The 144,179-nt window shown below is 43.6% G+C and overlaps 2 protein-coding genes and 1 long non-coding RNA gene across 6 annotated transcripts; 1 reads left to right on the top strand and 2 right to left on the bottom strand.

The window, feature by feature from the left end:
• Positions 1-64,586: 64,586 nt before the first annotated feature.
• EFNB2 (ephrin B2) lies at positions 64,587-122,066 on the bottom strand. Of its 2 annotated transcripts, XM_083438052.1 has the most exons (5): positions 121,092-122,056; positions 92,659-92,942; positions 71,476-71,568; positions 70,591-70,704; positions 64,587-68,410 (listed from the first exon to the last, which is right to left on the bottom strand). In XM_083438052.1, exons 1-5 carry the CDS (start codon positions 121,217-121,219, stop codon positions 68,028-68,030), a joined length of 1,002 nt encoding a protein of 333 aa, XP_083294178.1. In that variant the 5' UTR covers positions 121,220-122,056; the 3' UTR covers positions 64,587-68,027. The 2 variants fall into 2 exon arrangements, with proteins under 2 accessions (XP_083294178.1, XP_083294179.1); XM_083438053.1 differs by lacking the exon at positions 70,591-70,704 and having other exon boundaries at positions 121,092-122,066.
• A 5,986-nt stretch (positions 122,067-128,052) lies between these two features.
• Positions 128,053-129,458, top strand: LOC310676431. Its single transcript, XR_014510567.1, has 2 exons — positions 128,053-128,491; positions 128,535-129,458. It is a non-coding gene; the product is annotated as an uncharacterized lncRNA (long non-coding RNA).
• A 195-nt stretch (positions 129,459-129,653) lies between these two features.
• ARGLU1 (arginine and glutamate rich 1) lies at positions 129,654-139,055 on the bottom strand. Of its 3 annotated transcripts, XM_083438098.1 has the most exons (4): positions 138,437-139,041; positions 133,812-134,037; positions 131,402-131,485; positions 129,654-130,456 (listed from the first exon to the last, which is right to left on the bottom strand). In XM_083438098.1, the coding sequence occupies exons 1-4, from the start codon at positions 138,793-138,795 to the stop codon at positions 130,292-130,294; spliced, it is 834 nt and encodes a 277-aa protein (XP_083294224.1). In that variant the 5' UTR covers positions 138,796-139,041; the 3' UTR covers positions 129,654-130,291. The 3 variants fall into 3 exon arrangements, 2 of the variants coding, with proteins under 2 accessions (XP_083294224.1, XP_083294225.1); XR_014510453.1 differs by lacking the exon at positions 129,654-130,456 and having other exon boundaries at positions 131,425-131,485; positions 131,919-134,037; positions 138,437-139,055; XM_083438099.1 differs by lacking the exon at positions 129,654-130,456 and having other exon boundaries at positions 131,425-131,976; positions 138,437-139,014.
• Between the last annotated feature and the right edge of the window lie 5,124 nt (positions 139,056-144,179).

Below are 144,179 nucleotides of genomic sequence, written 5' to 3'. Positions count from 1 at the left end.
AACCCATGGCAGAAAAACTCCAGTCACACAATCAACCACTAAAGGCAATTACACCGGAGAGCACAACACCCCCCCCCAAAAAATCCTGCCAAGGGCAGACAACAGAGAATGCAAACATCAAAGAGAGAAATACAACTGATGGAACTGCAAATTGTACTGGAGCAAGGGAGGAATTTGGGACAGAGACAAGGATACAGTGAAAGCACAAGAGACACAAAGGTAGCAATATCTTTGCTTACCCATGAAGAGGAATTGGTGGTTAAGCTACTCCAAGAATTGAAGCTCTGGGAGGAGAGTCGTGGTCTCCTAACAGTTCTCAGCACCCTTCACAAACTGCAGCTCCCAGGATTCACTGGGGAAGCTGTGCCTGGTTAAAATGGAATCATAGTGCTTTAAATGTTTGGTGTGGGTGTGGCCTTAGTTGCGTCTTCATACTTTGCAAAGCCAACAAGTACAGTGGTACCTCAGGTTACAGACACTTCAGGTTACAGCTGCTTCAGGTTACAGACTCCGCTAACCCAGAAATAGTACCTCGGGTTAAGAACTTTGCTTCAGGATGAGAACAGAAATGGTGCGGCGGCGCAGTGGCAGCGGGAGACCCCATTAGCTAAAGTGGTACTTCAGGTTAAGAATAGTTTCAGGTTAAGAATGGACCTCCGGAACGAATTAAGTTCTTAACCGGAGGTACCACTGTATGTGCTTTGGCTGTCACTCTTCCTTCTCCCCACCACACTGGTCTCCTTGTCTTTGTCAACAGATGTGGAGGAAGAAGAAGAGACACAGCTATCAGGCTCTCCTGCTTTCCATGCAGCTACATCATCCTCTCCTCCAGCGTTATTATATCACTCAGGCTTTCTTCAGGCAAGGTGGCAATGCACTGGAGGATTGGTGTGGGTGAAGGAACAGCAGAGAGAGAGAGAGAAGAGTGGGTTTCTTCAACTTCAAAAGATTGGTGTGGGTGCAGCTTGGGGGATACTGCAGAATCCGCAGAAGGAGGACATCAGTGGGATAAAACACCCCATAGCCGACATCACTAAATGCATCTGTAAGGAAGGGGGAGAGAAGGAAAATGCCATTACATTAAGAGATCCCCAGCTTGTGAACCATTGTGCAGATCTGTCATGGAATTATCCTTCTACATAGGAAAAAAAAAAGCCCTGAAGATTGCTCCTTAAAAAGTGGTTAATTAACACATATGCCACAAATGTCAGGATATCATAAATATTCTGAGTAGTGACGGATAGCAGGATAAACCCGGAGCACATGCCACAAGTTCTTTATCTCTGCAGCTATCTAGGGTTGGTGTATTTACAGAATATCGCAGCTGCACATGCTTTTGCTCCGTAGCCATATGTTTTACTATTTCCCCCAGATGTAAACCATAAAATGGCTTTATCTGTTTTGTGGTTTGGCATAAAGCTAATAAAATAAGCTACAAATACCTAACTTACAACTCTGCTTGGAATCTCTGTGGGCCGGTGATGGCAAAAGTGCTATTTACAAATGAAGACACAAGCACTCTGATCCAGGGGTGAAGAAGCTGTGGGCTTCCAGATGTTGCTGAACTCCATTCCTCCAATCATCCTTGACCATTGACCATGCTGACAGAGTCCAGCAACATCAGGGGGGGAGTACATGCTCCCAAATTCCTGCTGTAATGCAACAAGGTTGCTCTGCATGTGCAACTGATGTAAACATGCATTGTGGTGCACACCCAGGTCACACTGAACTTAATGGTTGTGTCTGAGGCAGATGGGAATACGCAGTTGCCTCTAGGGTTGATAGTCAAATCCAGTATAACAAGACCGAAGCTGAATTGGGCCCCTCATGTATCCTGCTTATTGTTTCTTCCACAGGAAGTCTTCAAGTCTGTGACCTCTTTAAAAAAAGAAAAAAGTCTTTCGATTGATTTTTGGGCCGTACTGCATTTCTGCTTCTTTTTTTAGATTTCCTCCACTCTGCAAAGGAAATGGCATTGTGTACTCTGTAAGTACTGCATTACTGATATTCTCTCATCATTGTAGAAGAGCATCGGGCTACTGTTCATTGTCTTTAGTAGGGTGTGTTTAACTTATATAAAAAGAGAGGGGATGTGCAGCGCTATGTTTTTCAGTTACGTTGAAGCCCTGAAAACGTCAAAGGATATTCATATTTTATTTTTTTACTCGTACAAATTTATATACTGCTTAAGCATACAGAAAATATCAAACTGTTAACAAAAAGAAATATAGATATGTAAAGAAAGCATCAGTGTAAAATTCACGGAGGTAAAAACCTAACAATTGGTTGGGTCAGATACTGGGGGAAGCCTGCTTGCCCAGGAATATAGGGCTTCATTAACCTGTGACCCCAAAATTCAGGATCCCCCCAAAAAACTGATGCCAAAGTTTTGTTCTAGTTCTGTGCATTAGTTTGGGGGGTGGGATGCAGATTTTCAGTGTCACAAGTCAATGAACCTGGAATGGAGCCAAATGGATATCTTGAGTGTGGGGAACTGTTAATAAAGATCTATAAATTGGAAAGGGCAAATATTTTCATGTGTCCTGTTGATGTGTTTTGATAAATATGCAAGGAGAAACCACTTCTTACCCCATGAATACCAATTAAAGAAATGCAGCTTTGCCATGAAATCCTATGCATAACTACTCAGAAGTAAGCTGCACTGAATTCAAAGAGACTGATTTCCAGGTACACAGCCTACATTAGCTGCCCTTGTTAAACTCAATGGGACTTTTCTAACTTGTCTCACCAATGGTTAGTGTTGTGTGTGTAGCGATGCATCATTTGAAAAAGCAGTTTAATTTATCATTCTTTTTTGTAAATTCTGGAGGCAAATCCCCACTTGGTAAAGCTGGAGTTTCCAAACTTTTATTTCAAACTTTCAATAAAAAAAGTACTCCCACAAATAAAAGAGGTATGCAAACATTTGATATTTCAGCAGCACAGGAAATTCATTAAGGTTGAAGTAGATCTGAATAGTTCTTTAATCCAAACTATTAAAGTCTTCATACTCCCTTTCTCCAAAAAGACTTCCAATTTAATTTGTGACTGGTGAGAAATAGCCGTGGATGCTACATGCAATTACAGCCCCCCCCAAAAAAAATTAAAATAAAACTTAACCTATAGATTTAATCAGAAATGATGACAGTAAAGGGCTGCCAGGATTGTCGCAGCGTAGACCCACACGTGTTTGCAAAAGTGTGAGTGCTGTTTAAATACTTGCTAGTTCATCATTTTTATGTCACTGCTGAAAAGATAAGTCCTGAAATTGTAAGTTCCTGCGATAAACATATTTCCCTTTTGCTTACGAGACACAAGCAAAGTTAATAGTGTGTGTGAATGTGTGTGTGTGTGTGTGTGTGTGTGTGTGTGTTTTTTTCTCCACACAACACCAATCCGGTCTTGCAAACATCTGGCTCATACCCTTGCTCAACAAGATTTGTTCCACTGCTCCATTTCATTGAAACATCTGTCATTTATATCAAGCAGTTGACAAATGCCCACATGATGAATTCCAAAAAAAAGCAACCTGCTAAGTCATTAAATGTCAATCCTATAACGTGAAAAACAGCACCCCTGTCTCATTGAAGATGGCAAGTCCCACATACCAAACCAGAACAGCAGAGGTGCTCTGTACCAAAGTCATTTAATTCAAACCAGCAGAGGTTCTTCATTTCCTCTCTCTCTCAATCCCCTATATTTAATGACTGTAAATCGTTCTCTACATAAAAGACAATCATGTGTTATTGAGAGTCATTACATGGCTATTGTTTAGCAAATGTGTTTATCTGCTTAAAACACCGAAAGTTTCCAGAAGCTTGAAATCCTCAGGGTTTTCCCAGCTAGGTTGGCTTTTTAATGTTTGTTGAAAAGCAGCTTTGTATTTGTATTCAGAAGCCAAGTCTCTGCTATCTTTTGCTTTAGTGCGATGCAATTCAAAGGAATAGAATGGCACAGAGAGAGAGGCCTGTAGATTAAAAAAACACACAAAAAACCCACACATTTAAAATGCCTTCATTAATGGCAGTATAATATTCCAAGAGCCCACTTTGTGGTGGAAGGGGCAGGGAAATGGACAACCAAGGACAGACAGGGTTTAGTGTGGTTAAACTGTCGCTAGTTGTAAAGCTAGATTAAGCATATATTTCAGTAAGGCTGCACCGTTTAAAATGTACTGTTGTGAAGTAATACACTTCTAAATAAGGCTCCCATAAGAGGCTCCCATGAAGTTCAAAATCTATTCTAATATGGTTCACCAGCCAGTTATTTGTTATCTAACCAACAGTGAGATTGTGAGTGTGTGTGTGTGTGTGTGTGTGTAGATTTTCAAGGATCAATTGCATGAATTTGAACAGCTGTGAACTGGACGTGAACCAGACTTGCTGAATTTGAAAAGGGGTGAACATGAACTGGGATTAGTTCCTTTTGGGAACCACCCACTAACAGTGTCTCGGTCTTATCTGGATTTGCTCTCATCCAGCCCTTTACCGGGGCAAGTCAATGGTCCAGCACGTCCACTGCTACACCTGCAGATGCATAGAAGTAGAGTTGCGTGTCAGCATATTGCTGACAATGTACTCCAAAACTCAGCAGTTTCATGCAGATGTTAAACAGCATGGGAATCACATAGAACTAAAAGAGAGAGGGGAATCAGGTTAAAATGCAAATTTTATACCTTGACAAGTTGCTTGTGTGCAATTTTATGTTCAGGTCATTTCATGCCCATGATGACAATGAACACATATTCCCCAAACACTGAAACAACTTCAAATCCATCATGTAGGGGCTTTTTTTTGTGTGTGTGTGGAGGTTTCCAGAAGGATGAAGAAGGCAAGAGACATTCCCATTCCTTTCTCTCTCTTAAAATCAAAGCACTAGGATTGGGCAAAAAGGTGCCCAGCCATCTCCTATGACCAGGACCAATCAATAATTTACAAGATGGCAAAATGAAGGATTTGTGAAAAAGTAATCAGGAAGCCTCATATTATAGAGGTTTCCATTCCTCCTGCTAATCAAGGGTTGATGTGAATTACCAAGGAAGACAGCACTCCTACTTGACACTCTTTCACCTGGCAACAAGGCTGATTAACATTTAAAGTGGGAATTCCAGAAAAGCAGGTTTTTTGGTTGCCAAGGTGACAGACAGAAAACAGAAACTGGCTCTTTGTGCATGGCATAGGATGACCAAGTGCCTTATTTTTCAGAGGATAGTCCTCTGTTTGAAAGGAACATGTCTCATACTGAGTTAGACTGCTGGTCCACCTAGACCAGATTTCAGAACAGGTTCTCTCCAAGCCCTTCCTGGAGATACAGTGGTACCTTGGGTTACATATGCTTCAGGTTACATACGCTTCAGGTTACAGACTCTGCTAACCCAGAAATAGTGCTTCAGGTTAAGAACTTTGCTTCAGGATGAGAACAGAAATCGTGCTCCGGCGGCGCGGCAGCAGCGGGAGGCCCCATTAGCTAAAGTGGTGCTTCAGGTTAAGAACAGTTTCAGGTTAAGAATGGATCTCCGGAACGAATTAAGTACTTAACCCGAGGTACCACTGTACTGGGGGTTGAATCTGGGACATTCTGCGTGCAAAGCAGATGCTCAACCACTCAGCTATTGCCCTTCCTCCAAACCAAATCTCATTGCTGAGTGGCAATCCTTTTTGGAAGCCATTTCTCCTACATTTTAGCAAGGAAGGGAGAGGGACACCATTTCCATTTCTACAGAAGGCACAGCAGATGGATGCTTGACCCACCAGCCAGGCTCAAAGCTGTGAATGCAGGCAGCCCCAGCTGATAGGACCAAGTGTTCTTTTTCCATGCCCCACTTGAAAAACACCGTTATCTGGATTTTCTGGTTGTTGTCCAAAGGAGAACCGTTTCAGGAAAGAGGGTCTATATATACACATACACACACATCTGTAAAAGATTTTGACACTCGGGCAGGAGACTAGTATCTTTAAAGAGGCTTAAATATTGCATTGTTATCAACTGCTCCAGTTGTTGATTTTTTAAAAACCTGGAACAAAATAAAGATCAATAAAAACTTTCCCCCCAAGGCAACTGCTCACAATCTATTTCACAGAAGAGTCTGTAAAAAGGAGGAATCCTTTATTAATATAAGGGCGAGGAGTCCTCTCTTTTTAAAAAATAAATGGGAATATGCAGGGCCCTTTGGGAGAGTCGAAGGGGAACACCAGCACAGCACAGCCTTTGTTAGCTGACACAGTTCACCTGCCACTCTTGGTTCCCACAGTGAATTTTTAATAGTAAGTTGCAGTTTTGACCTTTGCCTGCATCTTGCCAGTTCAAGGAGGGAGGGAGGAAGGGAGGGGTGGGTGGGTGGCATCCATGGGACAACATACCATAACACAGTGAAGGATTACAGGGCAGTGGGGAACAAGCAACACCATATGACGTCCTGCTGAGCATAAGGCAATCCAATTGCACCAAAGTCTACAGGACTCAATACCGTAATTAGTGTTGCAGATCTGGCACGCTACCATATGTAAACCATCAGAAAGGAATGCCACAAATTGTGTTTGAAAAACCTTTCCGGGAACCAGAAAGGAGGAGTCGTTTATGCTTAACAACCCATTTGCAAAACCAGACGTAAGCACCCTACTCGTAGAATTGTACAATCATAGAACCCATTTATAAAACTAGACTGCACAGGAGCCAACACATAGGGGCCGAGGGGACTTTGGTACCCCAATAAAATATTTGAGGGGCCCCCAAGTTGATTGGCATTGCCATTCAAATAGTGTGTGTGATTGATTATCTGGGGAGGCACTGACTTGCCCCCGCCAATAGAGTGGTACCTCAGGTTACATACGCTTCAGGTTACATACGCTTCAGGTTACAGACTCCGCTAACCCAGCAAAGTTAAGAACTTTGCTTCAGGATGAGAACAGGAATCATGTTCTGGTGGCGCGGCAGCAGCGGGAGACCCCATTAGCTAAAGTGGTGCTTCAGGTTAAGAACAGTTTCATTTTAAGTACGGACCTCCGGAATGAATTAAGTACTTAACCCGAGGTACCACTGTATTTTATTCAACTTCACACCCTTGCTAGACTTTACAACTCTGCTCAAAAAAGGTATGTGCTCCAGTGACACACCAGTGACAAATGGAATCATAGAGCCATTGCTGTTCATGTACATATGCTCATTTCTTATGTATCCCCATAGCCTCTGGTCAAAGAGGTTCTGCAGATTTTAGAAGAACAACAAAAACATACCTGTCAGGGGTTCAGGAGCAGAGTCACAGGAGAGGGAAGAAACGGAGAGCGAGGGGGAGGAGTCGGAAGGAAATGTCAGCGGCGACAGTAGTCCGAGGTCTCTGAGTCTCTCCAGTGACTCGGAGGATTCACAGAAAGGGGCCCCCATGGTCAGGGCAAGGGGGACACCTCGGGAAGAAGGGGCCAGAGGGGACTCAGAGAGTAACAGCTGAAAATCCGGACCAGCTTCCCCCCCAGAGTGCAGTAGGGGGGAGGAGTCCAAGGCATCGGGATCAGGGAGCGCGCAGGCAGAGGGAGAGCGTGAAGCAGGAGTGGCCACACCCTCGTCAGGGAGCGAGGAAACGGTCATCAGGAAAGTTAAACGCGCACGCGCGCCAAGTTCAAATGTACAGGAGGGCGGCAAGGTGGGCAGCCCGGGTAGGGAGCCAGGTCCTAAAGCACGCCGAAGAGAGGGGGAGGAGTCAGAGGGGTCCAGCTCTGCGTCAGAAGAGTCCAGGAGGGAAGAGACCCCGGGGGGTAGTAAGACCCAGAGGAAGAGAGAGAGAAGGAGGAGGTGGAGTAAGATTAGAGTTTTAAGCTGGTGCACAGGGGGCGGAGATCCAGATAGAGCTTCGCCGGTCTAAAGCTCAGACGTAGAGCTGGGACGCTGAGATTTGTAAATGGAGACTATTCTTCAATAAAGACTTTGATACTGTACTACCGGCTAGCGTTGGTCCTTGGTGAGCTGGGACCCGGAGCCAGCTCTGACAGTAAGCTCTATCTCAATTCTTAAAGTTTTGGCACCAAGAACCTCGCCACGTGAGTTGACGCAGCGAGGGCAGAGGAGGGGTGCTTCAAGAGCTCACAGAACTCAGGCAAGATGACGACGGAAGAGCAGATATCCGCCCTGCAAGAAGCTGTGACACGACTCAGCACGGAGGTAATTGCATCCAGAAAAAGAGAGGAGGAAATGAGTAGCGCCTACCGGGATCTCCAAGTAAGATTGGATGTGATTTCCAAACAGGGGCCACCTGGATCCAAAGCAGAGGGCATTGGATTGGGAAAGAGGGGAGGCAGCCTTGTATCCCATTTTGACGGGAGTTTACAGCAGTACCCCAACTTTAGAGCAGACCTGTTGTTTGCGCTGGATCTGCTTGACAAAGACTTTAGAGATGAAAGAGAGAAAGTGGGGTTTATCCTATCCCATTTGCATGGTGAAGCCAAAACGTGGCTGAGAAATTTATGGAGGGACAATGATCCGGCGCTCCAAGACGCGAAGGCTTTCATTAAAGCTATGGACTCGTGTTTTTTATCAAAGATAGACGTTGATATTGCCAGGAGAGACATACATGGACTTAAGCAAGGCAAAGCCAGCGTGCGTCAGTACCATACGCGTTTCTTCGCACTGGTTCATGCACTGGGATGGGACAAAGCTTCTGCGCCAGTGAGAGATCTCTTTTGGGAGGGCTTGAATACAGAAGTAAAAGTCGAGATTGGAAGGGGGGAGAGGCCAAGGAGCACCCAGGAAGTGGTCCAGAGGGCTCTGGAGATTGGGGTGCATCTGGAGGAACGTCCTTGCAACAGAGAAGAAGGACGTTGGGGAAGGGCACCAGCCAGAGCACCTCCCTTCTATCCCAAAGAAGCAGCGCGTGCGCAGTCCACGCCCTCGCAGGGAGGGGGAGAGGAACCGATGGAGCTCGGAGGTGCCAGGGCTCAGTCAGCTACCAGAGCCCTGACGCCGGGAGCAGTCAAGACGAAGCCTCCTAGAGGGAACAGGAAGTGCTACATCTGCGACAGTGCTCAACACATGGCGAAAGAGTGTCCCCAGAGGCTCCACAAGCACACTGCAGCATCAGCAACAGTGACAGAAGCAACGCAGCAGGGAAACGACAGAGTCTGGCTGGAGGAAGAGGTACTGGGGTCCAGCCAGACAAATCAATGAAACAATCCCCAGGGATTTTGCAGCCCACAGACCCCCTCCCACCCAAACCAGTGGTGCAGCTTACAGCGTCTCTCCAACTGCCCAACGGAAGCACTCTGGAAGTGCCGATCACCATTGACTCCGGCAGCAACGCCGACTTTATAGGACTGGATTTTATTCAGCAGCACAATATACCACTGCTGCCAGCCACACTGCCCCTGAAGGTTGTCACAGTGGATGGCAGGGACTTGCTAGGGGGGCAAGTGGTGCAACAAACGCAACCAATGGTGATGCGGATTGGAAATCACCAAGAGGTCATCAGCTTCAACGTCACCAAACTGTCAGGCACGCCGGTAGTCTTGGGCATGAGTTGGCTGCACAGGCACAGTCCAGCATTGGCGTGGTACCAACGCCAATTGACCTTCGGTTCCTCCTATTGCGCGGAACATTGCATTCTTCGTAGCCAAGAAGAAGGAGGGGAAGACACGCAGCTACAATTGAGCACGCTGCAAGCAGTGCCACGCAAGTACGCAGCGTTTTTGGAGGTTTTCTGCGAGAAGGAAGCAGACAAGCTGCCTCCCCACAGGCCCTATGACTGCCAGATTGACCTCCTGCCAGGGGCGACGCTGCCAGCCGGGAAACTGTATTCCATGTCTGAAGACGAGCTGCAGGAGCTCAAGGAGTTCATAGACCTCAACTTAAAGCGCGGTTTCATCCGGGAGTCGAAAGCAGCAGGGGGCAGTCCTGTATTCTTTGTGAAGAAAAAGGACACGCCCCAAAAAAGACTTGTAGTGGATTTCAGGCTCTTAAATTCAAAGACCAAGCCCACAGCCTTTCCAATGCCCAAAATAGATGACCTGCTTGCAACGGTGAGGAAAGGACGCGTTTTTACAAAGTTGGATCTGAGAGGGGCGTACAACCTGATCCGCATACGGGAGGGGGACGAGTGGAAGACTGCCATGTTCACGCCCCTGGGCACATATGAATATAGAGTTATGCCCTTCGGTTTACAAAATGGCGCCCACTGTTTTCAAGCGTTCATGCATCACGTCCTGGCGGGTCTTCTCTACAAGAAATGCGTCTGCTTCTTGGACGACATCCTGATATTCTCAGAATCTGAGGAGACCCACGAGGGGGACGTCAAGGAGGTTCTGCAGCGACTGCAGGAGCATCGGCTGTACGCAAAGCTGGAGAAGTGCCAGTTCGACAGGAAGGAGGTGGATTTCCTGGGCTACAAGCTGTCGGACAAGGGGCTCGCCATGGACAGCGCCAAGGTTCGCGCGGTGTTGGATTGGAAGAGCCCGCGCAATCGGAAGGAGGTCCAGCGGTTTGTGGGGTTCGCCAACTTTTACCGCAAATTCATCAAGGGGTTCGCGATGCAGACAGCGGCCATTACCGACACGCTCAGCTCCAAGAAGAAGAAGTTCATCTGGACGGAGCAAGCGGAGCAGTCCTTCCAGAACCTCAAGCGTCTCTTCTCGTCCGAAGGGCAGCTACTGCATGTGAATCCCAGCAAACCGCTGAGGGTTGAGACGGACGCCTCAGACAGAGCCGTGGGCGCCGTACTGTTGCAGGAGGACCCGCATGGGGACTGGAGACCGTGTGCCTTCTACTCTAGGAAGCTCAGCAAGTCAGAGCAGAACTACACCATCTGGGACAGGGAGTTGCTGGCCATTCATGCAGCATTCAAGGCGTGGCGGCACTTCCTCATCGGGGCCAAACACACTGTGCAGGTTCGCACGGATCATAAGAACTTGGAGTACTGGCGCACGGCAAGGTTCCTGAACCAGCGGCACATCAGATGGGCGGAGTTCTTTGCGGATTTCGACTTCAGGATAGAATACATCCCAGGCGACAACAACATCATGGCAGATGCACTGTCCAGAAAGCCGCAATACCTCGAAGAAGCGGCGCCAGCAGCGGCCAAGCACATTTTCGCCCAGAAAGCGTGGGCGTGCGCTTCCGCAACCGTGGACCTGGAAGCGGTCCGTCGAGCACTGCAGGAGGACTCCTTCGCTCTAGCCAAGATGGAGGAGGTGCGCAAGGGCACGGTGAAAAACGACGAGTTCCAAATAAGGGACGGATTGCTCATCCGCAGAGGAGCACTCTATGTACCGGGAGATGAGCTCCGCGCGAAAGTACTGCAGCAGTTGCACGACGCGCCAACCGCCGGGCACTTCGGCAAGGAGAAGACGGCGGAACTCGTTGCCAGAGATTTCTGGTGGCCCAAGATGAGGGGGGAAGTCGCGGAGTACGTCTCGAGGTGCGACACTTGCCAAAGGGCCAAGTCAGTGCACAAACCTCCGGCAGGACTGCTCGAACCGCTGCAGACCCCGAGCGAACCGTGGGAGAGGGTGGCACTGGACTTTGTCACGGATTTACCCAGCTCGAGGGGTAAAACGGCAGTGCTAGTGGTGGTGGACATGTTCACTAAAATGGCCCACTTCATTCCGTGCGCGAAGGTGGCCACGGCAGAACAGACCGCCAAACTGTTCATAGACCACGTCTTCAGGGTGCACGGACTGCCACGGTCTATCTTGTCCGACAGGGGGCGCCAGTTCATTTCGAGCTTCTGGCAGAAGCTGATGGGTTTCCTGAACGTCAAGATCAACCTAGCGTCGGCGAGACACCCGCAGACCAACGGACAAGCGGAGCGCGTCAACGCCATCATGCAGCAGTACCTGAGATGCTATGCAAATCAACAGCCGACGACATGGGTGGACTACCTGCCACTCGCTGAGTTCGCTTACAACAACACGAAGCACGTGTCCACAGGGGTGACGCCGTTCTTCGCCAACAACGGGAGGCATCCCAGAACCTTCCCGGGATTAGAGAAACTGGGGGAGGGGGAGCCACAGGCAGCGGAAGTCTTGGCGGCGGAATTGCAGGAAGTCCACGATCAGCTTAGGAGGCAATTAGAGCTTGCAAAGCACGCATACAAACTGCAGGCTGACAAGCACAGGAGGGTTGGTGAAGACATACAGGTGGGAGACTGGGTGTGGTTAGCGGCCCACGCAGTGCCGACCAGATCTTTAGCTAAGAAGAAACTCGGACATAAGCAGCTAGGACCTTACCTAGTTGAGGCACAGATCAATCCGGTGGCCTTCCGGTTGACACTTCCGGAGGGATCCAGAATGCACCCAGTGTTCCATAGGTCGGTGCTCACGCCCTACAAAGCACCTCACCGATTTCAGGCGCAGGGCACGGCACCAGACCCGTATAGGGAGGCCCCCCCAAGGAGGGAGTCGCCAAGAAGAGAACCCATCAACCAGGTCACAGAGATTTTGGACTCGAGATGGGGGGAGGAGGGAGTAGAATATTTTCTCGCAAGGGAAGGTACCCCGGCCAGCGCCAACAGTTGGGTGCCGGACTATGCCCTGGACGAGCCTCTCCTCAAAGAGGAGTTTCATGCCTTGTTCCCACACAGGCCCATGCCAGCCGAGTATTTCGACGACTGGCTTTTCACACCCACGCTTTCTACCAGCACGTTCCAGGGATTCACATCGGACGAAGAACCAGCATTAGAAACACGTTCACCGGAGGGCTCGCCCTCGGGGTTTGCCTCAGACCGCTCGTTTTGGTGGGACAATCGAGGAGAGGAGAGGTGGCTGAGGGGCCCTTGGCAGGGAACGGACCCAGAGGGGAACGAGGGTGAGAGGGACATGGACGTGATGGGGGAGGACGTTGGGTTCGAGCATGGCGGCACGGAGATGGAAGCAGAGGAGAACGAGGTCGGCGAAGACATGGAGGACGAGCCGGATTTCTCTAACTGGATGCACGCCACGGGGGACGAACTGTATCCACCATTCACCCCCACAACGACGGAGCACCCAGCACCCCCGCCGGAGGAAGGGGAGGGGGGAAGGGGGGGCTTCGAGGGGGGGATGGATGTCAGGGGTTCAGGAGCAGAGTCACAGGAGAGGGAAGAAACGGAGAGCGAGGGGGAGGAGTCGGAAGGAAATGTCAGCGGCGACAGTAGTCCGAGGTCTCTGAGTCTCTCCAGTGACTCGGAGGATTCACAGAAAGGGGCCCCCATGGTCAGGGCAAGGGGGACACCTCGGGAAGAAGGGGCCAGAGGGGACTCAGAGAGTAACAGCTGAAAATCCGGACCAGCTTCCCCCCCAGAGTGCAGTAGGGGGGAGGAGTCCAAGGCATCGGGATCAGGGAGCGCGCAGGCAGAGGGAGAGCGTGAAGCAGGAGTGGCCACACCCTCGTCAGGGAGCGAGGAAACGGTCATCAGGAAAGTTAAACGCGCACGCGCGCCAAGTTCAAATGTACAGGAGGGCGGCAAGGTGGGCAGCCCGGGTAGGGAGCCAGGTCCTAAAGCACGCCGAAGAGAGGGGGAGGAGTCAGAGGGGTCCAGCTCTGCGTCAGAAGAGTCCAGGAGGGAAGAGACCCCGGGGGGTAGTAAGACCCAGAGGAAGAGAGAGAGAAGGAGGAGGTGGAGTAAGATTAGAGTTTTAAGCTGGTGCACAGGGGGCGGAGATCCAGATAGAGCTTCGCCGGTCTAAAGCTCAGACGTAGAGCTGGGACGCTGAGATTTGTAAATGGAGACTATTCTTCAATAAAGACTTTGATACTGTACTACCGGCTAGCGTTGGTCCTTGGTGAGCTGGGACCCGGAGCCAGCTCTGACAATACCAAACCTGCTTGACCAGACTTATCAGTGGCAGAGGAAATGTATAAAATAAGGGTACACACCACCACGGGCAAGGCTGGCTGCATCCCTTTTTAATTCCAAATTACCAAATTAATTACTAAAAATAATATCACCCAAATACTGAAGCTGTTAGAGCTTTACAATTTTTACAAAAGGTATGAAATCTGATTCAAATCCCAATAGCAACGGAAATGGTACAAGTTGCCAGTGACACTACTGATAGCAAAGGCTTCCTCTGATGGATGAAGTCTTCTTCTGATGGGTGGACACCTGCTGCTGATGGAAGAACCTTTTTCATTGGAGGTCAGGCCTCCTGCCAGAGTAAGGGAGCCTTTGAATACAACCCTTTAGCTTTGCTACTAACATAGGAAGCTGCCTTATACAGCTTTAGTCCCTTGATCCATTGAGCTCAATATTTGTCCACACTGACCAGTATCGACTCTCCAGAATTTCAGATGTCAGGAACAGAACATGGAACAAAGCAGATGTTCTGCTGCTGAGCTGAGACCCTCTCCCCACATGAGATCCCATTATCTGGAAGGCACAATCTAACAGTTCTCCTATACACATCTCACTGAAATGTATGGGAACAGCATGAGAGTATAACCATGTTCCAGCTCCGGTCCCATTCCTTTTTTAATGGTGCTTGCAGAGGAAAACATTTCAGTTCACTGTAGCATTTCTTATCAGTTGCATGTTGAATGACTTAAAAAAAAAAGAAGTTCCATTACAATAACTCACTTCCTTTCATTTTCTGCAATATTGATGGTTAAAGAAGCTAAAGAAGCAACTATTGACGGGGATTAAAATGATTACAGTGGTACCTCGGGTTAAGTACTTAATTTGTTCCGGAGGTCCGTTCTTAACCTGAAACTGTTCTTAACCTGAAGCACCACTTTAGCTAATGGGGCCTCCTGCTGCCGCTGTGCCGCCGGCACACGATTTCTGCTCTCATCCTGAAGCAAAGTTCTTAACCCGAGGTACTATTTCTGGGTTAAAAGGTAAAGGTAAAGGGACCCCTGACCATTAGGTCCAGTCGTGGCCGACTCTGGGGTTGCGGCGCTCATCTCGCCTTATTGGCTGAGGGAGCCGGTGTACAGCTTCCGGGTCATGGGGCCAGCATGACTAAGCCGCTTCTGGCGAACCAGAGCAGCGCACGGAAATGCCGTTTACCTTTCTGCCAGTTAGCAGAGTCTGTAACCTGAAGCGTATGTGTCAGGGGTTCAGGAGCAGAGGCACAGGAAAGGGAGGAAATAGAGAGCGAGGGGGAGGAGTCCGAAGGAAATGTTAGCGATGAAAGCGGTCCGAGGTCTCTGAGTCTTTCCAGCGAATCGGAAGATTCACAGAAAGGGGCTCCCATGGTCAGGGCAAGGGGGATGCCTAGGGGGACACCCCAGGAAGAAGGGGCCAGAGGGGACTCAGAGAGCAGCAGTTGGAAATCAGGACCAGCGTCCACACCAGAGTGCAGTAGGGGGGAGGAGTCCCAGGCATCGGGATCAGGCGGCGCACTGCCAGCGGGAGGACATGAGTCAGGATTGGCCACGCCTCCATCGGGGAGCGAGGAAACGGTCGAGAGGAAGGTTGAAGGCTGGGCGCGCGCGCCAAGTTCAAATGTACAGGAGGGCGGCACAGTTGGCAGCCCGGATAGGGAGCCAGGTCCCAAAGCCCGCCGAAAAGAGCGGGAGGAGTCAGGGGGGTCAGCATCAGCGTCAGAGGAATCCAGGAAGGAAGGGACCCCGGGGGGTAGCAGGACCCAGAGGAGAAAGGAGAGACGGAAGAGGTGGAGTAAGGCTAGAATCTTAAACTGGTGTACAGGGGGCGGAGATTCAGATGGAGCTTCGCCGATCTAAACCCTAGACGTAGAGCTGGGGCGCTCCGGCTTGAAAATGGAAACTGTACTTCAATAAAGACTTTTGTACATTACTACCGGCTAGCGTTGGTCCTCTGTGAGCTGGGACCTGGAGCCAGCTCTGACAGTATGTAACCTGAAGCGTATGTAACCCGAGGTACCACTGTATATTAAGAGAGGTGCAATGTCCGCATGGGGAGTGATTTCTTTATTTTCCCATGGGAGTGAATGGCAGCCATTCAGTTACATAAGAAAAAAAATAAGTGATGCACCAGAGGATACTAAGACAAAGCACAATGTGTGCGGTTCTGCTCACTTTTCTTATCTCAAATAATGGAATGGGAAGCATCAGAAGCTGAACCAGCCCATGTTCACATTGTTCAGCCTTCAGACACTTCTTGGTAAATGCATTAATCTGACCCCCAGTCCATTTCACTACCTCAGGTGTGAGGAACATTTGGCCTTCCAGATGTTGCTAAACTACACCTGCCATCATTTCTGGCCATTGGCTTTCCTTGCTGGGACTGATGGGAGAGGAGGTTCAGCAACATCTGGACGGTCAAACGTTCCCTGCACTTGCTCTAACCATAACAATATAGCTGGGTTTGATAATAATAATAATAAAAGAGAAAGTCAGAGCTAGCAGAATAAACAGAGTACATGTTTTATCCTAAATATGTAACAGAGTAAATGTTTCGCCCTAAATATATAACCTGATTTCATTTTAATGAAACCTGTTCTGCTGAGTTAAGAAAATAAGGCACCAGTTACTTCATTTGCTTTTCGGCTATTTATCATTCTTTTGCAAACATATTTGTGGTGGCTGTCCTGTTCAGCAATACCTTACAAACAGATAAGCATTTGGAGTTTGGAAATCCAGCCTCTGGGATGGTGGAATAAAAAGGCTACAAAAGACTCAAAAGGAGCTGTAAATATAGAGACCAGAGGTGAGGATTCTAATGCATCAGCTGTGTAATTGCATTAATTCAATACAATGATTAAAGAGCTCTGAAGCAATACTACTGCCTCAGCCAGACAGGTTCTGATTAAACAACAGAGGTGTGAGAAAACTATTACGGATCAAAGATTGATAAGATACAAGGAGGGGAAGAAAATAGGTTGGACGGATTTAGAAAATGATATTAAGTGGCTCTGAAGGAAAGAAATATGTTTAAATATAAAATGCACAATGGAGTGTGTGATGCAGCATTATAAATATGCCATTAAACAAATGGCTTGAAGAAGAGGAAGAGCCAGACAGAGATGAAAATATTCCAGCCTGGATTGTACATTTGATCATCTGTCATTTGTTTGTTGGATCTCAGGCTTTGAAGACTGTGACAGGAAGGAAGGATTTTTCAAATGATAAATCTATATATATATTTTCTTCTTCCATCCTTGGGTCCATATATTGATATGCAACCATATATTTGGGGGGGAGGCAGGTAAGCCCCATCCCGCATAATCAATCACAAGAGGTGGTGCATGTACACCATTTGAATGGCAATGCCCATTAACTTGGGGGAGGCGGTTCAAATATTGTATGGGGGGGGCTGAAGGGACCTCTGCCCCTAGGAGTTGGCTTCTAAGTATGCAATTCTGTTTAGGTAGTTAAGGTATACTATTGAGATGTCCATAAATGGTTCAATTGTATATGGAAATGTAGTAATAAAGATAGGTGTAGCTGAGTCCCAGCTTTCTCACTTTCTTCATCCCTTCAGCGTGGTGTAGTGGTTAAGAGCAGTAGACTCGTAATCTGGTGAACCAGGTTTGCATCTCCGTTCCTCCACATGCAGCTGCTGGGTGACCTTGGGCTAGTCACACTTCTCTGAAGTCTCTCAGCCCCACTCACCTCACAGAGTGTTTGTTGTGGGGGAGGAAGGGAAAGGAGAATGTTAGCCGCTTTGAGACTCCCTCGGGTAGTAATAAAGCGGGATATCAAATCCAAACTACTACTCCTCCTCCTTCAAACCCTGAGAGAGAAAGGGAATTTATCTATCAGCTGTCATCTATCTATCTATCTATCTATCATCTATCTATCTATCTATCTATCCTATCATCTCCCTGAGAATCATGTGTCCCACACCTTGAGTTCCATGATGGAAGATGAAATCTTCCTGCACATTTAGCTCTAGATACCAGGAAGACTCTAGTTAAACAAGAAGCAGACTCAGGCTTAAAAAGCAAATTGATAAGCCATAACTGATACAAATGTTAAATGTTCTTAATGACTTCGTGTTGGGTTGATCCAGGATCTATAACTTCACAAGGTTTGGCAATCTTGTTGGGTTAGCAGTTATGAAAACAAGGGTAGCATTTACTGCAGGATATGACATCGATGCTCATCTTCTTGAGAAGTTTCTAGGAAATAGTGTAGTCAAGCCCTGCTTAGTTTCCATGCTGTCAGGGCTGGCTCCGGGTCCCAGCTCACCAAGGACCAACGCTAGCCGGTAGTAAATTATCAAAGTCTTTATTGAAGAATAGATTCCATTTCAAAGCCTCAGCGTCCCAGCCCTACATCTGGACTCTAGACCGGCGAAGCTCCGTCTGAGTCTCCGCCCCCTGCGCACCAGTTTAAGACTCTAATCTTACTCCACCTCTTCCTTCTCTCTCTCTTCCTCTGGGTCCTACTACCCCCCGGGGTCTCCTCCCTCCGGGACTCTTCTGAGGCAGACGTTGACCCCTCTGACTCCTCCCCCTCTCTTCGGCGGGCTTTAGGACCTGGCTCCCTACCCGGGCTGCCCACCTTGCCGCCCTCCTGTACATTTGAACTTGGCGCGCGCGCGCGTTTAACTTTCCTGATGACCGTTTCCTCGCTCCCTGACGAGGGTGTGGTCCCTCCTGCCTCACGTTCTCCCGCTGCCCGCGCGCCCCCTGATCCCGATGCCTGGGACTCCTCCCCCCTACTGCGCTCTGGGGGGGACGCTGGTCCGGATTTCCAGCTGCTACTCTCTGAGTCCCCTCTGGCCCCTTCTTCCCGAGGTGCCCCCCTGGGCACTCCCCTTGCTCTGACTATGGGGGCCCCTTTCTGTGAATCTTCCGAGTCACTGGAGAGACTCAGAGACCTCGGACTGCTGTCTTCGCTGACATTTCCTTCGGACTCCTCCCCCTCCTGTGACTCTGTTCCTGAACCCCTGACACATGCGCTATATAAAATGGTTGGGCTAAACATTGTTTTTATAGCATTACATATATTCTCCTGAAATTGCTTATATCTGGAGCTTTCTTGTGTTGTTTCCAATTAACCCCACCGCTTAAAGGCTGCGAAAATGAGGACACACTTTGCATATCAATACACGCCTCCACACTAAACTCACAGTTTGGAACTGCTTCATTCTGCAGTGTTGGCCTTCAGCTGGTGGGTCGTGGCCTGCAGCTCATTCATGTCCTGACTTAGGAAGAGCTTCAAGGAGAACTGCCACCAGCTTCTCTTTAAAGTTCATCCTTATTAAAGAACGTGGGAGATGAAGGGAGAAGAGACAAAACACAGCACAGAGAGAAAATGAGAAGGGAGATGGTACGTATATGTATATAGCAAAAAATAAATATAAACGGATATTTCAAAGAGAGTCCAAAGTTGTAGGTTGGATTAAAGCAGTGGTGGATGATGCCCATTAGGACTGGTGAGGCAGAAGAAGAAGAGGAGTTTGGATTTGATATCCCGCTTTATCACTAGCCTAAGGAGTCTCAAAGTGGCTAACAATCTCCTTTCCCTTCCTCCCCCACAACAAACACTCTGTGAGGTGAGTGGGGCTGAGAGACTTCACAGAAGTGTGACTAGCCCACGGTCACCCAGCAGCTGCATGTGGAGGAGCGGAGACACGAACCCGGTTCACCAGATTACGAATCTGCCGCTCTTAACCACTATACCACAGGCAAAGAGGCCGACAACATACTGCCCAACCATCCCAATTTGACCGGGACATCCTGGAATTATAGAAGCCATTCTGGCTTCTGATTGAATCCCAGAATGTTCTGTTTTTAGTCTAGCACTCTCTCGCAAGTCACACCTTCCTGTTTTCAAATCATAGAAATGGATCAGGAGCAATGGGTTGGAGTGCCTCTAAAGCTTCCATCACACCTTTTGCTCTTGACACGGCCACTGCCGTGCTCCTTCCCACTTGCAGGAGAGTCTGTGTCAGGTCCGATGCTGGGAATAGTGGTCCCCACATGGCTCTGGCCATTTCCTCTGCTGCTCCTGGTCGTACCCTTCACCACCTCTGAGCCGGAGACCAGCCAGGGCTGGGAGTTGCCACCACACCTCAGTGGAAGCAGCAGAAGCCACCGCCACCACTTGTGGTTCAGGAGCAGAGCTGGCCAAGGCCAAGGTGGGGACCAAGGTGAGGAGAGTCAAACTGTTATGTACTGATATGTGTCCCAATTTTCATCAGTGGAATGCTGGAGGTTTGCAACAGTAGGTGAAGCCAGACAGGTGGAGCCAACTAATTCCACTTTTGTTCTTCATCTCTTCTGTTTCTGAATTCTACAAGGGGCAATACAAAGACTAGAAAGGGTTAACCTGTGGGCTGGTGGTAAGTAAGAAGGCAGGTTGGCTGAGGTTGGTGGAGCAGTGTCTCACTGCCTACACTGGTGGGAAAGTAGAGGAATAAACCTCTCTTAGACACATTGCCTAAACTGAAGGAGAACAGCAGAACTGGGAGCCTTATAGCAGATACTGGCACAAGGTACCATGCAATTACTTAGGCCAGAAGGATGCTGAGCTGTTGTGCAACATACCCAACTAGATCTGTCTGCTCTTCTCTCTTCTAACCTAAAGCCCCAGCACAGGGAGTAAGAGACCTGTTTCTGATTCACAGGATTTCTAATTCCTGACCCACAGCATCTGACACTCCTTCACTGCTTTCCGTTTAAATCACCGGGGATGTTTGGTTTTTATGGATCGAGCCTGTAAAAACCGAATGTTCTCTTTTTGTCCTTTTTAAACATGGAGCAGAGGTATTGGTATTGAAAGCTCTGGCAGCATCTAATGAGGGTTGCAGTGTAGACAGGACAAAAGCTAGAATTATGCAGTTAGCTGTACTGGTCTGCAGGTTTCCGTTAAATGGATGTCTTTGCCTGGCTATCCTTCACGGTAATTGCCATGTCTGGGAAGCCGACTCTCCCTAGAGATTAATCTATTTTAAGTTTATTGGATCAGGGGATGCTACTGAAAGACATACTTAAAAAAAAAGAAAAGGCACACACACACACAAAACTCTCTACACTTGATTTCTTAAGGCCAAAGAAAAATAGCATTGTCTACATCTGTATTACTTTGAGGTGTTTTCTCGGCATTGCCCCAGGCAACTGTTTCCATCCTATGGCTCCATATATTTATTTATAAGCACTTGGTGAAATATGTAATTGTAAGATTAACAAAGAACTGAACGGTCCAAAATGTTTTGGAGGAGATTTAGAAACGGAAACCATAACTGAAGCTCACCTTTCACATGATATTTTCTACGGAATATCTGTATCTCTGGTGCTCTTGAAAATTTCCATGTGTTTGTGTGCTTGTGCTCCTTGTGGAGAGTATGCTGCATGTACAGCCTATGGTGTCAGCTGAGCTTTCTGCCCTACCTCCACCCACACCCAAGCCAGTCAGGAGAGAGTAGAAGACACCTGGGCAGACCTGGGAAGGAACCACATTCTTCTGGTCACCCCTCCCCAAGAGCAGCTGCTATTTTCTTCTTGGTTTGGCATACATTTTGTTTACTTCTGTTTACCAGAAATGGAAGTAATCCACTGCTCTGGACCTAGTATAAGTGGCCAATTGATGGAGCAAAGAAAGAATTTCCCCAGATTTTGCTAAATTGGTCTCAGGGTTTTTTGCTTTCCTCTTAGTAAATTGTATGTGGTGTGTGCTCTTGATACACCAGCAGGGGTGGTAGTGGGGTTTGTGTGACAACTTTGACATGTAAGGGTGTTGGGGATAGGCTTCCCACTCTCTCACACAGGAGAACCTACCTTGAGAGGCATTGAGGCATAGGCACATGATTTCTGGCAGGCTCCTCTGCTCTTATGGCAAGCCATTTGCCTCTGTAAAGTTGTACTAAATAAAAGTTGTGGCCATTATGCCTCCAATGTTGGTGCTCGGTGTAGATACAATTTTAACCAGCATCTTTTGTTTCAGACCAGAATGGAATTTGAATCTAGCATTTTCTCGATCAATATTTTATAAACTTTTATGTAGTAGTAGTAGTAGTAATAATAATAATAATAATAATAATAATAATAATAATAATATTTATACACCACCACTCTGGGCAGCTTCCAGCAAAACATTAAAAACCTCCCTTTTGTAACCAAACATTTTGACTGCCTGTGTACTTTTTCTGACTGCTGTGTGCAAAAGCACATGAACCTGACCTTTGAAGAGTTTTGCAAGTAAACCATTTTATGACTTACCAAAATGTAGTCTATCTCTATGCTACAGAAGTCAGGTAGCTTGGAAATAGCCTTTAAGGGGGGGCCTTGGGTGGACTTACTGGAATGGCACATTTTAAAGGTTTTACAGCCTGTTTTTCTACATGTTTTGTGATGTTAAATCTGTGCTGGGATTCTCTCATGAAAGAGTACATGCCCTAAACTTGAGTCTTGGCTTCTAGGATTCCAACACTCGGTGGATGTTTTCTTCCCCCCCCCCCCCCATTCCTGCTGTTTCCAGTCCATGAAAAGGCATAGTTGTAACCTAAACTTCACACTATGTAAACTTAAACTCTTGAGCTTGTCGCAAATGTAAGAGGTATCTTGGGAGTAGGAAGTGATCGTCAACAAACTTAGTTTAAATAAGATGTGCAGAAAACCATGGCAAATACATAAGCAGTCATACGGGACTACAATGCTTGAAACGTACCAGTTCAATGAATAAAAGCTGTGGCATAACTTCCATGAAATAAATATTAATTAGAATAAATATAGATCCACGGGGTGTAATCAAACTGGATGTATGCCAAACCACCCAGAGAATTAAATTTTGCTTGAGTCTTGTATGGAACTACAAGTGGTTCTATTGGGCTAGCAAGTGGTCCTGTTTGGACCACAATTTAATCTAACGACCCATGGTTGCTCTCTATCCACCCAGATTCATCTGTCTGAATGGTCCCTCTTAGAGTTATAGCACCTCATTTGAATATGCAGTCCCTACACCTGTTTTCATTCCCATCAATGGTCTGTTGTTACATTTCCCCCCCAAATATCTTCATAGAATTTCGCCCTCTGCCCTTCCATGACATTTTGGTGCTGTGAATAAAATGCGCAACAGGTTGTTCCATATCCTCTTCTGCATGAATGAAGGCTTGTGAGGACTTTTGCTGACTCAACGGGTTGGCGTGATTGACTGGAGCAGGAGTACAGTAGGAGGACAACTCGCCAGGGGTATTGCTGAAACAGACAGCTGTTAAATCCTTTTGGATAGACGGTGCTCCTTATAAATATTTACTGGGCTGCAAAACAGATAAGCTATTGTAGTAGCAAGTTAAAAGAATAATAAGGAACAAAATTACTGGGATACTTTTCTACCTCAGCCCGCGCTTGGGAGCTTCAGTCAGATTATCAACTGAGTACTTTTATAGTAGACTATCCGTGGGATATTTGTACTCAGGGCCCTATTGACCAAAGTTTTTCATCGGCATTTGATTGCCTTTTTGTGGATCAAAGAAGAAATTGGCAGTGGCTGACCCAAATGAAAGGCTACAAAATTCTCTGAATATTCATTCATGTATTCAGAAAATGTACATCTTAATCATATTGATCAAGAGATGGTGGAAGGTGCAAGAGTGTTTGTCATTATTGGTGAGATGATCTATATTGTCTCAAATATAACTATATTTGAGACAATATAGATCATCTCACCAATAACAGCTGCATTTCCTCTTAACTGAGGTTAAGTACTTCTGTGTCTGGAATCCTCAAACCAGGCAATCTGATATTAGTAAGAATGATAATAAAAATATTGTTTTTGGTAAGATTACTCGGGAATAATTAGATTAAGAATTTCAGAGAGTCTCCTAATTCCAAACATGTAAGTTTACGAGAACGTTAGTGTCAATGAACCTTATTTCCAAGTAAGTATAGTGGAAGTCTCAGCCTGAATTGTTGGTAGGCAAGGGCATTTACATACTCCTCTCCCGTATTTTGTATCCTATGAACATTTCAACAGAAAAAGACTGTTTAAAGGAGGCCACTTTAGGAATCCCAACATCTTTGTAACTTTGCTACTATGGATTAAAATGTAACTTGGTCTCAGGTTCTTTCTTAATAAAAAAAAGTTCCTCCTGTGCAAAGGAGAGGGATGGGGAGGATTTTCCCTGTAATTAAACTGGGCAATGAATAAACTGCTATCCCTGGTCTCGCAGTAGCTGCTTGCGAAACCATTTAGTAAAAGGGACCTGCTGAAATCCAAACGGAAAGTCCTTTCCCCCCCAAATCTAAGCAACAGGAAAGGTTCATTGCCTGTCAGTCACAGCTCCGGCAAGCTCTTCTTCTTTTAAAGCACTTCAATTTTTCAAGCTGTTGGAGGGATTGCCATAGATCCTGGGGGCATATGCCTGAAAGCAAGATCATAATTCAGCAGCAGGAGGTCTGCTTATCTCGCTCAGCAGCGAGCTGGCAGAGGACAAGAGCCCAGGCTTTGTTTATGAAAGCAATAAATAGCATGCCTGTTTTGTGGCCTAACTGGTTTTAAAGCCTATTGGTTGGGAGATGTTGGGGGGAAGTGTGTGTGTGTGTGTGTGAGAGAGAGAGAGAGAGAGAGAGAGAGAGAGAGAATGAGAATGCACAAGTAGGGAGCTTACCCCCCTCTTTTTAAAATAAATAAATAAATAAATCCCACCGCACAACCTTTTCTTGTAGTTACAGCCTCTTGATCTCTTTGTTAAGATGTGCTTTTTAGGGGCCTATTGTCATTCAGGAAATGCCATCCCATCAGCCTCTGAAAAAGAGGAGGGAGATGGCATTCGGGAACTTTGGTTTCAATTGAAAAAAGAGCACAGCTTGCTTGAAACACAGGCACGCATGAGGGTGCTTCAAAGCGCTGCTTTTTGACACTTGGTACACAAAGTCCTATAGTCCTATATTGGTTTTCCTGGTGCTTGTTCGTCTTAAAGAGCAGCTTCCGTCATGAGGATTCCTGCTGGTTTCAGGAGGTATATACGTATACAATGCAGGGCACTGCGCTGATAGCTCCCCTCAAGGACAGTGATTTTTTAAAAAATATAAAATAAAATAGCAGATTCAGGCACTTTTGTGAGAGGGCAACTCCTTGCTTGGTTGGCAAAATAATTCAATACAGCAGAGAGACTGCACTTCTGTTCACCTCACTTCATACACAAAAATCTGTGTGTGTGTGTGATGGTTTGTTTCCCCTGCTCAATTTTTGGCCTCCAAGTTATCATGAAAGTGGCACAATTGCAGACATTTAAAAGGGGACTGCTGTTGAGGGATACCCACCTCCAATCAATGTTCATTAGGAGGGAGACACAGCTGAATAAATTTGGAACGTGGCAAACGGCCTTAGCTTTCCTCTCAGATCATTGCTCCATCTAGCTCACTGCTGCCTGCATTGCAGACCCTCCAAGTGTCCCTATTTTCTAGAGATGTCCCCAATTTAGAGAAGCCATCCCAGTTTCTGGTTTGATCCCAGAATGTCCCACTTCTCATTAGGATGTCTGTATTTTCATGGGATACATTATGGTTATCTGACCCCCAAGCTGTCTGAAGGCAATCCTGTATAAAGATAAAGGGACCCCTGACCATTAGGTCCAGTCGTGACTGACTCTGGGGTTGTGGCGCTCATCTTGCTTTATTGGCTGAGGGAGCCGACGTACAGCTTCCGGGTCATGTGGCCAGCATGACTAAGCTGCTTCTGGCGAACCAGAGCAGCGCATGGAAATGCCATTTAACTTCCCGCCGGAGCGGTGCCTATTTATCTACTTGCACTTTGATGCGCTTTTGGACTGCTAGGTTGGCAGGCGCAGGGACCAAGCAACGGGCACTCACCCCGTCGTGGGGATTCGAACCGCCGACCTTCTGATCGGCAAGTCCTAGGCTCTGTGGTTTAACCCACAGCACCACCCGGGTCCCCCAAGCCTGTACAGGGAAGGGTTATTCAAATGTTTAATGTTTTCTTATGTTTTTATATATGTTGGAAGCTGCCCAGAGTGTCTGGGGCAACCCAGTAAGATGTGTGGGGTTATAAATAGTATCATTATGGAATTATCATTATGGCATGGGACATCCCTATTTTCATCGGAGAAATGTTGGAGGGTTTGGCATTGATGACCAATGACTTCCAAGGGTTTTCAGAGGGGAAATTTCCCCAACCCAATCTGGGGATGCCATTGGTTGGCCCAGAAGTCTAAATAGGTCACTTGCAAAGGGCTTTTGAACTTGGGCTGAGGACTGCTTAAATGTTAGGACTGAGGACCACAGAGTGCCTAACCTTAATATGAAGCAATAGGCTGCTTACTGCTGTTGAAGTAACATAGATTGCTGGTAATTCTCTGAGTTTAAACATTTTAATCATTTCTAAATTTTGGTGGATAAACACTAATATAAGAGGGAGAGGAAATTGCACAAAGCATTGCTTAAAAAACCATCTTCATATAAGTAAATGCTTCAATATAAATATGATTAAGTATATTTCATTATTGGAGACACCAATCTATTACGACTGTGTTTTTAAGAATCTTTCAGATTTTTATGAAGTAAATATTACCCCTCATTATTTTAGACCATCTGCAAAGCAAAATTATCCGAAGGCAGTCTCCACTGTTCCGAGATAGACTTCTTTATCCTTCTATGAAATAATGAAGAGGAACTCATCAGGAGATTAATTGAAAAGTAATGCTCCTTAATAGTTGCTCTGTTTCTCTGATATAATACTGCTGTTCAGTGGAAACCCCAAACTAGGCTGCTGGCAGCTGCTGAGCAGCCACAGAAGATTCCTGAAGCCTATGTGCTTGTCGTGTGGCAATATCCATGATAGGGTGTATTAACACATATGTCTACATTATGTCTCTAGTTGAAGCCAGCCACAATCTCCAGTTCTGTGTTTCTGTTTCACTGCTGACTGGACAGCCCTCTTCAGTCATTGTTTCTCTAGGAATGTGATGTGTTGAATAACACATGTGTACTAACTTCTGTGGTCCATGATGTCTGTTGGCCTTTCTGCTCTTCTCCCATCTACTCAGAAGAAGGAGGGAGGGAGGGAGGGAGGGAGGGAGGGAGGGAGGGAAACTCCATTATTCTGCTCACCCCTCCTCAAGGGTGTCCTCACCCTAAAGGACCCAGCTATTTTCTTCTTGGGCTGCCATCCCTATACCATATAACCTTTTGTTGTAACAAGTGAGAGTTTTCTTTTTCTGAAAAAGAAAGAGAAGTCAGTGTGGATTTTTCTACCTCCACATTATCATATTCAAGATCTTGTTATGAACACACAAAGCACTGGACAACTCAGGGTCAGGTTAATAATAATAATAATAATAATAATTAATAATAATAATAATATACCACCCTATACCCACAGGTTTCAGGGCAGTTCACAGAACAAAATCAAAATATAAAACCACAAAATGCATAATCAAAATAAAAACCGCAACAATCCAATTTTCCTCCCCCTCAAAAAACACAGCACATTTTAAAAGGGCAAAGGATTTCAAGCAAATCACCCAAAGGTCTGGTTGAAAAGGAACGTTTTTGCCTGGTGCCTAAAGGCGTATAATGAAGGTGACAGGCAAATTTCTCTAGGGGGAGCATTCCACAGACGGGGAGCCACTGCAGAGAAGGCCCTGTTCTTGTGTTGCCACCCTATAGATCTCTTGTGGAGGAGGCACACAAAGAAGGGCCTCAGAAGATGATCTCAGGGCCCAGGCAGGTTCATATGGAAAGAGGCTGTTCTTGAGATATTGCAGTCCTGAGCCATTTAAGATTTTATAGGTCAAAACCAGCACTTTGAATTGGTTTAGGAAACTAATTGGCAGCCAATGCAGTTGGACCAGGATCGGTGTAATATGTTCAAACTGTCTTGCTCTGGTGAGCAACTAGGCCGCTGAATTCTGCACTAGCTGAGGTTTCCGAACCGGGTTACCAGAAAGACCACCTGACCTGGCATAGACCTATAAGATCACTTAGTTCACCTGGGGAAATATTGTTCATGGCACCACACCCTGCAGAATAATATGGATAATATAAAAATTGGGTTTTTTCTGCCATTGCTTTGCACTTTGTAATGTCCATCCCTCTGTAACACGTGAAACGTAAGTAATTTCGTTGTCCCTCTGTCACACGTCCCTCTGTCACACGTGAAACGTAAGTAATTTCGTTGTCCCCGAAGGGGGCAATGACAATAAAGATATTATTATTATTATTATTATTATTATTATTATTATTATTATTACATCACCCAAACGTCTTAGAAAGACAGATCATTTTGCCCAGGCTTTCCCAGAATTACTGAATTTCTGTTTTTTTATCTGTTTTCATAAGACTGTTTTGCTAGTTCTTAGGTTGCAACTGTTTTTATTGCCTTGGTGTTGTGTTTTTTTATACTACTTGGAGCCTTTGTAAAATGTATAAATGCTTTTAAACTCGGCCCTCCAGATGTTTTGGGACTACAATTCCCATCATCCCTGACCACTGGTCCTGCTAGCTATGCATTATGGGAGTTGTAAGCGAAAAACACCTGGAGGGCCGAGTTTGCCTATGCCTGCTTTTAAATATACTATATAAATAAATTGAATAAATTGGTGAGGTGGAATGGCTTCATGGGGCCTTATCTTCTCATGAAGGTCATTCTAAACCATTAGGACTACTGAAAAAGATGTGGTACTCCTTTCCACTGGTAGAATCAGATGACAATACACCGTGCATTGCTCTATTGAAAGGTATTGACTTATGCAGATATTCACAGTGAAGGAGAGAGGTGGACTTCTAGATAATCCATATATTTTACTTGCTGGTCTCCTCAGAGATGCTCCACATTGCTTGGAAGCGATGAGTGCCAACTGGCTATGAAGCAAGAAGAATGCAGCAGCAGTGACAGTCAATTGAAGGTGAAGAAGAAGAATTGAAGGTGACGACTCTGAGATGTGAGACCCAAATGGCTCATTTGCCTGGCCTCAACATGTTTAATATGAAGGGCATGGGGCATACGAAAGGTATGGCCTTTCTCTTTAAAATGCTTGCAAGTTATACAGTCGTGCCTCGCAAGACGAAAAGAATCCGTTCCGTGAGTCTCTTCGTCTAGCGGTTTTTTCGTCTTGCGAAGCAAGCCCATTAGCGGATTAGCGCTATTAGCAGTTTAGCGGCTATTAGCGGCTATTAAAGGCTTAAGGGATTAGCGGATTAGCTGCTAAAAGGCTATTAGCAGCTTAGTGCCTTAGAAAAAGGGGGTGGGGAGCGGGAAAAAACCCCAGGAATCGCAATACATTTTCGTCTTGCGAAGCAAGCCCATAGCAAATTCGTCCTGCGAAGCACCTCCAAAACGGAAAACCCTTTCATCTAGCGGGTTTTCCGTCTTGTGAGGCATTCGTCTTGCGGGGCACCACTGTAGCTTTGCAGTCATTAACAGTCGTCAACAGGTTTACCTCACCTATCAGCCAATCGCCCATTCCCACCACCCTTCTGAGTAATACCCCTCCCCACCCTCTCACTATATATATAAGGGTTTGATGACTTCTGTTTCAGTGTATCTGAAGAAGTGTGCATGCACACGAAAGCTCATACCAATAATAAACTTAGTTCGTCTCTAAGGTGCTACAGGAAGGATTTTTTTTATTTTGTTCCTTTCCTAAGTTTATGGTAAGAGGCAAAGTTTATGCAAATGTATAGTAAAAAGCAGACTCTTTAAACAAAAAACAAAAAAACCCCAATCCCTTATTCCAGATGCTCAGATCTCCTTAAGATACAATGGACATTTCTTATTCCAGAGCACAGTTGTAGCTCCATTGAGCATAAAAGATTTACATTAGCACCACTTAACTTTGTGAATAGATGCTCATTCTTTATAGAGCTCTAAAAAGTATTTTTACTTTCCCAGATTTGGCAATCTTTCTGTCAGTTATTGTGTGCCGCTACGATTTAAGACAAAGATAGTGTATTGTTTTTTTAGGCTTCCTAGCAAAGAACAAAGATAAATGTTATTTCAGAGAAAAAGAATTGCGTTCAGCAGTTTTAGTTGACTTGATCTGAACCTTTCGGTAACATTTGGTTTAAAAATGAAATACTGTAGCAATAAAGACAAAGACTTGGTTTAGCTTAGCTAGATTAATTTTTACGGGCTATGTATGTAGTACAATGTAATTAAACTCAGGAAAGTTCTTTGTTATTTAATTTCCTTGTGTGCTAGAGCATTATGTACATTCACTCCGCATAGCCCAACACAAAGTGCAAAAACAGCACAGAAGAAGACTTGGATAAAAAACAACAACCAGTGAAACTTGTTTCTGCCTCCTTCTTGTGCCTCAAACTTACGATAAAAATTGTATAGCAAAGACCCTGGATATGATAGTGGAAAGCAACGTCCCATTTGCACATTGATATTTGCATTCTACAAACTACAGGTTTTTTTAAAATAAGGTTGTTTCACTTGTGGCTGAAATGAAACCAAGAGAGCATTAAACATCCTAGAACCCGTCATCTGTTGCAGCCCCTGTGAAAAAGTTGCCTCTTCAGCAGTTGGTGCTCAAGCAAAAACAAAAGTCTTGCGAAAATCCATCAGCACAGAGCACCATTGTGGGCTGCCGGGTCCTTTGAAAAGGCCCGGTGCACTGCATATTAACACCATTTCACACATTCCCAAGATGTATGCAATTACCTCAGGGAGAGGAGCTGGGAATGTGAGGTCTCAAGGGCTTAGATAATGACATAAAATAAATTGCAACGATTACCCATGTATTTTTCCAAGAGACATGTTATTTAAAGCCTATCTGGGGCTTCCAGAATGAAAGACAGAGGAATGTCCACTTTATGAAATTGCTATTAATGTGTGACCTAGAGTTGAAGACAAGGTTAATTATGGGTTTTTAACAGAAGTTTCATTTTGGCTTAATATCAGTGCCTGGCTCTTAAATATTGAAGTAAGTTACATTTTTCAGGGACAATTGCCTTTGAATGAAGAATGACAGGTCTCTGATCTTTGCTGACCCTTACAACTCCCACTGTGTAATCCATAGCAACTATGTTTCTAAGGCAACCAGAGAACACGTAGTAGAATAGGATAAAACCATGAAATCTGATGTCATACTTTCTTCAGGATACAAAATGGAAAGTAATCTTTTAAAGCAGAGTTATTAAATGTTTTTGACCTATTGTGTAAAAAAGACGAGATGATGCGTGTCTAATGGGACACTCACTCCATATGGCTTGAAAAATAATAATAATTCTGGCTGGCAATTAAAACCATAGTAAATAAATATTGGTATTGAAGTGACACGGGTGGTGCTGTGGGTAAAACCTCAGGGCCTAGGACTTGCCGATCGTCAGGTGGGCGATTCGAATCCCCGCGGGGGGGGGGTGCACTCCCGTTGCTCGGTCCCAGCGCCTGCCAACCTAGCAGTTCGAAAGCACCCTCGGATGCAAGTAGATAAATAGGGACCGCTTACTAGCAGGAAGGTAAACGGCGTTTCCGTGTGCTGCGCGTGGCTCGCCAGATGCAGCTTGTCATGCTGGCCATGTGACCCAGAAGTGTCTTCGGACAGCGCTGGCCCCCGGCCTCTTAAGCGAGATGGGCGCGCAACCCCAGAGTCGGACACGACTGGCCCGTACGGGCAGGGGTACCTTTACCTTTTTATTGAAGTGAATGAGGTTTAAGTCTACATTATAACTGCTTGTGAATTAAGCTGCCTGTGTAGCAGTGGGGTCAACAAAGATGTGTCGAATATACCTCTGGACCTTTATTTCTTGGGGAAATGGGGTTCTGAATATGAATAGTTCAATAAGGATCAATTTTCCTACATAATCAATTGTGAAACAGTAGGAAGGAAATCTGAACTCCACAAGTAGGATGTGTTTTCTGATTTACAAGTTTCCAACACCCCCTCCTCAAATGTATTCTACACTACCAACCTAAATATATGTACAGTGGTACCTCAGCTTACATACGCTTCAGGTTACACACTCCGCTAACCCAGAAATAGTAGCTCGGGCTAAGAACTTTGCTTCAGGATGAGAACAGAAATTGTGTTCTGGTGGTGCGGCGGCAGCAGGAGGCCCCTTTAGCTAAAGTGGTGCCTCAGGTTAAGAACAGTTTCAGGTTAAGAACGAACCTCTGGAACAAATTAAGTACTTAACCCGAGGTACCACTGTACCCTTATTTGTGTTTTTCTCCACCAAGCTCCATTGGACTTGATTATACTAAATCAATAGTTTGGCCTAAATGCAATTACAAATTAACAACACCAAACACACCATTTCTATAGAAATGTGGTATAGAAGTGAATTCCCCGTATGAACCGACCCAGACCCTGGGATCATCCTTTGAGGTGCTTCTTGGTGTGCCTCCTCCACGATAGGTCCAGACGGTGCCAACATGAGAAGGGGCCTATTCTGCAGTGACTCACCACTTCTGGAATGCTCTCTCCAGGGAGGCTGGTCTGCTGCCGTCATTAAACATCTTTAGGCAGCAGTCAAAAAAGTTCCTCTTCTCCCTGGCCTTTGGCTAATTGAACAATCTATGGCCTTTTAAACTGGCCGGGGGGGGCGTGTTATTGTTTTCGTTTGTTACTACGTTATATATTCGGGACGCGAGTGGTGCTGTGGGTTAAACCACAGAGCCTAGGACTTGCCGATCAGAAGGTCAGGTGTTTGAATCCCCACGACGGGGTGAGCTCCCGTTGCTCGGTCCCTGCTCCTGCCAACCTAGCATTTCAAAAGCACCTCAAAGTGCAAGTAGATAAATAGGTACTGCTCCGGCGGGAAAGGTTAACGGTGTTTCCATGCACTGCTCTAGTTCGCCAGAAGCGGCTTAGTTATGATGGCCACATGACCCGGAAGCTGTACGCCGGCTCCCTCAGCCACTAAACCAAGATGAGCACCGCAACCCCAGAGTCGGTCACGACTGGACCTAATGGTCAGGGGTCCCTTTACCTTTACCTTACATTATATATTTTTGTGTTTTTGTATTTTAAACCACCCTGTGATCCTCTGATGAAAGGCGGTATAGAAATTTAATAAATAAATAAATAGTTCTGTTTCCTCCCGACCCCCTACCCGCAACGCCAGCTTTGAAATCTTCATCAACTTCAGTGCCATCTTGGGTGTGTCACATGTTCCCCACTGTAGTTTAAAATTAAGGTAGGTTTTTAACAGGCATCAGCCAGATGGATGGGTTTTTCAGTTCTTTCCTTAGTTTAGCTGTGGATCTGAGTCTGCATTCTCTCCAGGCTTCAGCCATTTCTATTTTATTTTATTTTTGATCTGCGCTATTTGAAAGGGGATGAGGATGTATCCCTGCAATTATTTTCTCTCTCGTTTGCATCGGCGAATACATCCTCTCCTCTGGTAACACTTGGAAAGAGTTTAATTTTAGTCCTGTGTCTCCGCATGAGTTATTCTCTGAACTGTAAAGAATTAAATAGTTACCATAAATTCATTACACCAACTATGCCGCAAATTAGGTTATTCAAGTATGCAAAGGTACAGCCAAGAGGGCAGGGAATAGGTTGCTGCTGTGTAAATGCATGTCTCACACAACTTTTTTTATATAGACTAATAACTGCTAAATGATACAGCACAGGTCGCTCATAATTTTGCAGCCACCAGGCTAGGTAAGGATTGGGGAAATCCTGTTAACCAAAATGTGCCTGATTGGAAGACGCAGAAAATCACTGCACTGATTATCACCTGGACCTTTTCTCTACATCACCAAAGTCTCTTGGATGTGTTAACACTTCACATTATCTAGTAAAGGTAAAGGTAAAGGACCACTGGACAGTTAAGTGCAATCAAAGGCAACTATGGGGTTGCGGCGCTCATCTCGCTTTCAGCCCGAGGGAGCAGGCGTTTGTCCGCAGACAGCTTTCTGGGTCATGTGGCCAGCATGACCAAATCGCTTCTGGAACAACGGGACACTGTGATGGAAACCAGAGCACATGGAAACTCCATTTACCTTCCTACCACAGTGGTACCTATTTATCTACTTGCACTGGTGTGCTTTTGAACTGCTAGGTTGACAGGAGCTGGGACAGAGCAACTGGAGCTCACTCCATCACAGGGATTTGAACTAACAACCTTCTGATCGGCAAGCCCAAGAGGTTCAGTGGTTTAGACCACAGCGCCAGCCTAGTATTATCCAGTAAACCCTGCAATTCATTCACCAGACAGGAGAGGCTCCCATCTAATGCTAGGATTCCCCCTCTTGCATGGGCTATATAAGTACATAAGATGCACCTGCTGACTCATGCCAGTGGCCCATCTAGTCCAAAATCTTGTTCTCACAGTAGCTGAACTGATGCCTATGGGAAATCTGCAAATTTCTGCTCAAACTGTGGAGGCAGAGAAATCCATCATAGCTAGTAGCTACCAATAGCCCTCTCCTCCATGAATTTGCCTACTCTTTTAAAGCCGGCTAGGTTAGTGGCCATTCCTGCTTCCTGTGGCAGCAGGTTCCATAGTTTAACTATGCACAGTGTGAAGAAGGACTTTCATCTACATACTGTACACAGAAGTGTGGGATCATTCTGGGTCTATAACTGGAGTGTGGCTCCTGTGGACCTGCCCCATTATGGGACCTGTTGCTTCTCTAGTAACTTAATTTACAAATGTTTTTGAACAGAACTACAAAAAAAGGTGGAAATGGTTATTAAAATGCCCAATTAAAAGGACTGAGTGTTGACAAACTTGGGTCTCCAGCTGTTTTGGGACTACAATTCCCAGCATTCCCTGACCACTGGTCACGCTTGCTAGGGATGATGGGAGTACCTCGTTGAAATGTCAGGTAATTGACAGGTAGGTGACGCTACCCACATGTCCCCTTACTTGACCCCCAGGGCGGGGCATAAGATTCCAACCTCTTGGCAGGGAAGAGGATGAAATGGGTACTATCTTGAGCATCTAAAAACAAAATCGAACTTGATAAAGGCTTTAAAACACTTCCCATCCTTATTCAAAAGCAGAGGTGACCATGAGATGGATATTCTCTTATTATAACTGTGGAATGCATAAACCAGCTTTAGCGCTGATACAAGAACAAGTGTGGATTTTGAAGCACAGGTGTGTTGTAGTTGCATGTACTATGTGTGTGAATTAAAAGGCATTTCAGAGCATTAGCAAGTGGGTAAACAAACAAAAAAACAAACAAAAACCATACCTCAACATAGCTGTCAACCTTCCCTTTTTTTGAGGGAAATTCCCTTATTCCAGTTCCTTTTCCTACTGCTTCCTGCTGCTATCCCAGTTTGTTAGACATCCCGTAGACTGTCCCTGGGACAGGTGAGGCTTCTGATCCCTTATTTTGAGGCTGCTGATCCCTTATTTTCAAATCTGAAAGCTGACAGCTATGCACCTCAATATGGCCCTGGATGATACTCTCAGTGACAAATCTATGGATGAAGATGTATGTCATACCACAATGCTGAGGGTGAATCAGTAGGCAAGGACAAAGGCTGATTCAAAATAAAGCATAAGTCAAATTGCAAACAACTAAGCAGGCCAGAAGATTCTTCTGAACGGATGTATAACTATTACAGGTCATCCCCTCCCCTATATGTAAGCACCATGTGTCCTCTACCTGCCCAAGATGACACTATGGATTGCAATATGATTGAAGAGCTAAGTCTCCATCTGCCTGTGTTTGAGGCTTGAGAGGTGGGAACACCACTTCTGGTGTGGAATATAAGAAGAGCTTATTGGATCAAGGCAATGGCCCATCTAGTCCAGCATCCTGTTCTCACAGTAGCCCCTCAAACATGAGCACTCTCCCCTCCCCTGGTTTCCAGCAACTGGTATTTGGGAGTGTTACTGCCTTCAGCTGCGGAGGTAGAACATAGCCATCATGGTTAGTAGCCATTGATAGCCCTCCATGAATGCGTCAAATCTACTATTTTTGGTTCTGAGACAACTTCTGGTTCTGAGATCAATTGGATCTCCCTTGAGTAGACAGACCTGGCTGTAATGTTCTTGGATCCTGGCAAATGCACCAAGCATTAAAAAAAACAACCTAATGAAGATGCTTAGTTGTGTTTAGTAATAAAGATCAAGAGATGTCACAATTCCTCTGTAGGCAACACTTAGCAGTCAAAATGCTGTGATGGTGAATGCCCTTTTAAAAATAAATAAATAAAAATTAGACAAGTCCTGTTAAAGCTCCGGGTTTCCCTTCGAACTTGGGTGGAGGGGTTTTGTTTATGTTCTTAAACCCCTTTTCAATCTGCTTTCCAGGATTAATTATTTTATCAGCTGAAAAGCCGGAAAGTATCCTTATGTCTAAACGCTTTCATGTTTACATTTCAGTTTGTTTCTCTTGGCTGATCCCCACAGTACTCTTCTAATTCGATTGTGCTGCGAAAAACATTGATAGAGGGCGACAGGCAAAACTTCAAATTTCTAAGGCTGCTGTTCTATACTTGTTTAACTGGGAATAAATTCAGTTGAACTCAACTGGGTTTACATCTGAGGAAACATCTACAGGATTGCACTGTAAGTAACCTAGAAACCCTTTTCCATTGAACTTATGAAACACAAATAAGCCGTGTGCTCTTAATATAGAAGTAAGTGGTGTAACCATTATTACAGAAGTCTCCAACCTTTGGGATCCACGGGGACATGTGAAAACCAGAAAAACTGCAATGGATACCACACACACACAAACACACACACACACAAACACACAAATAACCTGCTACTGCCCAGAGAAACCAGGACAATCCTGTTTTTCCTCACGAGAAATGGCCGCCGTGCTCTCATGCAATTTTGGGACACAATTTTGCCCACCCCATGCCTTTTCGGGGCTGTGATTATGAGTGGCACCCCAAAATGTGCTGTGCCTGATCTTGGCCACTATCTTGCATGGGTCACGTGACTCACACAGAAGTGTGGCCCCAGAAAATGGCACCCCAGTTTTCCCCAGGCTCGTGTTGGAGGGTATGACACACTGCAGTGAAGCACACACTGCTAGCTATTCTGTCGGCTACAAGAGAGTCCTTCTTTCAAGCTTAATTTCAGCAGGGATCCTACAGACACTTGAGGAATCTCCTCTGAGCACATGGGCACCCACCAACACCCCCTGAATTATTAAAGCCAACCCTTTTGCCTCTCCAGTCTCAGATTATACTCAAGACCTACTAAACATAGGTTGAGAGAGCCTCGAAGCCTGACACTACACGTTGCAAAAGTCATGTAGCAGCTGATTTCTCCATCTGCTTTTCTCCACGCCTTTTAGTAATCTCGAAACAGGATGTGACACCACCATTCTCTGAGTTTCTTTGGCCCCTGGGGAAAACCTGGAGCATGGGTATAGTGTCACGGGTCTTGACTGACTAGACATTACCAGACAATGAGACATGGAGCTGTGGTTTTCAGCAGCAAGCTACTTTACTCTTGTAACATCTAGTTCCTGAATCCTTTGTTCTTTACTCAAGGCCGAGGTGGCCTCAGTGGCCCCGAGTGCCTTCCATCAGCTTTGGCTGGTGGCCCAGCTACACCCGATCTGTACCAGGAAAGCCTAACCACTGTTGTCTATGCTCTGGTAACCTCAAGGTTAGATTACTAACCTTGCAATGCATTATACGTAGGGCTACCTCTGAAGATGGTTCAGAAACTTCAGCTAGTGCAGAATTTAGCAGCCAAGTTGCTCACCAGAGCAAGACAGTTTGAGCATATTACACTGATCCTGGTCCGACTGCACTGGCTACCAATTAGTTTCCGTGCCCAATTCAAAATGCTGGTTTTGACCCTTAAATGGCTCAGGACCACGCAAGGACTGCCTCTTTCCATATGAACCTGCCTGGGCCCTGAGATCATCTTCTGAGGCCCTTCTTGGTGTGCGCCCTGGCAGCATGAGAATGGGCCTTTTCTGTAGTGGCTCCTCATCTGTGGAATGCTTTCCCCAGGGAAATTTGCCTGGTGTCTTCATTATACACCTTTAGGCGCCAAGCAAAAACCTTCCTTTTTTAGCAAGTCTTTGGTTGATTTGATTGACATCTTTAAAAAATTTTACAACCTTTAAAAATGTGGGGTGGTTTTTTGGGGGGGAGGGGAGTATTGGATTGTTGCTGTTTTTATTTTGATTATGCATTTTGTGGTTTTATAATTTGATTTTATTTGAGACCTGTGGGTATAGGGTGGTATATAAGTTCAATAAATCATCATCATCATAGTTCCAGCTTCATTGAGAAATGAACTCAATAACCTTCTGGGCAGTATAACCAGTCAGCTTCTGTGCCCTAAAGGTGCATTTTTCTATCATGGAATGATTCTCATGGCCATTCTACGGTGGACAGCAGCTGCTTGACCTGACCCTTGGCTATATCTTTGACCACAACTCAGTTTCAAGAGGTTTTTGGCTGTGACACCTCACTGCCAGGAACAGGCAGCTGTCTTTTCCTTCATAAAACTATATAGCACAGTATTATGATTGGCTGCCTTTGTCATAAACATATGGCCCAGGAGGAGGTAACAGGAGACAGAGCCTTCTCAGTGGTGGCACCTCATCTGTAGAATTCCCTCCCTGGGAAAACATGGCTAACTCTCACACTGTTAAGTTTTAGGTGACAATTATAGACATGCCTATCCAACAAGGCTTGGGGTAGACAATGGAAGACCAGGACCTTACTGTTGAGACTTCGTTATTATTTATATTCTGCTGTGTTGCTTTGAGTTTGGTTGTTATGATTTATAGCTTTCCATTATTATTGCTGCATTGCATTTTATTATGCTGTATGCTGCCCTGTGCTTTGTGAGAGGATGGTGGGAATATAAATACTGTAACAACAACAACAACTGACTTGTCATGGGCTGGAAGGAGTTAGATAGTCTGATTTAAAGTGTATTCCAATGCGCTGTGGAGTTCTGCAAATTGGATCTGAGTGCCCATGGAATACTTATGAGATACAAAATGGAAGCCCCTATTTCTGCTCATAGGATAATGATGGAATGCTATAATAAATCAGAGTATTAAGTGAGCGAGCCCTTTGTTCTGTTTAAAAGGATTGTTAGTAGCGATCATGAATATGCAGCCTAAAAACTCCAAGGTACGTATTCCAGCAGCGAAATCTGCAGAGTGGAGATTTGTTCATACATTTTAAATCCTGTCGCATACATTCATATTCTGCTTCGTGCTTATTTGTACTTTGCCCTCCAATTATATTTTATCATGTATTGTTCACAAATAGAGGGCCTGATGAGTAGCTCTAAGTTACATTTTTTTTATCAAAAGATTTGTGTAGCAATTACAATTTGATGGCCTGTCAGATGCACACAGTCAGTCACATAATTGGCTCTAATTATTTTATTTTATTTTTAAAAAAGAATTCTGCTGTACAAGTAGCCAAAGAAAACAAGAAATGGGGATGAGAGGTTAAAATCTTAGTCAACTGCTTTTCCTCAGGAAATCCTGCAGTTTCAACCAAAAAAAGCGAGAAAACATGTGAGGGAATCATTCGCCTCACATGAAGAGAAGCTTTCCTAGACAGGTAATTAACCACAAGGGTGTATTTTCACATGAGGTTCCTTCAGTACCTTAATTCTACCACAGCCCACTCCAATTCTACCTAATTTTGCCTGGAGGAAAGTGGAAGATGTTGCCTATGACAATTCATACAGAGCAACTTGAAAGAAACAAACCAATACAAAATTGCAAAAGCAACAATGGTGAAAACACCATTGACTTTTCAAAGGACCTGAATGTGAAGCAGCAGACAGTGTGGCTAAAAGTTAGCTAATAAAGATGAAAAATACAAATACAGTTGGGGGGGGTGGAGAAACAATCCAAAAATGACACTGTATTTTAAAAGTATGGGCAGATCAATGCCAAACTTTATTTACACTGGTTTGGGGGGTGGTTGTGCAGGAGAGAGATACTCCTGCTACACAGTGGTATTTTTCTAGAAAAAGAGGTGCCAGAACTCACCATGAACGCCTCCCTTGTTCTCTCATACAGTGGTACCTTGGTACTCAAACGATTTGGCTCCTGAACACAGCAAACCCAGAAGGAAGTGTTCCGGTTTGCGAACATTTTTCTGAAGCTCCTGCAGCCAATCGGAAGCCACGCCTTGGTTTTCAAAAGGTTTCGGGAGTCAAACAGACTGCCGGAATGGATTAAGTTTGAGAACCAAGGTACCACTGTAATGGCAATGACGCCCACCTGAGAGGGGCCAGAATTGAGTTCCGGTGAGTTCTGGCTGGAAAAAAGCCCTGGTGCTGCACCATGGAAAGGTTACCATATATTGCTCAGCCAACGAGGAGGGAAAGAAACTGTGCTGATAGAGACAACCAGAAAAACTAACAAACTGAAACTTTGTTGTTGTTTAGTCGTTTAGTCGTGTCCGACTCTTCGTGACCCAATGGACCAGAGCACGCCAGGCACTTCTGCCTTCCACTGCCTCCCGCAGCTTGATCCAACTCATGCTGGTAGCTTTGAGAACACTGTCCAACCATCTCGTCCTCTGTCGTCCCCTTCTCCTTGTGCCCTCCATCTTTCCCAACATCAGGATCTTTTCCAGGGAGTCTTCTCTTCTCATGAGGTGGCCAAAGTATTGGAGCCTCAGCTTCAGGATCTGTCCTTCCAATGAGCACTCAGTGCTGATTTCCTTCAGAATGGAGAGGTTTGATCTTCTTGCAGTCCATGGGACTCACAAGAGTCTCGTCCAGCACCATAATTCAAAAGCATCAATTCTTCGGCGATCAGCCTTCTTTATGGTCCAGCTCTCACTTCCATACAACTGAAACTAACTGAAACTAACACGGGGACAAATAAGAGGACACCTTCATCTCCAGTGTGGCTCCCCTTTATTGCACACACAGCCCCACAAGACAACAACAAGAACCCACCGACAGCACATGAATCGATATGGCTAACTTTTCCCAACAACCGCTGCAACTCACACAAGCAAACAAACTTCACTGCAGTCAACTCAAGGCAACCAACCATGCCTCAATGCCAATGGAAACTAATAAATGAATAAGAAGAGAACCTGCCCACATGATGCTGACACAAAAACCACACATACACTATGTAAAAGAATGAAAGTTTACTACCCTCCTTCTCTCCCCCCCAGCTCTTTTCCTCCCCAAACTTCATACAGTGCTACCTTGGTTTAAGAACAGCTTAGTTTATGAACAACTTGGAAACAGAACGCTGCAAACCTGGAAGGAGGTGTTTTGGTTTGTGAGTGCATTCCATTTGTAAATTGAGTCCCCCGCTGCTAATCAGGCTTCCTGTTGAGTGTGTTGACTGTTCAGTCCCAAGCACCCACACAACACAGAGGTGATATTTGGAGCATTTGTTTTTGCTATTATTTTGCATTTTTGTTTGTGTGGCTTTTTCATTTTTTTGACTGGTTACTTCATTTTTGTGACTTGTTTTTGTGACTGTGTGGAATAACAACAACAACAACAACAATAATAATAATAATAATTTATTTATACCCCACCCATCTGGCTGGGCTTCCCCAGCCACTCTGGGCGGCTTCCAACAAAATATTAAAATACTGTAATACATCAAACATTAAAAGCTTCCCTAAACAGGGCTGCCTTCAGATGTCTTCTAAAAGTCTGGTAGTTGTTGGTCTCTTTGACATATGGTGGGAACCCAGTTCAGCTACTGGTTGATTGTGTGACTGCAGAAATGGATAAAAGCCTCCCATCCAAACAATGACTATCATCAGTGCACATAAGAAAAAAATATTATTTTTATTTTTGTCATCTACAATACTGTCTTATTTATTTTATAGTACAGTACATTGATTATTGCCTTCATCTTATGAATCAATGGTCTTGTTACATAGTAACATTCATATTAAATTGCTGTTTTAGGGGTTGTTTTTCATCGTCTGGAACGGATTAATTCATTTTCCATTACTTTCTATAGGAAAGCACGCCTTGGTTTAAGAACGCTTTGGTTTAAGAATGGACTTCTGGAACGGATTAAGTTTGTAAAGCGAGGTACCACTGTACTGTATACAACATCAAAGTCTCACACTGAATATGACTGATCTGTAGAAGGGACTTTATGATCTGAAAAAAGAAACAATGTATGTACTTTTGCAACCCAACAAAATCTTAATAATTTAAAAAAAAAAAAAACCACAAAAAACAACCTCCAGAGAACAGCACCTGCAACTGCAAGGCATGGCTTTGGGTATGTGCACAGTTCCACATTATACATTAAACGTGAAAAATTTCAGGTTGGATTCCGTCACATTCTGGCAAATTCAGGTTGTGCAAAAGACAAAATCTTAATAATATTTTTTAAAAAACACACAAAAAAACCAACCTCCAGAGAACAGCACCTGCAGCTGCAAGGCATGGCTTTGGGTATGTGCACAGTTCCACATTATGCATTAAACGTGAAAAATTTCAGGTTGGATTCCATCACATTCTGGCAAATTCAGGTTGTGTGAAAGTTGATTGGGTGCTCTTGCTCAACAACCCCCCCACCCCCCCAATATTGGACTTTTTGCAAGAAAAGCACTGGGAAGTGTAGGATAATGCTTACTTGATGCATTGCTTGCTTGTATGAACACCCTACAAACTAATCAGAATAAATGCTCAGCAAATTGCCAACATAATCTAACCACCCCGCAATTTTTGTGCAAACAAATCAGGATGAATGCTCAATAAAACAAGTTGTTTGGAAGGAACCATCACCGTGTTTCTCAGCTAACAGCTACCATGCTCCTATATGCTTATGTGAATCTGCGCATGGTTATTTCCCCCATGACAATTAATCCATCTGCAACACTCCAAATAAATGCTAATGGAATAAAATGTAGGATATGAAAAGAAATGAATGAACCCCAATGGGAAACCACTTTAATTAATTAGAAGAAGCATCACAGAATGCATTCATTCTTCAAATGCCTCATGGAAAGAACTTTCCCTGGCTAATACAGACAAAGTGAAATTAATTACTCTTAGCAAAAATGTAAAGACAAATCCTGTCCGCAGCTGATCCCGAGTCCTGTTTCACAAAAATCCTATCACACTCAGCAGCATCTCATTGTTTAACATGAGTGGAACAGAGTTTAAAGAAATGTCTGCTTTTTTAAATACAATACAGGCTGTTACAATAACCCTTGCTTTCCTCTGGGTATCTGTTACTTTTCCACTCTGTATTTTAATAGGATTTTTATAGGTGCTGAACAGATAAATTTATAGCTCTGGGGTTACCCTGCTACCTCTTGGGCTTTGTACAAGGGAGAGAAGGAAAATAAAGTGCTTTCCCACTCTTAGTTAGAACTGACAGCAAGAAAGAAACGACCATACAGAAATTTGATTTTGCAGGCCCTGCTACCCGCGGGGCACTGCAGGAGAGCCAAACCAACTTTCCTATCTTCACAGAGAGAAAATTCATAAGTCTGATGCATGCAGTGCTGAGTTATGCAGCAGATAACCTTGGACAAGTCAGATTCCCAGCCTTAACTTTCCCCAGCGATGACCACACGTCATCACAATTTTGAGAGAGACTGTAAGTAATGCGGGCTGGGAAAACTACACCACAAAAGCTCCTGCAGCCAATCAGAAGCTGTGGAAGCTCCGTTGGACGTTCAGCTTCCAAAAATAGTTCACAAACCGGAACACTCACTTCCGGGTTAGAGGCGTTCGGGAGCCCAAACGTTCGAGAACTAAGCTGTTTGAAAACCAAGGTACGACTGTAGTTCCTGTGTTGCGTGTTCCCTACTTTGCTGCAATCAATTGACAGGGTTGCTCTGTCTATGTCTCAAGTTATTGGCATAAATTCTGATTTATATTTTTTTCAATATTTAGGGGGCAAGTAATGATGGCGTTATAAAAGTCACACATATTCCATGTGTCACCTCCATGAATCACTAGATTTGGAATATTTGAACCTCTAAAGGGTTGCATGTGTGATTTAATTGGCACCCATTAATGCAGATTGCTGTTTGACACAGAGCTGATTCTTTCTGCAAAAGTACTGAGGAATCAGCTCAATCTTACCACCACATATTAAAATACAGATAAATGACACACATGGCTGGTTGCTGTTCAGGGAGAAGGAGATGATAGAAGAGGCCTTCCATGAATACATGCCAAAAAAGGACCGCAGAGAAGATAAAGCTCAAGAGAAACAAGACAATTTGAGAGACAATCACCAGGTAATCGTGTGCATAGGGCTAGACAGGAAGGAAGTGTTACAAAAGAACAAATTATGTTTCAAAGTCAGCTATGTGCCAGATATTAAGCAGCACGTTTGGCAATTCCAAAAACGGGCCAATGGAATAAAGAAAATTGGACAAAAATGTCAAGACACACATGAAACAGGATATTTCTTGTCAAAGACTGAAAGAAAAAGGTAGAGTTGCCAAATATTAAATGTACTCTTTTGAGTAACTTATTAGCTGATATTTTTGGTCTTTTGCAAAGACAAAAAAAATTGCAAAGGGTAACAAACAAATGTTCTTTACAGCTTCTCATGCCATATTTGCTTTGCTCTCTCATATTAGTGACCTTTTTCCTCTCTGAAATTGCTTTTTCCATTCTGTCTGGGGTGGTTCCTGATATTTTCTTCTTTTCTTTTTATAGACTTTGATTTTCTGACAGATAGTTTTCAGATCATGCCCACCCCTCACTCTCCCCAAAATGCTGACTTTTAATCAGGTCTGTACAGTGGTACCTCGGATTAAGTACTTAATTTGTTCTGAAGGTCTGTTCTTAACCTGAAACTGTTCTTAACTCTTTAGCTAATGGGGCCTCCTGCTGCTGCTGCCGCGCTGCCGGAGCAGGATTTCTGTTCTCATCCTGAAGCAAAGTTCTTAACCTGAAGCACTATTTCTGGGTTAGTGGAGTCTGTAACCTGAAGCATATGTAACCTGAAGCGTATGTAACCTGAAGCGTATGTAACCCAAGGTACCACTGTACAGACAGGGAATGCAGTGGTGTAGCATGGGTTGTCAGCACCCGGGGCAGGGCAAGTAATTTGCGCCCCCTAACCCTTGGATTTGCGCCCCCTAACCCTAACCCCCAGATGTTGCGCCCAGTGCGGCCCGGCCCCCCCCTGCACCCCCCACGCTACGCCACTGAGGGAATGAGAGGATGAGATGGAGTGACTTCACCAATAGCTTTTCAGAAAGTTTGTGGATGAGCAAGGACAACAACATACTTAAAACAGTCTTATAGCACTTTAACCGTCAGTGCTTCCCCCAAAGCATCCTGGGATCTGTACTTTGTTAAGGGCGCTGAGAGTTGTTTGGGGAACCTCAACAAACTACACTTCCCAGGATTCTTTGCAGGAAGCCATGACTGCAAAAGTAGTATAAGAGTGATTTAAAAGCATGGGGTGCTTTTCAACTAAGTTTTACTCCCAGACTTTAGTAGACCTAACTTCATCATATATATTTTTTCCATTCCAGGGGTTCTACTCTAAGTAAAACATAGATGAATACCACCCATGATGTGAATGTGCGTTAAATTCTAGATCATTCTGTATTGCAAACCGGACAGTTTTAAATAAAGCTGTACAGGATTTGTGGTTTTGCTTTCGGCTGTTCTGTCAGTTTCACCACCCAAACTTGAAGTATCCATTTTGAAATAAATGGAAAACTTGTGAACACCGAAATGAATTAAGCCGATGCAAATGGATGGTTGCGGTTTTTATGGTTTGGGAGAGGTGGCAAAGGCAAACTTATTGCCAAGAAGACAGATATATCAGGCAAAAGGATTATCCATGGTGTGTAAACTTGCATAGCCATGTGGTGGGTGGAGGGGAGAGGGTCTTTGAGAAAAAGCATTCAATACCCGTACCTGGAAATCGAAAGAAATGCCACATTCTTCTATTCCTGTCAATCAAGTATTAGTCAGGCAGGATGTGGAGGTGAAGATATGATTGTTCCTTTTGTGACACTCTAACGGATTTGAATTTTCCGACAACTGGAACTAAGCTGAGAAGAAAACTGTGTTACTGAGGGAAATAATGTGCGCTTGTGATCAGGGAGGATACAATATCATAGAAAAGGGACTGTTGATTTGAGCTTTCCTTTAGTTTAAGAGTTTGCCTTTGGTCTGCAGAGAAGAAAAACACAATGAGTCTCCACCTAATGCTAAACTTTCACACGTCACAGAGAACTGCCATTTCCCACTTCACCATAGGCCAATGCCAGCAGAAGGAAAAGACATGTATCATAATGGTGCAAAGCTACAGGTTAAGATCAAGGAAATGTTAATATAGGGAAACTCGATGCACAATTTATGGTGGAAGACCTTTGTTCTTTTAACATATGGTGGTTCCTCCATACATTGTGCCAGCCTGGCACTATTATTGTGAACAATATTTTGCATACATTGCAAAATGTTGGTTGTCTTTACAAAGATCCTATAAGGTAAGCCAGTGGTCTCAAAATATAGGTGCTTATTACAAACATCGGACCTTAATATGGATCTGTAACATCCTAAATCTTCCAACATTTTGCTTCATTGAATGTCCACTACTGTAGTACCTCCGTTACGGGTAGGTAGCCGTGTTGGTCTGCCGTAGTCGAAACAAAATAAAAAAATTCCTTCCAGTAGCACCGTAGAGACCAACTAAGTTAGTTATTGGTATGAGCTTTTGTGTGCATGCACACTTCTTCAGATACATTTCTTCTCTGGTTATGTAACCCTCTGATTATGTAAACTTCAGGAAGTGAAAGTGGCTAACCTGAATGTATTTGACTGAGTTTTGTCACGCATGCATGCGCAGAAGCGGTCCTCAGGTCGCGGAAACCTCAGGATCTGACTGGACCTCCAGAACGGATCCTGTCCGCAACCGAAGGTACAACTGTAGTTCTGGTGTTATGAGAGAGGGAGGGGAAAAAAACTTTTCTTTATCCATTTTCTCTATGCCATGAATGATTTTATAGACTTCTATCATGTTGCCTCCCTGCTCATCTTTTCTCTAAACTAAAAAGTCCCTGTTGTACGTCCTGTTCAGACATTCATCTGAACACAAGTGGAGGAAGAATGGGAACACATTCAAATAAGTGTCCCTGTTTTCCACGGCCAGCAGATTTACAGAAGTCATCCTGGTTTCTGATTTGGATGATGGGAGATTGCTGTCTGCAGTGACCTCAAAACAAAGCATTACCAGCGACGCACATCCCCTGTGAGGCCTTTTGGTTGCAGGTATTCAAAACCACCCTGAAGAAACTTGAGTAGAGGATAATGCATCCAAGTCAACAAGATGGGCTCATGGGCTTAGCCGGGGGGGGCAGGGATAGGCAGCTGACCCCCCTAAATAAATAAAAATACATAGCTAACTGAGGTTCTCCCCCCCCCCCAAAAAAAACCCAAAAGGCCCACACACACCCAACATCCATTCTGGCTACGCTCATGGATGGGCTGCAAGATTTACTTCTGTCAAGCTCTTCATCAGTTATAATGCTCTGATTTATAGGTGCTTTCCAAGGACATTCAATAGCTCCAAGGGAACTTCAGGCCTCAGCAAGCCTGTCCTCAGAGTTAGGAGTCAGGCTGATGAACCAAGAGAACAATAATGTTCCGTCTAACCACAACAGAGCCCAGAACATGGTTGCCTGGGAAAGTCAGATAGGAAAGGAGGGATGTACCCAGAGTGATTCTAGGGGGACAGAAAGAGAGTGTTTCGGAGCTACATTCATATATATCGCATCAATAATTCACTTGTCACTTCAGCCCACTGGCAAGCCAAGTAACTTTCACAATGACAACTTTCAATATTCTGTGTATTTTGGTTGCGCAGGGCTCATCTCTTTGTTTCTGCTTTTTTTATTTTATTTATATGAATCATTGATCACCTGCTTAATATCTTTCCATATTATAAGAAAAGATCATCAATAAATTAGAGTCCCGTTCAGAAGGGAAGGAGGAAGGCACAATACTCCCCCCCCCCCTAAAATGAAAAAGAAAAAGATGGGGCTCTTTCCCTCTCCCTTTAGTGAGTCATGCAGCATCTATGTGGTGTTTCCCCCCTCCCTCTTTTGTGTGTGTGTTCGATTCCATTATCTCTTCTAACCTCTCTGCCCTGGCCTTCTGACTGTCTGACACCTCCACCACATGGGGTTGGGCTACCTTGGGGCTTCCCCTTTGAGCGCTCTTTTGTAAACGCTCCTTTTCAGAAGTCAAACAAGGCGTCCGCAATTATGAAGCAATCCAGAAACCTCTGTCCCCCTCCTCCTTTCTTCCTCCATTTTAACTTCTTGAGCAAGGTCTCGTGCATGCGCAGCTTTGCAGGAGATAAATTATAGGGGTTAAAGTGACCTGCGATTATCTGAATTGAATCTGACATGGATATACCGGAGTCTAAACATTGCATTGGCCCTTGGCAGGCTGTTAAGCCCCAGCAATTCAACCGGCTGATATTTCTTGCCCTTGCCCTCGATCGGATGAGCCGAAATGCTCATATTCTTATCCTCTGAGGAGATGGGAGCTTTAACTGATAATTTTGTCTGTTTAAAAAAAAAAAAAGGCCAGCCATTCTTTCAAATCAACTGATAACCTTAGGCAGCAATGACCTCACGCAATTAGTGCTTTACCTTGAACAACTGGCCTATGTATAAACTGGCATGAGCACTCTGGGTGTTAAGTCAGAGGCAGATGAACAGCCAAATATGTGTGGGGCGGCGGGGGGGGGGGGAGAGAGATTGCATTTATCCTAGGCATCTTGTTAAAACAAACAAGAACAGCAGACTTTCTTTTTTTTAAAAAAAGGAGAAAGAAACAGTTCAGTACAACAGACCATCTAATAATTTTGCCCCAAGGGACAAGGAGTGTTGAAAAGGAATGAACTGGATAGGGTTTGACTTAGTTTTTAACAATTAATGCCAAATTGTACAAGCTTATTCTTTTAAACGAAGGCATTCTGTATTTTGATTCAGTTCTGAGAGAGAGAGAGATTTGAAAGCTCATGGGAGATTGTGAGTACTGTTTAAAATAAAATAGATGTGTATCTATTTTGAATTAATCATGTGAATAAAAAAAAATAGCAGGAAAATGGGAAGAGGCAAGCTTAAGTGCTTCCTCCTTCCCCTGGTGTTTCCCCATTTTAAATGGCACTGCAACTCAGTAGTAGACATTAGCATAAAATGTGTAGTTAGATCCTGAGAATGACAAGACCACAATTAATATACAGTCGTACCTTGGATCCCAATCACCTTGCGACTTGAACATTTTGGTTCCCAAACATCGCAAACCCGTGAGTGTTCCAGTTTGCAAATGTTCTTTGGTACCTGAATGTCCGACGTGACTTTTGCAGCTTCCGATTGGCTTCCTGCAGCCAATCAGAAGCCGCGCCTTGGTTTCAGAACATTTTGGAAGTCGAATGGACTTCTGGAACAGATTCCGTTTGACTTCTGAGATTCCACTGTATTGTCGTCGTCTTCTGGGAGGGGAGAGGCACTAGTCATTTATTGCAAGTGGTGGCTCGAGGGCTGCATACAGCTAAGTGGAGTCTGGTCCACCAGAGTTGATGAGACACCCCACACAACCAAGCACACTGGGAAATGGGCCCTCAGCCAGCCCCCATCTGCCTGCCTTCTTTCTTACAACCAGTTGGGGGCGGGGGGCACTGCCTGTCAGCTTCCCCTTGCTTCAAGATCTTGGAATTTCCTAGCTACACCAGCATACCTCCCTGATCCCAGCTCAGCTGGGGAGAGACCAGCTCAGCTGGCAGTAGCCCCACTCCTGAACGGAGTTTGCAACAAGGATAAGCTTAGGTTAAGGTTGTATGTATGTATGTACGTGTTTGATTTCTATACCACCCTTCTTCATAAGATCTCAGGGTGGTTCACAAAATAAAATACAGGATAAAAAGAAGCAAAGAATTAAAAACAACAACACAGCAAAAGAATCACACACACGCCCCTCTTTCCACAGGCACATTTAAAAGGCTGCAGAATATTAATCATCCCAAGGCGTGGTTGAAGAGGAACATTTTTGTTTGGCGCCTAAAAATATATAATGAAGGCACCAGGCAAACCTCCCTGGGGAGAGCATTCCACAAACGAGGGCCACTGCAGGAAAGGCCCCGTTCTCGTGTTGCCACCCTCTGGACCTCTTGTGGAAGAGGCACAAAAAGAAGGGCCTCAGATGATGAACACAGAGTCCGGGTCGGTCTATAAGGGGAGAGGCAGGCCTTGAGGTATTGCGGTCCTGAGCCGTTGGCATAAATTTTGCTGATTTCCTTTACTTAGGATTGCTCTATAAATTTGCATCCAACCAACTCACTGTTTGTTGCTAAAAAAAATATTTATCTTCAGCCAACTTTTTCCTGGCATAGTGTCTGCATTAACAAGCTAAGTTCCCGCCCCCCCTACACACAATCATCTCATCTCAATGCCAGGAAATGCTTCTCTTGTCAAATGCTTGTTCTCCGAGAGCTGTTTAAGGCACTGCAGTCGTTCCAGAAAAACAAAAGGAAGCATCGGCAACCGTCCTTGAACCTTAGAGAGGCACAGTAGCTTTTGAGAGCCTGTTGTCTTGTTCATCCCCTGGTTTCTGCTTCTTAACTTCTCACAGTAGCAAAGTCACTCCACGGCTCTTGACAGATCAAATTCCTTTATCAGTTGATGAAACTGTCCCATGTTAAGGCCATCACAGAGGATAGCCCTATATCTCACGTCTCTGGGTTGTCAGGCCGAAGAATTTCTGCGCTGAAAGGTGCCACTGGGGGAGCCTGGAGAAATCAGACGTTATCTTCTCAGAGCTGGAAAGATGAAAGAAAGAAGCTGGCTGCTTCAGTTATGGAATGGGTGAACTGGATATCATCATTAGTGCTTCATCGTTCTAGTCCACTTTCCTTGCCCTAAGACAGAATAAACTGAAGCACCCTGTTAATAGCATCTGTACTCAGCGTTAAATTGATCTCATTATGCTATTGTACGGCGGGAAATATAATGCAAGCTAAATTAGTGCAACAGTTATCAGACTTATCTCTTGTTGGGAGGGTGGCTGCAGGCATCGTCCACCCTCCCCCTTCATTGCTTCTTTTTACCACATGTCATAGAATAGAATCACAGAATTGTGGCTCTGGAAGGGACCACGAGGGTCATCTAGTCCAACCCCCTGCAATGCAGAAATCTTTTGCCCAACATGGGACTCGAACCCATGAACTGGAGATTAAGAGTCTCATGCTCTACCGAATGAGCTATCTCCATTTTGTACCTGTATGTCAACAGAGTGGCCTTTGCCAACCTGGTGCCCTCCAGATTTTTTGGACTACAATCCCCATCAGATCCATCCAACACCATTGGGCTCGCTGGAAGTTGTGGTTCAATACACCTGGAGGGCACCATGTCGGCAAAAGAATATTCTTCCATTTATTATTTTTATTTATGATATTTATGTATCACTTTTATATTCCAAGGATCTCAAGGTGGTGAACATGGTTCTTCTCCTCCCCATTTCACGCTCACAACAACCTACCGGTGAAGGAGCTTAGGTTAAGAGATGGTGACTGGCCCAAGGTCACCAGTGAGCTTCGTTCCTGAGTGGAGATTCAAACCCAGGTCGTTGTCTCAGACCCTCCAAGTGTCCCTATTTTCCAGGGACATCCCTGATTGAGAGAAGCCATCCCAGATTCTGATTTGCTCCCAGAATGTCCCGCTTTTCCTTAGGATATCCCTATTTTCATAGAGGAAATGTTGGTGGGTATGGAGTTATCCAACCCCTGAGCCATCTGAAGGCAATCGTATACAGTGGTACCTCGGGTAACGGACACTTCAGGTTACAGGCGCTTCAGGTCACAGACTCCGCTAACCCAGAAACCTTGGGTTAAGAACTTTGCTTCAGGGTGAAAACAGAAATCGTACGGCGGCGGCGACACAGCAGCAGCGGGAAGCCCCATTAGCTAAAGTGGTACCTCAGGTTAAGAACAGTTTCAAGTTAAGAATGGACCTCCGGAACAAATTAAGTTCTTAACCAGAGGTACCACTGTATAGGGAAGGTGGTTTATTAAAAAATGTTCAATGTTTTACTATCTTTTTAAGATATGTTGAAAGCTGCCCTGAGTGCTGGGGCAGCCCAATAAGATGTGTGGGGTATAAATAATAAAACTGTCATAATGGAATGGGGTGTTCCCCACTTCTCCAGCAGACACTACAAGCTGCCCAAGGAAGGAAGCCAGCAGCAGCAGCATGGAGAGGCAACAGGGTGCTCCTCACAACCACCACTGCTGCCACCATCACTTAGAACAAGTGCCAGCACATCCTCCTCCCCAAACTCAGCGGTGGTGGCACCGGCAGAGGAAACAGGGACATTCCGAGATCGAATCAGAAGCTGGGATGGCTTTTGTAATTCCAAGACTGTCCCTGGAAAATAGGGACACTTGGAGGGGAAGTGTCTTGTGCTCGTGTCTGGCTTGCAGGCTTCCCATGGGCATCTGCTTGACCACTGTGAAGACAGGACGTTGGACGAGGTGGGCCATTGGCCTGATCCAGCACACATCTTATGTTCTTTGGTTTGCTCTATGGCGCTGTGAATGGGCCGAAGGCAGGTGACAGAGTTCAGCTTCTGGTTTCAAAACTATAGGCTCTGAGCTGCGCTTAGATGCGAGATCACCTAGAAGCCCATACATACATCAGCAGCTGGAAAAAGATTGATGTATAAATATCAATCAGTTAATTCATTCAGTCCCCCAACGATTGCATTTTTTTTATTAAAAAAAACCACACATACCCATGTATTGTCTTAGCATCTATATCACGCATACACACACACACCACATTTTTGCATTCAGGTTTGCTTGAAACCTAGAGAAGTCTATCATTTGTCAAGAATCTGTCATGTCCTCGTCTTTAATAAAATTGTTAACATTGATTTGAACAACCGAAAATTGTCACCTCGGTTAATGGAAGATAGGAGGGAAAGTCTCCAAGAATTCATTTGCTGGAGATTAAAATATGAAGGAAAAGAAAACCAAGGCAGCTTTTGATTTGTGCTATCCCCCCCCCCAGCCCACCCCCCACTCCTCTAAGTGCATGGAGGGGGACTGTTTAGAAGCATGAATGAATGCCTGTGGGGATAAGAGGGAAAAATACGCAGAAGATGGTATGCTTGACACTTTATGATTCTTCTAAGTGAAATACTGGAATGTGTTAGAAAATGTCAGCTTGAATTAGAATGCAAGCTGTGCACAGTTTGGGTGGGAAAAATAGGTGTCTAGGCCTGTCTAGGACAGCAAAATATATACCTACACAAGTATTGTGGCGCAGACAGGCTTGGAAGTGGACTTATGTACCTGATTACTTAATATGGATATTATTCAGAGGAGGAGAGAGAGTCCTCCCTCTCCACCCTGATTTTTCCCATCCCATAATATGTGTAGAGACTATGAGACACCCACATGCAGGGCATGGCTGTCAATATTTTTTAAACGTTGGCCTGACACTTTTAACAGTAGCCTGATGAAGCTCCTTGCATCACTTTATCTGCAAGCCAGGAAAAACTTCAGCCACCTTCGTTTGTGTGTGTGTGTGTTCAGGCTGCAGCTGGAGGCAGATTAGCAGGGCCAATAAACAACCAGGCACCCCTGAAAACAGGGTGTGGGAAATGCCTTGCCAGGAAAGCCCCAGCTGTATTACTGTGGGTCATTGCTTCACTCCTTTGCATAGGTGTCAGACAAGGCGAAAGGAAAACAACAGCCTTGAGACTGCAGAAGCGGTTTGTGCAAGACTGCTGCTATCATTTCTGGCATCTGAGGAGTATTCCTCAAAGTCCTCGCTCAGAACAATTCCTGTCCCCCTTGTGTGAGGGATGCAAGTGGGTAAGGCGATACTTTTTATTGTGCCACCCTCTGTCTCCCTGGTGGCAGAGCCATTAATCACGTGCCGCTTCCCTCCTTGCAGCCGGGTGGCCTTTATAAACCACAATTGTCCTTCTTGCAGGAAGCCTTAAATCATCTAAGTCGACTGACATCCAGGCAAAGCACCTCAGTGCTGGATACCTAACCCATGACCAAAGCCCCGCTTAGTCCTGCAATGCCTTTGTCCTGTTATAACTTATTAATTGGTTCCAGCCAGATCCTTCAGCTTTCTAATGGGCCATAGCTGCCATCTCTTGCCTTCAGAGAGCTCCAGAATAAATCCTTCCTTTTCCAAGTTCCTTTATGGTGTTCAGTTCACTTTGTGGGGGGGAAACACACACAGCAATATAAACACATCTCTGACACAACTGTGAGGAAAGGAGAGTCCTGCATTACAGTGGTACCTCAGGTTAAGTACTTAATTCGTTCCGGAGGTCCGTTCTTAACCTGAAACTGTTCTTAACCTGAAGCACCACTTTAGCTAATGAGGGCCTCCTGCTGCCGCTGCACCGCCAGAGCACAATTTCTGTTCTCATCCTGAAGCAAAGTTCTTAACATGAAGCACTATTTCTGGGTTAGCAGAGTCTGTAACCTGAAGCGTATGTAACCTGAAGCGTATGTAACCCGAGGTACCACTGTATAACGAGAGGTGTACAGTTTGATGGGTTCATTCAAACCAACAGCCTTCACCATTGCAGTTCTAGTCTCTGTTCATTCTGCCTGCCCAGAAGGTGCCTTTTCCCTCCTACTCTCCTTCCAAGGCAACCCCCTCAGCTTCCTTGGTAACCCCTCTCTTGGAGGCCTGTTTAAGCCTACCAGGCAAGCCATGCCCAGGTGTGGGACATGTTAAGGCATGACTGGGCCAAAAGGGGGATTGCAGACCCCCACCAGGCCTGATGCACAGAGCTTTGCAAGCTCTGGCAATCACTGTCAAGTTTGCAAGACCCCTTAAAATTGTCAGTCAAAAACTTCACTCTTGTGGTTTATCCCCACAACAGCTACTCACCGTGGGTTATAGTAAAGCAAACAGTCTAATTTGCCAACACCTAAATGATATCAAGCATCAGAGCAACATGGCCACAGTAAGGAAACTTTGCCCATTTTCCACCCTCCCACTTTAATTCTCTGGCACCCTATCTGTATAATCTAGCAATTCCAAAATATAGTGGTACCTCTAGTTACGAACTTAATTCATTCCGGAGGTCCATTCTTAACCTGAAACTGTTCTAACTAGAGGCGTGCTTTCGCTAATGGGGCCTCTTGCTGCCACTGCACCATCGGCACACGATTTCTGTTCTCATCCTGGGGCAAAGTTCTCAACTCAAGGTAACTCTTCCAGGTTAGCGGAGTTTGTAACCTGAAGCGTTTGTAACCTCAGGCATTTGTAACCCAAGGTACCACTGTATAGATGTGCCTTTACCCTCACAAGACTGAATGTACTACCCTCGGCTGTACTTGAGAGGCAATTTTATTGTCTATTCCGGGTAGCCCAACCACTGCCACAGTGTCTTTTTTCCTGGCAGATCAAGAGGAGCAGATGACTGCAAAGGTTGCAAGGTTTCTAGCTGGGGCAGTCAGAATAAGGTCCACTATTTGATTGCTGGTTCAGGACCCTAAGCTGTGTTTTATATAATCGACTTTTTATTTTCTTCTGTGTACATCACAATCTTCTTTTGTTGCTATGGCCGATGGCTGCCGCAAATAAAGTTTCATTCATTCATTCATTCATTCATTTGCAAGACTCCTTCCTTTGCCTGAGGAGATTGATTTCAAACCACGCAGCCAAAAGTGGGTGACCTGATTGGCAGCCCTGCCCACCTATCAATCTTGGCCCATGAAATAGGACAGATAAGGATCCAGGCAGTTGGAGGATGTTGTCGCCTACACAGTAACAAACAGCATCCTCAAGTTTCAGCCACTTGCAATTTACACTTTTCTTCCTGTAAACAAAAAACAAAAACAAGAAGCGCACAGGGCTTAAAACATTCAAAGGCATTTATTGATTTTTGCCATGAGGTTTTTCAAAGTTTCTGACAGTTTGCGTTAAGTTTTCTAATGCTTTAAGCACAGGGTGTTTTGTTTTGAATTGAAATAAAAGAAATGGCTTTTTAGAAGAACAGAAATGGTTATTCCAGAGGAGGAGAGTGCTTACCCACAAGCAAGAAGGTACAAACTACTGCTCCATTATTACTAGTAGGATTGAATGGAGGTGCAAGGCTAGCATGAAAAACTTTGTCCCCTGATCTTCTTAAGTCCACAGATGATAGGAGAACATTCCACCTCTGCCTCCTTATCTAGCTGACAATCATTAGAACTGAAGGGAAGTTTCTTTAAATCTGCTGAGACTTCAGCAGAATACATTTCATTTTCACAGAGCACAACCACTTCTCAGTTCCTACAGTACTAAGGTACTTTCCCCGCAAAACATGTTGAATTTCCTCAAAGCAAAACTACTTCTCATTTCTTATATTGCTAGGGTACTTTTCCCGCAGAATAATTTCCCAGAGCAAAACCACTTCTCAATTCCTACAGTACTAAGGTACTTTCCCCACAAAACACATTTGATTACCACAGAGCAAAACTGCTTCTCGATTCTTATAGTTGCTAGGGTATCTTTTCCAAAGAATGCTTTTCCCAGAGCAAAACCGCTTCTCAATTCCTACAGTACTATTTTCCCCTCCACTGAGTGCTGTATCACATGGAGGCTTTTCTGAAACTTGTGCTAATTGCTAGAGAGCTACCCTACTTGCTAATCTAGCCAAACTGGTTCTTTCCAGTAGAAAAATGCAAAAGCAAAACAGTAATTAAAAGTGTCCAGATAATGTCACATTAGTTTTGCTTTGAGCATTATACCTCTGTGGGGTTGTTTTTTTCCTTGTTGAAAACAAGGAGTCTCCATTTCCAACAACTTTGCTTATAGCATCTAACCTATCTGAAAATGATTCATTCTGAAACAGGGAAATGGCCCCATGTGCATATCTTTTGATGTTTAAAGTGTATTGTAAATTTGACAGCGTTGCACATATTTCTTTTTACCAACCAGTATTTACTGGCATTTGCCCTGATAGTTTTATTGACCTTATTGTAATTTGGTAGGCTGTTATTTCATCTTGCAGTGTCCTTTTGAAAGTGTGGCCTATGAATATTTCGGCAAATAGTAAAGTAAAACAGTAAAGGTAAAAGGACTCCTGACCATTAGGTCCAGTTGTGGCTGACTCTGGGGTTGCAGTGCTCATCTCGCTTTATTGGACGAGGGAGCCGGCGTACAGCTTCTGGGTCATGTGGCCAGCATGACTAAGCCGCTTCTGGCGAACCAGAGCAGTGCATGGAAACGCTGTTTACCTTCCCGCCAGAGCGGTACCTATTTATCTACTTGCACTTTGATGTGCTTTCAAACTGCTAGGTTGGCAGGAGCAGGGAGTGAGCAATGCGAGCTCACCCCGTCACAGGGATTCGAACTGCCGATTTTCCGATCGGCAAGTCCTAGGCTCTGTAGTTTAACCCACAGCGCCACCCACGTCCCATGCTTGCTCACAATCTCTCACTCTGAGAAAGGACCCCATACCGAGAGTGAGGAATGTAATGTCCATGCCGCTGCCACTTTGACAGCAGTATATGCCCAGGTGCCCCCTGACTATGATTTTTAAAAAAGATATAAGAAGAAAGATGGATGTTCCAATGTGAGCCCTGACATGTATGCCAATCCTGGTGCTCACACTGGGCCTGTTTGACTCTAAGACTCAGCTGTTTCCTACTCTCTGTGTGGTCATTTGAAAGACTGCTAGGTCCACAGTTCAGCACTAGCACTGTTTTCAGAGTGCTAGATAATTTTTTGCAGGAAAGTATAACAGCCACCTTGTCATGACAAGAATAAGGCAGAAAAAATAGAAACTCCTTTCGCAGGGGAAGAACACTTTTTAAGATACTGGAGGATGGAATTTAGCAAAACATTAAGAGGTACAAATATTCAAAACATGCCAGATTTCAAATTTTTGTCGCTGAAAGTTGCAAGCATATCGTGAGAACACCACAGGCATATAAGACCTTCCAAGGCTGCAAAGTGGAACGGCTGAATTTAAGCCACCTTTTAAATTTTATGTTTTGTCTCTGAGTTGAAGGAACATGGCATAAACATCATGTTTCTACCAGATGCAATGGAGAAATGGATAAAAATGCTTGTGTTAGTACATTTTTGGCATACAGGCCCCTTGCTGCTTTATCCTAAAAATATTTACACTAAGGGGGGATTGACTAAATAAAATAACCTACTGCTGTAAAGCAGGATGACAACATGGGGAGAAAGGGGAGAGGCATTTAAGTTGAAAGAACAGACAGTGCGTTGGTATAAATGTAGTCACGTAATAACACATACTGAACTGGCTGGTGTTCTGTAGAAGCACGCTTGGATTTTATTGTTAACGTGGCGCACTGTTACAAAAATAATCCCATAACTGGTGCCTACTTGACAAATGCCCAACACACTAAGAGCACCACAGGTTCTAGTCTCATCTGTGCTCACTTTTTGATTTCTACCAAAGTTGCCGTGCAGATCCACACCAATCGTTTAAAGCACATGACTTCCCCCAAAGAATCCTGGGATCTCATAGAGCAACCATTCCCGGCATCTTCAACAAACCCCAGTTCCCAGGATTCTTTGTGGGAAGTCGAGCTTTCTTGGAATTGTAAAGTTGGAAGGGTCATCTAGACCCAAACCCTGCAATGCAGGAATAAATGTGTGTTCATGGCGTGGATCTGTCCAGGGTGAATCGAGATTAAACTTTATTTGAACTTTAAGCCTAGTTTTAAAGCACCTTCAGTGCCTTCAGCTCAAAGGAATCTTTCTCTTCCAGGTTAAAGCTCTAGAGCTAAAACAAAAAGTCTCTACACATTTCCAGAAGAAATCCTGGCTGTGCACAGGGCTGATTTGGCTGCCATTTTGTGATGTCGCAAAGAAAACTCCTCACTGCTCCTCAGCACAGTTTTATACAGTGGTGCCTTGGTTCTCGAACTGAATCCATTCTGGGAGTTGGTTCGACTCCCAAAACCATTCAGAAACCAAGGCATGGCTTACGATTGGCTGCAGGGGCTTCCTGCATTTAGGTGATGTTGTGGCGCATTCTAGCGAAGCGACTGGTGACCTGACTGAGCGATGGACAGAGCCAGACAGAGGATGATGACAGGTGGGTGTCCTGCTACCGCCCCCACCCCCCAACATAAATCCTGGCTACACCCACGTTGAGGTAAAGATCAGATTTTCCCTAGGGAAAGCGGTGGGACAAGTGAAAGTCTGGATGAACCCTACGTGGAAACAAAGCAGTGTGTGTGTGTAATCATTTGGCAAGCAGTCTGTAGCCTTCTGTTAGGAGATAAGAGATTCTTACTGTTGCTTCTTCAGATTTCTTATCAGGTAGCTGTAGTGCAGTAAAAATTCTCCATACCACTTTGCCGGATGATCCAATCTGATCTATATCTCAATCTCTATCTAGATCTCTGCAAATGCTAAGACTTGAAAGCTGTTTGGGAAACATATCCCAATCAATCTTTTTAAAGTGCAGATTTCTTTTGATGCACAAGGGGAGAAAGAAGAATATAAATACCCTCGGTTGTACAACATGCAGAGATATTTATTATAAGATGCCCAATATATAGAAGTTTTGAGCTACTTGTTCTTCCTCAGGGAAATACTAAAAATAAAATGCCATCTTTATTCACAGTCTGCTTAAGTAGAAAATATGCAGCCTAAAAAATCACTGCTGGAAAGATAGCCAAATTTCAGCCTATACGACCAAATATTTAGGAAATCATCTAACAAGCATTATAAACAGCAGGAGATATTGGCACTTACAAAATCTGTTCACAGAGAACTCCACAAATTAAGAAAGGTTTGAACGCAAGTTCATAATAACCCTTCACAATAGAGTATGTTTCACAAGTCATGTCCCATGTGATCGTCGGAGTCTTCTATCCCAAAAGAAGAAAGCTGAGGGTTTGGGTGGTGAAAAGGCAGGAGAGTGTTTCAAGAAAAGAAGGAAACTGATGGAGTCTGAGAGGAGGTTGTGACTACCAAAAATCCTTTGTTTCTCATACTCAGCTACCATACACCTGTCACCAGAGACACAGAGAAAAGGGCCTCAGAAGTAGCTCCTGATTTAGCATTTTAAAAGTCAAAGCCAGAACCTTGAACTGAGCCCAGAAACAAGTTGGCAGCTGATGTAGGTGACTGTCATAATCACCTTTAATTTTTATTAAAAAAAACAACATGATGGTGTGAAATGCGATAAAAACAATACAGAAAGTCAGCAGCAGGACATTGTATATTTAGCTCAGTCTGCAATCCCAAAGACTTCATGGAACAGAAGGTTTTTCACCAATCTTCTAAGAGTCCCCCAAGAACTTGAGCCTTCGCAGGAGGTCTATTAGAAAGGCACCACCACAAAGAGAAATTTGGGACAGGGAGGAAGAGAATATAACTGGGGTTCAGACACTACTTAAGACTTTAAGTCAACACTAGTGAAACTGAGTGCACCCTGCAGCTTCCTCTAGTAAAACATCACATTGCCAGCCAAAGTATTTGAACAGCTCTCAAGGGTAGCCCCACACAGGGCCGGATTTAGGTTTGATGAGGCCCTAAGCTACTGAAGGCAATGGGGCCCTTTATATGTCCAGCTGTCCTTTGTCAACAACAAATTGTCACTGGTTTTTTGTGTTGAATATACGGTATGCTATATGGACTTAATAGGTATCTAAAGCCATTTACTCACTGGAAAAGACACTGATGTTGGGAAAGATGGAGGGCACAAGGAGAAGGGGACGACAGAGGACGAGATGGTTGAATAGTGTTCTCGAAGCTACCAGCATGAGTTTGAACAAACTGCGGGAGGCAGTGGAAGACAGGAGTGCTCTGGTCCATGGGGTCACGAAGAGTCGGACACGACTAAATGACTAAACAACAACAAAGCCATTTTATTTGTTTTTTATCTTACATTTTGTAAATGTACATCCAGGTGTGTGTTTTTCCCTTTAAATTTTTTTTGGGGGGGGGGCAAGAGAGCAGGGCCCTAAGCTATAGCTTGTTTAGCTTATACATAAATCCGGCACTGGCCCAACACAAGGCACATTGTTGTAATCAAGCTCAGAGCTCCTTAGGGCTTGAATGACAAGAGGCTAGATCCCTAGGTCAGGAACGAATGCCTTTCCTAGGTCCAAAGTCAAACTAGCTATATCCAGTTAGTGAGAAATAGTTTTGTCTTCCCCTCTGTGCTTATAGGAGTGTACTCAGTTTCATATGCCGTGGTTTGGGTCAGGGACAACCAAAAACCCCAATCACACCAGCTCCCGCAGGTTTGGTTTGCTAGTCCATCTCACACGGTGCACATTGCTTATGCTAGCTTGTGCCTTGGACTGAAGCAATAAAAATGTCATTGGTAAATGTTGGAAAACAAAAGAGAATCCCTGATGGATGCACTGTTTGACTTTATTAGTGCAGACCTCTCGATTCATTGTTCGCCAGTCGTATGTCATTTGGCTAAGGAGATATGTCTCTATTTAAGTTATAGTTCTCGGTCTTCTTTAGTACACGTTCCATGGCTAGGCCCCAAATCGATAAGCCTTTCCACCAAAAAACACTACAGCATAGAAAGGTTCAAGAGCTATAGCAACCAGGCATTCAGGGTGCTCACTGGGGGGAGGGGGAAAATCATTTATATTGAGGCAACACCATGTTTCCCTTAATTTTCTTTTTAACATACCAGGTTGCACATCTTCTGCACAATCTGTGAGCTGCTTGTTCCTTCCTTTAATAGATTCTTGCTCCTTTCAGGGTAGATCACAACTGTGCATTATCATTTTATTTTCCACTTAGAGCCTATTGATTCAGCCCAGGCTCATGCTAGAGAAACAAGCTTCATAATGAGGTAGTAAATTCTGCTTTTGTTCTCATTTGATAATTAATAGTGCCATGTCAGCAGCAGTTTAAAATGCAAGTACATCTTTCCCTTCAAGTTATAAAACATGGGTTGTAAGTCAGCCAGCTTTATGCTGGGTATGTTTTCTGAAAGGTGAATAGCTTCTGCAGAGTGCTGGTTGCAGTTACTTGAGAATACTTGGCTTGGGAATATGGAGAGACTGTGGGGTAGCCCAGTTGGCAGAACATGAGACTCTTAATCTTAAGGTTGCGAGTTCATGCCCCACATTGGGCAAAAGGATTCCTGCATTGGATCTGTCCTGGAGTGTCAACACAAGGGGGCTTGTGAAGAAGGCGCAGCAGAGACTGTATTTTTTGAGAATACTAAGGAAAAACCATCTTCCGCAGAAACTGCTGCTTGCCTTCTATCACTGTGCCATTGAGAGCGTGCTTACTTATGGCTTATGTGTGTGGTACGGAAGCTGTACTACCCAGGACAGGATGGGGTTGCACAGGGTTGTGAAGGCAGCAGAGAGCATTGTTGGCTGCCCACTCTCCACCTTAGAGCGGATTTACGCCACAAGGTGCCATAGGAAGGCACTGGACATAGTAAAAGATCCATCGCATCCTGGTCACTGTCTCTTCGAGCTCTTGCCGTCGGGACGGAGATACAGGACGATGAAGACAAGAACAAGCCGTCTTAAGAACAGCTTCTTCTCCAGAGCGATCTCGGCCCTGAATGGGAAGCCCGGACTTTGAAAGTCATCAAATCTCCTTTGCTGTATTTTACTATATTTTTTTAATTGGTGTTTTATGTATTTTACTATATTTCTTTTAATTAGTGTTTTTATGGAGCAGCCAAGTAATTTCGTTGTCCCCGAAGGGGGCAATGACAATAAAGATATTATTATTATTATTATTATTGGTTGGATGAGATGACCCTCGCAGTCTCTTCAAACTATGATTCTACAAAGTCAGTGTAGCTGAGGGTTGCCCCCAGTGACTGGCCGTGGTTATCCAGGTCTTTCTTTCTCAACCCTACCCGGAGATGCCATTGAACTAATGACCTCTACATGCAAAGTATGTGGTTTACCACTGAATTACAGTCCTGTTGAGTTTCACAGTCCAGAGTCCAAACAATATTGTAGCCATCTTATCAGTGGGCTCAGATTCTCATTATTCTAGCCAATAATCCTGTCATGTCTGCAAATGCATAATTTAAGCCACATTCCCTGATACAGTTCAACCAGCTCCATGCTGGAAACTTTCACATCTCTAAGCATGTTTTGCTGAATGAAAGGATTGTGTGATCTTTGAAATCACACAGGATGTACATGAAAATACAAGGGACTTGAACATACTGCAAGGCCCATGTAGTCTAGTGAACAGCCATACCCTGAGGCATTGGGAGATCAGGATTCAAATTCCATTTCAATCGTAGACTTAATGAGTTTTAAACAGTGGTGTGTAGCAGAAGCTAAAATATGCAGGATATGCAAATGCTATAGAGGCAAACAAGTGCCTAAGTGGACGGTGAAAATACATATAAATGGAATTATAGGTATTAGCATGGAATTAGCATAGGCTGATTCCACCCAAATCAAACTCTCTGTGTGATGATTGCCAGAGATTTATATGATGCTGGATAGCTTCGGTGTGTTTGAGGTATCATAATGAATTGAACATGTTCATTTATCTCCAAAAAGCAATCAGCTGAATTCATGTGGGTGCTTCCATTCTGTGCTTGGGATTCAAAGAAAATGAGACATCACCAATTTCCTCAAGTATGAACTTACTTAAATTCTGTTTGGTTCGAAGATTCCCTAACAAGGACTGAGCCTTCAGCAGTGGCTGAAATTAGGACGAAGTCTGCATTAGATACATTCTACTCCATAAGTGTTTAGTGGGACAAATCTGGACACCATTCATTAACAGGGGAAGGTATTAAGCATCAATCAAGCAGAAGATACTGCCCACCACATTTTCTTCAAGTACCATTGTCTGCTCCTTTGTGGCTAGAAACCAGCCAGCCTAAAGGCAAGGGTCAATGGGACCAACTTCTGAATAGGCTGCAATAACAATTCTAAAGATTTCTAGAATGGTTGCTGCAAAATTCTAATAATATTCTCATTATTCCCAAGAATGAGAAGATAATCATTGGTGAATCAATACAGGATGAAGTGGTTGAACTTGGAGTCAAGATTCTTTGTCAAGCTGCACAACAGAGAAGTCAAGGATTCCTTGAGATCTACTTGTATGACTATCGAACTCAAGTGGACTTGGCAGCTGAGAGCACTGGTAAACCCCAGCTATGAAAGCGTCTACCAACAGAAAGAGCAGCATATCTCCAAAGTGTAAGATTGTGGCCTCTGGGTTGCTTTGTGCACACACTAGATCCAGATCAGTGAGAATAAATAAAAAAAGGAAAACAAGGAGTTCATTCCTATGGTTTCAGATTTTAAAAATGTGTTCTTGGTGATATACTTCTAAAGGAATAACCAAAGCACCTACATGGTGCAAGACTGCTTGCTTTATAAATGTGGCTTAAAAGGCATGCCATCGTAAGGTGGTTGCCACCATGAGAGCTGTTGCAAACTTGATTACAATGATGGAATCAATAAGATGTGTGGTTCATGCCATAAGTAACCATCAGCCAAGTACATCAGCAGGGAATCTCAGGTCATGGAGCCAAATTTAGCTCTTTTGAGCCTCATTTTCCAGCCCATGCACATCCTACATCTTTCTATACCAGAGTTCTCATTGGCCCTGCTCTGTATCAACCTTGACTGCTCTTGCCTGGCTGGAATGTGTCCCTGAACTAGGATAAAGCTTGTGGCTTGGTTGGGTGTAGCATCTGACTTTTGCACTGCTAGAATGCAGTGTACTGTACAAAAAGGAATATAAAATCCATCGCCCTGCTCAGGACACCCACAGGCCAGGCTGTGCTTGCATGCAGAACTCGGAAATTTGATAACAATGGAATGTAACACTCTTGCTGGTAAAGGTTCCTTCATCCTGGCTGGGGTGTGGAACTGGGCGTCTCCAAACTCCCCAGTGGATATGGCTCAAACTGAAGTGGGTGAAAGGGGGGGGGACCAAATAAAATCCGTAGAAGGCATTGTTTCCATAGGAAAAAAGTATTTTATTTTTTAAAGAACAAATTCAGTTTGAAACAGATGTGGAATGTGAATTTTCATAGATTTCATTTTCTGGAAGGGGCTAACTGCAATGTAGAACGAAAGCAGATTTCAAATCTATGACACTCTAGGTTTTTTAAAAAAAGAGAGAAAAAAATTATTTATAACTCAAGCATAATACTGTGTTACTTACAAACTGGACAAAGGAATTCTTAAATAAATATTCATGGTACACAATTACAGCACAAATATGCAGCAATTTGGCAACCTTTTTTATACCTTATCTTTTTTTTATTCCTGGATACTGTGCAAAGGGGGAATGATACGGCCTTTAAACAAGCTGTAGCTAAATACATAGCAAAAGTCAGATTTTATACAAAACATCTCGCTTAGACTTTATTAAAAAACCAATGTTGCTCTATATACACAATCTGGTTAAGAAAAGATGTTTATTCTCGTTTCCATGTGTATTTTTATTTTATATTTATTTAAAAAGGTGAATAAGGCTACTGTAACACCCCAAATCCATATACAGTAAATCTTGAACTTATTTACAGCATCTTCACTCTTTAGACATGATGGTGTAAATTTCAAAAAGTTAGGTGATTCAAGGGGTAACACAAGCAAGGCATTTACAGTAACTTTTCAAAGCTGAACCAAACACCAACTAAAAGGAACAGTTGGTAAGATTGTCATTATTCTGCACAAGACACAACACAGATACACAGGGCTCTTCTTTTCTTTGTTCCTCACCCCCCTAAAACTGGTTGCAGGTTGTTGCTTCTTCTTCTCCTTCTCCACTGATTCATCCAATATTTCCCCCTCGCAAAGTTTAGTACATGATCAGAATGTAACCAACTAAACACACTCTCGATTAAAACAAAAACAAAAAAAACCAGGCCCATCTATTAACTCTCCTCCCCTCCCTCCCCAAATCAAATCTTAATGACTTACAAGAAAAAATCTTTCATGGATGGATTCACAGAAAGGAAGGCTTTAGGAAAGAACTACATCTGTATTGTAGCTGGTTACCATGGTAACCTCCCACAGAACCATGATTCTCTTCCACCCTCCCTTCCTCTTTGCTTCTTCTTGGACCAACATCATTTTCAGGTTCAGGAAATACAGAGAGTAATCATTTCTATGACAGTCCTTTTTTTTTTTTGCACGTGCTCAGTGGAGGTTTGAGAACCTTAAAAATGCTGTAGTTACATGTTCTTTCCAGTCCAGAAAGTGAATCGTTGCTATGGTAACAGGACTATGTGAAAAGACATCTATTTTGCATAGCACATAAAAAAGTAGATCTCCTCCACCCTCCCCCAGGGTATAAGAGTTGGGAAGGAGGACAAGCAACCATGCTTCAAGCAGAAACTCTAAACTGAAACTCTCCGTATTTTGTGACCAGCTGAATGGACTCCATCTTGTAAGGCAAAGGGGCGGGAACAAAACAGGGACATAACACAGAAAAAAAGAAAGAAAAAAGAAAACCCACATCAGAACATCCGGTTGTTAAATACATGATGCAGTTACGCCAATTCTGTGGTATTTCGGGGCTTGTCTCTCCTAGTCTACGAGTTATGCAAGACAGCTTAGAGGGCTTTTGTTATTTTCTCAGTATTGTTCTTTTTTGGAGTGAACCTATTTCCGCCCCCCCCCCCCCAAGAAGGCTTGCCCAGTCATTTTGCTTTAGCGCTGACAATTTAAGACTGAATGCATTGCCACAGATGAACTTCACATCTTCTGGTGTAGAGTCTATGCAATCTTTCTCTCTCTCTCTCTCTAGATATATATATATAGATATATATATTAGTAATCATAACAAAATCTGCTACTTTATATTCCTTGGGTTCTATACACCTACTATAAATAAGTCATACCTTACATCTCCCTCTCGTGTGTCTAAATGTACTGCATCTTCGCGGACTGTAAGCAGTTTACCATATGTGCTTTAACTCTGAAAGAGAATACCCCAGATAGCAGCAGTGTCGGGAGTACAGGGCTCCCTTGCAAACGCACTGCCAGAAACAAGGCTTGATTGGAGGAAAAATAAAATCCTGATTAATATTCAGAGATGTGAATGCTTTTTTTTTTTTTTAAGTGATGGAATTATAGCCCTCTTGACTGTTAAGCATGTGATTTTTTCTATGTCAGATGTTGCTGTTTTCTTAAACAAATTTCCCCCTGTCCTGTGATTAATTAAAATGTGATAAGCATAGCAGCGGAGTCTGCTTTTTTATTTTTTCAAAAAAAAGAAAGGAAGGAAGGAAAGAAAGAAAGAAAAAGAAATGTCATTTGAAGCAGACCGAGATTTTGCTACAGCTAGTTCAAAGCTGTACATCTTATTGCTGGCACAGTAAGTACCCCAGCAGTCCTGCCCTCATATATCACTATTGTCTTGTCTCCCAGGCACGTCCATTTACTTACACTCTTTGTCCTACTTTAAAGGGAGAGGACTATTCTCTCCCGCACATTGCTATTGGAGAACAACCTTGGCATCCTTCAAATGCAGACCCCATTCAGCTGCTTGTGTTGCTGTGTGTTCCAACTTGCTTCCTAGAACTCCAGATATCAAAAGTGCTGCGCTGCCTAAATTGTCTGGCTTGGCCCAGTTGATATTCCAGAGGCAACAACAGTCGATCAGCCCTTCCTCCTCATATTCTTGGCTCTGCTGACAAGCTAGCTTCGGGACGGAAGATTCCTTTATTAAGCAAGCCCGGTTCTACCCTCCCCTCCCCACCCATCCCAAAAGCACTAATCATTCAAGTGAGGCTGCTACCACAAAAGGATGGTGTATGGAATGGCAAAAATAAAATAATCATAACTGTATGCTTTCCAGTAGTGATGTAGGTTGAGGAGTGTGAATGAATGCTAGTGTGGAGAACGCTACCCGACTGAAGTTAAATGCATCAGGGACTGACTAAAAGCAAGAAGGATGATTAAAAAGTCTTACTTAAAAGCAGGTCTGTATGACAAATCCGCAAGCTCTTAAGAGTACACGCAAAGTCACAGGGCTGCGTTTCAAGCTTGATGACTTCCGACTCCCTCCCCAAACGCCTAAAAACCATTAGCATCCATGAGTTGCTCCATCTTCCCTGGGCTTTTCGTACGTGTCTGGATGCCAGCAGCACATGGCTTCGGAGGTGATGAACGTACAGCAATGGGGGCAGGTATCTTCTATGCAAATCCTTCCAGCTTCCAAGTAAATGCTTGTTCACCAAGGCAGGAATTCTACAGGCTAGGGAAGCTGTCCATCTCAACGTGGCTCTCTTGTCACAGGGTGGGGCTTGCCGTTCCCTCCGCTGCACCTGGCCCAGTAACCAGCGCAGGGGCTCATCACAACCCCCCACCCCACCCCCCGTGTCACGAATAGCATTTTGACCAGAGAGAGAGAGCTTCAAAAAAGGTACCGCGCTGAGTGCTCATCAGACCTTGTAATAAATGTTTGCTGGGCTCTGAGGGGGCATTTCTTGAACGATGTACACTGGGTGTCCATAGTCGCCGCTGACCTTTTCGTAGTGTGGGCAAAAGACACTATCTGCAGTCCTCAGAGGAATGATAATGTCACTGGGCTCAGACCCATTGTTGTTCCCACTGCGTTTGGGGGTGGCTAATGTACTAAGTGACAGTGTCGTCGTGTGCTGGGGAGAATGCTTCCTGTGTCTCCGCCGATACTTCAACAATAGAACCACCAGAGTTATGATGATGATGAGGAATATGATGGACCCTGAAGCTATCCCTGCGAATAAGGCCACCTCTGAACCAAGGATACTGGAATGTCCAGCCTTGCTTCCATCTGAGTTGGGACCTAGGGATAAAAGTTGGAAGGAAAGGGCGGGGGGGGGGGGGAGACAGAGCGAGAGAGATCTAAGTTCAAAATGATCATTGTCCCATCCCCAGTTTGCAGCACTGAAAGACTTGACTGTTGACTGAACTTTTGACAAACCAATTACCCCGCAAGACATCTAGGAACAACCAGCCACAAGTCAGCCATTCACATTCAGCAAGACGCTTGTGTCTGTTTCTCTCACTTTTATGTTGCTCCCAAACCACACTGTGTTCTTTTCATCTATCATCACCCATCAGCAGCAAGGACTGGCACTGACAAGGCAGCCTTTGATGCACACCATGTCTTAACAGATGTTGGTCAGCTCAAAGCAGCTAATAGGGATAAAAACGGGGGTGGGGGAGGAAATTCTCAAGACTCACTGTTCCCCTGCCACTTTCTTTTTCAAACACTAATTTGGACTAAACTTTGCCATTGTGCGTTTAACCTCTGTCTGGAGATGAATCTGTGTTGCCAGGTGGAAAGCAGGTTGAAATGCTAAGAGACCCCAACAGATATTGCTTCATTTTGTTGCATTTTGGTTTTTTTAAACTACGGTTTAGTTAAAACAGGGCAGGTGGGAACAGCCTCATATGGATGCCTCAGAGGGTCTAGACTCATCCTGGGTCAATCAGCTCACACAGATCTGCTAGGGCAGAGATGGGCACCTGCCCTGACCTTCTGTGTAGTATCCAGTGGAGCAATTAAGCCCACTAGATCTACAGAGGCCAGCAGGGATGAGTGCTGGTCATAGCTGGTAGCAAGGGGGCTTTGCTGGGAACAAGATTCCCATTTACCTGCAGCTAGAATAGCAGTAACAAGGATGCAAACTGATCTGGAGCTCACACAGCAAGCATGTTTTAAATTAAATCAAATTTGGTGCTTTGTCGCTGAGAAAACCTTTAATAGGTTTTGCTGCAACTTGATGCCTATTTTCAAGAGAAAATATTGCTGCGGAGGCTAAATTTGGGTAGAAAAATCCTCCCTTAGCACAAAATTGCTGATGCCTGCTCAAGTTAACTGACAAGCAAAAGATTTAATGGCATGATGGCAAATAATGGTGCGCAGGTTAAGGAGTTATAAAAAAACCCAACGATGGCCCTGAAGTCAACTGACTGAGCAGTGGTCTTCGTCTGAGATTCTCCTCCTCACTGACTTCCCCTCACTATGCTTCCTCATTCAAGTGAAATAAAGATAAGAAACTGGTCTCACAGTGGTGGCCCATGCGGTGGTTTGCGAGGCGAAAGAGATGGCAATAGCAGACAAGGGGACTTCCTACCCGTATCTGCCAATGGCAAGGCAGACATGGGATGACACAGACAGAACTGTGCAATCCCATGGCTGTCTTGAGATGTTTGCCCAGCCATAGGTGGGGGGTGGCTGATGTCATCGTGATGACCATACCCCTTGCACAACGTTTATGCAATATCCCATACCTCTACTGCCACCTTCAGAGAAGTAAGAGCAGAAAGGTTGCTCCCCCTCCATATATGTGCTTGCGGGATACATTTCACCCCGTGAACCACCTCAGTGGCTGCTACTGCTATTTTTGTCATTCTGACATTTAAGATAAATACTCGTCTTATACTCATCCAAGAATCAGCTCAGTCATTATATATTGCTTAGATGAGTTATTCAGAGTGCCAATGTGATCCGCCAGAGGATGACAGCAGTAATTATACATGTTTTAAAGCAAGCCTGATAAGTGCTAATGATAAACTCTTCATAAATACTGCCAGAAGACAATGGCTACAATCTAGTGCTCAGTTAAGGATCCTTTAGTTGACTTCAATTAGGCTTGAGTCAAGTGTGCTTAACCATGAACTGGATTGCAACCAATGACCACCAACTCATCTCTTCTGGTAAGCTTGTTATAACTACTTCGATTCCTCCCTCTCTCTCTCCCCTTCTTTTTGAAGTCAGCAGTATTTCCAGATGGAACCATTCCATTTCTATGAAATGCAAATGAAGAGAGGCTTACTTTTGCAGAAGTAATGATCTTTGACCTCTCACACACTGGTACACATGCTTCCTCTCCCTATGCAAATGCTTGCTTTTATTGTTTCTTATTATATAATAAACCCTTAATGATGGGAGATAAAATGTATAAGAAATAGCCTTTAAAATCACCTCCTTCAAAATCTAAAAGCTCTCCTGTTTACCTGCATGATCCTTTACAAAGGGACTTGTTGTAGAGCTTTTCCCGTTGGTACCAGCTTCCTGTTCCGGGCGTTTAGTTGGATCAGCATTATTTGGGGACCCACCAGAATTGGGAACTGAAACAACACAAATGATTCACTACAAACTAACAATAATGTGCTTTATAAGCTGGTTATCAATTTTCACGAGGCATGAATGGCTTTGAACAGAAGATCCTTTATGCAGGAATACAAGAAGATATGAGAATGTAATTTTCTCCTTTAAAGCAAGCAAGAGAGAAAAAGCTATAGAGTTATTTCAGAGATTTAGATTGTGAAGCTAGTGGCAGAAAATGAAGGGGATTCCTGAAATTGGCAGGAAAACCTTTGCAGATGACATTTCAGCATAGCAGGCAAGTTGATTGACTACTAAACCAACCTCTAATTAGAAAGAATAGGTTTTTTTCTGCACAATAGGTTATCTGTATATGAGAAAAGGACAATGAACAAAACCCTCTCTTCTTTAGGGAGGATTTGCCACAAGCAAATGAAGGGAGCATTAGCCCCCTTTCCTTTTCATTTGTTTTAAATAATTCTGAGCTCTGAAACTGTGCTTTAATGTTTAGAACGCAAGCAAGAATAACCGCAGCGCATGTTGTTCATGGGTGACCTTTCTTTCCAAGGAGAGCTCTCCGATGAAGAGATCTTATTGCATTAACTCTCTTCCTGTAAAATCTGTCAGTAACTTAGGTGCAGAAAATAGGCTTTGCCTTCAGAATCCAAAGAAAGGCAGACTAATATAGACTCCGCTGTTTCATGCTGTTTCACCTTATTAGCAGAAGCTGAGACACTCAATGGGGCCCAGGGGCTGATCAAAGTTGTTTGATGAAAAACACAGATGGTCTTTACCTTGTCCAACTTTCATTAGGATCTTCATGGCTTTTGTCTGACACACCCCTCCCTCCTGGTTATCCAGGCCTTCCAGTGATCCATTAGATGTTGCTGATTGAAAAAAACAAAAACACAGAGTGAAAGATTTCAGGATGCCACCAGGTGAAGTTACACAAAGCAAGAGTACCTGAAAATAGATGTTATCTGTTCAAATTCACTCCTGCTGTTCAGGTTTACCCAGAAAAAGTTGTGAAACGCTTGACAGCCAGGCAAACAGAGCAGGCTGTGTTGTATACCTAAAGCTGGAATGCATTATCAGGTTTCTAACTTATCCAGGCACTTTTCTTTCATGAACAATTGGCTGTCTTGTTATTATGCCACTGGTTGAAAGAGTAGACAGTTCTCCACACCTACACCTACACTGCCCTGAAAAACTGGGAGTTGGCTGGAAAGAAAAGGGAGTCCTGCCAGCCTCAACAGAACAAGCAACTTGCATTCCTCTCAAGCCAGAGAGTCCTACCGATTGAAAAAAACACAACTCAGAATTTGCAGTTGCTCATTTGTGTACTCCAGTACCTGTGTGTATTATCACTTGGACTAAACCCATCTGCATCTACAGTGGTACCTCGGGTTAAGTACTTAATTCGTTCTGGAGGTCCGTTCTTAACCTGAAACTGTTCTTAACCTGAAGCACCACTTTAGCTAATGGGGCCTCCTGCTGCTGCTGCGCTGCCGCAGCATGATTTCTGTTCTCATCCTGAAGCAACATTCTTAACCCAAGGTACTATTTCTGGGTTAGCTGAGTCTGTAACCTGAAGCGTATGTAACCTGAAGCGTATGTAACCTGAGGTACCACTGTATTTCCATTTCTGCCTTCACCTGAAGGGCATGGAAACTGTGGCCCAGGATTATTTATGAACTCCCAAGTCTAAGTTTTCAACAAACTGATGCACACACTCAAGCAAAAACAGACAAAATGAAGACTCAAAGGCCGCTTTTCATTTCTGCTTCCTTAGCTTGCCTAACTCATCAGGGAGATATTCTACCTATCCATCTCCCCTTAAGGGCAAATAGAATTTGGCAAAAATCCCACTGCAGCAAATTCTCTTCCCAGAGACCAATGCACACTCCCAAATTCTAGGGGAAGTTGCTGATCAGTTGAGGGCCAAAAGGGAGGGGAAGATGTCACTGGCAAATTGCTCAAGAAAGCTGCCAGAAGAGTGGGATTTAACTGGGGGGGCTGGGTTAGCTCTTGGTATTTGAATTATCAAGTTGCAAGTCAGGGATACTCTGAAGGCAGGAATGGGCTGAATGGAACCTGCAGGTACCCATTTTAATTTACGGGGCTTAGAGAACGGACATTATTTATCTATCACAAGGATTTTGAAGTTGCAAACAATATTTCATGCACTGAGCAGAAATAGCTGCACAGACTATCTATCTTGATGAATAACGCCATGACAACTTTTAATATTACTAACTGATTATAGCCCTAATAAATCTGGTATCAACATTACTGGGGGTTTTCCCCAGTACTTTCTCCTACCCTAGTGCTCTATAGCCTTTCCAAGGCACATTTGCAACAACATCTGGCAACTTACTAAAATATTAAAGGAAAGGGAAAAGCCATGAAAGTCCTTGCAGGGGGTTTCCATGAAGAAAAAGCAATTAAGCGGCACTTCTGGTACTAAAAAGAATCTCCTTTTCATCTAATTTAGATATGGCCCCATAACTCTTTCTTTTTCTTAGAAAGATGTACCTTATATACATTCCTGAGTTCCTTCATACTCCCGGACCCCCTTTCACTAAGTGTCTTCCCAGCCCCATGTTGATATTTTTCTTTCTCTAATCTTCTCACTAGCTGCAAAAACTATGAACCTTTTCCTTCCCTTTGATCTAGTTCCTGCTTTTGTTCTACTTCGCCCTCCTTGTGGGTGTAACATAATTCCTCACTACATGAACTTCCTTCTTGCAGCTCCCTCTCATATTATCCTTGTAGCTGAGCTTGCCCAGGCATCCCGGGCTAATTCTGGCTTTCCATCTCACACAAATGTTAGCTGGCCAAATTTCACCTCTCCGTTTTCTGACTCCTTGCATGTGCATTTTTAAAGTGAGAAATTTGGCTTGGGAAAATTGTGCACATCTGCGGGGCCAAGCTCAGAAAATAATGGAGATGTATAGCTTTGTTTTGTTGAGATCTTTTTTCTCCCCCTCAGAGAAAAGAAAAAATCAATACTAAGAACCAGTTTGGGACATAAATCAAATGCATCTTTTGCTGTGTGTTTTTTTTATGACCTCTTTGTTTCTGTCCTTGTAATCTGTACACTGGCCAACAGCGTACAGAAATACTGAAATAGAGCTTCGGTAGAGAAAATAGCAAATAAACAGTGACCATCCTCCTCTTAATACTAAGCTTCAGGAATTCAACTGCCTTTAGCTGCCTTTTGCAGATTAAAACATAATAGAGTCAGACTGCAGTCGGTGTCTTTCTACACTGTAAAAAAGAGAGAGAGAGACCATCTTGTTTAACCCATGATCTAGGCAATGGCAATGCAACCTAAACAATTCACAGCTTAACCTCTGTATGACACAGCAAAGAATGCTGCAGAAGACAAAATCTCAAAACTAGTGTCACAAAAGGAATACAGTGGTGCCTCGCAAGACGAAATTAATTCGTTCTGTGAGTTTTTTCGTTCTACGAGTTTTTTCCATCTTGAGAAGCACCACTGCGTAATGACGGTTTCCCGTAGGAATGCATTGGCGGTTTTTTTAAAAAGGCGCAAGACGTTTCGTCTTGCGAAGCAAGCCCATAGGGAAATCCGTCTTGCGAAGCAACTCAGAAAACGAAAAACTCTTTCGTCTTGCGAGTTTTTCGTCTTCCGAGGCATTTGTCTTGCGAGGTACCACTGTATAGAAGTTGTTATACCGCTGCGCTCCTAAAGGATCCCTGCATGCCTTACTTCTTTAGAATCAAAGTTGCAATGCTGATTTCGCCTAAGTCCCTGATGAATTCTAAGTTACCATGAGGAACATTAGGTTCATGAGGACTGTTGAACATTCGTTGGCAAATGAGGATGCAGTGAAAAGGCTTCGTGCTGACTATTAAGCAACAGAAACTCTCCTTTTGGAGTTAGGTTTTCGCTAGGTAATCAAGATATTGATAATTTGGCTTGAAATAAAAACCAGGCACCTATACCTCCTGCATTCCTCATTTGCCTGCTTTTTATGGTGGTGCCCTTTTGGCGTGTGCTGCAAGGGAGGCATTAGGATTTTTCCCCCAGTCATCAACACGTCTTGGACAGCATTTGCCTGGGATGAAACTCTGCGTGTTGTTTAAAGCTCCTGATAGCTGGTGATAAAGGAGTGTATAAACAACAAGAGAAAACGCCAAGATAGTTTGACCTTATTAAAATATAACTGTCATATTCTGAAACATTTATTCCTTTCAGCTAAATATATAGATTTTTTTTTAAGTGACTCCATCATAGCCCTAACCCAGCTGAGTGGCCATTCTCCAATGAAGGCTTAAAGGACATATCAACAAGGGCATTAAATGTCTCTTAAAGAAGAACAGAACAGCAACAAGGAGCTCTTGACTCCACTGAGCTAAAACTAAGTCCAGCGCCACCCAATGGCCCAAGCTATGCTATGACACTATCCACATCCATATAAATGAAAGCATTACTTCACCACAGGGCAGCCGACAGTCATCACACGGTCTAATGTTGGCACCATAAGAAAAACTGAACTATCATAGTAACTTGTCAAATGAATTCCCCCTCCCCCTCTCAAATTGCAGTTACTTAGGAACAGAACAGTGGTTTGTCCTCCTTTTGCTGGTATCACCCAACAAACTAAAGAAGATGAACTCAGGCTCCCAAGATGGATGAAAAGGTCTAGCTTGCCTTTCTATGAAATCAGAGCCATTTCTATTCCATGTAAGGAAACAGTAAGGTTTTCACTGACATAAAAACAAACACATCTCTCCATGTTTAAATCTCTCTCTCTATATATATATGTATATATAAATCATAAAGTTGGAAGGGACCCTGAGGATCATCTAGTCCAACCCCCTGAAATGCAATAATGTGCAACTGTCCCTTGTGGGGATCAAACCTGCAACCTTGGCATTATCAGCACCACGCTCCAACCAACTGACCTATCCAGCCCTGTCTCATTCATATCTCTTAACGTCAATCCCAATATTGTTTATTACTCAACAAACTTGTTACGCAGAAAACCACAACTGGAAGCCCATTTGAATCAGTGAATAACTAACACTAAAGAAAAGAAATAATTCAGGATAATAATAAAGCTGAAGACAAAAAAGGTTGTTTTCCCATTATTTTTTACCTAGTCTCCTACACAATTTGCTTGTGACTGACCTTGCCAAGGCCAATCTCATATCACTGTGACTGATACTGTTTCTTCTCTTGGAACATGATCTGAAGTTTCTTTTTTATACTGTTTGTATTCTAGATAGTTGGATACAGTTGTGCCTGCCTGAAGTGCTTCGTTTTCAGGCAGATAGCTGGGATATAAATTTTAAATAAATAAACACCAGTCCACTGAGGACTTTATGAACCTGCTGCTTTTGCTGCCCATGTACGTTAGCAAAACTGGCCACATACGTACTCACTAGGCTGCATTTTGCTTGGTGAGTTCCGATTTCTGCAGGCTGAGATATTCTCCCTGCTGCTTTTATGTTGGTTTTAGTTGCAGTGCTTGTGTTGTGACCTTGGCTGTCTTGATTTATAATTGGTTTTAGTATTTTTATCATTTAAATTTTGCGCTTGCTTTTTTATTTCTGTAAATCACCCAGAGATAGACACAAAATATCAATGTAATGAATACACTAGTGTAACATGTTTTTGTCACTGTTATGTTATTTTATCTCAATATCCCAACTTGTATAGCATACACTGAAGTTACAGGAATTATATTTCTATAAAGAAAGCAGGGCTTGCATGATTATTCCTTGTTTTCATTTTTTTAAAAATGCACAATTAAAAAACACAATGAAAAATCTGAGGGCAATACAGAGCAATTCTAAAATACAATTCTAAACATGGTTTCAAGCTCAAGGAACATTTTACTTGGCTGGAAAAGTCTGGCCTTCAAAGGGTAATCTTACATTAAAAGCACTGAAAATCCCATAAACCAAGTTTTGATTCGTCACATTTATACGCTTCAAAAACTATGCCACCCCTGCTTATAGAATGAAGTGGGCTCACTCTAAATGCAGAGGAAAAGAAATCAGTGAGACAGACAGACAAGAAAGTTTCTGGGTTATGATTTCCATACAGTCCCCATGGAGCGCAAGTAATATTACATTTTAATACATCTTCATTTGATTGTTATTACTCTGCCTCCCGGGAGGCTAAGCCACTGCCTGGATCTTGGCTGTTTTCAACCCATCAAGTTAGTAACATTGCTCTAATCAGATGGAGAACTAAGCTGCTGGATTTGTGCCTGGATACAGCCTTTCATTCACTAAGAGATTAGAAATAAAGCAAAGACACACACAAAATCAAGACACATGCCCCTCTTCAAAACAGAATGCAAAATTGCTTTTTAAAAGCAAGAGGGATGTACTGCAGTGAAACCACAGGTCCTAGGCATCAGCTACCGATTGTATTTTTAAGCTCTGGGTGATGGTGTCCACTTCAACCACAATACCTCCCCCTTTTAAAATTTAATATTAAATATTTTGGGCTAAGCTAGCATAACTCAAGTAATCAGTTAATATTCGATGTAAAAAAAAAAATGGAGGATCTATTTATTGCAGTACCCTATACAAGCAGCCCTGTAAAACCACCATATACAACTAGGTAAGAAAAAATACTGGTGCTTTGAAATGCAATTTAATTGCTTTAAATTTTGTACTGGTCTCTGTGTGCATGCCTCTCTTCCCCTCCATTTTATTTTCACAATAGCCTTGTGAGAGAGCTTAGGTTGACCCATCACCCACTGAGTTCCATGGCTGAGTGAGGATATGAACCCAAGTCCTTTTCCAATGCTATAACTACTGCACTCTAGATATCACACACTCCCAGATGAGTAAATGGGATGTGGTTTTCCAGGTCCACACTCCCACGCAAGTCACATGACACGCACAAGATCATGGCCTTGAAAAGTGCTTTTTTTCAGGAAGAGATTGCGGCACCCAAAAATGCTCACTGTGCAAAACAAACAAACAATGGAGTGTCCCGCTTTTATCAGAGCTGTTGGATTTTGAATACCATCCAAAAGCATTCATGGTATTTTACCTATATATTTGGCTGGTTCAGTTCCATAAGCTGCTTCTCAGTATTTGTTGGGAAGACATAAACCTATTCTTGGCGGTGGTGGGATAACAAAGCTTAAAACGTTAACCATCTCCCACCATAAACACACACACACACACACACACACACACACACACACACGAGGGTGGTGGTGGTAATGTGTCTTGGCCTAAGAACTAAGGTTTTTAAGAGAGATGAGAGTGTTTTGAATGGTGCTTTCTCCTCCTATAGTCCTCTTTATTAGATCAATCAGGTTTTTGGAACCTGCTTACACAGAGGTATAGCTTCTCTGAGCTTAGTACATATGTGAGTAAGAGCAGTTAGGACAAAAGTTATCATCCAAGGAACCTGCTGCAAGGTCAACAAAGTCTTCTCCTGGGAGAGCAAACTCCAGCTGTTATCCTCAACCCACCTCATCTTACGTCTTCATCAGCATTACAACCAAGCGGCATGTCATCCAAAGAACTGTCAAGGCTCCTCTAGATAGTTAAAGCCCTATTTTCAAGAATTTAGGTTCTTAAAAATTAAGGTTCTTAAAAGCTAAGGCAACCTGCAAATGTGGGCTATTATCCAAATTTCAGCAAATGCTATCCATAAAAGACAGATCAGTAAAAAGGGGGGGGGGTCCTAAGAGGGGGGGAAATCACCAAAGCTTTAGATACAGTTATAGCAAAAAGAACTATTCTTGATGCAAAGCTGTGCTTGATCTAATGTGAATTCACAGGATTATTGAGTACATGGTCTTAACAAAAAATAGAAGTGTGTGTGCTTGCCATGGGATTGCATATCTATAACGTAGCTGCTGCCAGTTGCTTTTGCCTTCATTAAATGCTTTCCTGGGTAAAGCATCAAGTAATTACTTCTTCTTACACATGTGTTATCTAATTTTACAAGACAGATTTAAAAATACCCAGAACCACACAGACTGAAAAACTACAAATCAAGGTGCTTGTTTCTGGAACAACTAGAAACTGCACATAAACCAGCTGTGGTGATCTGAGCACAGTGTTTTTTTTAATTAAATGGTATTAAAGTTGTTGTTTTTCTTACACCAATCCTCTGATCCCAGAGCTTCGAGGGCCTGGAAGATGCAGAAGAAACTCATTTTAAGCACATCGAGTTGCTCCATTGCTGTGCTTGTTGATCCATGTCAAATTTACGTTGGGGAAGGAGCGCGTTTCCTTGTTTGTTTAACTAACAAAAATAAGCAACACGCCATTTTAAATTATACTGAACCCTGAATTCAAAGTGCTTTCTAATGGTATCATGAAGTGAATCAACACATAGGTCTTGCTGCTCATAAAGAAGACATTTCTACTGCTGATTTAACATTATGCACATGCAACCAGGGAGCTGAGGACCAGATTTTTCCCATCCAGAAGGTCCAGACAATTCACATGTTTCCATACTTCCAAGAACATCAGTACAGGGGATGCCCATGCCAGGGACCCCCTCCAGCTGATGACCTACCACCACCTACAAGCCCACCCAACAATCACCTACTTCTCCATGTCCTTTGTCATGTGTGTCATGTGTTTTCTTAAGACTGTAAATGATCATGAGCCCTCTTCTCCTGAATAGCCCCCTTCCATCCACCTTCACTCTGAGAACTGGGTTTCCGTGTGTACATTGCAGTCCATGCCAGGATCCTCCACACGACAGGGGGAGCCCATTTTAGTCAAGCAGAACCATCCTGGCCCTCCATTACATGAAGAAATGCATGCAGCGTTCATTGGAAAAGGGTTACGGTTGCAAGCACAGGTTGTCTCTCAGCTAACAGTTTTCTCCTCCTGAATTTCAAGATGCTTATTCAGTGGCACAAGGCCAGGCAGGGAGACCAGAACATGGTAGCTTATTTCTTCTGGGTGTCTTGGGTGCAACTATTTGTATAGGGTGTCACTAATTCAAGTTAGAGCTCCACAGCTCACACCCCCAGGTCCACAATGGTCTCACTAGTTTTCTGTCTGTGTTTTTTACAGCCAAACCTTGTGGGGGTTTTTATGGAGACTCACCCCAGGAAAAGGGCTCAACAGTGGTACCTCTGGTTGTGAACGGGATCCATTCCAGAACTCCAGCCGGATCCTGAGGTTTTTGCAACCGGAGGAGAAGTGGTAGACCACTTCTGCACATGCACGCATGGTGGTAGACTGCTTCTGCACATGCACGCATGGCGGTAGACCACTTCTGCACATGCGGCGAAACACTTCCAGGCTTGCCACTTTCACAACCCAAAGTTTACGTTACCCAAGGGTAACTTAACGTAAGCTGAAGTGCTACTGTTTTCAGCTCTACACAATAGCCAGCTTCCGCAAATGTTAACAAAGACTGCACAGCAATGACACCTGCTAGCTTAATCTATTGTGCAGCCTTTTTCTTGCCCTCCATATGGTCCCCTAAATGCCACACATACACACACAATTTAAAGTTTTTTAAAAAAATAAATAATAATAATAATAATAATAATAATAATTGGAAGTCTACTTTATGAAGAGTGATAATTTACACAATCCAAATGTTCCATTACAGCTAAGAGTTTTCTGCATTGTTGTTTCAGTTAGTGTGTTCTCGCTATCAGGAATTGCTCCTGGGAATGTTTTCACAGCCTTTTGAGATGGGAAGAAAAACCAGAATTGTGTTCGTAACAAGAGATAGTGCTGCAAAACTCCCACGAGAGTCAACACCAAAGTTCTCTGATCCCACAATGCATGTGGATGCAAGTAGCTTTGCTGAAAAGAAGGTCAATCCCCTTTTTAGAAGTGGAGCAGCAGAATATAATTAGAAGCAGAGTGTTCCACCGATTCCAGTGGAAATGTACTCTTTCGTCTTTGTAAATTCAAAGCATTTAAAAAAAATAATTAATTTACTTTTAAAACCTGACCAAATCTCTGTTAATCTACCTTTTCTCCCGTACTGTCTCACCACTGCGCACACCTTTGTATTGATGCCCATATCCCCCCCCCTTTTTTTTTGCAGATATAGGACAGCGAGTATGTCACTGCTCACCAATAAGTATCACAGGCACTAGCAATCTGCAAATACTCATGCAGACTCTGCTCATACTGCTTTCACAAATGCAAGCACGACTAAGAAGAGGGGAAAGGAGAATCACATTTCCCCAAAGGAATTTCCTTTCTTTTAAATGCTGGAAAAGATACATTATCCAGGAAAAAAACAATGAAAAAGGAATGGAGGGAAGGCACTAGGCTTAAGGGGAAAGGAATCTGGATTTCCCCTAAACTTGTATGTTTCTCACCTGGAAAGGCCTTTATTGGCACAATGAAGCATTTACTTGTGGGTAGAGCCATCCAAACCCAGCAGATACACCTCCTTATCCGAAGCTTACTGCTCACTTTAGCCAGGCTGAGTACAGCTGAAGGGCCTCAAGGTTCACAGGGGATCTGCAGTGCTTTGGATCCAGAAAACTCAATGCTGCAAGCACTATGACCTGAAACACCTCTTTTCTAGGACTCTTGTTGCCTCCTGCCACAGTGGGAGCTTACCACCCTATCAGGTACAGCTAAGGTACCCTGATGGAGGCACCACCCAAACCAGTGGCCCATAGAGGATGCTACGCACCATTGTTCCCTGATATCACCATCAAGGGCTGGTGTCTAAAATAGACAGTGTGGAAACAACACAGGACAGGAAATAGAGAATAAGATGGGCAAAGATGTTGGTTGCAGCTTGTGCTGACGATGCAAAGGTTAAGCCAAAGCCATACAGGAAATAGTAGCATTTATCAAAATGGCATTATCAGCCTGCTCCCACAATATATCTGTTCTGAACATCTTATACCGGACTTAAGTTTTCTGTGCAACTCAAACGCTGCCTTTGAATATATTTGAGACACACTGACACAATAAAAAGGAATCGTCAAGCTTCTATTTTCTTTCTCTCTGTGTGTGTAGGCCCAATACCACAGTTTATGCGCTGAAATCCGCTATATATGTTTTCTATAAACAAACCAATGGAAAAACCTGCCGTTTCTACATGCTGTTTCTTCATACTAGAGAGAGTTCTCTCTTTATATATTTATATACCTCAAGCTTGGAAAGAGTCCAAGAAATACTTCCCAACCCGTTCTATGATATTTTCTTAAACCTTCAGCTGAGCAAAAAAATGGAGAAAGCGAATTCGTATTTGAGTTACACCAATTGTTCTAAATGATGCATGGGTTTGTCCATGGAAAAATGGCTGCCTTAAGGGAGCCTGGGAAGATATTATCCGTCAACAGATTTGCCCTCAATGATTTCCATCTGCATCCCCTTAAATCTTCTACAGTTTGTTGCTAAACCTCTCCCCTCCTTTCCCCCTCTGAATAAAAAGGTTAGAATAAAAAGTTCCTGTGGGGAGGAGGGGTGTGTGGAAAAAAATATCGCAAACTCCTTGTGTGCAGTCTACTGTCACTAATTGCATGCAATGATATTAATGACCCAGTAATTGCTGTAAGAGTGGCACTGGAGTGGAAAACATCATCTTGAGGCAGGGTTCATCTCTAGGTGGTAGGACATCACCATTGACAGAGTTAATGCCTAGTGACATTTTAGAATATAACACTGCAGATGAGAAAATGTGCCACTCGCACGGCTCTAATGGCTTAGATGGACATGACGTTATTTGCAGTGACCGCAAGAGTCCAGCAGTAACCCCAATGCAGTGACACAGTAAGGGTTTGCCCTACAGATGAACCTCATTCCTTTCAGAGGAGATATTCTCTACTATAACAATCTAGTGCAATTTTCCACATGTTTGCTTCAATAAAAGAATACCTTCATCTCCCGCTTTTACTTCGAGCAAAAACAGAAGCAAGCTTTATTGCAGAACACAAAAAGCTATTTAGATCCTCTGGCCATTGTCTATCACACAGACAAAAATGATTTGGCATTTTAAGTCTCCAGGTCAGTTGCGGAGCCTATCAAGAAAGATAACACAGTTATTTTTCCTTGCTTAACAATAAGCAACCTCCTTGTAATATTAAATAATATAAACATAATATTATTTAATATTACAAGGAGGTTGCTTATTGTTTTCATGCTTTGTAAATGAAATTTCGAAAAGCAAGTAAACAAGCAAAAGAGAGAAGTTTAGCACAGCTGTGGTTTTAAGGGTATGTACTGAAGAGGTTTACGCCCAGAGTTAGAAACATATTTTGATTAAGACTGATTTCAGAGGAATGAGAATTCAGTGGTATTTTGAATTTTGGCCTCACTTCCCCACTCAAGTAGAGCAAAAACTCCACCCCCAGTTTGCTTCAGAGAATAATATTAAAACAGGCTTATAAACTGGTACATGGATTACTGAATATGCATCAATACTTTTGCCTTTATTATTAGTCTTCATAGGAAAATGAACAATTAGCAAAAATCAAGTTTCTTGCATACAAAAGGCAACACTGAGCAGCAAAGCTTACCCTGCCAAGCATCTAAACCTTCATGACAACCCACTAGTTCATAATCTTCTGAAATTTAGTAGAATTGGCTATGAACAATGCAACCTATGTATATTGCCTATCAAGCAGATAAGCAAAGTTTTATCAGTATGCTCTGTACTGTCACATCCTTAAATGTTTTAGGCAGAAATCACTGCCCCGGTAATAAATTTGGCTTCCTGCTACATAATCAAATGCTGAAAATGCACACAAAACACATTTTGAGTTTGCAGAAAAAAGCGATAAAACTTCAGCCCTCAACATGCAAGTGGGCACCATCTTCCACACATTGGAAGCAGCACCCAGAAAGGTGCTGTGTGACAGGCTCTGTTTGCAGGACTCTCTCTGCCTTCGCCGGTGGGGAGAGGAGTATGGGAGAGCTACCTCTTTCTCCCAGGAGCAAGAGACAGCTCACTCGCGCCCATTCCCCAAGAAAGAGGTAGCTCGCCTGACCCCTGCACTGGCTGAGCAAGCCCACCAGCCCCTCCAGCACGTACACAACGAGCTGGAGGGACGGAGCAGTGAAGTGCAAGAGACGGGGACTTCTTTGGACACAAGCAGGAAAAAGATTGGCGCTGCTCAGCTGGGGAGCGTGAAGCCTGCCGTTCTCGAACCGGGGGAGCGCCGATGTTTCTCTGGTTTGCACACAAGCAGGAGAAGGATCGGGGCTCCTTCAGACGAGGGGGGGGAGCATTTTAACAGAGCCTCCATCCTGCCACTGGCAAGCAGTGGCGTAGCGTGGGTTGTCAGCACCCGGGGCAAGGCAAGTAATTTGCGCCCCCTAACCCTAACCCCCAGATGTTGCCCCTGGTGCGGCCGGCCCCCCCTGCACCCCCCACGCTACGCCACTGCTGGCAAGTAGCAGAGGGACTCTGGAGCAGTAGCGGTTTTACCAGTGATATACAACTGACTGAAGCCCCTCATATCAGTACTGGGCGATATATCGGTATATCGCCCAGGCCTAATTAAACTTTAACAAAATATAATTGATGCATCGTTTTTATGCAGAAAATTATTCAGTACACTGCTGCAAGTTGTGTCCCTTGATATTTTGAGTTGGCAACTATTTAAGCCTTTAAAAGGTTCCTACAAAATAACATTTTTATTTTTAAAAAATTGCACTTTACTCGTTTTTTTCAGTCATTTCTACCATCATGCAGAAATAAGGCGGGGTGGGGTAGGAATAAATCAGTGCTCATTTTGGAATAAAAATAATACTCATTATTTTTGGCACAAGATTCCGATCTCTGTTAAATTAAACATAAATGAAATACATCAAGGCAAAAATTATATATAAAACTTGCAGGTGGAAATCTATAAATGGGTTTTGCTGTATGTGGGGTTTGCTCCGATACCAATATTCATAATAGCACCATATCATCCCATATGTACACACACACATATAAAACTTCTGCTTGCCCATATCTATGTAAAGAAACATTAAGCACATTTCCAAAACGTATTATGTTGCTCATTTAAATTTATTCTTGCTCTTCTTTAATGGGCCTACTCTTTAGCAGGATGCAAATGACTCCCTTTGATTTAATGAGAGTTCTTCAAATCCCATAGCAAGAGGGAAAGGGCCTTAGGGCACTCATTTTGCAGAGTTTTACACCAGTAGTTAACTTTACACATGGGAGTAGTCCTACTTAAGTCACAGAGATGCTTTATATACATAAAATTAAACCTCTGTGTGTGTAAGCCTTTGTAACACAGTGGCTTAAGTTATTTATTTTGTTTAAAGCATTTTAGTTCATTTAATGCTAATCTACATAATGAATATATAAAAGCTCCTTAAGCAGAGAAATGGCTTTCTCCTTTGTGGCATCATTTTATCCTTGGCATTGTTAAATCATTTACAAAGCAGAGCGTGTGGGTGGGGGAATGCTATAAATAAACAGAAGCTGGAAATATTCAACTACATATGATAAAATATTAAAAACCCTTTCAAGTCTGAGCAATTCCTAAATAATAATTCTTCCTTTCTAAGCCATCACTCCTTGTTTCCTGTCTCCTTTCATATCTAGTACACATTAGCGAATTTGGGGAAGGGGGGGGTTCATTTTTCGCTCAGTAGTTCCCACATATTAAGAAGAAAGCCAACCTGTCCTCTTATTTTTGCCACACTTGGGAATGAAGCAAGGGGTACTTACATATTCCTGCTATACTACCATTCCAGCTAGTTTTAAATGAGATGAGCAGCCAGCACTCTGCCTAGATAATGGCACCTTAATATGAACAAAGGCAATCTACAGCAGCTCCGTTCAGTTTATAGGACCTATGTGGGTTGGGAAGGCAGACCCAGCAGACTGAACCTCCATTAGCCTCACCAGCTTTGTACAGGAATCTGAAGCTCTGCAAATGTTGGGGGGGGGTACCCAGTAATTTTATTTGTGAGAATTATATTTAATTCCACCGCAGCTGAACAAGAATCCCTTTAAAAGGCTCACAATAACTGACCACCTTATATCATCTTACAGTTAAGAGGGGCTGAAGGTAATTTGTTTATTCTTTTGGAAGACATAGGTAGGAGAAAGAGAGCAAGGAATGCAATTTGCCGACCGAAGGTGGCTTTCAAGATAAGCGTTTCCCTACTGCATGGAGGGCAGGCTATAGCCACAAATGTTACGTTTCTGAAAGTAAACACAACTTTATTCTTTTAAAAATAAGGATGATAATGCAGTTGTGGAAAAAACAAACCAGCTCAGTCTATTGAAACAAAACAAGGCATACGGAATCAACTGAGAGAGGGTGTTGTTGGGCAACTGTTCAGAAACCAGTAATAACTTTTATTCATATATATACAGAGAGATATTGTTATTTATATATTGCAAAAAGAAGCAGAACTGTAGTTTCTTTGTTATGCCTCAATCAAAAAATGCTTCTTTATGTTTTTATATTACTTTACACCACCCAGACATGAAAGGGGGGTATATACATATTTTTATAAATAAAACTCAGGGACAGGATGAACCACCATTCCTAAGATTTGTCTCAAAACTCATTTTTTCAGATAAATTTAAAAAAGAAAAGAAAACTGAGAGCATGCAGAAGCTTTATCATTTGGCATAGTGAACACCTCCTCCGACCACAGTAGATCCCCTGATATAGTGAACGAAATGGCCAAGTGACTGTGTTTTGTTCTGAGCTTGCCTGCTTCTATTTTTGCCACAAGCCTTCCCCAGTTTTTTTGTTTTTTAACTGGCCTGCTATCCTGATGTGTGCCCGTTCAGATGCTTAGCAAACACAAGCGGCATATGAATAAAACGTTGTCTGTTAGCTTTGTTTTGCAAAAGCGTGTTTTCTATTGCACAAATGTAATTTAGGAACTGACCAAATAACAATATATGTGTCTTATGGGGGTAGAGACATCAAGCAATGAACTGAAGACTGTCCGCTAGGAAACAAAACAACTTTATGGCCAGTTGAAAATTCCATCCATTAAATAACTTGACTTTAACAAGAGACACAAAACACTCTTTTTAATACAGGCCAGGTTGATTACACCCCTCGGCTTGATCCTAGGCATGTTATATCGGAAGTTGCTCAGAGTTTAGTGGGACCAGCAGACATAAGAATTTATTCCATCCAGGAGGATTTTCTGCTGTTGCTGCAAGTTCTGCATTGTGCATAACCTTTGTTTTTCTTTCTGTTAATCTTAGTCAGAAGGCAGTTACAAAAATGGGTCACTTGAAAAAGTTGGCAAAAAAGAAGGAAAGCCATATATCTTCTATTTGGCTAGCAAAGCCAATGGTTATCTTAAGAGTATGCAGATGGCAGCTCCAGATGTTAAACCATGGCGATGAAGCACTAGGTCCCTCTTTCAAATGCCGTATCAGAAGTAAATATATATTCTTGAGTGACTGTTATCACTGCTCTTACATACTATGGAACCCACATGAAATTACGTCTCCAACCCAAGAAAGGTTCATTTATTATGGTTTGGACTAGATCAACATAGTAATGAGAGAGCTAATTAAGACCCATAATTAGCTGCCCATGGGTCCTTTGTGTGGAAGGGTGGAACATAAATTTAATAACTAAGCAAACTGGAGCCTGGTCTAGAGATGTGGTTTTGTCAAACTATCTGAGAAAATGAACAGGAAAATCCAAGGAACAACTTCTGTTCTAGCAACCTGTCAATAATCCCACTGCTTGACAATATCCCATACAAATTGTGTTTTCTCACAAGCCCAAATTGATCTGTATCTATTACTTCACAATGGGGTTGGAGTACCTGTGGCCCCCCAGATGTTGCTTGACTGCAACTCTCATCACCTGTGATCACTGGGCCATGTTGGCTGGAGCCAATGGGAGTTGGAGTACAACATCTGAAGGACCTTCAAATTAAGATAATCAACCTGGCCTTCAATTATTTTTTGGAAGGCAATTCATTTAGTAATATTCATTCCTGGGTGTGTGACTAAGTGGAAGGCTCTGTGTTAAAGGGTATGACATGTGTTAAGTAACCCTGTAAATTCTCCTTCAGGCTTCTGTTGAGGTACTAAGACCAGCAAGATTTTTCTTAAAGCATTGAATTGGACACTCATAATCCCAGCCACATTATACAAATAGTTGATACTGTTTTATCCGCACAGAAAACTCTCTACACGTTTCTGTATTATTATTATTATTATTATTATTATTATTATTATTATTATTATTATTTCTTTCCACAATTGTTTGCATCAAATGTGGCTTAATTCAGTAAAGGCATTTATGATATGCTACATCAGCCTTTTGCAACCTTGGGGTCCCCAGATGTTCTTGACTACAGCTCCCATCATCCCTGACCACTGGCCATGTTGGTGAGGTGTAATGGGAGTTGTAGTCCAGCAACATCTAGAGACTAAAGCAGGCATCCCCAGCTTTCGGCCCTCCAGATGTTTTGGACTACAGTTCCCATCATCCCTGACAACTGGTCCTGTTAGCTAGGGATCATGGGAGTTGTAGGCCAAAACATCTGGAGGGCCGCAGGTTGGGGGTGCCTGGACTAAAGGCTGGGCTAGACAAATGACTATTTTAATCTCTGCCAGAAAAATGGTATGTAAGTAGTGAGTCGTTGATTAAAATAAAAGGGGACAAGAATAGGGAATCAGAACTACTCTAGTACCTCGCCTGAAAGATTTTGGCTCTCCCCAATTGTGAAATAGTGTTGGCAGTTCCATCAGGCTAACTGAACAGTTTCTATCCCAGCTAGGTGACATAAGAACTGTAACTTTATGAACTGATCCTTAAGCTCCCCCCCCCCTTTCTTCTCCACCTCCTACCTCATTTTTCTTACATGTTGTGTCTTTTAGATTCCAATTAGATGGCAGGGACTGTCACTTATGCTCATCTTTACTATTCTGAGAGGTTTTTTTGGATAAAGAATGGGACAATTAAAAAAAAGAGCAGATTGCAAAATAACCCTCCACCTCGACTGCAATTTGTATTGTGATGGAAGAGCTGCCCAGTTTTCAGGCTGGTGGAAAGTTGAGCAGGAAATGACCTCTGCTCCTTTCTTCCTTGGGCCCTGATTAGCTCAAGGTCCCAAAGGAATTCTGGGCTTCCTGTTCCCAGGTTCTCTTCCATTGGAGGGGGGACAGGCATCACAACAAGAGAAAGGGCCTCCATGAATACAATAATTAATGAGATAATCTACCCTAAAGGTAAGACTAATTCTGTACCAATTTTAAAAAATGATGATGATGATGATGATGATGATGATGATGAAAGGTTGATTCCATGCACAAGCAATTGAGATATGCTTTCAACAGCTATTTATGTTTGGATATGGTCTTTTATCCCGTGTTTGTGGGGGTTTTCTCGCACCTGAATTACACCACAGGCGGAGCAGAGGCGTCGAGCCACAGAATGGGCTTGGAAACAGACTGAATTAAGGTAAATTAGTCTGAACAGGTTCTGTGAACATCTGAGCAAGTTAAGTAGTCACTCCTACTCAATAAATGTGCAGAGGAAGGAACAACACACCAATTCCATTACTCATCCTCATTCCTGTCTTTCTTCTTAACTGGTAGCCACATCCTTTTTCTCCAAAGAATGAACAAGTGGTAGGGAAGCCACATTTCCCTCAGAAGCTCCCAGCATTACTTCGCTTCAGCCACATGTTTGTATCTGACGCCTACAAATAATTACTTCAGATATTTGTCGGATAAAGAAAGCCTTTGCACACTAATTCTCTGGTTGAAAAATGTATTCATTAAAAATACAAAAAAAGTTGTTGCTTTTGTCTGAGCACAGTTCATAATAGGTTTGGGGCTTTTCTTTCCTCAAGGGAAAAGGGCTGAAGTTCAGTGACAGAGCGTGAGCACCACATGAGGAAGGTCCCAGTGTCTAGATGAACCAATGATTTGACTCTGTGCAAGACAGCCTCCTATCTTTCTTCCTAAGGGGAAGCAGTACCTGCTGTTCCGCAGTCACATACCCTTCGTGGCAAGAACAAATATGGCTGACAATCCAAATATTAAAAGTCCTATCCTGGTGCTAATACAGGATCATAACTGGACATCTGGAGGAGTTGAGAAACGGAGGGAACTTCTACCATGTTGGTGTCCTGTTTTTGTGAAGAAAATATATGCCTCACTAAGTTTCAGCTTTGGTCACAGGTGATCTGAAACCAGACCTTTAAGGCAATCATACATAGCGTCCTGCCAAGACGTTCCTATTTCAAGTAATATGTCTTCCTGAGGCATTATGATAAATCTCATACCATATCCAAGGCACCAGGCTGAAGGGACAGTGAATTCTGTAACCCCTAAAGAATGTCCTAATCCTCCCGGAAATGTAATGTCTATTATACCTTATTGCCATAATGAAATAATTATACAAAAATGAAGAAAATGAGTCCTACTTATGGATTTACTCTGAGGGATTACTGACACAGATACGACAAAGCTGACAGTCTACCATGAAGTTCCGTTTGTGTCCATAACTCTCAAGTCATAATTAAAATGGTGCCATTTATGTCACAGTTGGCCTACTGTGGAGAATTAATCCCCCTAGCATTAGATAACTGAAATATTTCATCCTCAGAACCAGCTATTTGAGCACAGACAGACGTTTTTATGTTGCACTTTTTCATCAGGCCTACTGGCAACTGTCTCTGCTTTCGGCTCTGCACTTCTCGCTCAAGCAAAATAGAAATTCCCTTCCGCGTTTCTGCAAAAAGTCACAGGCAACAGCAGGGAGCACTACCCACCAAGATAGTGCAGTGCATTTTTACAAAATAATCTTACAACCCAGCAAATTGCATTTTTAAATATTCCACATTCGTTATTTCATCAACTCTCTGATTGCTGCAGGTTTTAATTACACTGAAGTTGCTGCGACTATTTTCCTGTTTCTTATTTATAAATGAATCTACTAGAAACAAGGAGAATGAATGTAACTTTGAAATAGCTACTTACTTTCATTGCTATTCCCCATGCCCAATTTTCTCTATTTTTCAGTTATTATGAATATTTGAAGTGTTCAGATTTCTAGGACCCACAGCCTCTAAGCTCAGCCTCTGCTCTGAAATGCTGGCAATAGCTACCTGCCTACCAGACCAACCTCAGGGGTTTCACTATGGCAGTTATTTGCCATGTTGCTTTCCCCAGGCAAAGCCTGGCAGAGAGGCAGCTATGCACCATTCTAACCAGGGCCAAATTTAGGTTTGATGAGGCCCTAAACCATGGATAGGCAAACTAAGGCCCGGGGCCCAGATCTGGCCCAACCGCCTTCTAAATCTGGCCCGCAGATGGTCTAGGAATCAGCATGTTTTTACATGAGTAGAATGTGTGCTTTTATTTAAAATGCATCTCTGGGTTATTTGTGGGGCCTGCCTGGTGTTTTTAGATGAGTAGAATGTGTCCTTTTATTTAAAATGCATCTCTGGGTTCTTTGTGGGGCATAGGAATTCGTTCATTATATTTTTTTCAAAATATAGTCCGGCCCCCCCACAAGGTCTGAGGGACAGTGGACCGGCCCCTGCTGAAAAAGTTTGCTGACCCCTGCCCTAAGCTGCTGGAGGTAATGGGGCCCTTTAGATGTCCAGCTGTCCTTTGTCAACAACAAATTGTCGCTGTTTTTTGTATTGAATATATGCTGAACTGAAATACAATTAAGAAGTATATTAATAGTGAAATAATTTAATATTAGATAACAGGTACAACAGCTTGACCTACATTCAACTGTGCTGCACTGCAATGTGCAGCTGAATGCTACATGTTTCCATGCAACCAGTCCATGCAGAATGTAGGCATCCTATATGAAGAAATGAGCAAACCAGTGATATCTTAGGGAGCAGGCTAGCAGGCGGGATCCATTACTGACATCATAGGAGCCTACAAAACACTGTTGCTGTATGCAGGTTTTATTTTATTTATTTTTTATCTTATTTTTTTCCTTTAATTTTTTGGGGGGCCCACAAGAGAGTGGGGCCCTAAGCTATAGCTTGTTTAGCTTATATGTAACTCCGGCACTGATTCTAATCCTAACAGACATCAACAGAGAAGGACTGTTAAGATTGCACTCAAAGATAAGGCCATAATTCGGAGCTTTGTTTAACTTTCACTATGGGTCCTGTAAGCAAAGCAAAACAATAGAGTGGGGAAATGAGAGCACATTGGTGCTGTAATTCAGTGCCCACCTGTCTGGTAATGTCCTACTGATTTCAATGAATTAACCTTCAAGTAAGTGCACATTTCAATTTTTAGCTATTTCCATCTGCATCTTAAATGAATATTCGCTTTTTTAAAAAGAAAAGGTAAGCCAGCTTGATAGGACTTATCCTGAAAGGCAGGGCATGCATAAAGAAAAAGATGGCTGTAAGTCTCCAGTTTCTCTGAAGCTTTAGAGACGGAACACTTAAGATTATGCAAATAGAAACCAAACCCACTTTTGATGTAAATGATCAATTTGTGAATTATCTACCAAGGTGATGTTTTAGGAATTTCTTATTTTTTTTCCTACCCAGAAAGATTACTTCACATCTTGAGCTATTTCTCCTACTTCCCCCTTCTTCTGTTTGCTTAAAATTAACTGTAGTATATTATGTATAATTATTGCTGTTCACCATTCAATGCGCAGTGACTGACATACCAAATTTCAGAGGGGCGATACTGTAACATTAAAAATAATAGCATACATGCATAATGTGTACTCAAGGCTTTGGGTAAATGCAGAACTGCTGTTTCTGGCAGTGCCTTACCCCTCTATACATTGGTTGGAACCAGATTAAGATGCCCGTGTTTTCCATAAATTGCATTATGAGCATCGCTACCACAATTACACAGCTCACATCTATGGAAACCTGGAACTTTTTTTAAAAAAAGAAAAAAGTGCTCTAAAGCAGCAGGGAGTTGGTTAATAATAAGCTGCCATGAAAATACTTTAAAGAAAACAATATAAATCCTTTAAGCTTCTTACTTGATTGAATACAATGAATAAATTAAGAAGCAGCAAGACAGAAGGAAAAGGAAACAAAAGTCATTGTTCACTTACATATGATGTAATAATCTTTGTTTCTCTGAAATTCCAGTCCCCAGAGGTTAGGGCTGAATTCTTGAAACTTGATGGTAAACTTAACATCTTGATCAGGCTTGGCACAGTTGAGCAGAGGTGTGTTGTCCTTTTTAATAGTGCAACTATCTGCTTGGTCTTTATCAACCATATAGACCTTATAGTATTCATACTGGCCACTAGTCTTAGAGTCCACCTTCGGGCATATAATATCCAGTTTGTCTCCGATCTTTGGGTATAGTACCAGTCCTTGTCCAGGATGGAATCTAAAAAGAATCAGGGGGGAAAGAGAAAATGTCAAGACACTTGGAAACATATTTTGAAAAGGGGGCAAAAAAGGGAACAAAATACAGCTTGGAAACTGGGGGGGAAACCCACATCTAAGTTGCTAAAGGACATGAATGGGACAGGAGCTACAGGCCACAAGACCTCTATTTCACACACAAACCCCACTTTTTAAGGCTGTGCACACCTTAGCGGCTTAAATTTCCCCCTACTGCATTTCAAGTTGCATTTGCATATTGCTGTGCACACCACAAATGTCTTCACCATGTACATTTCCTGATTAGTTGGCCCTGCAACACCCCCTCCCATGAACTCCCGTTCATGATGCTGTCATCTGCACATGCTCTTGTCATCTGTGCACACACAACAGCTGTCCCAAATGTGCACACCTCAGAGTAGCTGCAAAGCGAATGTGCCTTATGTTTTCAACTAGGAAGGAAGCCCGTTGAGGGGAAACGCATCAAACAGCAGCATTTCTAAAGAAACCACAGGGTAGACATGGCTTGTGGCTAACATTATGTGCATATGGCTTCAAAACCAGCAGTGGGAGTCCACTGGAACCAGAGTAAACAGTGATGGGTACGCAGCCTAAATTAAAATAGCAGAGGTAAGAAGCAAACATCCTTTGGAATGAGAAGGAAATGTTCTTTGAAGCGGGAAATTTCAGTTGGCGGATATTAAGTATCCTGTGGTCTGATACCTGAATTGCCAGTAGTACAAGTGAAAAGGACCTAGGGGTCTTAGTACACCACAAGTTTAGCATGAGTCAACAGTGTAATGCAGCAGCAGCAAAACAAAAAACCCCAAAAACCCAGCTTCAACAGGAGTATAGTATCCAGATCAAGGGAAGTAATAGTCCCACTCTATTCTGCCTTGATCAGACCGCACCTGGAGTCCAGTGTCCAGTTCTAGGCACCACAAGGATGTTGACAAGCTGGAACGTGTGTAGAGCACAGTGACCAAGATGATCAAAGGCCTGGAAACCAAGTCGTATGAGGAACGGTTGAGGGAATTGGGTATGTTTAACCTGGTAAAGGGGAGACATGATAACCATATTCACATGGAGGATGGAGCAAGCTTCTCTTCTTCTGCACTGGAGGCTAGGACCCGAACCAATGGATTCAAGTTATGAGAAAGGAGATTCCACCTAAACATCAGGAAGAACTTCCTGACAGCAAGAGCTGTTGGACAGTGGAAGGGACTCCCACGAGAGATAGTGGACTCTCCTTCAAAGAGGCTTTAAAGCAGAAGTTGGATGATTTAGTTGAGATTCCTTGCATTGCAGGGGTTGGGCTGAAGGACCCTCACAGTCCCTTACAACTCTACAATTCTATAATCTTAGCCTTGCTCACGGAAGCAATCACCCTAGAAAGCTTGTTAAAGTTACATTTCTCCAATGTGACGTAACCCTCATAATGGTGTCGGTGGGGTTTATGTTGCTTTTCAGTGATATCACAGGCACTGTCTAGGGCAGATGCTGCTGCTGAAGCTAAGCAGGTCTGGGTCTGGTGAGTGCCTGGATGGGAGACTGCCTGGGAAGCCATTCATGAGCTGCATGATTTAAGGAAGGTATGTGATAAATGTGCTAGATAATTAAATGTTACAAAGAGCAATTTCAACTGCAACAGAGGCATTGGCTGGCCCCTTCCTAGCCTACCATATGGACAGGCAGTGAACCAACAGTTGCTTCAGCTTCCAGGCAATGGATACACATCTGACCTCCTTTTGTCCACAATACCTCCCTCTGCTTGCTGATCCTTTAGAAGGCTTCCAACTCATCTCCTTCCCTCATTCCTTTCGTTAAAAAAAAAAAAAAGGAAAGGAAAGCTTTGCCTTCCCTTAAAACTAGGGCAGGTCTACGTAAACCATTAAAGTATGCACTGTCTGGTATCAAATGGTTATCTGAAATATTTCAGATTCCTTATTGAGTTGGCTACTCATCAGTCAAGTAACCGGCTTCATTTTAATGTGGTGCCTTAAACAAAATAAACGTTTCAAAATTAAAATAATTGCTTGTAATATTGATTCAACCGCAAAATGAAGACACGCTCTCGTAAGCAACAAAGGCCACTGCAATCTTTCTCCCCCACCCCCACGCCTGGATGCATGTGCTCCAATTAATGCCTGGAAGCTGCTCTTTAGAGCTATGGATACAATATCCCCCTAATACCTACAGCTGAAAGCCTCCTTTCCCTCTTCCTAAATCTTTTCCTGTCAGCCATATTGCTGCAGAGATCTTCCTTAATAGAAAATGTCTCTGAAGACTGAAAGGAATGGCTTCCTAATGAATGGCGCTATCCAACAGCTAGACTTAAAACGCAGAGAAATATTTCTCCCTCATATACACAAACATACAAACATTTGTGCTTGCTCCATTATGAAAGCTTAATAATTAAACCAGAGGTTCCTGTTATCTTGCACTTGATTAAATATGCCTACCAACAACTTGCCCCAGCCTTCCCTGACCCCCCCATGCTCACCGATGGGAGTTGTGGCCTACAATATATGGATGGAACCAGGTTGGGAAAGACTGCCTTAGCATACCCTCCAACATTTCTCTGATGGAAGCAAGTATGTCCTAAGGAAAAGCGGGACATCAGAAACCAGGACGGCTTCTGTAAATCCAGGACTGTCCCTGGAAAATAGGGACACTTGGACTGTGCCTTAGCATGCACATAAAAAGGTGCATGCATAGAAGATGGTGACGATGGTTCAAAGACTCTTAATTGTGAGTTTGTGTGCTAGAAATGGATCTCCGCTTGCCTAAAAACTGTTAAAAGGTTGCAGAGATCACAGTTTTGTTTTATTTTTGCATCTTCACCCAAAAACAATCTGACTGTGCAATCCTGTGCCTGCTTCCTTGGAATTAAGTCCCACCAAGTTAAAAGGGGCTTGCTCTCTCTCTCTTTCTCTCTTTTTCAGATGATCTTTATTGAATTTTTAGTTACATACTATACATACACATACATTATGTTTCACATTTGTTCTTGCTCTCCCGAGCTGACTTCCCTCCTTCCTTCTTCCGGCTTTTATATGTCGTCTTTAACTTAAAAGATCAAAAGGGACTTGCTCTCAGGTAAGAGGGCTTACAATTGCCTCTGGAATGGCGCAGTCATCCAAAAAGTCATTCAAAAAGAACACAACCTGATAGTCAATATATATATTGTAAATGTATTCTTTAAAAGATACATGAAGAAAAATGTGTGGGTGTTTATTGTTTCCTTAAGTCACTTGCTCTGTAGCCATTTTACTTCAAAAACTACATCAAGGCACAGGATTATAGAGGCAAAAAGAGGCTGTCCAGATATTTATGAGGAAGCTTAGAAATATGTAAACTCCAATTTAATAGGGCAGAAAGTTTAGGTACTTTGTGAAGGTAGAAAGGTTTGGCTGTTAGTGATTTTTTTGTTGACAGGCTTTTACATCGGGTCTTATGGATGTATCTTTCTGAGTTTTGCTCCCACAAGACCTCAAATGTATTGTATTTTTAATTGATCTGTCTCATTCATTCACTTATCTTTAGTATTCCTTTTCTCTCTCTTGCTTTTCAGGTAGCCTTGAGCTGTTTTGGAAAGGCAGAGTGTAAGCGTTTTACAATAAGCCATCAGTAAATATTTTAAAGGATTTTACTATCTTAACTAGAATGACCACAACTTCTGATTCACCTTAAAGCAAGGCTTAATTGATTTATGGACTGTGGCATTAAGTATTCTGTGACGTTTTGCATTCATGAAGCAGAGGCTGCTGGTGGACTTGTGCCACCATCTGTGTGGGACATACAGTCTTTATAGAGATTTTACATATCCACAATCCAGTCATATTCCCTGATGACACTTTGAAAAACATGCAGGAGGTGGTAGTGATTTGGCTAACTTAAAAAACTTTGGTTCAAACAGAACTGTAACTAATACACAAGACCAAAAGTCTCCCCAAACCCACACCTGGTGCCAAACCAATGATGGCAAGGCCACGTCCTCTAAAGAGTTCAGCTGAAAGCTGCACAGTAAGGGCAGGTTCATTATGTCTGCAGCTGTTGGGTTATCTTGCAGAGCAAAGGTATGCGATGCAAAGCACCAAATCCAAAATGCAAAACCTAGAGCTCTAATGCAAAACCTCCAGCCGTTTCACTGTTCATTCTCACCGCAGATTTACATTCAAACAAGAACCCCGTTGAAATTGAACAGGGTACAAACAAGCAAATGGTGCACTGTTAATCACGTGTACATAGATGCAAGATAAAGGGAGACAGAGAACATATTACTTTTAGGGCTGGCGTACAGAACCAGATGGAGCTGATGAACAAAATTGGTTTTAATCTCCCTTTGTCTGCCTTATTTGCCCTTCTTGTGGCTCCTGCAACAGAAAATATGGAGCTGCATATGGCTGCTAGGAACCATTCCAGCAGCCAAGAGGTACAGACTGATTGCACCCTTTGCCAAAGCGTAGCCAGCTTCTATGCTGAAGCACTGGGGCAAGCGATTTGAACATGAAATACACAAGCTTCAGAAACAGATGTCAAGTTGTTTTCATTCCTTTTTTTAAAAAAAAGAAAAGCCTCCTTGTTGTTGTTTTTTACTCCCCAAATGTGAGTCTGAATGGTGACATTTCAAACCTAAGATGCTCGCTCATTATAAATGAAATGCAGTGATGCTTAGAATATGAAAAGAGGACAACAGGCTCCTATGCATGTGTACAAAATATATTCAGTCCACGATTCCAAATGCATTTCAAACGTGCAAAAGCTGTTCTTCAGGGGAAGAGGTACAGTGGTACCTCGGGTTACATACGCTTCAGGTTACAGACTCCGCTAACCAAGAAATAGTACCTCGGGTTAAGAACTTTGCTTCAGTAAAGGGCCCCATTAGCTAAAGTGGTGCTTCAGGTTAAGAATAGTTTCAGGTTAAGAATGGACCTCCGGAACGAATTAAGTACTTAACCAGAGGTACCACTGTATTTTAGTGTAAGAAAATGTTCGAAAACCTGAAAAACCTGTTTGCCAGAAATTATTTAATGGGGAAACCCATTGCTTGGGAGTTTCATCTAGTGGAAGAACACCGGGCACCTCAGTCACACAGATGACATAATGTATGAAATAGGAAGTCCATGTGGGATCCATTTCATATGCTATACAGTGGTACCTCGGGTTAAGTACTTAATTCGTTCCGGAGGTCCGTTCTTAAGCTGAAACTGTTATTAACCTGAAGCACCACTTTAACTAATGGGGCCTCCTGCTGCTGCTGCTGCTGCCGCGCCGCCAGAGCATGGTTTCTGTTCTCATCCTGAAGCAAAGTTCTTAACCCAAGGTACTATTTCTGGGTTAGCGGAATCTGTAACCTGAAGTGTTTATAAGCTGAGGTACCACTGTATTACCTGTGTGGTAAAAGAGTGTGGGAAGGCTGTTCCTCTACTGTGTCAGGGTGCCAAGTAATATACATATTATGACAAACATGAAATAGCAGGAAACAACCCATGTGTATCATTTGCCGCAGGAGTATGAAGACTTCCAATACACTCCAATACACTAGCCTGGAGAAGAAGAGGTTAAGGGGTGATATGATAGCCATGTTCAAATATATAAAAGGATGTCACATAGAGGAGGGAGAAAGGTTGTTTTCTGCTGTTCCAGAGAAGCGGACACGGAGCAATGGATCGAAACTACAAGAAAGAAGATTCCACCTAAACATTAGGAAGAACTTCCTGACAGTAAGAGCTGTTCGACAGTGGAATTTGCTGCCAAGGAGTGTGGTGGAGTCTCCTTCTTTGGAGGTCTTTAAGCAAAGGCTTGACAACCATATGTCAGGAGTGCTCTGATGGTGTTTCCTGCTTGGCAGGGGGTTGGACTCAATGGCCCTTGTGGTCTCTTCCAACTCTATCATTCTATGATTCTGATTCTAGATGCTGCATCTGTACATGCCTCAACCCTTCTGTAATCTCTCTTCCCAAATGACTTTTTTAAAAAATCCCCAACTGTTTAGGTGTACTCTGCCTCTCCCAGTGTTTTCTAGTTCCCATGGTTACTGAACTTCCTTCTTTATGCATTTTTATGAAATACAGTGGTACCTCAAGTTAAGTACTTAATTCGTTCCGGGGGTCCGTTCTTAACCTGAAACTGTTCTTAACCTGAAGCACCACTTTAACTAATGGGGCCTCCTGCTGCTGCCACGTGGCTGGAGCACAATTTCTGTTCTCATCCTGAAGTAAAGTTCCTAACCTGAAGCACTATTTATGGGTTAGCGGAGTCTGTAACCTGAAGCGTATGTAACTTGAAGCGTATGTAACCCTAGGTACCACTGTACTTCTTTGCCAAGGGAATCCCAGATAGATAGGGCTGGGCGATATCTGGTTTTCAACATTGTGATATATCACCAGCTAAACATCATGATACAGTGGTATGTCACAATGTCTGAAATAAGGATGGAGGTATGGAGAGGAATTGCCTGGCTTCATGGTTTTTCCTGCATTGTGATTCTTTTTTCCATAACACACACACACACACACACACACACACACACACACAATATCATGATTTGGACTTCAAATCTGTTTCGGGCGATATATCGCCCAGCCCTAATCCCAGAGCAGGTTACATTAAAATCAATAGAAAATAAGCATTAATACAGTGGTATCTCGCAAGACAAATGCCTCAGAAGACGAAAAACTCGCAAGACGAAAGAGTTTTTCGTTTTCTGAGTTGCTTCGCAAGATGGATTTCCCTATGGGCTTGCTTCGCAAGATGAAAACGTCTTGTGCCTTTTTTAAAAAACCACCAATGCATTCCTATGGGAAACAGTCAATACACATTGGTGCTTCGCAAGACGAAAAAATTCACAAGACGAAAAAACTCACAGAACGAATTAATTTCGTCTTGCGAGGCACCACTGTACAAAATAAAACAGACAAAGATAAAACTAGCCAGATTAACAAGGATTCAGCAGGCTCCTTCAAATGCCTGGGCTGCTTTGCCACACACAGTATATACACAAAGCATCAAATGCGGTGACAGTAATAATAATGCAATGAAACAACACCACCACAAACTCGCTTATAAGTACAAAACCAAATTTACTAGAATAATAACTAGAATAAACGTTTATTGCACATGTAACTTGTTAAGATACAGTTGTACATTTATCCACTCCATGTTTACAGTATCTCCAGGCTTTGTTTTGCACATAGCACCTTAGTATTTTTGTTGCTTGAGTGGTTACAAGTCTATCTCTATTCTAGTTATTATTCTAGTAAATTTGGTTTTATACTTATAAGCCAGTTTGTGGCGATGTTGTTTTGTTGCATTGTTGCCACACACAGGGCCTGCCCCCCCCCCCAATAAGCCAGGTGTACCCTGAATCAGGGACGCGGGTGGCGCTGTGGGTTAAACCACAGAGCCTAGGACTTGCCAATCAGAAGGTCGGTGGTTCGAATCCCAGCAATGGGGTGAGCTCCCGTTGCTCGGTTCCTGCTCCTGCCAACCTAGCAGTTCAAAAGCACGTCAAAGTGCAAGTAGATAAATAGGTACCGCTCCGGTGGGAAGGTAAACGGCATTTCCGTGCGCTGCACTGGTTTGCCAGAAGCGGCTTAGTCATGCCGGCTCCCTCGGCCAATAAAGCGAGATGAGCGCCGCAACCCCAGAGTTGGTCATGACTGGACCTAATGGTCAGGGGTCCCTTTACCTTTACCCGGAATCAGCTACAAAACTACTGCCCAACCTCAATCACCAGCCTACTTCACTCTGAGAATATGTTCACACACGGGACTAGAAGTGTGTTTTCACTTGAGAATACAGAGAAGTATTTATACTGGCTAAAAAATGCACATCCTATTTCAAGATGCCTTCTTGATCCCACATGAACACATTCGTGTGGGTATACAAGCGAGGCCAGCAGAGCTTGAGGATACCTTTATCATCATATGTGAAAAATATTACCATGTCACTCTCCTAGTCCTCCCACAACAGTTCTGTTCAGCAGTACTTTGCGCTGAAGGGTCTTCATAAGCCCATTTTGCTAGGCGGATATTGACAACCGAACTTACACTATGCAGGGTCTTCCAACATCAAGACACTGAAATGAACTGGGCCTAATAGTTTACATCCAAGAGGTTACAACTGACAGAGAGTGTTTAGTAAATCGCCTCTTGTTTACTTGCTAAATGTAAGAAAGGAAAAACATTTCTTTAAATGCACATTGCAGGACAATATATTTACAGTGGTGCCTCAGGTTACATACGCTTCAGGTTACAGACTCCGCTAACACAGAAACAGTGCTTCAGGTTAAGAACTTTGCTTCAGGATGAGAACAGAAATCGTGCTCCGGCAGCGCGGCGGCAGGAGGAGGCCCCATTAGCTAAAGTGGTGCTTCAGGTTAAGAACAGTTTCAGGTTAAGTACGGACCTCCGGAATGAATTAAGTACTTAACCTGAGGTACCACTTTATTGTAAAAACATGAGGAGAGACTAAATCTTCATGCAATAGTTTTAGCACATGAATTTGAACCTAGAGACTGGCAGCTCTGCAGCACACTTAATTATCTTCCCACTGCAACACTATCATTTGCTGAGAGCTTTTCCCAAATGAAAAACTATATACAGAATCTTGTCCCACCTGCACTACTCTCATATAGCCAAGACTGTTTTACGTTGGGTATCTAAGACTTAAACGAATGTGAATTGGGAGGTATGTAGTTCACACATCATTTACTGGGGGGGGTGGGCAGGGACAGCCTGTTTTAGCTGAAAATGATGAGTTATGAATGGTACTTTTACAAATGACCTCCTTACATAGTAACATCACAACTATTTTCATTTTATTATTTATTATTTTTGCAATATTCTGCTGAGCAATTACTGGAATGCTGTAAGTACTTGTCGCACTAGAGAGGCTTTGTTCCATTTGCTAAATCAATTTCAGCTCCCACAAAGAACCAGCTAATGCGCAGCAGTGTCTTTTTTATTTTTTGGTCTACTAAATGAAGAAAAAAAAATGCTTTATGGATATGATGAATATTCTATTTTAGAATTGCATTATCATCCTGGTAACTTTTTTTTTTTAGCCATATGAATCTTGTCAACTGCAGTGGCCTCATGCCACCATCAGAAAACCACCAATCGACACAGCAGGAAGCTACATTCCCCAGAATGCTGAACATCACACTATAATATTGTATTTGCCTGCTTTGCAGGTGGGGATAGGGAATCATACCTACATATGCATACAGTATACTTTTTCCCCCCTTACGTGCACAGATATGTATACATATACATACATAGTACAGTGGTACCTCGGGTTAAGTACTGAAACTGTTCTTAACCTGAAGCACCACTTTAGCTAATGGGGCCTCCCGCTGCCACGATTTCTATTCTCATCTTGAAGCAAAGTTCTTAACCCGAGGTACTATTTCTGGGTTAGCAGAGTCTGTAACCCGAAGCGTATGTAACCTGAAGCGTATGTAACCCGAGGTACCACTGTACACCTTTAGTAAAATCATGGGCATGTCCTTATAGAGATGAATTGGCCCCACAGAATGAGCAGATGGAAAAAGTAATTGGTAAATGGAGGGCAATTAGATGCTCATTCCTACCACTTCTTGATGAATCATGCATGCACCTCTGGCCAAGAGCCCAACACTTGACTCCTTGACCCCACTCCACATTTTACTTCTCCACATCTCATGTCAGCCCCAACTCTCAACGTTCTTCCCCTCTTTTGTGGAAGGGGGGACATAGTTTCCATAGGAATACAGTGCTGGAAGTACAGCACACATAAGAGAAACTGTTAACTGATAGAAGCTCTTTGCAAAAGCACTTTGTCAGACACGTGTGTGTACAGAAGAGTTCTGGCCGTTTGCAAAAAGAGGGGGGGAAATAAAAAGGAAAAGCAACTTCAGACAGGAGCTGAAGTACCATTCCCCGCCACTGCATTTATTGTTAAAATTGGTAAGTCTTTTGCAAACACACATCCACTACACTTAAAAACCACTAAATGCAGAAAAGTGTCCCCTAAAATAACTAACCAATGAATAACTGAGATAACAAATTGACAGTAAAATGAGTATCTGCAATAAAAAAAGCAGATCCCCACTCTTCAAAAAGATAGCATTTTCTGGATAGCACTTTACTGCCCCCTTTTGCACTGGTAACATTAGAACAGGTTTGAGCATGAATGCACTGTTCTAAATACCAGCAAGATAACAAGAGGGCAACAGAGCTGTAGGTTCACACAGGAATAGGCTGTCAAACGCTGTGTGTTCTGAAGCATTATAGTAATTGCCAAAGATGTAAACCGTAAGGATGGCGAGTCAATTCATTTCAAGCAGCTGCAGAACAAGTCAGTGACTAGGGGGTTAAACAGAAACCACCTGCCTTTGTATAGGCACATCCGCACTTGGGGGTCTTTCCTGTTATTTCAGGCAATGGACATTTCCAAGGCAAAGCAGTCGAGGCTGGTTTGTTATAGTTACAGAAAGAAAGACATAGCAAGGAGGCAATGCTCTGGGAGGCCACAAGGCTGCATTTGCAGAGTCTGAAGGGTAGAGTATTAAATGCATATAGCTATTTCTCCCCCCACCCCCCAGCCAGGTCTTTATATAGTGGCAAACGAACAAAAAAATATTTTAATGCAAGTGCACAATGAATGAGAAACCCAAATTCTGAAAGCCTACAGCACCAAACCAGTTCAACAGCTCTGAACTGTAACTTCACTGTCAGGTCTGTATGTGTGGCCATGCCTCTGTAAACCTCCTTTTTTCCTACAACAAGACACTGAATCTACCGCCTAGCGGCTGATTATTTGAAAACTACTAATTCATACTGACAATGGGAAAGAAGGCACTCCCTCCGTAAGTAACCTCAGATTCCATTTGACAAAAGCCATGTGTGCCTTTATATTTAAACTTTAATCCATTTCCTTCTGTCATCCTAAAATTACTAAACAAGTCACAATAATATTAAATTTCACTGCCTACAGCACTGTGCAACCGAACCTGCACTGCAATGAAAGCAGACTCCCTTTCGATATAAAGACTTACATTCTGTTTTGTAGCCACAATATAGAGCTTGATGCTGCATCAAAGCGCATGCACACTATTCAAAATATACTGCACAGATCGTTTTATGGCTATTCTGCCTAAATTATGGCAGCAAATTTGCCAAAACAGTACCTAAAATAAAATAAAAATACTCTGCACCATAGCTTGCTGCAAAGATATATATATATATATATATCTTGACTCAAGAGAATTCTTGTGGGAGCTCTGCAATCTGGGAAACAGGAAACACCCTTTCCTTGCAAAGATATAAAGATTTAAGTGTGTAAGAAGAGAGAGTGGAGAGTAAGCCTAGCAAGCACCTCTTTTCAAAAGTTCTGAATCTCAGCTCTTTCCAAGCTTGCAGAGAGACCAGCTGGTATCTGCCAGAGTGCACTTTTTAAAGGGCACAATAAATCACAAGCCCAAGCTGGTAGAGACAATGCAACAAGACTGTGGCAGTCTAGCAGAAGCTCAGCGTCCCTTATTCAGAAATCCCCCTTTCAAGACGTAAGAGTGTAAGGAGGCAACCCTTAAAAGTTTTGAGGCTCCTTCCTCTTAATTACAATTTGTCAGCACCTGTGCAGTCTTGTTCTGAGTCACGCAGCAAGAACAGAAGAGGGTGGGGACTCCCTTGTCCTTTGGCTGGAATGTTCAAGCACTGACTATGTGTCAGAAGAGATACTGGTTTTGCTGTTCCTTGAGAGAAAGAGAGCATGTGGTTTTTGCCTAGTTGAAGAAACCACAAGCTTCCTTAAGCACACTTGTTTTCAAGCTGGGATGTGTAGCACCAGTCATTTCTAACAATGGCAGTGTCAGCAGTTGTGGCCAATTCACACCAAAACTTACTTTCCCCTGCCCCTATGCAAACTGATTATTGCAGTCGCCTCGTAATACCACGCTTGTGAATACTAGGCCCAAAAGATACACACAGTCACAAGCCTCAAAAAAATTAAAATTGCAGGGTTCAGCCAGTACAGAAATCAAGCTTCTTTTTACCCGAAGAAGGGTACTCATCATGCAGATCTCCTGAGGTAATTGAGAATGTGCATATATAAAGTGAATGAATCAACCTCAAATCCATTTCACGTAAATTTTAGAATTTACATGTAGAGATCCCAAACATCTTTGTGTCAAAGTATTCCCATTCAAACTGTTTATCCATCGTCAACTTTAAAAAAACACACACCAAAAAACACTGTAGGGAAGATTTGTTAGGAAAGAGCCAAAAGAAAACGAAATCTAAATCCTTCATGTGCAATCTTGAACTAATCCAGTTTCCTAGTGAGGGAATTTACTACAACTTTGGCAACAGAAATGTGAAAAGGATTGCAAGATAGAACAAAAAGGTTGTCTTTAAAGGCGAAAACAAATAAAAGAACATGCAACCATGGAACACACCATCACCACAATACACCTTGTATCCCGTGGTGCTGTGTTAGGCACCGGCACACACCTAATATACAAGCAAGCACATCACAGTTTGGGCTGCATAGTTTGCTGGGATCCAAAATTGGTGCTTCACACACAGGAAAAACACAAACCTCCATTTGCTTTTTCATATGCGGCTTCCCAAGTACTTTGACAAGAAACCATTTTTAACATTTTTAGGTGTACAGTGGTACCTCGGTTTAGGAACTTAATCCGTTCTTAAACCAAAACTGTTCTCAAATCGAGGTGTGCTTTCCCTAATGAGGCCTCCCGCCGCTGGTGCCCTTCCACCATTCAGATTCCTTTCTTAGACTGAGGTAAAGTTCTCAAACCAAGACACTGTTTCGGAGTTTGTAAACCAAATCGTTCTTAACCAGGCTGTTTTTAAACCGAGGTACCACTGTACATGTAAAACAGCAGAAGTGTACATCTAAAAACACCAAGAACACACCCACAGATGCACCCAGAATATATTTAACACCGTAGACTGCTAGAAGCCAAAAATTAACAACAAAAACATTTGAGGCCATCGGAGTACGTATACTCTCACTGAAGACTTGTCCAATATGGAATCCTTGTGATGCCCAATTATGGTGGCTCAAAAAGGACAAAGCCAGTTCATTACTACACACAGGCCAGAGCTAATGAAAACAATGGCTTTGTGTCACAATTCCTGTGTGTGGGTGATGGAGAACAGAATTGGGTCCACCGGAAAAACCTTCTGCTGAGCCTATTTTTTACTCCTCCTGTCTTGCCAAGTGTTTATCTGGAACCATCTCTCCCAAGGGTGTGAAGCAAATTAGGCAGTGACTCAGGCACGGGAGTTGTGCATCTGGACGCAGGTGTGTGGTGCTTTGCATCTGGATGAGAAAAGCCTGTGGTGTGTGCCAGTGTAAGGAACAGAATTTGGCCAGTAGGCCTAACCTATTCCACCCACCCACCCGGTCTCTGTGGACTAAGTTTGAAAGGCAGGTGGGGTCACCCATGGGTGTAGCCAGAATCCTAAGGGGGGGCAGAACTTTTGTTAGGGGGGCAGTTGATTGGTCAGTTAGTTAAGTATTTCTATTGCTTTAACTGGCTATGCCCATGGGGTCACCCACATTTCAATCTCCTCAGATCACCATGATGTTTCTCTATACCCAGGCTTTTGGCTGATTAACATTCTAGGGCCTTTTAAATGTGTTTGTGGGAAGGGGGTTATTGCATTTGATGTTCTCATTTTATATTTTTATACAGGGGGCAACCATTTTAAGTGGGTCCAAATGATATGCAGGCCCTTTGGGGGGCAGAATGGGACATGCTTATATTGTGTATTGTGAACCGCCCAGTGATATTCAGAGGAAGAGCTGTACAGTCATACCTCAGAAGTCGAACAGAATCTGTTCCGGAAGTCTGTTCAACTTCCAAAACATTCGACTTCCAAATTGGAAGCCCCACCAGACTTTCGGCTTCCGAAAGAATGTTAAAAAACCGGAACACTCACTTCTGGTTTTCGATCATTCGGGAGCTGATATACAACTGTATACAGATTTAATTAATAATAATAATAATAATAATAATAATGGCACCAGGTGCATAGCTGTCAACGTTTTCCTTTTTTTAAGGGAAATTCCCTTATTCTAAATAGGATTCCTCACAAGAAAAGGGAAAAGTTGACAGCTATGACCAGGTGACATGTTTTTGCCCATGCAGTTGACAAGTGTCAACAATCAGGCGACTGTTGCTGCTTGCAATGAGCTGCTCATGGTGTGAACTCAATGGAACTAACTTCCAGGTAGATGGTGCATAGGATTGTGCTGGTAAAACAAAAACCCTTCTCTCACACAGCTTGGCTGCCTTGCCAGCCAACATGATTTTTCCCTGCTCAGCTCACTAATAAAATCTAGAATTACCTTGAGAAAAGAAAAAGGGTGGGGGGGAGAGATAAAGGTTAAGCTCTGTAGAATGACTAAACCAGACTGCTCCTGAAGTAAAACTGAAAATTAATTAAATGTGAAGAAAACAACTGGAGTGTGGACAGAAGACGCAAAAGGACGGCAGAGCCCCTCGCAGGAGTCAAGGTGATGCTAATGCCAAATGGCAATTTTGCCCACTGAGGCATACAAATCAACCGCTGCTTGGGCACCAGTTAAACAGATGGTAAGCACCAGCCGAAGTAGACCTGTAGTAAAGATACCTCACTCAATGAGAGCCAGCAGTACAGCAATGTGAAGATTTAACTACAGGACTGCCCAGACTCCTTGAACCCCACTTGCCAAAGCAGGTAAGCTTTAATGAAGGTTTTGATGTTCAGGAGTGAACTGTGCTAGCTTGTTGCAAAACGAAGTCGATTTGTTTGCTTCCCCTTTTCCATGCCAAATGTGTGTTTAGGGCGAGGCCCAATAGCTCCTGCAGCAGCACATCGCAGCTGGTGACATTATGCTGGCATTGTGAGCTGGCGCTCTGCAGAACGACTACCCTGCTAGAGCAGCAAGAATTCCAACTGGCAAAATGGCCTGGCACCCCGGGGCGCATGGCTGGGTAATCGAGAAATGGACACAACTCATCCTAGGGTTCACAAACTCAGTCGCTTCCAATGCCATGAAGGATCCACACACAAAAAACAACCCTTCTCTCAAGAGTTGTCTGTGAAATGAAGTAACTTGAAACCAAAGGACATTTCACTATGTTGGAATTTACAGAAGCAAGAGGAGACCTTTCTCCTGCCTCTGAGACCTCTGGTAAGAGCAGTGGGCTTGTGGTGAAGAGAATCACTCTGCACAATAGGAAATGGGGAGGGGGCTCTTGGTGGTTTCTGCCTTCGCCCCAGCATGGTTAAGACTCAAAGGTAGCATGCGCAAAACATTTTGGTCAGCATGGAATTATGCACCAAAGGAAACGTCCATGCCCAAGTACATATTCACCACATTTCTGCACATCCATTGTCTCAATAGTATTCTCCCACCCCCCAATGCATTCCCCCATACCAGGGCTAGGGGAACTTTCAGCCCATCAAGTCTCTCCATTTGGCCCATTATGCCATTTTGCTAAGTCACTCCTACCTAACTTCTGTAGCGGACCTACATTTTGGGGGCCCTGAATTTTTACGGGGGCCCCTCCGCAATCAGAGTCAAGGTCTGGGTAACCACGGTTCAGTGGGATTGTTCCACGACAGATCACCACATTTTTTTAAAATGTAACTACTACATCTCCAATCTTGATTAAACTTGCTCTACTGAATTATCTCATATAACATGAAGCATGTTTGCAAAAATACTCTTTTTCTGGTTTTTCTAGCAAGCTGTGCACCTACAGTTTCATCCTCTGAGAGTTTCCTTGCAGTGTCATTTTCTAGAGACAATGTGCATACAGAATTTAAGTGCTCTTCACCAGAACAGCCAACTTAACCATGATACTCCACCTTTACATCTATGCTCCTCACACTCAAACTTTGGGATTGTTGAAATATATACATAAAAAATTTAATCAATATGAGTTGTGCTTTGAGAGAGGCTTCTGAAGGAGCCTTCAGAAGTTTCTCTCAAAGTGCAACCTTGCCCTGCACTTTGAACAAGCTTATGAGGACCCCTGTGGGCAAAAACCACTGCCTGATGTTATTGCAATGTTGGGTGATTTGACGGGTGGGCAGCTCCTCCCACTTGTCAAACTTGGCCCATGAAGGGTTGGGAAGACAACAGTCTGGCCTGCCTGGCTAAAAAATATTCCTTCCCTCCAGCCCTGTGCCAAATTTAGATGGGAAGCACCGCAGGTAGGGAACTGACTTTTCTTGCTTATGTTGCAACATTTCACAATGCTGTTTATTTTAGTTATACACAGGCTGCCCAGTATCATCAGTTCTCCATTCAAGCTGCCTCAAGCAGTGGCGAAAGGGGGTAAAGATTTTTTAAATATATAAATCTTTTAAATATACAGTATAAGCATGCCTTGCAAAATTTGATTGGAGTCCTGTGGGCAACACCCCCTCTGGTGAATTCTCTCCCTGAATACCTCCAGATCGGACACGAGTGGCGCTGTGGGTTAAACCACAGAGTCTAGGACTTGCCGATCAGAAGGTCAGCGGTTCGAATCCCCGCGAGGGGGTAAGCTCCCGTTGCTCGGTCCCTGCTCCTCCCAACCTAGCAGTTCGAAAGCACGTCAAAGTGCAAGTAGATAAATAGGTACCGCTCCGGCAGGAAGGTAAACGGCATTTCCGTGCTCTGCTCTGGTTCGCCAGAAGCGGCTTAGTCATGCTGGCCACATGACCCAGCAGCTGTATGCCGGCTCCCTCGGCCAATAAAGCGAGATGAGCGCTGCAATCCCAGAGTCGGCCATGACTGGACCTAATGGTCAGGGGTACCTTTACCCTTTACACCTCCAGATCACCCCACCAACAACAACAGAAAGAAAAAGAGAAACAGCATGTACACATGCTTTACTTTCCCATGAGATCTGGGTTAAAGCTTGATCTGGTATGATGAAAATGTACCTAGAAAGAGGTAGAAGAGAACTTCACTCTTCCAACTTCCACCTTTAACTGTACACTTTTCATTAGTGGAGGGGGTGCTAAGACACTATGCAGGTGCCAGTTGAAGGCCTCATGGGCATCATGTTGGCTAACCCCATCAATAATGTGATATATAAATAAGAATACGTACATCCCAATTTGTTATTGGATTACTGTAGACAACTACCAGGATAGACTTAAGTCTTATTTCGAGGCATTGGATTTTGCTGAATACAAAACGTTCTGGACACATCTGGATGTTCCGCTCACACAACTGGCAAGAGTTTCCATATCCAGAATAGAATGGTGTGTTCCGAAGGATCTCTAATTCTAAAAGGGCACACACAAGCTTTTAATAGAGGTCAAGCTGGCTGTTATTCGTAACTTTCCCCCACAGCTTCAGAAGAAGGGTCATCAGTCCGATGCGATTTATTAAACAAGGATTAATAGTGCAGCACAAACCTGACACTGATAGCTGGAAGATCCTAGAGGATGTGACCCTGGGGTTTATTCTTGTCTATTCCTCTTAATAGCTCTGCAGTTTCGCAAGTGTTGTTTAAACTCTTTGGGCACAATGAGGAGAAATAAACCCATCAGCCTTTATATAGTTCATTCTGGGCAAGAAGCATCTATATGAAGGCAGCTTTTACAAACTTTAAAATATGGCATTTTGCTGCTTCCAGGTTGAAGCCAAGTTACAGGGAACCAGGCAGAGGGCTTTGTGGAATGCCCACCCTGTGGAACACCCTCCCACCAGATGTCAAAGAGAAAAACTACCAGACTTTAAGAAGACATCTGAAGGCAGCCCTGTTTAGGGAAGCTTTTAATGTTTGATGCACTACTGTATTTTAATATTTTGTTGGAAACCTCCCAGATGGGCATGGTATTAATAATAATAATAATAATAATAATAATAATAATATAAACATTAAGTAGTCTGCTACGTGTATGTTTTGTTTACATGTTACACTGTAAAGTTCCACCAAAATGAGGCAACCACGCAAGAACACTTGACTAGAAATAAAAACAAACTTTCACTGCTCCACTCACCCTGCTACCTTCTAACTGTTACCACTAGATACAGGTCAAAGATGTCCAGGTGTTGCATTGCACTTTTACGGAAAGCAAGCAAAGGAAGAATCTGCAGCAATGTTCACAATGTTTCCTCTGCTGTAATCTTAGTGTAGACACGCTATACAGGACATGGATACTGCACCATTTATCAAATCCACTCAAGTTCTTTTTTTAGTTAAACTGGCTACTTTGTACTACATATTAGCTATGTTATAACTCCTGTAAAATTGCAACAGTTGCGAATCAGCAGGAAACTGAATTTCAACTCCTTAAATACTGTAAACTTTTTAGGAGCTGATCCAGCTTTTTTGTTTTGTTTTGTTTTTAACCCAACTCCTAATGTATTTCCAATTACTCTAATGGGAGCTGACTTGAGGACTTAATTACGCATGTCTTTTGAAAAATGATGTAACAATATGTTAATGATAATGTTTGTTTTAATGGATTGGATAACCCAAAGTGCTCTCAGAGATTGGACGAAAGCTACCTGTGCAATCTGGGTCTAAACATCTGATGCAGTGAGGACCCAAGGTGGATGGGCTACATTTAAGCATAGCAATGCTTCATTGCATCACCCATCGCATGGTACAGACCCTTAATCTTTCAGCAGCATCATGACCAGAGTCACTTGGATCCAAGCTTCACATTAATTTCAACGCAAGTATGGAAATGCATTTATTAGACTGCTGTATGGCTCTTGCTGGACCATAAAGAAGGCGGATCGCCGAAGAATTGACGCTTTTGAATTATGGTGCTGGAGGAGACTCTTGAGAGTCCCATGGACTGCAAGAAGATCAAACCTCTCCATTCTTAAGGAAATCAGCCCTGAGTGCTCACTGGAAGGACAGATCGTGAAGCTGAGGCTCCAATACTTTGGCCACCTCATGAGAAGAGAAGACTCACTGGAAAAGACCCTGATGTTGGGAAAGATGGAGGGCACAAGGAGAAGAGGACGACAGAGGACGAGATGGTTAGACAGTGTTCTCGAAGCTACAAACATGAATCTGACCAAACTGCGGGTGGCAGTGGAAGACAGAAGTGCCTGGCGTGCTCTGGTCCATGGGGTCACGAAGAGTCGGACACGACTGAACGACTAAACAACAACAACATGGCTCTTGGATACTCAATAGTTCAGAGGGGTATGTATTACGGGGGGGTGGGGGAACCATAATCCAAAAGGCCTGAATTGTGGCCTTTCACACAACACACATGTGTAAACACTTCTATTTTATAAACATTTCTATATTTGGAGTCTAACCATTCCTTCTGAAACGGACAAAACATTTGGATTGCAAAGCAAAAGGTAAATTGACTGCTACAATATACTGTCTCCAAAACTGAGTTAGACCCAGATTTCCACTGACCTCAGAGGAATGCAATGGTAACATAATTCGGTATCATTAAAATGATGGCATGTCCAGCGTGCAGAAGTTATTCCGTGGGCCCTTAATGTAAAACAGTCTCAATTTATGGGTTTGTTTGTTTTAAAAGAAGGGAATGGACAAACTAGTGCCACAAAAATTTGCTGCTTTTAAGAGAAAAATTAGTTACAGCAACAGATCAAGCGCTAATGGCTTCCTTTGTGTGTTGTGAATATGCTTTGTAACAGAAAGCACTATCTCCCAGCTGCAAAATTTCATGTACTGCACTTGAAGACGTGTATACAGGTAAGTACAATGTTAAGACTTGCATCCACACTTGCTTTCAAGAGGGGATGACATAAAGAAGCCTGCTTGACGGCTACTGCACAGGAAGCACTTCATAAACAATTTCCTCTTCTCCTATGCAGTATTAAATGTGCACAGTTTTATCTGTGATGTTTCTGAAATGTGACATGACAGGTAGGTTCGAAAGCTAACTGTTGGATAATGGTTAGCAAACAAACGACATTGGTTCTTGCATTATTTCTTTAATCACTTTAACCCTTGTTCCAACAGAAAGGGTAAGGCCAGAGTAATTCAGCTGCTTCTTTTGTGATTTGCCTTCCATAAATATGCACCAGTCTGCATTTGAAAAGCTGAAGGAGGCCGCAAGCTTGCTGGACATTTATCATGCCCTGTTCCCTGTGAACAAGCAAATACTTTAGTTGAATAGCCCATTAGCAATCATTGTCAAATGCAGAATGCAAGGTGCTTGGATGTGACCAGCCTGTAAAGTAGAGGGCATTGCCCCTGAGCTTTGCATAGTATCTGCAGCAGAAATGGATCTTTTGCTATAGATTTCTGAAGGTTAAGCTGGGACACTGGAGAACATCGCCGTGCATGAGACTTTAGACATTACACAAATACACTCAACCCTCACCAATGCATTTATTAAACCATATTAACTTTGAGCAGCATGTCAATTTTGGGTTTGGAAAAACGGTTATGGGTCAAAAGAATGTTTTAAAGAGGTTCTGCAAAAGGAAAGAAAAATGATGCAAGTTTGGGGAGGGTGAAATCTGTTGGCTTTCTCTCAACATGCCAAAACTCTAAAGCGCAGTAACCCACAAGAACAACATATTACAGCTAGCAAGGAAGTGCTGACATGTGGGTTTTTGCCAAACTTACTCCATGATCTACTTTACACCAATTGCCTTTTGTTTTTTCTACGTATAGCCTTACAATTTATTTGGCTTCTTCTATCACACAGACAAGTGATAAAAGAAGGAGCTTCTCATCTGTAATATGGTGGCTCATTATGTAATAATAGTTGACTAGCTTTTGGCTTCTTTTTACTAACTGTGAGGGCTCTAGCAAGACAGGAGTCTTAAGTTATTTTATAAAGGGCAGTTAAAAGCAGATGTACTGAAGAATGCGTGCAGCAGCGAACCATTTCTTTTCTTACTTTTACAGCTACTACAAGCCCTAAGGATATATGGCAGTCAGCAGGGGTAAACTTCCTTTATGCTGGCCTAATTCCATTGAAATTAATGCAACAGAGTTTGATCCAACTGTTTCTAAAGTGAAGTAGGTCCACCGTGGAATTCGAGCTTCAGGCTTCAGCCCTTCAGAAATAAATGCCACCTGGATTAAGCGCTTCAAGTTTATTTGGGGTGTCTGGAAAAATGTAAAGAAGGATTTCTCCACTTCTTTTCTCTTCTCAGGGGTTGCGAAATAAGAAACAATTTTTTTAAAAAAAAATCTCCAGAAGGATCATCTGGCCAAGGGGAAAGGACAATGTGGAATGTTTATTTTAGCTTCTCCTGCGGTGTGTGAGCTGCAAGGGCCCTGTCTGAAAGATGGCTAGAATCAAAAGCCTCCTCTCTTTTCTTTTCAGATAACCTCAACGCCACCTATCCCCTCTGCTCTCTGTTCCTTGCCAGCATGTCCCTGCTTGAATATCCCAAATAGATTAAGGAAACAAACTCCCAAGTGCAGCTAATCCTACAGAATGACCGTCGCCGCTGGGCCAGGAGTTAAAAAGGAAAAACTTCTACGCCAGAACAATTGCAGTGATCCGAAGTTTTAATCAGCCCAAATCTCGAGCAATAAAAAAAGGCAGTAAATGAAATCTACCTTTACCATATTATACGCTACCAATGAGCAAGAACTGAGCAGCTTTTCTTTACTGCTTCGACCAGCCAGCCTACAAGTAGGCCTTTCATACTTCCTAATCCCAGCCCCCAAGTTTTTTTTTGCAATTCTCACATAATACCTTGCAGCCCTGAAGCAAGGCCCTTAGTTTCTCCTTTCATAGACGTGTCATTTCTAACATCAAGCTAATCTATATGTTGCCATGGCATCCCCCTTTATCTGCCTTTACATCTTATGAGCTGCATGGATTTACCACATTATTTTTATCTGAAAGACAGAAAATGGTGGTTTTATTGCCATACAATCAGATTACCGCTGCTAGTTTCTCTATGCCTTTTTACCATACTTCAATCAAAGGGGATCACTTTCTTTATACCCTGCCCTTGATTTACATTACATCTGTAAAGGCCTAGTCTGGGTTGTAATCCCCTTATTAACTAGGAGCAGGGTTGATTTGCCTAAAAATAAAAGCAAATTGTGTCAGACCTTTTCACTTTGTTTTTGATTCGGAACTACAAAATGGATTACCAAAGAAATCTCCAGAGTTCACACGGCCGCTATACTACTGAATTTAAAATGAGAATTAAACAAGTTAAACAAGAGGGACCGTGTCAACGGTTTACATTTTCCATCATGGGTGAAGGGATGAATAGAGTTATGTCTTTGTGTGCACCAGCTTTGCAGAGAAACAATGGAGCCACGGGATTTCTCTTTCCAAGCAGTTCTTACACTGTCTTGGGCCATCACACTGCCCCCCACCCCCGGCAGTCTACTTTACATTTGCCAGATACAAATGGGGGGGGGGGGAGGAATCTATAACTTGAAAATATGAAAACATTTTAAGTTCCAAGCACGGCATTTAAAGTTATTAAGTTCCCGTGCTTTAATCAAAATGTTTAACCACTCAAGCCTTCCTAACATCATGCTAATGGCAAGTTTACATAAAGGCCATAAATGAATTGGAAACAAAATGGAGTTCTGAACACTTTTCTTTCCCAGAATATCATGTCTTTTGCTTGCATCAGTAAAGTTGTAAGTAGCCAAGCTTGTTCCAAGACTAGATCTGTACCCATCTACCACAAAAACCCACATAATTGTAGCATCTCTAACAGACTTCCTAAAGGTGCAACATCTCACAGAGACTTATCCTGAGGTAAACTTTCTACCAATTTCCTATTCAAGAAATCTTTCCTTAGCAGAACGTTGTTCTGTGGCCCTTAAAATAGGACAAAGGGTGGGGAGCGCCCTTTCCTATTATGACTTCTAATCAAAAGTAGGCACACTGAGTTTAATTGGACTTACTCCCAGGTAAGAAGCATGTTCTTGCAACTTTACTTTAGAAGGAATACAGATAAGAGACTTTGAGATGATTGCTGTAATTAGAGCAATTTTGATTGCGACCGATCGTGTGTTCTAACTGACCGTCGAAAAACGACAGTCAACAAATTTTCTAAGTTTCATGCAGTTGTTTAAGAGAGTCACCAAATGTAAGATGTTAACGTCTCGCAAACATTGTAAGGAACGTACAGCATTTGAAGGCTCCAATCCTATAGACATTTTACCTGGGAGTAAACCACACTGAATTGATTAAACATACCTAAATCCAGTGTAGTGTAGCTGCATAGTGTTAAGTGTTCTCAGATCAGCACCTGGGAGACCCATGTTAAAATCTCCACTCAGCTACAAAGCTCAATGGTGATCTTTGCCTGCCCCAGACCTCTCAGCCTAACCTCACAGGGTTGTTGTGAAGATAAGATGGTGGGTGAGAACCATGCACGCTGACTTGAGCTCAGAGTGAGAATCAGAGTTGGAAGGAGCTCCTTGGAGGAAAGACACAGAATTACAAGCATAGTAAATAAAATAAGTTTTGTGCTGCCTGGGACTTTGCCTTTGAGCAGTAAGTGGCTAAATCGTGGCTTGGATTCAGAGATAGCCATGTTTAGAATAGATCCTTTGAAGGCATGGCTAACTTCACTGCCATTGATTTCAGTGGGTCTACCCCACGCATGACATGTCTGGGATCCAACCCTATGTTTTACATGAAATCTGAAAAAACAAAGTGTTTTGGTTTGGTAAGTTCAGCTTGACTGGTACCAAGCACACAAGAAATAGCTGTTAAAAGGAACAGTCTTGGCTCGCTCAGTGCTGGAAGTACTAGGCTGCTGCCAGGCAAATTTTTATGAGCTTTGGCAGCCTAGTTAATGCAAAAAGACCCGAAAGGTTTTGGGGTATGCTACTTGCCTGCCCTATCAAAGAAGAGGCGTGCAAGTGTTCCATTTTCAGATTTGCTAGCTCAGAAGGAAGTACCCAACCATTTGATACATAATCCAGTGTGCGAGCCAGCATCTTCATATATAATATATTGCGTTTCTCCAATGTAACTCTATAATGGTTAGGATTAAGAAGCAAAGCTCCAGGATTCCCAAATAAATCCTTGTCAAGTAGGAGTGCTTCCAAACGCGTTGCAAGATAGCATTTCAGCAAGCTCTTTCTGCTCCAGTAGGCCGAGTTTTCTTGTGAAGCAAGACTGTCCATTACTTACAGTTTATCATCCTGACAAAATGCAAGGAATGGGGATGTGGAAGCACTAACAATTCATTCTATCCTTGGCACTTTGTCCCCTCCCCACCGCCCCCCACCCCCACTTCTCTATATTAAAACCGACAAGATTAACCCAAACACAAATTGCAGAGCACAGTTCAAGGGGCTATTCAGTCGGCAGTGAATGTGCATTTGTTTGCCTACAAAAAAAAAAAATAAGAATTTCACAAACAAACAATGAGAAGCAGGCTGGTTTTTGCCATTGAAAAGATGGCTTAAATTGGACCATCAATTGTAGGCTGTTTTATCAGTCCTTGACAGGTTAGTGTTTACTCAGGCTAACTGTGGCAGATTTTTACGTGTAATAGGGTATCAGAGATATTATTTAGCTATTTGTTTGCCTTCCCTTGGTCAAATTACATCTTGCAAAGGAAAATAGTCCCAGGGTTGGCGGATAAAGAAAAATGATTAGCTGACAGAACTACTCCATTTAAGGGGTAAGGCAACATCAATTTAGCCAATGTTATTGATAAGGAAAGCTCCATCCACTTCAAACTAAAAGGTACTGAATAAACTGCAGTTTGTGGTTTGTACTATTAAGTTGGGCAGTTGTGGTCATGTTAGCTCCACTGAGGAAATGAGAGTGGAAGAAGGGAAATATCCTATGTTGAGAAGTGTCCCTGTAGTGACCTAAAAGTCTATTTTTCCTAGAATCTGGGTTCCTCATTGTCTGAAGCCTTACAACATCAAAAGTGGCATCGAAGCAAAATATTCCTTTCCTCCTACCTATATGCTCACACCTTTTAGGCAAAGCAACATAGGCAATGTATCCTTCACTCACAAAAACACGGAATATTTAAATGAAGGAGCTATTAGGTTACAGCAGAATACAATTGAAAATACAATCTGGGTGTCTTCTTGTCATCCCTTCCACACCACCTGCTAAAAATTCTGGTCACTAAAGCAACTCACAGAGCAATCGCAGTTTAGGAGGCCATGAAGGAATTTGGATTACTTTCTTCTACAGTCTTATCACATATCCACTATGAGCCTGGCTGAAATTCTCTCTTTTATTGCTTCCGTGTATAATAGATATATGAATCGTAAACGGTTTGTATTTAACTTCATTAAATGAATTAAACACTTAATTCCGGGGCAGTTATCTTTGGAATTGGTCTTAACATTCTCCTGAGAAGTTACTGAGGTGGGAGAGAAGCTCTCCAGAAGACAACTGCATTTTATTTCTGATTTAATAAGGAAACATTAGCTATTCTTCTTCAGGCAGACAACAGTGATGAATTCTAAACTGAAAATACGCTCTCCGAAAAGTGAAGATCCTGCTACCACTTAGAGCAATACGAATAATGTACTGCATTTGAAAATTTTCTTTAAGTGCAGGCCTCCGCAAGGCCTATAAAAATCACAGGCCACAGCCATTTTTAAAGAGAGAGAGAGCGAGAGCGCACAAACCTCAGGTCACTTCTAGCATGCTTCTGCCAGTGTGCTGAGTAAGACTAATCTATTTGGGTAAACAAAATTTAAAATCACATCAGCGGACAAACAAGTGCTGTATTTTAAGTTGGGAATAAAAGCACAAGTAATTCGACCGTAGTCTTGATAAACGTCCGACCTTTTATGAGTTTACGCAACAAGGGGAAGATGTTAGATAGAATTACTGCTTTGAGGGCGAGGCCACACACTGTAAATAGCGACTCAGGCCATTTGAGACTGAAAAGGAAAGCTTTCTGTAAAAGGGGGGGGGGGGTTGCGCCGCGAAGGCAGGTTAGGCCTGGAAGCAGCCAGAAGAATAATGACCACAGCACAGCGGAATACCGATATATATTGGAAGAGTGACCTCTGTAGGAATAAAGCGATCACTAGACTGCAGCAGCAGGCGGGAGAATATGCCATTCTAAGGCTAAACTTAATGCTATCAACTACTGGGTTTTCCCACTCCCAACAAATACACACACACACCCAATAATTTCAAGAAATGCATCTTCCCCTTAAGAACAGGCACCTTCCTTGCTTAAACACAAATGTCCTATCTGACATTTTCCAGGTTTGAGAGAGAACTGGAACAAGCAGCTCAAATCCATAGTGTCAACTGCAAGTAAGGACCGTTTTCTGCACACACAGACAGAGAGAGAAGGAGAGAGGGAGAGAGAGGAGCAATTTCTTTGTATGTCTGCCTAGGGGAGGGAAGAAAGCACCGCTGGGCTGAACACGCACCCCGCTAAAGATGGACCAAGGCTCCTGCATTATAATGAAAACAAATGGCCCTTCTTTGCTTTTCCACATTAAAAAAAAAAAGCCCTGCATGTTATCAAGGTCCAGAAGCCTACTCGTAAATCTTCCTTTCCTTGGAAAAGGACAGGAAGAGAAATCTAAAAGGGAGCAGAAGAAAAATGGAGTCAGAATGTGATTTCCCGAATAAACTCCTTTGGCTTTCTAGGTCTAAATCCAAACTTGCAGTCATTTCACATGGAGCCTTGCAAGCAACACACACACGGCGCCCAACTGAAGAAGAGCTATTTCACACTTGTGAACCGGACCATTTCCTCAACGCGTTGCTCATTTAAAGGTATTTAAACAGCCGTTTGACCGTGTTTTATAGGAGAGCCTGTCTTCTGTTCTTCGCATCCAGCAAGCTTGCTCAGGTTTTATAGGCATGTTGTGCTCTGCTCATTTTGAATAAACTACTTCCTAAGACATCATTAAACAAGGCACCGTTATCACGTCTTCTCGAAAATTAATTCTCCCGATGAGGACACCGGCCAGACTTTCAGTTGTACATCTCTCCCTCTCTCTCTCTCTCTCTCTCTCTCACACACACACACACACACACGAAGAAACCTGACCCTAAAGAGGCTTCTCAAAGTTTGAATAGTCAGTTTTATCTATAGTAAAACATCTTCCAAAGCAAGAGAAATCTCTCCTCCCAGAAGCCTCACTTTATTCCAAGTATACCTAAAGTTCACCATTTGCCGTCCACCGCTGCATGCATTTCATGGATTCACATGCCCCAGAACTACAAACAGGCCATGCCTGTTTCTCCTAGTCTTTTTACCCAGAGGTTTTGATAGGTGGCACATAGAGATACGATCTTAAATCCACTGGAATCAAGGTGGAAACTCCTCTCAAACTCCCACCTTTTTGCCTTACTGCATCAATGGTTTTCTGGAGAAACGATCTCAATCCACTCCAACAGTTATGCGTAGAGACATGCTCTGACCCTTCTGGGGCCACCTCCATAATCTTTGTTCTGCATGGTTTAGTAATGGAAGGCCAGAAGTGAAAAAGCTGGGCTCATCATGACTCATCAGCCCTGTTCCCAAGGATCTAAGAAGAGACTTCACTTCACCTAATGGTCAAGCTAACTGGGAGTTTATGTAGCAGTGGAGAGGGAACAGCTGGTTTATTCTGGCACCCTTCCTTACTTTCTCATGCTGGCTCCTCACCCCACACCACTGCAGCACTGCCCTCGAGTAGACCCATTGTCAAAACTGTCTAAACTTCTGCCAGCTTCCTGGACGACACAAAACAGGGTCCCAACAGGGTTGTTTTCTGGTTAGCTTTCCTTCCCGCAAAACCAGCGGCACAAGTGTCTTCCGCTGCGCTCCATTCATTCACACGAAAAACCCGAGAGTAGGACCCAGAGGGCAGGCTCAGGCTCCAACCTTCGCTTGTGGATCGGGGGAATCTGGTGCGTTTAGGATCGGCGATGTGCGCGCGCGCACGTAGCAAAAATAGCTGAACCTTCCTCCTTTACGCACGGGTACCAGAGAGAGAGAGAGCCTCGCCACCCGCTAACCAAGGCCCAGAGCTCCGCACTGTGCGCCCTGTAGAAGATGCAGGATCGGGCCACCTAGAAGGGCCAAGACTTTTCCTCCATTTGCTCCGAGAGCAGAACCCAAGCGCCCCCCAGACCAGATCCTGCGGCCTGGCGAAAGGGCCTTGGGCGCGCGAGGGATGCCAGACGTGCCCACCCACCTGCCTGTCCTTGCGCACCGCCCCCCGTCCCCAAAGCCCGGTCCGGGGAGAGATCCGGGCTCCCCGCGCACTTACTTGGAGTTGGAGGAGTTCCAGTAGATGGGCTCGAGCACCAGCGAGCTAGCCAGCACCGTCCGGCACAAAAGCACCCAGATCCCCCAGCAGCACCTCCCGAACGGGGATCCCCCCCGGCGCGCTACCATGGTCGGGGGCGCTGCCGCCGCCGCCGGGTCCTGTCCCAAAGGCTCGCCAACTCCGCGGAGGAAGACGACGACGAGGAGGAGGAGGACGACGAGCAGGCAAGCGAAGGCGGCGTCCACAATTCCTCCGCCAAGAAGAAGGAGCCACAACCACCAGCAGATCCCGGGCAGGGAACGAGCTCGCCCTGCCGGCTCAGTGCGTCGGGCGCCCGGGCGCCGGCATGGAGGAGGAGCCGCAATCCCCAACTGGAAGCGCCCGCCAAGGAGAGAGACGCCCGCCGCCGCCCCAAGGACCGGAGCGAAGGCCGGCAAGAGCACGGGAGAAAAGCGCCGGAACGCCCAAGTCCCCCGTCGGCGCGTCCTTGGCCGCCTCTATAAATCCACCTGGAGAAGGAGACGCAGCAGGTCCCGCCCGGCGCATCCGCGGGGCTTCATCCTCTCCTTGGCCCGGGATGAGGGCAAAACCAACCCGCAAAAATAGGCAGCCTTCCTCCCGCGGCGTCCAAGCGAGGCAAGCGAGAAGGCTCCGGCGGGCTCCCAGCGCCCGCGCCGAAGACGACCAGGCGTGGCGACGAGCTCACGGCTGGCGAAGGCGCACCGAGGAAGGCGCGCTCTCGCTCTCTCGCTCGCCGCAGCAGCAGCAGCCCCTTTTTTCTCTTTGCTTTCCCGCTTTCCTTTCCCCCCTCAACTTCCCCTCGTCCCCGCGCTGTGGTCCGCTTCCTCCTCCTCCTCCTTCTCCCCGCGCGGCTACAAGCGCTCCTCGCCGCGGGCTGCCGGACTTCCCCGCCGCGGACTCCTCGTTGGCTCCAGAGGCGAGAGTGAGGCTCCGAGCGCCGCTTCCTCGCTCCTCTCTATAAACGCGGCCACCCCCCTTCCCCGGCAACGGCGGCGCTGGTTGGGCGACGCCGCTGTCACTTACGCCAACCTCGCGCCCAGGCTCAGGCCCCGCATTCCGAAAGGGGCGGGACCTGCGCGCGGGCGGGGGGGGGGGGAGAGAGGGAGGGAAGGGCGGCGACAGGTAATCCAGTAGCTCCAGTCAGTCACCTCATAGGGTGGGGATCGTTATAGGTCGCAAACGCTCTTTGCCAGCCGAGTATTTTTATGTTGAAAATAAAAGCGCACTTAGATTTTTGTTCCTTTTAAAATAAAATAAAATAAAAACCTTTGTTTTAAAGGCGTTGGGAAAGCGTAGGGTGGCTTCTTTGGGCTCCCAAACTTTGAGGGACGGACCGGCGCTCCTCAGGCGTCTGGAGCGCAGCGCTCGCCGGGCCGAGCCGCCCCGCAATGCCACAACACCATAACCCTCGCGAAAGTCCCTTGAGGACTACTGGCTTGAGAAGCTCGAAGTCGAAGACTTAACTCCCCTCACGAGCCGCAGCGCTCACACACATACCCCTCACACGCGTTAGAGGAGGCCGTGAGAGAAACTCCTGAGGCGAGCGGGCGACCCCGCCGAAACTCGGAGACACCTGAGCGCCGCGGGTTCCCAATGGAAACGCGGGGGTTCCTTTTGCTGAGGGGCGCCTCGTTCCCACCTCGGGAGGCTGCAAACGAGGCTTCCCCCTTCTCCCTTCGGTTCTGGCTCATCCACCCGCATATCATTCCCCCCCCAAAAAAAAAAAACAACCCACACGGCCCCCGGGGGTCTGAGGGTGTGTCTTTGGGTGGCGTGGCTTGGAAAGAGTGGAACCCGGCTGAAATATGGAAGCCCCCCCCCCTTCCCACGAGAGGAAAAGCGGGGCAGCAGCCTGCGGAGAGGGAGCCCCGACCCGGCAGCGCGGCAGGTTCCCCGGCTCCGCAAACCCGGCCGCCGCCAGGTCTGCGCTGCTAAGCGGAACCGGCCTCCCTGCACAATTCCGTGGAGCCACAGCGCCCACTAGCGGCCGCGACGGTAACCGCAGCGGATTACAGCCGCGCTCGGGCGCTTCGACGGCGCGATCCTGAGCGCCGCTTTGCGCTGTAGTTGAATGGGGAGCCTTGCTTGATTTTTTTAAAATTAAAAGGGGAGGTTTGGGGATTTGTTGTTGAAATGTCCTGCTTTCGATCACCTCCGCATCGCGGGATGCTGGCCAAAACCGAGGAGCGCGCAAGGGAAAATCCCACTTTCCCATATGTTCCGGATTAGAACTTTGCGTAGCGGGGCAGTTAGCAACCCGACATTACGTGGAATGATACGAATTGCAATGGATAGAACAATCAAGCAATTTCCCTGCAATGTTTCGAAGGAGATGCGGTCTCTAATCTGCCACGATCCGATCATTTTATAAACATTTGGAGAGATGCAGCGAGCGAGGCCACAAACTGCTCTGTCAGAATTTAGAAGCTGGAAACTTTCTCCCAAGTTTGGAACATCAAAAACCAAGACAGTAAAAAAGTTATCTTAAATCTGTGCGTATTCCTCTCTCCTGCCTGCCCGCCCGCCCCCCGCTTTCAAAATCATCCGTTTCTTCTCATTTGATTAAAACAACCCAAATATCTTATTATTTTGGGATGAAGAAACCCCTTTTTCTTTTTAAGACAATTCTCGGTGGGGGGTGTATATGAGTTTTGTTGGATATTTATTTATGTTTAAGAGTTGGAGACGGTCTTGGTTCCTTTTGGAAGAAGCCAAACTCCCCTTTCCCAAAGCCGTGGGTGAAACTCCCTTTTCCCAAAGCCGTGCGACTCTGCTTTCCTGCCACCGTTTGGTCCGAATTAGCACTCGGTCCCGAGCTTGCCTTCGCCAATTGCACGAAAGGCGCGCGTCCGAGGCGCGCCGGGGTCTCTCGCCTGGCTCCCAGTTGGTTTCTCTCGCGCAAAAGTGCCAAGCGGGGCCGAGTCAACTGTGAATTCGGTGTCCTTTGTCGGGGGAGACCCGACGCCGACCAGAGAGGAGGGGGGAGGAGGAGGAGGAAATCCGGATTCTCACCCAGGAGACAATCGCTGGAAAGGTGACTCAGATATCTGAAGGTGAAACGTGGGGAGGGGGACCCGAAAAGGCGTCATTTACACACCATTTGCTCACTTGGAGGGATTCTCTGTCCAAACTTTTGCAAAGGTAAAGATACTTTTGCATAGATAAGGTTGTTCTTTCACAAGAGCCAGGAAGCCCGTCAACGGCTTTTTGCAAGGACCCAAGATAAAGTTAGGTGAACTTTGGAGAGACGGGGGTTGTTTGTTTAGAAGCGCGCCGGTTGAGTTGCTGTTAAAGTAAGGAAGGTGTGCATGTGTGTTTTGGGACACACACAACACATACACGCACACACGAGAAGCCGTTTCCATATACAGTATATATGGAAACGGCTTCTGATTGCATCCTCCGTGATGCTGAGCGTCCGGTGGAAACGAAAATAGGCTGAAAAACAGGCTAGCCCGGCGAAGAAAAGCCTGTCCAAAATTAGTGCCAGCCTCGGGCTTGGGGGGGGGGGGCAGGGAGGGTGCCTCGTGTCCCTTTTCCTCTTCCAGGCTCCGGAATCAGGGTTAACCTTGTCAAAGAAGGAGGGGGGGTCCCCTTTCGAAGAAAGAGGCACATCTGGAAAGCCTAAAAATAGCCCCAAGGAGCTAAAAATACGGGACGTCACAAAAGAGATTTGGCTGCAAGAAAGGGCAGCTGTAAATAGCCATGTCTGAAAGCGGAATACCATTTCTTTTATTTAAAAAAAAAGTAAGAAAAACAAACAAGCAACATTTTCTTATAGGGGAACAATCCGATTCCCATTTTAAAAGCAAACTCTGTAGGGATTCAGGGAAGCTCTGAAGGTTACACGTGTAAATACTCTCGACAATTCAATCATATATGTGTGTGTCTACTCAGCAGGAAGCCCCATTGTGTTTACTGGGATTTACGTCCAGGTAAGTAGGTGGAGAACTGCGGGCTTGTTTTAAAACTTTTCTTAAAAAAAAAAAAAAAGTATTTCTTTTAAGAAATCGGTCTGATCTGGCTCTCCTCAACCCTGAAGAGGCTTCCACCAAAGTTCAATGGCCGGTGCGGTCCCCAAGCAAGCGCTGCTCCTGGCGTAAATTTGGGCAGCTGCTTCTGCGCGCACGAGGCTGGTGCGCAAAGTGGCGAGCGAAAAAGTCGCCCTTCTGGTCAACTTCTGCGTTGGGATACAACAAGTCCCTCCTCCGACCCACGACCGTGGAAACGGTTTGCGGAGGATCCGGACTGCAGCCCCGTGGAAAATCCAGCCAAAGGGACCGGTAGGGTTTCCATCAAGCGACTTACAGCACCCCGAACCCAAATCCTCCTTTCCATGGAAACCGGGTTGCGCCACCGTTGCGAGCCAGCTCAGAATCACAAACTTCGGGTTGCTCGCTCGGGATTGCACGCAAATCTCCTTAATAATCTTTTTTTGGGGGGGGGCAGGGTGGGTTGACTATCTTCGGACAGATCTGAATCCACTTTCCCAGGAAACAGAAGAGGTTTTTTCCCCCCTTCAACCGGGACAGCAATTCTTCCAGAGCTTCTCCACCACCCCCTCCCCGCAAAAGTAAAATAAAAATCCCTTTGCTTCCTCGAGAAGGACCCAAACAGCCTCAAAAAGATTGGCCAGCCCGTTAGGAAATAAAACGGGAGGCTAAAGATGGTTTTGCCTCGATTTATTGTTTCAAAGGAGTGTTACTGGAGGCCACCCCGCTCCCGAGAAAAAGGAGATTTTAGCTGCGATCTGCACAGCCCCGTTTACTTAAACCCAAGTTATGTCTCTCTTCCCGGGACTAAAACTCAACAGCAACGCGGGGGAACAATCTGGTTCTGGGCTCCGCCGGCAGCGCAGCTTCGTTCCCAGGATGATCGTCCCGCGTTGTGCTGCTGGGCTGCCCATCCCAAACCATCGTTTCTCCTGCGCCTAGCGAGTGGATCGGGCCCCCTAAGGCCGAGCAGACCGCGCGGAGCCAGGAGGGAGAGGAAGCCGGAAAGTCTCGCTCAGCTCGGACGGAGGCAGGCGGTGGCTTCGCTTTCACGAAATTGTTCCCGAAAAGGATTTTCTCATTTGCCTGCTTCAACGCGGAAGCGAGTCCCGCCAAACTGGACTGAAGTTATTGCAGGGCGAATGTGCGCTCTTAGGCAAGGCCGCCTTTAGTTAAATTTTATTTATTCTGATTAAAAATAAATAAATAGGAGATTTATTCTTTGAAAACCGCGAATGAATTCCTGGGAATCTGGGCCTTACAGTGTAATTGTAAGAGGATTTGGGTCTGCCACATTTAAATTGGTAATAATTTATTATTATTATTATTATTATTATTATTATTATTATTATTATTATTATTATTTTATTTGTATGCCGCCCATCTGACTGGGTTGCCCCAGCCACTCTGGGCAGCTCACGAGGACAACAAAAAAGTAAAAACACAACAACACACAAAAACTTCCCAATAGTAAGATCAAGGGGGTGGGTGGGTTCGAGGGGGAGAGAAAATGCTTTCTTTAGTGATCTCCACTTTTCTACTAGGTTTTGGAAAAACTGGTCGCCATCCGGGAACAGTCGACCCAAGCTGCGTCTGCTCGCTGTCCATTAAAGCCTCTCGCCTGCAGCCTTACCTAAGCACATTTGTTGGGATTGAGGGACCCTGAAATCATGGGGATGTACTTGCAAAGTTAACTCCCTGTCAGGATCCAGCTTCCAGGCACTCCTGCTCCCTGCCACTGGCCTTTTCCAATGACTCAGAAGTAAGGAAGTATCTACCTTTGATACTAACAAGAGACTCATGGGAGACACTGCGGGGAGATCAGTTCTTTCCAAACAAGGTTGGGTCCTTAGGTTCCACAGCTACAAAGGGTTTCCATTGGTTTGATACAGCCCTAACTAAAAATAAAAATCCAGCCTATTTTCTTCAGTTCTGGGGTGCAAGACCCTGCACCCCAGCATTGTTTAGGAAAAGTCAGGAAAGGACTTTTAAGAAAGCATGTGTTTTCCCCCCAAACATCACCACTTCAGGTCATACTTGACTCAACGATTCCTCATTTCTCATGAACTTGCCAAAACCATGATTTCCTTCCCGTTCTGCCTTCCTCAAGCCAGTGGAACCCAATGCATCACAGGCTGGTCGTTCTTTCTTCCAGGAAGACACATTGAAGCAGAAGGCAGCAACTGTGTTCTTCCCTAAGAAGTTACAGTACTACTTCCACAATGTATGATCGCCTGTAACAGAGGTTCTTTGGATACATTTACGAGAAAGAAAAATTGGCAGGTGTCAGCAAGTTTCTCAGCCTTTTTTCTTTTAATTGGCCATGCAGGAAGTGGAGTAAAAAGAGAAAAGGAAAGGAGGTTTGCTAATGAATATGGGGAGGGGTAATCCACCTTGCCAGTTTAAACTGAAATGGACAGGTCAGCTGTCAGAATGACTTCCAAGATACAGTACAGTGTGCCAAAAAGAAAAAAAAGACATGCTGTCACACACTGAGCAGCATTAGAAAGGTATGCGTTATTGGATCCTAACATAACAATGAGTGAAATAACTATGTTTTAATATTAAAAGAAGAAAGCTTCCTTAGAATTTATCTGCAGAGCACACATCATGTTGCACCGGATCTGCAGGGAGTTTGAATAGGACCAGACCCTAACCATCTCCAACTCTGCAAACCACAGCAGCCTCAAACTACTGTTGTTGTTAAAAAAAACAAAAAACAAAAGGCAGGATTTTGTCTTTAAAATCAACTTTCGCTCCAGAGTTCTCAATATAAGGAAAGTGAAAATAGCAGCATTGTAGCATCTTAAAGACTTAAGAAATTTATTACAGTAAATGCCGGAACAAAATGGTTAGTCTTCCACACTTTGTTGTGGAAGGAATGCCTATCAGTCACTTGATCAAACTTACCATACTATATGGAAATAAAGCATGGGTTTATTAGGCAACTGAAATACAATTCTCATTAAAAATGTAGAGTAAATTTAGAGCTATATCTTTATAATTGGCCCAGACGTAAAGACCACTTGCAACCATAGGTGTTCATATTACATAAATATGTCTTCTGGTTATATGCATTCACTATTATTAGGTGATGCCAGGACCCTTCAGATATCCTTTCTATTTCACAGCTTAAACTCATGGTCCCCCCCCCCCCTCTTTTTGGTATCTTGTACATAAAAAACAAATACTAGTAAAATATATCAAATGTATTGAGGACTTGGGATGTTTTAAGTCCATGCATTTTTTTAAATAAAAAAAAATAACTATACTTGGACAGCACGGAGTTTTTAAAAATACCCTTCCCAATACATCTGCTTTTAGCTATCGCATCAGTTTAGTTACCATATAGTTTAAAGCAAACTATTGAGACTTGAAAGAACTTGGGTTCCCTTGGGTATTTTGCTAGCTTTTAGATAAACGCAGGTAGAAGTAAGAACAGCACAATGATTACAGCGGTATTAATTTATTAAAAACATTCTCAAAGATATTGACTGTTCAGCTGTTGTGTATTTCATCATCATCTTTTCATCCTGTAATCTGGGCAAACAGAACATGAGTCTCTTCCAGATCTGGGTCACATACCCGACGCAGAAGATGTTACATTGCTTGCAAAACTAAAAAAGGCACCATCACTCTTTTGTTCCTTTTTGATTCAACTATTCAAGTAAGAACGTTATGAACAAACTATGGATACTGCAGTTTTAGTAGAAACATTGTACATGACAACCGGGGTGGGGGAAATTCCTCTAGAACAGTTATGTTTGAAAACTGATCTGTCTATCTCGGTGCCAAAAATATTTTGGGACTGATAAAAACGTGCAGGATCCAAACGCTCCGTGCCTGAAGAAAAGGACTAGCATGTTAACCTTCATTCGTGTATACCATTACAATAACACAAAAAGCCTTTACAAAATTATTCTAGTGATCCAATTGCAAAACTTCCTATGCCAAAAAAATAAGTGCTTCAAATGGCATACATAGACTGTTACACCAGTCTAATATCACAAACCATAACTATTAATGGCTGGTGGACATGCCAGCAAATACTTTCAGTAGCCACAAGAATTTTTTAAAAAAATATGCATGTGGCAATTTTTATCTGTCCATTATGCTGGGGTGGGATGAAGATAAAGGGGAAGAATGCAAACGTTAGGAAAAATTAGTTTCATGAACACAAGGGTATTTTGACTTGTTCCCAAGTATAACCCTGTAATGCTGGATGGCACACTGCTTTTGAAACCGAGGGAAGTTTCAAAAGTAAACAATTCCACTAGACAGAGAAGCCTCATTAACTCTCTGAATGCTGGACAAAGAAAGATGCAGCAGATGAAATGAGGATCTTGTCAAAACATCATCTACCTCTAAGCCAGCGATAGCCACTAAACCGCACAGCTGTGATAGTTTCAAATTGTATGTGCAAGCTCGGCATAGAGAGCATGAAAAATATTAGTGACCTTAATACTAGTGTGCTTTTGGTTATGGGAAAACAAGTTTCTGTTCATTAACATAAAATATACATGCACTAAAAAAATTTACTTAAAACGTATGAATTTAAGACTTCACTTTATTCGGCAAATTGGTTTATTTACACAATTGGGAATGCTGGTTGAATTTTACCACTGGAATAAAAACAATTCTAGCAGAGACAATACTGAACTCCCTTTACACATCTCCAGCCAACACTGACCAACTTTTTCCTTACCTGTATCAGGAACATCAAGCACAATAGTGGGATAGTATCATAAGACACCGATATAACAAACCACTGAGGATCCAGTACACTGTGGGAATTTACCAATACTTTTGCCAAACTTTTTTTTAAGAAGTCAGCAAACCAGCATTAAAAATTAACATCAGAGTATAACTCTGAGATCAGTGGGTCAGTAAAAACCTTATCAGACCATACCATAATTCATAAAATGACCTGACCTGCATCAAGTCATTTTATCATAGAATCAAAACAGATTTATTATTTAAGAAGACAATGATCTGATAAGGATTTAACTCAATAGACATTAAAATAAGAGAGATGTAGAGCACAGCCCCTATTAGAACAAGCTAACTTTTCAGATGTCCAAAAAGCAAAGAAAAAATCACGAAAGAAAATAAAATAAAAAAACACTTCAACATGAAGCTACTATACAAAGTTTTGTTTCATTTTCCATTAGAGTTCAGAGCTGAAATTTAATCCTGACTCTTTAGTGAGAATGACAGTTTCGGCCTAGACTTTCCCTTGCCTAGGATCATTTTTTGCTCTTCCTTTTGCTGGCGTTGCCTCTCTTGTTCTAGTTTCATCCTCTCCTCATGAATTTTTCTTTGTTCTTCAACAATTTTCAATTGTTCTTCAGCCTATAACATGAAAACAGTAGAATTTAGATATTGTGCAATCCTCACACCCTATTTGCTGCTCCAACAATCCTACACTGGACCAATCCTATACTGCAGAAGACATTTGCCCAAAACACCCAAATCCTATACCCTTATTTAGGGTTATACAAACAAAATGGCTGAGCATACAATTTCATTGCCTTCCAGCTATTGAGCCTACCTTTATATACCTCTCTATACTCTCATTATTCTAAGGAAACAAAGCAAGTCATTTTCATGACCCTTACCTATCCCAAGCTATTTTCTTTTTTTAAAAAAAGTTGAAAACACTTTCACAAGACAGCATGCTCCAAAAGTGCAATAAAGGCACTGCAAAGTAAAATCAGTAAGTCCCCCCCCCCCTTTAAATTCTCTCGTGGTTACATATAGCTGGAGACCAAGGTTTTACCATTAGCTTCAACAAGAATAGGCAAGATCTCAGAAATCTGAAATATGGGTTTGATGCAGCAGTTGCAGTTGCTGCATGTGAAAAGACCTGTTCCACTCGTTTCATGAGATTATTATACAAAAACAAGTGAAACTGAATTATTTCTTCCCTTTGTAAAAACTGTTGCACAGGCATGAAAACTGCTACAGGACACAGCTACTCTAACCCTGTGCAAACTCATCCACTAGCACTTATGCAAGCATTTGCAGAACAGCACCAGAGCGTATTTTAATTCTCATTGGGGTCATGCTGATCTCTATGTCTCTCTTTCACCCTTTGCAAAGATGTTTAGGAAGGTCCCCCAACATTTTGGAATCAATTTTCAGGGAACTAGGAAGGAGAGATCATTGACCTTTAGCTACAATTCAGCACAGAGTTAAATGTTCTCAAATCCAATTATTTAAATTGACCGAAGTGTTCTTAACATTGCCAAGTTGTACACTATCATAGCTGCACGTCAAAACTTTACTTCTACTTACCAATTTAGCTTGTGCTTCTGCAATTTTTCGATTATTCTCTTCTAGTATTCGTTCTAGCTCCTCACGCTTTGCACGCTCTTCCTCCTAAAGGGGAGGACAGGTTAAGATGTTAGAAAAGTAAAATACTCACTCACCCATCTGCACTAGTCTTCCTAGGAATTTCTTCTGTGAACTGTCTTAAAGGGGCAGCTTTTATAGCCACCGTCTTTTGTCTTTCAAACAGCAAACTGTGCAGCCACTAAACTTGGTCTCTAGCTCTAAATTTAAATCATCCCTCCCAGTCCAAACAGCAATCAACTAAACCCTCCCTAGTCAAGAGAACCCTAGCCAGTTATTACTAGTATTTTAATATCACACAAATCAACAAGGACAACTACAAAAACTGGATAGTATTTACCAAATTAAAAGAGTAATATATAAAATATAAATAAAGTGAATAGTTTGTCTCACCAATCATGTATACCTACGTATTCTTTACCTATACTCCTTTAATCAGCATTAAAAGTTGAATATTTACTGTCTTGTCCAGTGTCCTGCAGAGTGTGCTCCTCGGCTGCCATACGCGCCAGCTTCCTCTTTAAAATGATTTGTACTGTTAGCTTGGCAATGCCTGCATCAGCAGCTCAACCATTTATAAAGAAACAACATACAAGGAAGGCTGAGCTGAGGAATGCAGATGTTTACGGTAAGAAGGAACAAAAATATGTAAAACATTCCTAAGGCAAACAATTAATAAGAAAAAAAATACATTTACTGTTAGCGAAAAGTACAAATGGCAATCCATACTCCGTAGGAACTATGGGCTTCCTTCGTGGGTGAATGGACTGAACATCCTAGGGTGTGACAAGCTTAAGAGACAGTATCAAACTGTCCCTTCTGCAATTTAAACTGGAGTCCGGGAATCCAGGGAAAGTATGAGAGTGAAATCGCATCTGAAACTAGAGTTCCCTTCATCAATTTTAAAGAAACTTTGTTATGCAAACCATAAGCAAAAATATTGCAAGAAGGTTCAAGAATAATTTCAGTTATCATCATAAATATTCAAATTATTTAAATATGTGGAGGTTTTGCTAAATCAGCCTGAGGTCTGCACAAAAATATAGTAAATAAGAAACAAAGCAAGTATGTGAAGAAAATACTTCTTGCTATGTCTAGTAACCAGCTACAGGTTGGCACCCTTCACTCCAGGAATTCAAGGTTATGATGTGTGATAAAAGGGTCCTGATGGGAACAGCCATTATCATGCTTATTCCCTGCTGCTCAATTATCTACTCTTTGGGAAGGCACCATTACTCCAGCCAAAATCCATCATGCAAAGTTTTGTTTTTCAAACTGAAATCTTAAAAGCAATTCAGCGGTTACTTATAGCCAAAGTTTAGATTTGTAAAAATCAAACTGAATTTATAGCACATGCAGTTATTCTGTATTTTAAACATCCTGCATCATACAAAAAATCATGAGGGGGGGATGGGGAAATCATCTTACTGAAGCTTCTCTCCTATTGACAACTAATGAACTAAATCAACTTGGTCAAATCACGAATTGGGGGGGGGGGAATTGGCATGAGTTGTCTGACACTCAGCACGGCTTTCTGTAGAGTGAAAATGAGTTTAACTTGAAGTTTTGGGATCCTGGAGTGATTAGTGCTGGCAAGCATTAAAACCTCCAGTAGCAAATTACTGACTGCCTCACAGAAAGACATTTTCAGCTTCTGCTCCAGCTGCTGACAGAAGAAGTCACATGTTTAGCTCAACTTCAGACAAGGACAACCTGCTCTTTTACAACTCTCTAGTCTAGAGGAAAAGAAGTTGTTAGTAGTCACTGAAAAAATGGATCTCATGAGTTTGGCGTAGGCCTTTTGTGAAGGAAGTGAATGGGACCAGAGTTCCGGAATTATTCCACTGTGTTTTGAAGAAGAATGTGTGATTGCCTTAAAGGGAGAATAAGAAAATCTATTTGTTTAAAGAAAGGTAGTGCAGCTCAGCATTGCACCCTGCTTTTTATTTCCCGCCCCCTGACTGAAGGCATAAAGCCTCTTACAGTCTAGGTAAAACAAAACAAACGAGGGATACATAGTCACAGATTGTTTAACCCATTGCCCCCATAAGAAAGGACTGTGGATATATCCTGCAGCCATGGCAAAAGTTTCAAACCATTCTCAAATATGTAGGTCAGTTCCATTAAAATTCAAGTATCCTTTGCACAGGTTTTTATAGGAGAGTAACTGTTTTAGGTATCAGTGAGCTCCTCTGAATAAGTTAGAAATTAACTTTCGCAGCAATGCAAGTTTACACAAGAAGGGAATTAGATTTGCTGTATTCCATCTCCTTCTGAACGCAACAGGAGGCACAACCCGACACTGAAAGTTTTGCCATGGACTGTCTCTACTTTCCAAACGACCGAGCGTTACCTCTCTAGCCTTTTGTGCTGCAAGTTCAGCTTGTCGCTGTCGCTCGAGTTCTTCGAGCAACTGTTTTTCCATGATGCGCTTAGCCTCCTCCACCCTGCGCAGAACTTCCCGCTCAATCTCATCTTTCCGTTTCTCCAGTTCTTCTTCTACCCGCTTTGCTACAAGTTCCTCCACTCTTCGAGCCGTCTCTTCCTCAATAAGCTTCTCTTCTATTTCTTGCTGCCGGCTGCAAGGACAGAAATACCAAATCAATGATTTTTTGTCACCTCCAGTGTGATACATCATGTATTAAGTTTTGCACAGATGTGTGCATCTGCATAGCAGGCACTGCATATGTACACAAGTGGAACTATAGGATTCAACAGTAAGTATTGCTTTCTGCCACCCGCCACGCCCCCAGTTTCATAAGTCCCTAAATACAGGCATAGATCATTTTGCACAGGGTGTGGGTGTGTGCTTTCCTGGCCCCTGCATGCATCAGCAGAGCACGTATAAGCCCCCCCCCTTGCCTTCCAGATCCAAAAGGACCCGCATGTCAATTGGACATGCACCTGTGCAGCAATGCCAAGCATGCTATAATTAAAAAACTATCTATTTCTATGTAAAATATAATGGAACCGTATGTATTTGACCCACAAGGTCATCACCAGAGGCCTTTCTTCAAGTACCACTGCCAAGTAAGATCTGGCAGGCTGCTACAATGGAGACAGCCTGGCCCTTTCAGAGAGAGCACCACAGCAGTGCAATTGCCCTTCCTAAACAGGCTTGCCTGGTGCCTACTATATACTTTTTTGCTGTCAGGCAAAGGTATTTTTATTCTCCCTGCCTTTTCTGGAGCTCTGATCTGATGGAAGTTTAAAGACTCATCTGCACTTGGTTTCATTTCTTTGCTTTAATGTGATTTAAGTTTTGTATTTTAGGTGTTTATTTTGTATTTTAACAGCTTTCAGGTATGCCACTGGGAGAATAAAGAAAAAAGCCACAATGTTACGCAAGCCGACTTAGGCTTAAAAAAAGCTTCTCCTTGCTCTTCTCTGCAGCACCTCCCTCTGTGCCCACCCAATCTGCTCTGGAGAATCCCACAACCCTCCTGAGGGGAATGGTTGCTGCAGGGAAGAGAAGCAGTCCTGTTTTGGAAGTCTGTTCTGCTGATGGGCAGGACCAATTAAATATCACCTTAAATAACCATACAATTTAATGTCAGAAATGCCAAAGCTTTATGCTACAGCGAACATGAAGAACAAGCCAGAGGGGCAAAATCTGCCTTTTTTAAACAGTGTCACATAATCATCTCCTTGATTATTAGCTATATGAAAACAAGGCAGCATTTAATCTTAATGTAGTGCTGAAAATCATGACAGCCAAATATTACTTTTTAGGTTATTAATGTATTGGGGGGGGGGTGTTTAGGGGAACATGGGGCAAAAAATTGTCTCAACACAATTTCAAACTTTTTCCTGCAACTGTGGGGCCCTGAATCACTGGCCATAGTGACATTCTTATAAACCCCACTCTTTTTCCTGTAAGAGAAGCATACACTTAACTCCTGCCCATTAAATGCAATGGTATATATTTTTTGCTGAGATTCTGAGAGCACAATACACAAGGACTCCTCATGCTGCCAGCTGAATCCTTTGACACTATGAAAATTAAAACAGTCTGTGGTAAAAAGTGAGGTTCTGTGTGCTGCAGTACTTGTGACAGCCCACATGTGTAAGAATCTGTTGTGGAGACTGGAAACAGAACAAGCCTACATGAAGTGTTGTATACATTATGGAAATTATACTTTTAAAAAGTTGTCGTGCGCTATGCTGCATACATCATGTAAGCTAATGAGGGTACACAATATGTAGGGTTGCCCCCCAACCTCCCCCCCCCCCAGATAGTTCTTTCCAGGATACTGTACAAAAACTTTTAATAAGAAAATAGTGCATTATGTTGCTTCCTTCTGCATGTTAGGATGAATGGCCTTATGCTTAAAGACCATTGGAGCAGCTCACTTAACTCTGGCTTACAGTGGCTCTCCAAGGTATTTAATGGCTTTAGCCTACCACCAAATCACCTTTTAAATTATGATGTGTCAGGGTTAAGCAGGGACCTCACTGATTTTTATAAAGTATATGTGATTTTATATTTATCCAGAAAGGTAAGCCCATGTTCTACCAATGAACTTTGACAATTCTACCTTCTTTACATCAAGCATCTAAGCATTCTACAATTTTCAAAATATACTGATTTGTACAATAACAAAATGATAATTAGCTTTTCCCACAATCTATGGATTCTTACAGTTTCAGAACTACAGTTCTGTAAGTCAAGATTTTAATTACTTAGCAGGAACAGACCAACTCAAACATCTTCAATTCTGCTTTTCAGTTTGAGTCAAGGATCAAACTTTACTTCTCATTAGGACATGATCCCTGCTGACCTTTCGGTGCAAGAATGCATTTCATGTAGCAATACCATTCACAAGTCATAAGACTGAAGTGGGCCTTCTGTCAAACACTCAGAAGCATGTGTCTACAGAACCCATTGAAAAAGAATGTCAACTAAATAAAATTAATCTGAAGAACTAATTTTTCAAATTTACAAATCTGTATTTTTTTAAAATCCCAGAAGAAAATGCGCTATAACTAATTTACACTGGATAGACTATTCCCTCTCTAAGCAGAATAAAAGATCAGAAAGGTTTCTTTAATTACAGTGGCTCAGTGCCAGTTCAGACACTATATCTGTTGGCTTTTTCATGCAAATAGCTGCTCCACAGAGTGGCCAACTTCTCTGAACAATGTAATGTATTCATGGAGCGCAGCAGCACCTTCCCTGAGCAGGGAGTACTGGGCGTAACAAAATCCCTACTTCAAGCAGGGATGAGCAGCCTTATCCTATGTTACACTGCTCACAAGTGTCAGATTTGCACACAAGGTGATCTGCATGAGTAAGGCACTGGACACTGTTAATAACCCAGTTACTGTTCAAAATGTGGAGCACAGATAAAATGCTAATAAGCTTACATTGCTTATAAAAAGAACAATATTTGTGTATGTGCTATACTGGTATAAGGATTCTGATAGCATTAGAATAAATCAGTTTGTTCATCAAGTAAACGAAGAACAGTTTTTGAAGGCTCCAATCCTCCAGTAGTACTCCACTAGCATTTCTAACTAAATCTATTGAATTGTTTTTCCCACTTACCAAGATACATGTGGCATCAACCAGGGCTGTGTGTGTGTGTGTGTGAAATTCAAGAATAATTATCAGAGATGTATTACAGATCTAGATAGCTCTCATCCTATAAGACTGCAACTGTTCTGTGTGCAACACTGCAGCCAGAACACTTCAATGTGCCTCATTCTGAAGCTTTTAGCAACCCACACACTTCACCAAGTCTCTATATGCAGCACTATTCTTCCTTCTGCTTAGTTCAGCCTGCACGGTAAGGGAGGAATGAGAGGGGGAGGGAGTGCTTCAACATGATGTACAGGAAACCTCCCTTGCAGTGAGAGCTTGGGCTGCAATGTAGTAACACCAAAGAGCTGCAGTGAGAACTGTTCTATGTCTACGTGCACATCCTAAGTATTGCTACACCACTACGGACAGTACAGTCTAGGAAAAGGACTTGGTTCAAAATGTATAAACCTTCCCTCTAAAGGGAAGGATTGCAGCTTAATGGAAGAGCACCTGCCTCGCATGCAGAAGACACCATATTTAATCATTGGTATCTGCACAAATGGCTGGGAAAGACTTCCAGTCGGAAACCCCAGAGAGCAGCTCACAGTCGTTATCCTGTTAGACGGACCCATGGTCCAACTTTGTATAAAGCGGTGTAAGTCGACTGCATCTGCAGAGTATATTACAACGACATGAGCAAGGTAAAGAAATCACCCCAGAAAAGTGCCCCTTTAGTATAACTTTCCATCAAGCAAACCTGCCCGGGTTTTCCTCCCCACTCTGATAGCCGTCAAGTAAATTCAGCAAATAAAGCTGCCTACGGATTCCTGCGTTGCAGGGAGTTGGACTAGATGACCCTTTCTACAATTTTCCATGGTTCTACATACTGGAATAAATGCAATAAATGAAAATGCAACTGCATGCTTGGAGCCTTGAAAAGGTGACAGGGAAGAAGAGAGGCCGGAACTTTCTTGACAAGCAGCAGGCAGGCCAAGTCCAAAGAAGCCAGAGGAGGACGAAAGGCCTTCCTTGCAACAGAGAAACAGGGGAGGAAAACACAAAAAACACAAAAGGGGGCTGTCCTTCTCCTTCAGATGCCACGTGGGCGTGCAGCCAGGTGACCTGTCAGCAGCAGGATCTTCAGCACACGTGCTACACAGGACCTGTCCCCAGCATCCATGACAGTTGCATCCTGCTCTTTTTCGGATGATCCCCTACTCCCTCCCCCTCCGTGCCCAAACCCTCCCACCCGCTGTCTCTTTTCAAATCAGAAACGCCCCCACGCGCTTATGCCAAGAGCAGCGTCTGCTGCGAAGTCCGCCCCTTCGCCGCCGGCCCACCAGCAGCTCCTCTTTCCAGGAAAACCCACCTCACTAGCCAGAGACCATGGGGGGCGGCGGCTTTATTGGCGTCGCTCCCCCCCCCCCATCTCCCCCTATACCCCAAAGGCTCACATTTTCCTCTGCCTCTCGAACTCGGCCTTCTTCTCCTCCTCCTCGCGCTTCTGCTTCTCGTCCAGGCTGCTGCGCTTGCTGACGGTCCGGCCGAAGATGTCGATGCGGTCGGGCGGGGAGGAGGCCCTCTCCCGCTCCCTCTCCCTCTCGCGGTCCCTCCTGGACGGCGCGGTGTTGGAGCGGGACCTGGAGCGGGACTCCCTCCGCCGGCTCCGCTTGCTCTCCCGGGATTTGGAGCGCTTCCTCGCCCTCTCTTTCTCCCGGGAGCGGGACCGGGAGCGGCTCCGGTTCTTCTTGTTGTGCTTGGAGCTCTTGACGCGCTTCGAGTGCGACGAGCTCCGCGAGCGGGAGCGGCCCATCCCCGAGGAGCCCGGCTCCGAGGTCTTCAGCAGCACGGACCCGGGGAAGGACCCGGCATCCACTCTGCCCCTACGCGGGGAGGCGGGAGGAGGAGGCCGCTTCGGAGCTTTCTCCCTGCAAGGCCTCAAAAGCCCGGCAGCAGCGGCGGCGGATGGTTTGGCTGGTGGACAAGATGGCGGCCACCTCAGCTTCGAGTCACACGGAGGGGGGAGGGAGGGAAGAGGAATTCTCCTCCTTCCTCCCGGCCCACAATGCGCCGCGCGCGCCCCCACAATGCACCGCGGCGTCGCGCCTTGGAGAGGGAAAGCGGAGGGTGGGAGGTAGAGAAAGCGCCGCAGTTCTCTCCGGAAATAGCCGAAGAAGCTGCGGCGAGTTTTCACGAAGGAGCGACCGCTTAAGCGGCGAGCGGAGCGGTGACGTTAGGAGCGGAGCGCTTAAGCGGTGACGGAAATTGCCGAGCGCGGCGCGAAGCGTTGAAGAGCGGAGCTGCGTTGGTTTGGGCGTGGCTTGGAACCAGGGAAAGGGCGAATGGGCGGAGCTCGGGCCGGCTGGGAAATTGTGGAAGTGGCAGGCATCTTAAATATTTATAAATATTATAAATAAAATATATAAAAATATTTTATTTTTAAAAAATGGAATATATAACACAGTATATATTTATGATATATTGTATATAAATATATAATGTATTTTTTATTTTTATATAATATATTTTTTATTTTACTTTTATATATTATTTTATTTTGTTTTATTTTATTTTAAAAATGCTATTTTCCTGGCCCTTGTGTGCTCCTCCTTGGGTGCCCATTGCACTGATACAACAATGATACACACACACAATGAGTGCAGTGATAGGTTACTGAATGTGATGCAAAAAAACTGCAAACAGCTTTTGAGGTGGTTTGTTTGTTTGGTTTTTACAATCAACGAGGTGTATAATTTTTACAAAGTCAATAAATAAAAGTTGCTAAAGGTTTGTCATTTTTAAACAACTCCAGGTCCACCTTCTGTCAAAGTGTTAATTCTATCATTCAGGAGGAAGCTATCACTGCTTTGGAACACATTTTTTAAAAGAAAAGCCTGACACCTTTTAGCTGAATAACTTTCTAAAGAAATGTCTGAAGCAACTAATGCTATAATTGAGGACTTGTTTATTGTTATATTTACTCCAAGAATACCCCTTTATCCTACCTAAATAGAACCCAAAAAGGCAGACATGTATGTACAATTTTTTTTAAAAAAAAATGTGATCCCATTGAGATCCCAAGATGAAATTTGCAGGTGGCTCTTAGAAATATTAAATAATCAATACATGTTGGGGGAAAATTGTTAATTGTATTAATTTTTTAATTTAAAAAAAAATTAAAAATTTGTAACTTAAATTTCAAATTTAGTGTAAGTCCATCATATGATATGATTTACATCAAAACTAAAATCACCAATCTCATCAGAACTTCTTGAACTTTTATAAGCTGCTTAGAGACTATGTAGCAAGCAACTAATTAATCACATAAGTTCTTTTATTTTTGATATTTATTTAAAATAATAACGTTAGCTAACTGATTGCCATATAAGAAATGTTCTAATTAAAGATGGTACATTGGGTATGTTTAGGTTAAATCAGCAATTCCCTACAGTGAGACTTCATGCATGCATATGAACCAGCTGCATATATGACTATGTTAATTACATTCCTAATATATTTTTATTTTCTAATTTCAGAACGGTTGTTTAGGGGCATGTTGTATTTTCTCACAGTTGCTTTGCGTTTAGGGCGATGAAGATATTGATTGACTTCTCTGCAGGCACAAGAAAAGCCTGACATCTGTGAGATCAGGAGAAACATCTGTCTAAAAATATTTCAGCAGACATACAGAGCAGGTGGTAATATAAGAAGTAATCATTTTATCTCTTAGAACTTGTTGGGAAATACTCACGAGGCATTAAACTACTGAAAGGCTCATTTGGAAAGAAGGAAATGCTTCATTAAAAGGAAAGTCACCTCAGTAAAAACTTTGGACTCTGCACTGAGCATCCTGAATATGCACCCAACACACAAGCAAATGACAATCCTAGTGTTACTGACAAGGAGGCAGATTACTGAGAAGTGAAAATGAAACAACTGAGATCTAATCTAATAAACTCTATTAATAATGCTAAATACAACTGCTTTCATAAGTGAGTGAGTGGTGATACTATATTGTGCTTAACTTCACTAAATGTACTATAATATAAAATACACACTATTTGTGTGTGTGTGTGTGTGTGTGTGTGTATATATATATATATATATATATATGTACACACACACACACACACACACACACACTGTATGTATACAGTATGTATATGTGTGCATGCACATCTCAAGATAAAAATATTTAATTGTTTGACAGCCTTAATTATAAATTTGAAAGCATGTCCACTTTTGCCTGAGTGAGGTTGACTTCTTTTCAGAACCAAATGGTGGCTGCAACAGCTGGATTTGATTTTGTAAAATATTCCCGAAAGGAACATAATTTGGTCTCATTGGTGGAGATTAATGTTTTAGAAACCACTCCTAGAAAAGGAGGAAAATGATATAACACAGTCACATTTTCAACGGGTCAGACAGGGCAGGAGACTTTTATGAACAGTATGGCCTTCCCCTGATTCTCTCTTTTTTTAAAAAGCCACATCTTCATAACTATGAATTTCCTCTTGGCTTTGGCCTGCTACTGTATGAGAGCCTTGATTAATCTCTCAATATAAGAGGACTATGTTTTGCCAAGTTCTAATGGAAACCAGGTCCGATGGGTACATTTCTGTTTCTTGCTGCAGCCTTATCAGACAGAAACTTTTAGGATGTCATTATGTTTCAGCACTGGGGAAAGAGACAGTTCATTTTTAAATAAGTGCTGAAAAGAGAGAGAAAATAAGTTAGAGCTGTGGTGTTTTCAGCCAAGCTGACTTATTGGGAAACATGGGTTTTAATGGATTTTTAAGAAATGCACACAGAAACCGTTACGGTAAGTGCTTGCTTGGGGGCAGGGACAATGATGGTTTGTGTGTACACTTTATAGAATACACCTTCATTCGTGTTTTATGATTCTTACGGACAAAAATTTTGTTGCATTCATAGATTCATAGAATCACAGAATCATAGAGTTGGAAGGGACCCCAAGGTCATCTCGTCCAACCTCCTGCAATCCTGACAAGACAGAAATACTGTTTTTGTGGGACAGGGGGTGGGGGATTCCCTGGTCCTGAATGGGGTAACTGTGCCCCTGAAGGACCAGGTGTACAGCCTGGGAGTCATTTTGGACTCACAGCTGTCCATGGAGGCGCAGGTTAATTCTGTGTCCAGGGCGGCTGTCTACCAGCTCCACCTGGTACGCAGGCTAAGACCCTACCTGCCCCGGACTGTCTCGCCAGAGTGGTGCATGCTCTAGTTATCTCCCGCTTGGACTACTGCAACGCGCTCTACGTGGGGCTACCTTTGAAGGTGACCCAGAAACTGCAATTAATACAGAATGCGGCAGCTAGACTGGTGACTGGGAGTGGCCGCCGGGACCACATAACACCAGTCCTGAGAGATCTGCATTGGCTCCCAGTACGTTTCCGAGCACAATTCAAAGTGTTGGTGCTGACCTTTAAAGCCCTAAACGGCCTCGGTCCTGTATACCTGAAGAAGCGTCTCCACCCCCATCGTTCAGCCCGGACACTGAGATCCAGCGCCAAGGGCCTCATTGCAAGAAGTGAGGTTACAGGGAACCAGGCAGAGGGCCTTCTCGGTAGTGGCGCCCGCCCCGTGGAACGCCCTCCCTTCAGATGTGAAGGAAATAAGCAGCTATCCTATCTTTAAAAGACATCTGAAGGCAGCCCTGTTCAGGGAAGTTTTTAATATTTAACGCTGTACTGTTTTTAACACTTGATTGGGAGCTGCCCAGAGTGGCTGGGGAATCTCAGCCAGATGGGTGGGGTATAAATAATAAATTATTATTATTATAATTATTATTATTATTATTATTCAGGAATCTCTAAAGTATCCATGACAGATGGGCATTCAACCTCTGCTTAAAAGCTTCCAAGGAAGTCCTACCCAGAGCAGGAGGAAAGAAGCTTGTTCCCTCTTCCATGTGGCAGCCCTTGAGATATTTGAAGATGGCTTTCATATTTCCTCTCAGTCTCCTCTTTTCCAGACCATTCATATCCAGCTCCTTCAACCATTCCTCATAAGGTTGCCTTTTTATTACACCATATTTTTTTCCTTTAACCACAATTAACCAGAACTTAAAATGTATGGTGTGGCTCTTCCCTTGGTATTTTAATCTTGTTTTTAAGTTGTATTCATTCAACTTGTTTTTATTATTGCTTGTTAGCTGCCCTGAGCCCAGCCTTGGCTGGGGACGGCGGGGTATAAATAAAATTTATTGTTATTATTATTATTATTATTATTATTAGTCTGCCACTCTGTTCACGACACCACACTGCCTCTTTGATGGCTATTAGCCATGGCAGTGAAATGACAACTTCGTGTGCAGGAATTTGGGCCTTTGAATACTAGGTGCAAGGGACAAACAACAAGGGACGACAATTGCCATCACATCTAACTCTATAGGTTTTTGGAAACACCTTGGGTACCACAGTTGGCAATATGATGGTGCAGCAAAACAGGAGTGAGAAACTACTTTAAAAAAATCTTTCAAGGCTTGCATTTCCTCCAGGCTAGTCTGTCAGGAGCTATATGCTGGCAGTGGATAGGGTCAGGGCCTCCATGTGTCCCCCTGTTTTTCTTCCATCACCCTTCATCTGTTTTCGCAACCCATCCCCTCTTCCTCTCCCTCCCTGCCCATCAGACTGCAGTGGTTGGGGCAGGAGAAGGAGATGGCTTTTGCACATGATATATGAACTGATAACTTGTGGAGGAATGCATGAAATTAGGCCGAGGGCCACAGAGTGCCCACCTTTGTTCTGACCTAGCGGGGTCTGTTCCTTCAACAGTTTTATTGGCTATTCTTAGGGAACAGGAAACTTGGCAGTTAAGCCAAACATAGGTTTGGGCTCCCAAGTAGGGACCTGTACACACGGTGAAGCCTTGTGGGATTGTGCTTGTTATATTAAAGATTGCACAGCGTTCTCCCTAAAGGCTGAGCATGTGTTTCTGTTTAGGGCAGCAGCACTTATGGTTAGCAATCTGTCAGCGTTTCCATTAGGAGCCTTTTTCTATCTCGCCCCCCCCCCCTCCAGTGCCTCATGTGCAGCAACAGCTCCTACACTTTCTTCCCAAGAAGGACTTGGCATTCAGAGTTTCATTCCAATTTTTTTTTTTTTTTTTTTGGCATGATGTTTGGAGCTTAGGTTAGTTTTAGGTTTTCGGAGCTTCAGAGAAGCGGGCAAACTT

The sequence above is a fragment of the Podarcis tiliguerta genome (genome assembly GCF_965153285.1).
Source record: "Podarcis tiliguerta genome assembly, chromosome: 4".
Lineage (NCBI taxonomy): Eukaryota > Metazoa > Chordata > Lepidosauria > Squamata > Lacertidae > Podarcis > Podarcis tiliguerta.
The sequence above is the reverse complement of the archived record's forward strand: the minus strand, read 5'-3'. Positions and strand labels throughout refer to the sequence as shown.

Bases quoted from the DNA above. Each gene is read 5' to 3' on its own strand.
- EFNB2 (XM_083438052.1), bottom strand. From the start codon at position 121,219: ATGGTAGCGCGCCGGGGGGGATCCCCGTTCGGGAGGTGCTGCTGGGGG. The intron at 92,943-121,091 runs GTAAGTGCGCGG...GATTCTTTTTAG, and splicing joins TGGAACTCCTCCAACTCCAA to ATTCCATCCTGGACAAGGAC. The intron at 70,705-71,475 runs GTAAAGACCATC...GTGTTGTTTCAG, and splicing joins CCTAATGAAAGTTGGACAAG to TTCCCAATTCTGGTGGGTCC.
- ARGLU1 (XM_083438098.1), bottom strand. From the start codon at position 138,795: ATGGGCCGCTCCCGCTCGCGGAGCTCGTCGCACTCGAAGCGCGTCAAG. The intron at 134,038-138,436 runs GTGAGCCTTTGG...CTGTCCTTGCAG, and splicing joins TTCGAGAGGCAGAGGAAAAT to CCGGCAGCAAGAAATAGAAG. The intron at 131,486-133,811 runs GTAACGCTCGGT...CCTCCCCTTTAG, and splicing joins CAGCACAAAAGGCTAGAGAG to GAGGAAGAGCGTGCAAAGCG.